This window comes from Barbus barbus (assembly GCF_936440315.1).
Source record: "Barbus barbus genome assembly, chromosome: 45".
NCBI classification, from domain to species: Eukaryota; Metazoa; Chordata; class Actinopteri; order Cypriniformes; family Cyprinidae; genus Barbus; species Barbus barbus.
The window spans coordinates 15,472,784-15,616,962 of NC_136723.1; the positions used below are offsets into that span (position 1 = coordinate 15,472,784).

General features: G+C 37.9%; 1 protein-coding gene across 1 annotated transcript; it reads left to right on the forward strand.

Moving 5' to 3' along the window:
* Window positions 1-36,728: 36,728 nt before the first annotated feature.
* Window positions 36,729-100,011, forward strand: LOC306864016 (GDNF family receptor alpha-2-like; the record flags this gene model as incomplete). The annotated part of the gene is made up of 9 exons (XM_079407670.1): window positions 36,729-36,780; window positions 38,529-38,843; window positions 60,448-60,525; window positions 71,612-71,996; window positions 87,228-87,337; window positions 88,216-88,356; window positions 88,592-88,779; window positions 94,359-94,403; window positions 98,677-100,011. The coding sequence occupies 9 exons, from the start codon at window positions 36,729-36,731 to the stop codon at window positions 98,827-98,829; spliced, it is 1,467 nt and encodes a 488-aa protein (XP_079263796.1). The 3' UTR covers window positions 98,830-100,011.
* Window positions 100,012-144,179: the final 44,168 nt, after the last annotated feature.

A 144,179-nucleotide genomic window follows, 5' to 3' on the forward strand; every position in this document is an offset into this window, starting at 1 on the left:
TAACATTACATTTTAATAGTTTAAAAAAAAAAAAATCAAATAAATGTAGAATTTGTGAGCCAAAAAGACTTCTTTTAAAAATATGAAAAAAATAAAAGAATAACATTTGAATGGTATGGTTTACATGGAATCTGTCATTATTAAATTAGCATGCAGATATAATGTTTAATAGAACAAAAACTAATGTGAAACACCAGAACGACAGTGTAATCTCCCAGTGATATTGTGATATTAACACCACTTTGACACCAGAGAGAGTGATAATGACTTATTGTTCTGTGAGTCAGAAAGGAAAATGTGGTAAAAGAAGAAATTTGTATTCCATGTTTCAGCTGAGAGAAAGGTTCTGCCAAAACTCTCACATCCAAAAAACAAAACAACAACAAACAAAAAACAACGCTCTATATTTTTGACTTTCTCTTCATAGGGCACAGTAGAACTGTCAAATACAGTATGTCTATATCAGATGACACTGATTCAACTATTTTTCATTTTTCCAGCCTTTTCACACCAGCCTGTCATGTCCAATGTCCCTTAGCTTGAGGACATGAAAACAGTTTAAGAGTCAGGAACTGCAATGGTGGAGAAGACCAGTGTTTTCTGACATAAAATATACATATACTGTATAACAACAATAATAATAAATGATTATTATTATATTATTATTTAGCCCATTTCTAACATGCAATCCAAACAAACAAACTGGTGGTCTTTTGTGTTTCTTTTTGATGGATTCAAACCAATTCACTGAAATGAATGAAACCAGTTAGACAATAAATCTGAATTGAACAGAGCGTCATCAGTCTGAGTCATGGTCTGAATCATCAGACAATTTCATTTGTATTATTCATTCACTCACACACTCAACTTATTATGTATGACTCCGAATGAGCCAAGGATCATTACTTTGATCTTTTGAAATGCCAAAAATTTGTGAAGTTTTCAAAAATGAAATCAGCCTTTTACTGGCTGGTTATTCATTTGACAACCAAACAATCTAAATATGTTAAAAAAAACCAAAAAAAAACCAATACTGGTTATCATTTACATGTTATTAACTGTTGGTACCGCTAAAAGAAAAAGTGATAACGCTTTAGTTTAGCAGCCTATTCTCACTATTAACTAGCGGCTAATTAGCATGCATATTACTGGCATATTGGCAGTTTATTAAGACTTATAAGGCACATATTAATGCCCTATTCTACATGACCATATTTTAGATCTTCGCCCATACCAAAACTTAACAACTACAACTACCAAATTAGGAACTGAGGCAAAAGTCATCGACAGTTGGTAAATAGTCAGTCAGATGGTGAATGGTGAGAACTGGTCCCCAAACTAAAGTGTGACTGAAAAGGCTCTTATGAATACGTACATACATATATATAAACAAACAACAGGTGTTGAAAGAGTTATACTATTTGATAATAGTTAAATGCATTTAAAAATAACTGTAATAATTAAAGGGGCAGTTCACCCAAAAATTCATAAAATTACAGTTGACAGACTGAGGTCACATGTACCACTTTGTCGATCATCTTGGTACTTTTCTGGACATTGATCGTGTAAGTACCCTTGCCGTCTATGGGAGGGTCTGAGAGCTCTCAGATTCCATCAAAAATATCTTAATTTTTGTTCTGAAGATGAACAGAGGTCTTACGGGTTTGGTAAGACATGAGGGTGAGTAATTAATGACAGAATTTTCATTTTTGGGTGAACAATCGCTTTAACAGTTGAACTAATCCTTAACCGAGAAAAGACTGATCTCTGAATGAATACAACTTTCTTCAAAATCAGGTTACATCACAGCATCACAGCCACAGAGTGAAGACAAAATAATGCGGCATATGTTCACAGTAGTTCGCTCCTGTCACACACTCTTATGTGTGAAATTCTAAATTCTTTATAGGCCTCCATGTCTGACAGGAAAAAGCAAGTATATACCTTAGCGAGCTTTTCCGCTGAAACTGCTGAATGAATATTTGCATTCCATTTTGAACAGAGAGAGAGAGAAAGAGAGAGACTCATAGATAAACTACAGGCTGAAATTTGACTGCCACTCTCTCTGAAGAGAAAAAAACAACAACTCCTCTTTATTGCATATACCATCCATAGACTTAGCGTCAGGAGATTTGCGGTGCAATTTTTCTTATCGTATGAAGAAGAAAACCCTATATTTTGAGCTTTAGGCACTTCTGTAATTGACATTTACAAAAATCCTAGAGTAAATCATTCACACACTGAGAGAAATGCACAATTAGCTCAAGAAATAAGCGATTAACTACTATTTAATCTGCAAAAAATTAAACATATACAGACATTTTATATACGTTTCTATGAACACACTTTGTTTCAATGAACAATATTTCTGCAATGCAATATTTTTACAGATGGTTGCTCAGATTTAACTAGTTTGTTGTTCAGCTAACTGTTCTAATAGCAACCCAGTGATATTAGAAGTTGCATGAAGAGATCTTTGTTATAGCTCAAATCACACCATTACAACTAATATCTTGTCTGGGCTGTCACCATCTCTGGAGGGAATTGTATTGCTCAAAGTAGTTCTTTTCTCCTTTTCCCCAGGAGTAAAACAATAGACACCAAAGAGACAATTGTTATCATAAAGTAAAACTATACAGCTATAATATTATTGTGAACAGCATTGCTCAGATTATTTGATTTTGGATAAGTAACAGACATTCAATTGTTTATTGAAATCTTTGATTCTGAATAACGTAACAAGATAAAAAATAATCATATAATAAGATAAAAAACAATCATATTGTCACACCATCACCCTGTTTTTACTTTGGTTGCCTGTCTTGTTCATTGACTTAGTTTCTGTTTCACCTTGATTGCATTTGTTAGTATTGCCTTAGTTTCAGTTTCCCCTTTATTGGCTTAGTTGGTACACCTGTGTCTAGTTAATTTTGTCATTAGCTCCTCTCTTCCGTTTGTATAAATTCTCTTCTTTTTGTTATCTGAGTTGCTGATTATTAATGTTGCTACTTTTGTCTCTGTTGCATTGATTTACACGTCGATGGATTGCCTAGCCTTACCTGTTTCGATTTTCTGTTTGTTCTCCAGAGGATTATTATTAAAAACGGTGTATTTGGATTAAACATTTGTTGTGTGCTTTGCATCCTGCCAAACATTTGTTGTGTGACACATACAATTTGTATTTTTTAATTTTTGTAATTATTCATATTTTTCACAATGTATTTTTTAAAAACTAATATCAAGTTTTTAATTCATAAATATCAAACATTTTTGGGGAGTCACACCACATAACATTTTGCGACCTGAACTAAATGTCTGGTAATAAAAAGGCCAAATTATCTTTATCTTTGATATTTTTTTAGAAATATACTGTTTTTGACTTGGGCTTCCACTCTATGATATCATTTCCTGTTTCTTTTGTTTCGGAAGGTTGGTTGAATCACATGATCTGTACGAAAAACTTTTTTTTAGATCCTCAAATATCAATAAGCAGTTTCAAATATTTTTCCAAGAATTTACAATAAATAATTATGTCAAACTACTCAATAGGTTTTCTTTTCAATAATTCCTTACATTAATTATACATTACATACATTATCTTTGCTCTCTGCAGCTCTTTTCATGTGAATGTCAAAGCAAGCATGGCATTTGCGTCAAAAGGTGCGCTGAAGCCCTGATACAAGTCATGTGAAAGGGACTTTGCTCTATGCAAATCTGTGACTTAAAAATACCTGCTGGATGTCAGCAGAATCTTACTGTAAGTGACAGTAAATGTCAGATAAAGAAAGCATTGAATGATAATCTTTCACATCTTTTCCAGCTACATTTTCTGGTAATTTATTTCACAATATGCGCACTTCTCAGAGAGAAAAGTGTTTCCAGAGAACATACATTTAAATGTAATTTTTTTCAATGCCTTAATGTCAATCTCTATAATGACTACCCACCATCCTTTCAGCCTTCTTCCATGTTAATTTTCCTGGCATATCTCATTCTGTTCAGCTTATATTGATACTTTTTCAAATGAACTACCAGCTTGTCACACAGGGGAGAATAGCAGCACACAGTTACGATACAAAACGATTAAGATTTTCAGTCTATGACAGGTCAGTATACAAAGTCATTAAAAAAAATGGTCAATATGTAGCTAAGAGCCAGACTTGAGCGAGCTGGAGTCTGAATCATGAGAAACTCACCAAAGGCAACAATCTACTGGATAGGCAAACAAAAGCAGCACACTGCAGGCAGACCAGTTCAGCACACGGACTCTTCTACTACGAAGCCATACTGTTGTAATAGCTGCAGTATGTGGTTTTACATTGTCCTGCTGAAATAAACAAGGCCTTCCCTGAAATAGACGTCATCTGGAGGGGAGCATATTTTGGTCTAAAACCTTTATATACCTTTCAGCATTCATAGTGCCTTCCAAAACATGCAAGCTGCCCATACCGTATACATTTATGCACCCCCATACCATCAGAGATGCTGGCTTTTGAACTGAACGCTGATAACGCTGTGGAAGGTCTCCCTCCTCTTTAGCCCGGAGGACACAGCATCTGTGATTTCCAACAGGAATGTAAAATTTGGACTCGTCTGACCATAGAACACTTTTCCACTTTGAAATTGTCCATTTTAAATGAGCCTTGGCCCACAGGACACGACGGCGCTTCAGGACCATGTTCACATATGGCTTCCTTTTTGCATGATAGAGCTTTAGTTGGCATCTGCAGATGGCACGGCGGATTGTGTTTACCGACAGTGGTTTCTGGAAGTATTCCTGGGCCCATTTAGGTAATGTCAATGACAGAATCATGCCGATTTAGTTTTCATTTTATTTAAATTTAAAAAACGTCCCAAAATTTCTGGAATTTGGGATGCAATAAAGGAATATTCTGAATCGACAGCATATCTAACAAAAACCAAGATTACAGTAATGTATTTAGGGGTCAATTTTTGCAGAATTTTAAAGCAGAAATGTGAAATGTGTTTTGTGTATTTATTTGAGCTGTGAAAACGTAAAAAAAAAAAAAAAGTCATTTTAAGGTTCATGCATGGCATTCTGTTGCTATAGCAATATATTTTTTACAAATGGCTATAAGTTCATATAGAAAAGGTTAGTAAGCAATTTATTCACACTAAAGTCATGCTAACAGTCATATTGTTTATGGCTTGTGGCTACACTATTGAAACAATAAGTAGTGTTATTATAAACTAAGGGTCAATTTTACTAAGCAGGGTAAATTAGCACGAGAGCGCAATTCCAAAACAGCGCCGATGGGTGTGGAAATTTCTGCGGGTGGTTCACTAACAACCGCACAAATGAAAGATTCTCCCTTCTACCACGCACTGTCTGTTCTCTGCGGTGCCTCTCCTAGCAACAATAATTGCAGCCATTTCAAGTGCAAAATAATTCAGACATGATTTGTTTGGGCGTTAAATAATAGCAAAAATACCAGTAATTTGACGAGCGCAAACATTAGTAAATCACGTTGCGTGATCCATTTTAATACTCTCCTCCCATAAATTTTACATCTGAAAGGAAAACTCCTACAAATGCATATTCAATAAGGTCAGGCGCAAAAATAACTGTGCCCACGCCTTTTCAGCGCTAATTCTTCACTGCACATCTTTAGTAATACCCGGCAAAAGATGGTTTGCGCTGGCAAAAGCTGTTAGTATAACTGGCCCTAAAGCTATTAAAATATTTTGTTAAACAAAATATAAACATTAGATCAACTTAAAAAAAAAAAAAAAAAAAAAAAAAAGAATTGTTGCCTTGGCAGCTAATCAAAATACAAGAAGTTTAATCTGAAGAACTAAAATTTCTAAAACTTAACTTAAATATAAATAGAAGCAAACAAACATAAATAAAAAAACTAAATTACTAAAATTTAAAAGTAATAGTAAAAAATAAAAGCCAATTTCAAATATTAATAAATAATAAAATATTATGCAAATAATACTAAAATGACACTGAGTATTGTGATGTTTACATATTGTTCTCATGCACATGATGCCTCACTATAATCTATATATTTGAAAAAAAAACAAACAAAAAAAAAAACTGAGACATGTGGAAGTTAGTTTTTGTGATAATCAACGTTATGCCACTAATAATGCTGGCTAGAAATATATCTGCATACATAAAACATTGTGCACTAAAAATGAACTGTGCCAGCATTAGCACCCACTTTCAGCAGCTGTTAATACCACAATGTTAAATATCACACAAAACAAGCCTAATTTACATAAAAAAGGGAGGCATATACTGTACCAGCGCAGATAGCATCTAGTAGTGGGTGGTTATTGAATAAGATGCCCATTTTTGCTGAAATAAAATGCAAAAGTGACACAATATTTCAGTAAATTGGCCCTCAAATTTTAGTGGTTGATGACACAATCACACTTTTGAATCACATTATAAACCTGAAAATTAAAATTCCAGTGTAGCCAACTTTGAGTATGAAATAAGAGTTCTGTAATTATAAAAGATAATTAGTAATTTCACAGATGAATGATTATGCGGGGTGATATTTCCCCTCAAAATCATAGCAATCGACATCTCAGTAAGTAAACTGGCATGCGCTTCACACCCAGATTCATTGAGAACAAATACAAAGTAAAAACATCCATCAGCCTATTCAACATAATTACTATATATAAAAGAAAGAAAGAAAGAAAGAAGAGGGGAAAAAACTACTTTTGCTTTGAAAAAGGGCTCTCAGATGTAACAATGCTCCTGAAGTTCCCCATAGTGAAGCACTGCCGTCATTTGTGCGGAGTTCTAGACCCATTAAGATCGCACAGTAATTAACAGCCTTCATTACCTCTGATGTTTGCACAAAACTAGCAGACAAACCCAAGCGCTAGAGGAAATTATGAAGTTGTCATATACAAGTGAACGCCTGAAGACTAGCCTTTTAAAGTGAAGTGTGAGGTAAAGAAAAAAAAACAGATGCATTGTTTGTAGTGCAGCATTAAAAAAAAAAGTTAGACGGTCATGATTTTGTAAAAATTTACAGCATGTGTGTCCACTTTACAGAGGAGCAGAGTTGCTAAGTGGGCTTGTAAATCATCTTATGGTCTCAGTGAGCCTGTGTGTCCTACATTATGTCTTGGGTTAAGGATATCCTCATTATACACAATGTGACAAATTTATTCTGCAGCTGAACCAGTGCCCTGAAGAAATTGCTTTTGTGTGGTGACCCTAATAGTGGTATTCCCAAAAAGTGCACATTTAACATCCGAAAAAGTTGTTAAATAACTGCCCTAGTAACTTTGAGTTTTGTGTGTGTTGTAATGGTAGATGTCTGTGAGTATGTAGGCCGAAAAGCGCAAACAGCTGAACTGAGACCCAATTATTTCCTGTGCAGTACATGATGTCCAATGATTGGCTCACAGCAGATAGGACAAGCGGTGTGTTTGCATATGGCTATGCTAATTATGCTTTACACCCTACACTTAGTTCACAGAAATACGAGCGCCCTGCTGTTCTTTAAATGAGTGCACATTTTTAAGGCTTTTCGCCCCGCTAAAATGGGAAATGGGCAGAATTGCGCCAGGAGCAAGGCTGAATCCATAAAATACAAAAGGACCGTGGACCATGACAAAGCATTTATTATTTGGAAATTACATGCAGTCACATTTACCGTTGTTCGGTTCATTTCAATAGTAATCTACTGTACATGTTTGGGAATTTCGCGTGAGGGTGAAATTTTTCCCCACACAGATTTCGCAACAGGTTCAGGATATTCTGGTGAATTAGTTGAGTTGACCAACAGAAAGCTGCTTGGTTTGAAAGTGAGTTCTGTGTGTGAGCTGTGCTTTATACATCACCACAAATAACAATTCCCAGCAGACACAGAATGTTCTCCGTTAGTTTTTGGTTCCCGTTTGGTTTTTTTTTTTTTGAGAACCAAGAAATAACAAATGCTCGATTTAGGTTTTATCTTTTGCAACCATAAAATAAAGTTGGGGTGGTTATTTTTAAAGGAACCTAAAAATAAACAGAATGTTCCTTATAGTTATTTTAAGGTTGTTATTAAGCAACCATAAAATAACATCCCCAGAATGTAGCAGGGTAGTTATTTTTTTAAATAACCTAAAATTAACTTTCCCTAATGGTTATTTTTACTTTAACTTTCCACTGAAAACGTTGCAGATGTTTTTGTGTAATGACCTATGCAGAGGCCTGACATTTTTTTAATAAGATATCATCAGCAAACAAAGAAATATGATGATGAGTATTCCATATATTTATAGGAGAAATAGTTTCAGATTGTCAGACCGCTTAAGCTAAGGGTTCCAAGGATAGGGCAAATAACAGAGGAGACAGCGGGCAACCCTGACGAGTACCTCGATGTATAAAGAATGGGTTAGAGTGAACAGCACCTGTGAGAACAGTGGCTGCTGGATTGGCATACAGAACTTTTATCATATTTATGAAACTCTATCCCAGACCCAGATGCTGTAGAACCGCCCATAAATAGTTCCATTCTAGCTGGTCGAAAGCTTTCATCGAATCTAGAGATAATACTGCGCAAGGGAAGGACAAACTATTCTTTGAATTAATAATATGATATAACCTGCGCAAGTTATCCGAAGCTGAGCGAGATTTAATGAATCCTGTTTGGTCATGATGAACTAGCCTATTCAAATTTATCTAGACGACGAGATAGTACTTTAGCTTATAATTTAACATCAGTCCCTATCAAAGAAAGTGGCCGGTAACTAGAACAGGAAGTCGTATCTTTATCTTTTTTTAATGAGAGAAATAATATCTATATTAATAGATGGGTGAAATGAGCCTTGAGTAACTGAAAAATGTATCATATCTAACATGAGGGGGCCTAAATCCGACCAAAAAGTAGTATACAATTCGACTGGAATGCCATCTATGCCTGGGGATTTCCTCTTGTTCATAGATCAAATTGCTGACTCCAGCTCCTGAAGAGAGATCGGTTCAGCCAGGTATAACGAATCTGAATCTGACAGCCTAGGTAAATCAAGGTTGGACAGAAAAGATGCAAAAGAGTCAGGGTCACCATCAGCAGAAGTATTATAGAGGTTAGAGTAAAAAGAGTGAAAGGCGATATTAATGTCTTTTGGGTCTGTTATATTGAGCCCAGATTGGGATTTCACTGCTGAAATATTAGCAAACATTTCACTGTTGCATAATCTTAGGGCTAAAAGGTGGCTTGGTCTACTCCCTTGAAAATAATAATTCTGCCTGGATCTTTGGATCAGGAATTCTGCCCTGGATCTCAGTAATGAATTGAGTTTGGACCTTACCGCCATGATTTTACTGAGTGTATTGTCTGAGAAACAACGCTGATTATAGCACCACCAATGAATAAAAAAAAAAAAAAAAAAAAAATGCAAAAAGATGCCAAACATACGGAGCTCTACTCAAGTGTGACTAGGTTCATGAGCACGTCACGTGACTCCCTGGAATGCCACGTACTTAATTCCGAACAATAAATTCAGTTAAAATAATAAAGGGCTGTTACTAGTAAAAATCCAATCAGTGTCAACAAAAGCTATCAGAGCCATCATTACTGAATGCATTAGCTTATAAATGCACACAATGTTATTAAATTAAAGTTTTAAATTGTGAAGGCAGAAATGTGTCAATCAATTAAATGATGCGTGTAATATGAAACTAAAACAGCCAAGTCACTGTCTTAACGAATCAGTTCAATCCATTCAACTCATTCCTTCAAATAAGTTACGCTGATTACGAAAACACCACTACTTGTTGCCGCGGTTCAGCTGTGGATTTGTTTCTGTGATAATTATATGTGGGCCTAATGTGTTATTTAAAAAAACAATTAAAAATATATTTTTTATTTGGCTCGATTGCTATTCTTGCGGTCAAACACCCCCTCTTCATTACCCTACAGACAAAGAAATGTATAAATAAATAAATGTATAAATAAAAAAATATATGAAAAAATACATAAGGAAATAAAATTATAAATAATTATTAATTTTGCTTTTTTAATTTTCTTTGTATATTTATTTTTGCATTTTTACATTTCTTTCTTTCTTTCTTTCTTTCTTTCTTTCTTTCTTTCTTTCTTTCTTTCTTTCTTTCTTTCTTTCTTTCTTTCTTTCTAATTACGGCAAGATTGGCATTCCATATACATGCATCCAAGGTCAAAAAACAGACCAGTTTTCTCAAAAAAATAGCTTTAATTTTACCTAGTTTCTAAATGATTCCTAAACGACTCGTGCGAAGCAGTTCAAAGAATCAGTCTCTCTAAACCCCTCCTTTCCGTGAGCCCTCGCTGCTGTGATTGGTCAGATGGCGCAGTCCTTTTGTGATTGGTCTACCGCATACAGCGCGAATGACAGCCCATGGGCGGACATTATGCAAATGTGTTACTTTGTGACATACAGGCATAACAGAATAAAATTCGAATTCCTAATGACTCGTTTAGGCGATTGTGAGTCGACTCTTTTTTTTTTTTGATAGACGATAATTTTATATATCGCGCACTTTCAAGCCGAAAGACTATTTTGCAAAAAGTTTATGTTCACATACTACTACATGACACACTGCATGAAAGGTAATATTCGAAAAGGGACAATAGGGGCACTTTAAAAACAATATGAAATGGCTTAAAAAACAGTTTTCTGCCCTGTGTCATCTTACTTCCTGTTGAAACAGGTAGTTGTGGTAGAGCATATCATAGCCACTGCTATAAAACTTACAGTGCCCTCCACTAATATTGGCACCCTTGATAAATATGAGCAAAGGCGGCTGTGAAAATAAATCTGCATTGTTTATCCTTTTGAAAAAAAAAAAAAAAAAAAAAAAAAAAAAAAAACAATTCACAAAATTTTAACCTATCATTGAAGTAAAACAATTGAAAGTGGGGAGAAATCTCATGATGAAATAAATGCTTTTCCCCAATGCATGTTGGCCACAATTATTGGCACTCCTAGAAATTCTTATGAGTAAAATATCTCTGAAGTATATTCCCATTCATATTTAAATTTTTTAGCACACCAGGGTGACTAGGAGCATGAAATTGTCCAGCCATGACTTCCTATCCCATAGGATTATAAATATGAGGAACACAAAGGCCAAATTCCCTTAATCATCCATCACAAGGAGTAAAACCTAAGAATATAGTTCTGATGTGCAGAACAAGATTGTTAAGCTTCACAAAATAGAAAGTGGCTGTGAGAAAAGAGTTAAAGCATTGAAAATCCCCATTTCCACCATCAGGGTAATAATTAAGAGGTTCCAATCAACTTAAGATGTTAAAAATCTGCCTGGAAGAGGACGTGCCTATATCGTCATAATGCATGGTGAGGAGGAGAGTTTGAGTGGCCAAACACTCTTCAAGGATCACAGCTGTAGAATTGTAGAGATTAGCTGAGTCGTGGGGTCAGAAACACAAAATCCCCTACATCACCATATGTTGTTCGGGAGGGTTTCAAGGAGAATTCTCCTCACTCATCCAAAAACAAACTCCAGCAAATTCAGTTGTCAGACATGACCAACTTGTCAGGAACTTCAAATGGCACTGGCTTCTATGGTCAGATGAAACTGAAAAAAAGAGCTTTTTGGCAGCAAAACCACCAGATGAGTTTAGTACAAACAGGGGTACAAAAGTACCCCATGTCCACGGTTAAATATACTGCTGGATCTTTAATGTTGTGGGCCTGTTTTTCTGCTAGAGGTCCTGCAAATCTTGTTTAGATGCATGGCATCATGGATTCTATCAAATACCAACAGATAAAAAAATTAAAACCTTACTGCCTCTGTTAGAAATCTTAAAATGGGCTGTGTTTGGATCTTCCACCAGGACAACAATCCAAAACAAACATCAAAATATGGGCCACAAAAATGGGTCACTGAGCACAACTTTTACCATGGCTGTCCGAGTCGACATGTGCTAGAAGCACAAAGCTCTTATTTTTACTTCATGGGATTTTTAAAGCAAACAAACTCCTATGATCTCAGATCAAACTGGCCTAGGGACTCTTTTGGGGATCATTTTAGTCTTATTGGATACAGAGGTGTGCTAGACTGTATTAGCACGGAGATAAGCTAATGAAAGAAATTAATCTTGTTTCATTACCGATGAACATTCATGAGCCTCTGAACTGTATTATGCTGTGATTTGAGTCCTGAGGGTTTTTACTAGCAATTAAGCATAAACTGGACGATGGACAGTTTTTATACAGTGTCTGAGTGGTGTTGACCTGACTGGCCTTATAGCTTCTCCCTGTACTTAGATTACTAAGAAACGATCATGGCAAAATAAGAATGTGCCTGTGAATAACAGCCATGACGTATGCTGGTCCAATCTTCAAAGGCTTTACTATGAATTTCAGAGAGCCATTTTACTCCACAGCCATGATTTATACTATAAAAATCACAATGCAGCCAATTTAGTTCAAAAGTATATCTTCTCCTAGCATCTTTACCAAGGTCCAGTGCAAAGAGTTCATTATGTGCAGGAGGGGACACTGAATAAATGAGTGTAATGACTCTTGGCATGGTGCAGACTGACTAGAGAGCTGGCTTTTTTTTTTTTTTTTGCTCTTGCAGAGAGTCCACTCTGCTCAGTCTAATAGACTGTAATGATGAAAATGTGCCTGAAGTAGGCCTACCCTATCAAAGTTTTACCTCTCATGGTTTGGCTGAATATAGCAGGTGCACTCCAGGTACAAGGTCACAAAAGGACCAGGGGGACCCAAAATTTTAATATCGTATGCAATTTGTCTGTCATCTTAAATGCTCTAATTAACTGCAGACTATGTGTGTGTGGCTGAGAAAAACAAAAAGAGAACAAAAGAAGAGCATTTTTATTTTATTTTGAAGATCTCATGAAAATAAAATTGGACTTAAAGTCCATGTTAGGGCTGAGGTCATCTATATGACAACTCACAGTCCACAATGGAGAAAGTTCAGAGAAAAATTATGTTAAAATAATTATATAAAAATAATAATAATTATTAATATTATAATTATAGTAGTAGTATTAGTAGTAGGTTTTAAAGTTTAGAGCAAAATAGTGTTCAAATAATAATAATAATAATAATGATTAAATAATAATAATTATTATTGTTATTATTATTACTATTTTATATAAAATTATAATTTTATGTTCAAATCTCTACCGTTTAATTTGTAATTAATAATGCTCTGAAATCATTAGATTAAACAGTATTATTTTCTTCATATTTATACATCTAATATTGCTCTAATAGTACCAATTTAACTGACTAAATATTTAAATATTTTTCTATATTTTATAATTACTTGCATATTTTGCACATATTTATAATATTTTCATGTTTAACAGTATATATATGTGTTATCTAGCACTCAAGAATGCATCCAATTTTTTTTTATTTAATTTTTATTTTGGGCCAGTTAAATTCTCTCTATAGAATGAAAGGTCTTCCCTCTAAATCTCTTTGAATAGCAAGTAGCAAATCATATTCATGGCTGTGAAATACAGGCTATTTTTAAACCTTATATAAATGTTTCAATGGGATATACATCAATACAGTAAAGAAAGTGATTTCATGGTACGTTTCGAACCTTTCGTGACCCTGCCACAATGACACATCCTTCCAAAGATTTTCATTGTATTTTACCTACACAACCAACCTGAAGAGTGTCTCTGCTACGGCTCATACCTTTAGAAGGTCCCCTTCCCACTCATAATCAAGTGCTTATGTTTGTGTGTATTCCCAATACTGTCAGATGATCCTGCGGTGTCTGAGGAAAGAGATATTAATAGTCACTCTGTGAAACAAGAACTCCTTACTGTACTGTATGTGAAAAAGACCCAAATAAAAACTAACCTACAGGACAAACACTCCAAAATATTAGGCCATGGTGCTTATGCAGGAGATGCAGGTTTGAATTCACCGGGCATCGTGACCTGAACCCATTTTGTCCTGTTGATTCTCTTAAAGAATTAAAGAAAGAGAGAGAGAGAGAGAGAGAGGAGGGAGAAGAAAAAAACATTCCCTTATAACCTCTGTATAATGTTGTTACAATTGATTAGTGGTTTTCATGGTGATCCTTTTACATAAACTTCCATACATCAGCCCAATAAAATAGAATGTTTGTTCAAGGCAAAAAGGTGAGCAGAGGAAAGTCTGTGAGACAGCAGAGGACACACAAACCCTCAGGGCCATTCTAAAGATATTGTCAAGGCGAGTTTGAATTCATTTTTTGCTAAGAGAAATGTCCTCGGTCCCGTGTAACATGAGGACACAGCTTGTCACATTGACGTTTTGTACACTCATTACTTTATTTTCCCTTTTCTTGTTAAATATGTTATGAGTCTATCTCATGTCTCATAATCTTAAAAAAAAAGATTAAATTCAAAATATAAAATTATTTTCTCATATCTATGATACACACACACAAAAATGTGCTGACAATAGCCTGCTCCTCAACACCAGCAAGACAAAGGAACTCATTGTGGACTTCAGGAAGAAGAAAAGTGGAACGCATGACCCCATCCACATTAACGGGATGGTTGTTGAACGTGTCTCCAGCTTCAAGTTCCTGGGAACCCACATCTCGGAGGACCTGACCTGGACCATCAACACATTCAGCCTAGTCAAGAAGGCTCACCAACACCTCTTCTTCCTTAGGACACTGAAGAAGAACCACCTGTCTCCAATCATCCAGCGGAACTTCTACCGGTGTGCAATTGAAAGCATCCTGACCAACTGCATCACAGTCTGGTATGGGAACTGCTCAGCTGCTGACCGCAAGGCACTGCAGAGGGTGGTGAAAACCGCCCAAGGCATCACAGGGACACCACTCCCTGCCATTGAGGACGTCCAGAGAAAACGCTGTTTACGTCGAGCTCGCGGCATTCTTAAGGACTCCTCTCACCCTGACCATAGACTGTTTAACTTATTGCCCTCTGGGAGGCGCTTCAGGAGCCTCCGAACAAGGACAAGCAGACTCAGGAACAGCTTTTTCCCTACAGCTGTTTCCCTACTAAACTCTGCCCAATGATACCCCCCTCACACACCACTACAAACTCTTCACCCCTCCCCATCATTAAATCGATAAAAAAAAAACAAAAAAAACAACCAATCTACACTGAGTACTATGTACTGTAAATTTTTATTTCTATGCACTTTCAATGTTCATTGCACTAGTGTTTATATATCCTAATGTATAGCTTATTCATATCCATTTGTAATTATGTTCATAGTTTTTGCTCATAGTGTACATACATTTACTGCACAACCCATCTGTATAGTATGTTCATATCACCCATCTGTATATCATACTGATAGTATTTAAAAACTTGTAAATTATGTCCATAGTACTACTGCCTTATCTGTATATTTCTGTACATATGTAACTATTGTAGACACTGTATATCCTGTACCTCTGCTTATTGCACTTCTGGTTAGATGCTAACTGCATTTCGTTGCCCTGTACCTTACATGTGCAATGACAATAAAGTTGAATCTAATCTAATCTAATATCTATACTGTTTATATACTGTTGATAGATAGATAGATAGATAGATAGATAGATAGATAGATAGATAGATAGATAGATAGATAGATAGATAGATAGTAAATGAATGAATAAATAAAAGCTTACTTATTTGACAATTATTTCACCTTTATTAACTACTTAACTAACAAAATGAAACTTTTCACATGCAGAAGATCCTGCATAGAACAAACGAATGAATGAGGCAAATTTATTTATATATTTACATATTTATTTTTGACATGTCTGTTGCCTTCGTAGGAAACAAAACAAAACAAACAAAACCAATAAAAGGCCTTTTTACATGTGAATATTCTAACAGATAATTTAATGTAGCCCATTTCATGACTGCATCGATTTGCAGTTAATGGCATAAATTGAGCAAATATTAAGTCATTTTAGAGTAATTTTCAGGTGCAGAAGATTTTGCATCGGTTGAACAAAGTAATGAATATAGATTTATATACGTTACATATAAAATAAAAGGAAGAATGAAAAACTAATTAATTTTATCTCGGTTTCTCACTGGGGAATGAGTTAAATTAAATTAAAGTTTAGTCTCTAAGGCAAATGTGCTGAAATGCATTTTAATTAGAATTTTTCTATCGAGTTCTATATCTTCTGAGCCACGGACCAACCCTATCATTGTACCCAGCTCATATTTCCCACAGTCCCTCGGCTCCTTTTTGTGCTCTCGCACTGTCTAATTATATTGATGGCTAAAAAAGCTTTGGCAACAGGATTCTGAAAGAATTGCTTGAAGATCAGACCAGCTGACAAGTGAAATAGTGCTTGCAGCAGTCGTAGAAAAGAACATTTTGTGCAAGGGAAATTGCAGTTATTATAGTCCACGGAATGCATGTCCCTAACTTAAAGACGCAGCACGTTGACTGATAGGCAGCAAAGAGCAGAGTGTAGAGGGAGCACTCTGGGACTCAGGGGGACGCGAACTAGCTTGAAGGGGAGATTTATAAGAATAGGTTGTGACTGGAGGCTTAGAGAGAAGATATTGTACTGCTTTGTGTCTTTCCTGACTGAGAGAACAGGAGTTTTTGTTTTGAGTGAGAGTTTAGGTAAAGAGACCCAGTTTTAGAAGTGTTGAGGCAACAAGGTCAGGTATAAAAATACATCCCCTTTCTGAAATATCAAGGTTTGAAGGGAAATGGAAGCATCTGGAACTCTAGACATAAGTGTCACTTTTGTTGTTGTGATAAAGCTAGTGACAGAATCACAGAAAGGGAAGTAGTAAACACTTTTGTGAAGAACTATTGTTCATTAAAAAAAAAAAAAAAAGCAGAGAGAGAAGGGACTATATTCCTTCGTTCCAAAACCTTAGGTAGCTGACTTTTAAGTGAAGGATTTGAAGTGTAGTGACATTCAGCCAAGTATGGTGACCCATACTCGGAATTCGTGCTCTGCATTTAACCCATCCAAAGTGCGCACACACAGCAGTGAACACACACACACCGTGAACACACACCCGGAGCAGTGGGCAGCCATTTTATGCTGCAGCGCCCGGGGGAGCAGTTGGGGGTTCGGTGCCTTGCTCAAGGGCACCTCAGTCATGGTATTGAGGGTGGAGAGAGCGCTGGACATTCACTCCCCCCACCTACAATCCCTGCCGGCCGGAGACTCGAACCTGCAACCTTTGGATTACAAGTCCGACTCTCTAACCATTAGGCCACGACTTCCCCAGAGTTTTAAGACAGCATCTCATCTGAAATTAACATCAGAGAACACACTTGGCTCACAATTAACTTAATTAGTGTTTGGCTAAGCTAATTACATAATATTTAGCATAAAAATACAAAAGGTTTTAAATAGTTCACCCAAAAATAAAAAATGCCTGAAAATGTACTCACACTCGGGCCATCCAAGTTGTAGATGAGTTTGTTTCTTCATCAGAACAGATTTGGAGAAATTATGTATTACATCACTTGCTCACCAATGAATCCTCTACAGCAGGGGTGTCAAACTTAATTCCTGGAGGGCCAGAGCCCTGCAGAGTTTAGATGCAACCCTAATTAAACACACCTGATCCAACTAATGAAGTCCTTCAGGCCTAATTGAAAACTGCATAGTATGCGTGTTGGAGCAGGGTTGGAACAAAACTCTGCAGGGCTGATCCGATATGTACACGGGTCTTACTTCTTGCCTCATCGTTCCGCAGATGTTTTCCTCTTTTGTTTTTTATCTGCCATCTCTATCTTTCTGTCGCTCGACTCGGCTGTTCACTGAACGCAGGGCGCTCCAGGAACTGAGTTTGACACCCCTGCTCTACAGTGAATGGGTGCTGTCAGAAAGAGAGATAAAATGAGTTGATCAAGACATCACAATTATTAACAGGTAAACAACAAGATTCCAGGCCATCAATTAATATCTTGAGAGGTGAAAATTTGTGTTTAAAAAAAAAAAAATATATATATATCATTAAAGGTGGGGTATGTAATTTTTCAAAAACTTTAGAAAACTGAGTCAGGGCCGAGTACCAAAACAAACTTGTAGCCAATCAGCAGTAAGGGGCGTGTCTACTCATGATGTGGAGGAGAGAGCATTCAGTGAACAGCCAAGCCGAGCGGCAGAAAGATAGAGGTGGCAGATATTTTTTTTTTTTTAAAGTCAAGGAAAGAACTCAAGGAGCGGAAGGCCTGCGATCAGACGCCGAGGTTGCTTTGGTTCTTCTCGATAGGTTAGTAACACAGTGTCTACACCGGACGTGGTGCGCCATGACAGCTTAAGTCTACCTACACTGGACGCAATAAAGCGACCGTTGAAAATCATTTGAAAGTTGTGTCAGCTCATTTGAAAGTTGTGTCAGCACGTCATAAATAGAACGCGGCAGCAGTTCACTGCATCACTGATTATAATGACTTCTATAGTATTTTGTCGCACCGATCGTGTCCGGTTTAGACATGGTGTTACATTGGTTTTGCTTTGTTTCACAGAACTTATTGTTGCCTGGGTTGCGTAGGCTACGTATGTGTGGGGAGGAGCTATCAAAATAGGGGCGAGACCCTTTTGGGGCAGGGGCCTGTTTGTCTTGGTGATTTCAAAAATCAACACTGGCTTCCAGAAATCGCTTACCCCACCTCAACCATTTTAACTTCAGACCAAAATATAAGTCCATAATCCATAATAAGCTTGCTCCAGTGAAAAAGTGCATCCTCCGTTGTCCCCTCACATCAAAATCCACTGACATACTTGTTTAGAGCTGTTTTGGATTGTTTGTAAACAGTGTTTGATCTGTGCATATTTCTCTCCTGATTCAGACAAAATTACGTTTTCACTGAAAACAATATTATGGATAACGAAGGAAAGTGTTGAAATCTTAATGATTTGTTTTTCACAAACAAGCAGCTTTTCACTTCACAAGGCACTAACTGATGGACTGGAGATATCTGAATGACTTTCTTGTGATGTGTTTTTATCAGCTGTTTGGACTCTGACGGCACCCATTCACTGCAAAGTATTCAGTGAGGAGCAAGTGATGTGATGCTAAATTTTTCCAAATCTGTTTTAATGAAGAAAAAAAACACTCATCTACATCTTGGATGGCCTGAGGGTAAGTACATTTTTAATAAAATTATAACTTTTGATCAAATGATTCCTTTAAAATACTCTGTAGGTAGCTTTCTATTGTATGTTATGTTCAAAAATTGCTGCATTTTCTGAGCCAAAGACCTATGAACAGATTTGATACAGGTTACCTAAACAAAACCTTTATATAAAGCAATTAGCACATCTGCCATAAATGTTTCTTTTGGACATTATTGGACACATGATGGAGTCCCTCGTGGCATTACAAACAAAATACAGACTCTGAGATTGCCACTAATGAGGCAGGAAAGTGTCTCTCAAGACTTTGTTCATAAGTTTGATAGCTGTGCATTAGGTGTGGATAATAAGCAATATCCCACCAATATGCTTCCCTGAAATCACTGATATCTTCAATAATATCGTCAGAACGTTTGCTTATTGCAATCAAGGAGATTATGACAATAGACATCGTCAGAGGAGTGCTAACGGCTGAATCTTTGCGAGAGGAGTCGTCCTTTGGGAAAGGCGATTTAAATTGGCTTAACGTTAATTGAACAGCACAGACAGTGAGTTGGAGTTTTTGGCATGCTTGATGAAACATGTAACAGTGCTATCCTTGGCCATTTCTAATTAAGTAGCGTATCAAGTTCAAAGGCCTTTCTGCTATTTGTATGGTAATTGTCTTTAATGCTATTGATTCGAATATGTGAAGTTGGCTCAAACCACACATTACGCGGCTCACTGGAATACTTGATTCTGATTGGTCAGTCAAGACATTCTGAAGACAAATATTTTTATACAATGCTAAAATGGTTGTTTTCTCAGCAACTAGTTTCCTACATACAGTAGCTGTGGTAGTATTTGCTTGTTTCTTGCATTAATGTATAACATATTTTTTCTTACATAATATTAATAATGTTCACATTAATTTATTTAAAAAATATACAACTTTTTCTAAAAGTCAAAATATTAAATATCACGAAATTAACCTAAATAAATCAACAAAACCATTTTAATGGGTTATATCATGTACAAATATGTAGCTTTTTATACAGCACAGTTCAGTGGGGAAGTCGTGGCCTAATGGTTAGAGAGTCGGACTCGTAATCGAAAGGTTGCGGGTTCGAGTCCCCGGCCGGCAGGGATTGTAGGTGGGGGGAGTGAATGTACAGCGCTCTCTCCACCCTCAATACCACGACTGAGGTGCCCTTGAGCAAGGCACCGAACCCCCTGTGCGTGCATGTGTGCGCGTGCGCATTTGTTCACTACTCACTGCTGTGTGTGTGCACTTGGATGGGTTAAACGCAGAGCACCAATTTTGAGTATGGGTCACCATACTTGACAATACGTCACGACTTTACTTTACAGTGGCCATTGAGTCAATAAATTTATACTTAAATATTGATTTGAGCTCTTATGATAAACCTGTATTAGCTTAAAGCTTCTCCTTTGCAAAATTATTGGTCTGGTGATAAGGCAAATATTATTTATAAAATATCAGTAGTGAAGTCTTCTGAGGTCAATAACTGAGACACAAAAAGGCAGCAGTGGCGCTTTTATGAAACAATAGAATGTGGTATGATATTAGAAAGACATGAAAGTAGTGCTTTCAGTTACCAAGATCAAAGGTATGAAGGCGGTTTCACGCCAGGTCAGAATTATTATAATTCTGTCATGACAACTCTCGGAGGGATTGGCATGGTAATGTACATGACAATGTTAATGTATTTGGTCTGCTGCTGATGCTGCTGCTGCTACTATTGCACAGTAAGTATCGCAAGTATTGCTATTGCCAATACATCCACTACATGCTGCTGTGAGCATGTAGGAAATACTGCTGCTGCACATATAACACATATGAATAACCCCATATAGCACACACGAATCACCTCATAGCAGATCTATACAGGTGGAGCTGGGGAAGGTGGAGGGTTTCTGAAGTGCATTGCCAAACTGCTACAGCAAACGAAAGCCAGGTATTTGAATATTGAGCAATGAGCTCATTGGCTTCTGATACAGGATAAAACCAATCAGCTAAACCATATGATAATGATGTCATTAGGTCAGATTGAGTTGGATCTATCGGATTGCGCCATCTTAGAAGTTTCATGCCAGAACTCTGTATTTATGAGATCCTAACTTGTTAAAAGTGTATTTATTTGTAAAATATTTGTTTACATTTATTACAGCATTCATTATTTGTTCAAAAATAATATTGTGAAATAATATTTGACACAGAACAGCCTGATCCACAGCCCAGCCAATCCCAGCACACCTCATCACCAGAATTCTGATCACCCATACCTGTTTCTCATCGACTCATTCAATCAACTCACTATATAAGCACTCACAGCACCTCACTCCAGTGTCCGGTCTCGTTGATACCTTTTGGACTCCTACCTGACGCTACTGACATTTCCAAGCGATCTCCTGAAAGTATTTACTCCTGTACTTACCTCCTGTGTTCTCTCCAGAGTGTTCTCCTTGTCCTCGTCCTCCTTCGTCTTCTGGTCCTTCCCGTCTCGGATCTCGGCACTGGTGTGATCCCATCATCTGTAAGACAAGCCATTCTTATCACTATTGTAACGTAATAAAAAGTAATATTACTATGTAATTTAAAGAAATAGTTTAATTTAGCTCAAAGGGAATAATTTATGATTTTATAAGGAATTTGAACAGAATCAGTGTTACGGCGATTCACTGAACGAGCCGTATAACAAACTCTGCACTGGATATTAAAATCCAAAATATAGTGAAAACACTATGAAATAGCACAATAACTAGATCGGCAGATTAAGACATTAACTTGTGAGCAGAAAACACAAGATACTTCTCTTTTCAATATAAATAAGATGTTATTTATATAAACCTAAGACATAAACTAATCTAACACATGAACACAAGCATTCACACATTCACACGTTGCAGAAAGAGAGAAAGTGAGGAAAGGATGAGTTTAAAAGAATGGAAATGTGAAATCCCAAGTTTACAGCAATATGTTCAATTGCATAGACCTGAACAACCATCAATCACTTATTTAACCCTCGCTTTGAGTTTCTCAATGAGGCTAAAATTTAAAACAGCTGGCACGTGGGCCAGAGCACGCTCAAAGAGCAGTGTCAAAACGCGGTGGCAAAAGAGAAGAAGAGGGAGTAAGAGAGTAAGAGAGAGTTTGATGGTGTTTTTAAACTCGGCTTTCAGACCGTCCCATCTGGACGTCTTGATTAGATACTGTCCTTGCTTGGGGTATTGCTTTGTTTCTCCACCCCACAAATAAATCGTTGTTATCTGTTCAGTCAGAGGTCCGAACTTTACAGGCTCTTGCAAAGTATACCTTTTGAACATGATTTCTATAACAAGACTATGATGCATTTGACAAAGAATTGGTTGGAAGAAACATTTAAAGCATTAATTTTCAAACTCATACATACCAAACATGAATATTAATCCTTCAGCTATTCAATACTTATTAAAAGCAAGATATACACAATGAGTGATTAAAACAAGGATAGTCAAATGTGTGTGTTACATACATAATATGCAGTTATGCATAGAAATGATTAGTTTCATTAAAATTGAAAATGAAAGTCTTTTATGTAGTTCTATGGAGAACGAAGGCATGTTCTTTTAGACAAAGGAATTTTGGTTTGGACTGTCTTCTATGTGGGGGAGAAGTCAGTCTAAGGAAGCTTGTGAATTAAATCGTGGAACACATGATGGCCATCTCTTTGACAATCAGTCTTGATTATTTGCAACAAATTGGACTTTCTCCTTCCTGAATTGGAATTATCAATAAGTGTTCTTTTGTCTCAAGGTTGTAAGCTATTCTGTGAAAGAGGCTTGCTGGTTAGTTTGCTTGCTTCAGACTAGATTTATGACGTTGTTTCCTTAAGGCCTCTCTGCATTCCAGCTCCTCAGGTTTCAATGTTCTGATGCATCTTAAATTCGTCTGATTCGGTCTCTGATATATTACACTATCCTCATCAAGATACCAAGCTATCATTGCCCTGGTTACTCACCTGATTCCTCCCGCTCATTCTGCTGCGTGTGCTCAATAAACCTGCTAACTAATATCTCTGTGTCCTGGTATACTTCCGTAACAATATTATAATTTTAAAAGGTTTTAATTTAAATCTATTTTAAAGCGTAATTTATCCTGTGAAGATAAAACGTCTCAGGTTACGTATGTAACCATGGTTCCCTGAGAGGGAACGAGACACTGCGTCCTCTAGAGGTCGCTATGGGGAACTCCATCTACGTGACCCGTGTCTGAAGCATATATACAAAAACACCAAATTTTGGCCGGCGACAGCCTATGACGTCACTCCCGGTGCGACCATAGTATAAGAGGGCGCCGGGAGAAAGCATCATCCACTTCTTCGTCTGAAGCGGCATCCGAAGCATGGCCTGAAGTCTAGAGGACGCAGTGTCTCGTTCCCTCTCAGGGAACCATGGTTACATACGTAACCTGAGACGTTCCCTTTCAAGGGAACTCGCACTGCGTCCTCTAGAGGTCGCTATGGGGAACGATATACCCACGCCGCCATGCTGAGGGGAGTGCATGCCATTACAAAGGCGAGCACTAAGCATCAACTCTACCAAAAGAATAAGGGAGTTGTCCCCGGGATGAATTGACGGCTGTCAGTGACATTATCCCCTTAGGCCAAAGGCCTGAGTTGCATACCCCGGAACTCACATGATAGAGCTCCTGGACCCAGGGTAGAGCTCAAGGCTTGGAATCAGAAAAGGGATTCCTTTAAGGGGACACGACCAAGCGCTTAGGATAGTAACTAAGCCTGGTCTGTCACCCAGGGGCTACTGCTTGCTCCTACAAGAGCTAGCTGAAGGAACTGTATCAACAGATCCTTAGTAGTAGCCCCTGTTCAAGTAGTATCACTGGGGATACACAGGTAGAGTAGGGCCCAGGTGAAATGGGCCTAACCGACTCAAAGAATGGGTACGAAGCCGCAGCGCGTAACCCATACCATACAGGATTTTAGAAAAGACCGCAAAACACTCGGTGTGCGATCTTACCACAGCGTGGCTTTCAGAAAGTGCACAAAAACTAGTGTGCGCACTTACCAAAACATGGATTTGTAAACATCGTTCTTTTCCGAATGCCAAGACAGAGCTCTGGAGAGCGGAGAACTCAACTCTCAGCATGAGAGGAAACTCAGACGCTCAAAAAGGGAGCGGCATGCTCATAGGTGACCCTCTATAACGAGGGGAGCAATGCCAGCTCGACCAACCAGGAGAGCTCGTGAGGGAGCAGCATGCTCATAGGTGACCCTCTAAATGAGGGGAGCAATGCTAGCTCTACCAAGACAGAGCTCTGGAGAGCGGAGAACTCAACTCTCAGCATGAGAGGAAACTCAGACGCTCAAAGGGAGCGGCATGCTCATAGGTGACCCTCAACATTGAGGGGAGCAATGCTAGCTCTACCAAGGCAGGGCTCTGAAGAGCGGAGAACTCAACTCTCAACGTGAGAGGGGACTCAGACGCTCATAAGGGAGCGGCATGCTCATATGTGACCCTCTACAGAGAGGAGAGAAATGCCAGCTCGACCAACAAGGAGAGCAGCATGCTCATAGGTGACCCTCTAAATGAGGGGAGCAATGCTAGCCCTACCAAGACAGAGCTCTGGAGAGCGGAGACTTTAACTCTCAGCATGAGAGGAAACTCAGACGCTCAAAGGGAGCGGCATGCTCATAGGTGACCCTCTATAAAGAGGGGAGCAATGCCAGCTCGACCAACGAGGAGAGCTCGTGAGGGAGCAGCATGCTCATAGGTGACCCTCTATAGTGAGGGGAGCAATGCTAGCTCTACCAAGGCAGAGCTCTGGAGAGCGGAGCACTCAACTCTCAGCATGAGAGGATACTCAGCATATACATAAGTAGAGTGGGGCCCAAGGTGAGAACCGGGGCCTGACCGACTCAAAAAATGGGTACGAAGCCTCGGCGCGTAACCCATACCATACAGGATTTTAGAAAAGACCGCAAAACACTTGGTGTGCGATCTTACCACAGCGTGGCTTTCAGAAAGTGCACAGAGACTAGCGTGCGCACTTACCATAATCATGGATTTGCAAATTTTATTCTCCAAATGCTCTGGAGGGAGCAGCATGCTCATAGGTGACCCTCAATATTGAGGGGAGCAATGCTAGCTCTACCAAGGCAGGGCTCTGAAGAGCGGAGAACTCAACTCTCAACGTGAGAGGGGACTCAGACGCTCATAAGGGAGCGGCATGCTCATATGTGATCCTCTACAGAGAGGAGAGAAATGCCATCTCGACCAGCAAGGAGAGCAGCATGCTCATAGGTGACCCTCTAAAATGAGGGGAGCAATGCTAGCTCTACCGAGACAGAGCTCTGGAGAGCAGAGAACTTAACTCTCAGCATGAGAGGAAACTCAGACGCTCAAAAGGGAGCGGCATGCTCATAGGTGACCCTCTATAGCGAGGGGAGCAATGCCAGCTCGACCAACCGGGAGAGCTCGTGAGGGAGCAGCATGCTCATAGGTGACCCTCTAATGAGGGGAGCAATGCTAGCTCTACCAAGACAGAGCTCTGGAGAGCGGAGACTTAACTCTCAGCATGAGAGGAAACTCAGACGCTCAAAGGGAGCGGCATGCTCATAGGTGACCCTCTATAAAGAGGGGAGCAATGCCAGCTCGACCGACCGGGAGAGCTCGTGAGGGAGCAGCATGCTCATAGGTGACCCTCTAAATGAGGGGAGCAATGCTAGCTCTACCAAGACAGAGCTCTGGAGAGCAGAGAATTTAACTCTCATCATGAGAGGGAACTTAGACGCTCAGAAGGGAGCGGCATGCTCATAGGTGACCCTCTATAATGAGGGGAGCAACGCCAGCTCGACCAACAAGGAGAGCTCGTGAGGGAGCAGCCTGCTCATAGGTGACCCTCTAAGTGAGGGGAGCCATGCTAGCTCTACCAAGGCAGAGCTCTGGAGAGCGGAGAACTCAACTCTCAGCATGAGAGGATACTAGTACATACATAGTAGAGTGGGGCCCAAGGTGGGAACCGAGGCCTGACCGACTCAAAGAATGGTACGAAGCCTCAGCGCGTAACCCATACCATACAGGATTTTAGAAAAGACCGCAAAACACTTAGTGTGCGATCTTACCACCGTGTGGCTTTCAGAAAGTGCACAGGGACTAGCGTGCGCACTTACCATAACCTGGATTTCAATAACGTTTCTCTGTATCAGATGCTCTCTGGAGGGAGCAGCATGCTCATAGGTGATCCTCTATCGAGAGAGGAGTAATGCCAGCTCGACCAACAGGGAGAGCTCGTAAGGGAGCAGCATGCTCATAGGTGACCCTCCATAGCGAGGGGAGCAATGCTAGCTCTACCAAAAAAGAGCTCTAGAGAGCGGAGAACGTAACTCTCAGCATGAGAGGGAACTCAGACGCTCATAAGGGAGCGGCATGCTCAGAGTAACTCTCTAAGAGAGGGGAGCAATGCTATCTCGACCAGCAGAGAGAGAGAGAGAGAGCTCCTGAGGGAGCCGCATGCTCATAGGTGACCCTCTAAAAAGAGGGGAGCAACGCTAGTTTTCTCTACCATCAAATATGGATTTTGGAAACTGTACTGTCAGATGCTCTCTGGAGGGAGCAGCACGTTCATAGATGACCCTCTAAAAAGAGGGGAGCAATGCTAGCTCTACCAAGAAAGAGCTCTGGAGAGCGGAGAGCTTAACTCTCAACATGAGGGGGAACTCAGACGCTCAGAAGGGAGCGACACGCTCATAAGCGACCCTCTAAATAAGGGGAGCGATGCAGCTCAACCAACAAAGAGAGCTCAAAAGGGGAGCAACATGCTCATGAACAACCCTCTAAGTAAGGAGAGCAATGCTAGCTCGACCAACTATGAGAACAACCTGACAAGGAGGCCTAAAGACGGGCTTGAGGTTTCTGAATAATGGAGCTCTGGGAGCGGAGGCTCAACTCTGATAAGAGGAAACTCAAACGCTCAACAGGAAGCAGCATGCTCATAGGCAACCCTCTATAGTGAGGGGAGCAATTCCAGCTCGACCAACAGGGTAGAGCTCGGAGGGGTACAGCAGCCATGAGGAGCAGGTTGTTTAAGTAACCAGTTCTGGGCAAAAAACCTACAACAAAGAGGTCAAGGACTCCAGGTGACCCTCAACAGTGAGAGGAGCAAAACTAGCTCTACCATGGTGAGGCTCAGACTTACTCATGAGGGAGCGGCATGCTCAAAATAACCCTACACATTCTAAGCGAGGGGAGCAACGCTAGCTCGACCTACAAACAGAAGAACCTAACAACCCGAACAAGCTGCTGGAACTAGTATTTCAGGGAAACTGCTCTTAAGACCCTAATAAGGGTGGCAGTTCTAAGCTACACCTAACATGGCCTCGTTTGAACAGCAAAAGGGCCAGTGTAGAAAAATGCTGCTCCTCAGAGCCAAGCATTGTAATAAAGTAGCTTAGTACCACTTTTTGGATAAAAATTGGATCGTTTTTCCAAAGACCCCGCGCATAAGAACAGACCAGAGGCGAAGTAGCCTTAGGTCCAGACCATCAGTAAGGTAGGTTCTAAAAACATAGAACCTAACCAAAACATCATAGGTCCGGTTTGATGTTATGAAAAATGTGAGCGCAGGAGGTGCTCACCTAACCTCAGTTAGGTGGATTGAACGGAGGTTGCAGGGGAATTAGAGAGGGAAATGAGGGCAGATGTACAGGCCCCCTGAAGGAGAGAGAGATGTCTCAACTCTGACCCTGGCCCGGTTGAGAGTGTTGAGAACGCCTCATCCGGACCACGTCCCTCAGGTTCTGCCTACCTCTCTTCGACCTGCGCTTCCCTGAGGCCCTACCCGGAGGCGGGGGAGGGGCGCGAGTCGCGACACTAGCCTTCTGCACCCATCTTTGATCCTTAGATCTAGATGGGCCAGGACCCCCGCGTTGTTTGGGTTCAGACCTGGACCTTCTAGGGATGAAGGTTTTAAAAGCCGCTGAGCGCGCCTTCGCCTCCCTAAACTTTTCAACCACCGCCTCGACGGAGGTACCAAAAAGTTCGGAAGGCGAAACCGGAGCATCGAGAAGAAAGCCCCTCTCTTTCTTCCCAACGTCTGCCAGGTTCAGCCACAGCTGTCTCTCAGTTACCACCATGGCTGCCATGGACCTGCCCATAGCAGAGGCGGCCTGCTTAGTGGCTCGGAGAGCCAGATCAGTGGTGCGGCGCAACTCAGCCACCTCGTCAGGTGAAAGACCCTGACCTTTATCCAGGTCTTTCAGCAGATCAGCCTGATACGCCTGAAGCACTGCCATAGTGTGCAACGAGGCGACAGCCTGACCTGCTGCTGCGTACGCCTTACCATTTAAGCGAGACGTAGTCTGAAGGGGCTTAGATGGCAAGGAAGGAACCTGAAGAGAGGATGTCTTGCCCTCAGAGAGATAGCTAGCTAGCGTCTCTTCTATGGGGGGCATCCGCTCATAGCCGTTCTCACGCATCCCCTCGATGTTAGCATAACTGGTATGCTGGAATCTATAAATACGAGCGGAAAACGGCTTTTTCCATTCCTTCTCAACCTCCGCATGAAGATCAGGAAGGAAGGGAAGGCTCACTTGAGCTGGGGGGTTATGGCCAGAAAGATAGCGCTCATCGAGACGACCTCGTGGCGCCACCACCTTGGCCCGCTTCCACGGCAAGTCAAGCCTCGCCGAGGCGCGTTCCATAACCTCCAACAACTCATCATACGCAGGGCAGGAGGATTGAGAGAGCTCAGTCTCAATTTCTTCACCCTCAGACATCTCCTGCTCTTCCTGGGCAGAGCCCAGCAGAGCACTAGCCGCTGGATCAGATGACGTCAGCGAAATCGCGTCATCGTCATCCAGCAGCTCGCCCTCGCCCGCGGCTGATGAGCGCGAGAAAGAAAGCCCCTTCTCTAACTCACAGGCGAGACTCACCTGCGAGCCCCACGAGCTCATTTTCCTCCGTGCCTCAGCAGCAGAGGGTCCTGAGCCGTGGGAAGCAGATGGCTGTCCCTCTTTCCTCGAAAAGAGAGACAAACGAGAGCGGAGCTTTTTCATAGAAAAACGCTCACAGTGCACGCAAACTGCTCCCTCGAGAACGTCGCGTGCGTGCTCTTCACCCAAACAAAAGACGCAAAGATTATGCGAGTCATCAGGTGTCAGATAACGCGGACACGGATGCACACATCTTTTAAACGCCTTGCTAGTGCTCGCCATAATACGTTAAAGAAAACCGTTCTTACCTCGTAAATGCACGCTTCAAGCAAACCAGTCATTGAAGACGAAGAAGAGGATGATGCTTTCTCCCGGCGCCCTCTTATACTATGGTCGCACCGGGAGTGACGTCATAGGCTGTCGCCGGCCAAAATTTGGTGTTTTTGTATATATGCTTCAGACACGGGTCACGTAGATGGAGTTCCCCATAGCGACCTCTAGAGGACGCAGTGCGAGTTCCCTTGAAAGGGAACTGAATTTTCAGCATCACTGCTCCAGTCTTCAGTGTCACATGATCCTTCAGATATAATTCTGATATGCTGATTTGCTGCTCAAGAAACATTTATTATTATCAATGTTGGAAAATAGTGCTGTTTAATAATTTTTATTTTATTTGAAATGGAAATGCTCTAATTATAAATGTCTTTAATGTCACTTTTGATCAACTGAATGTGTTCTTGCTGAATAAAAGTATTTTCCCACAAATATTAAGCCTCATAACTGTTTTCAACATTGATAGCAATGAGAAATTAGTCTTGAGCACCAAATCATATTAGAATGATCCAAACAGTTTTTTGACCCTTACAATATATCAAACTAAACAAGCTGCTTGCTAAAACTCTGCCTTCACACAAAGTCTTTTTTTAAGCCTGAAGCTGATTGGTTAATTTCCAGAGGACACTTTCAGAGAGTTAGCACAGACCAATTGCTCTGGCTTTTTCAATAAACCAGCCTTGCAATCCCAGCCATGCTTTACCTTACAATCTCACTGCGCTGATCTTTCATCAGAACTTAGTCGCAGAGCGGTATGGGGCATCCCAAACTTTAATCATCTTTGACCTATAAACCTCAGCGACTACAGTGCAAAACTCCCCACGGAGCCACAGAGACCTCTCTATCTCTCTCATGCACACACACATAAACAGCAGTTGTTCAGCAATCAATTTACCTGAAGCAGTACCGCTGAAAATTACTTAAGGAGCTCCTCTCTGCATGGCATGCCCTTCATTGCAGTGCACAAATGAGGATGCCTGTTTTTCTGACAATTTGACAGGTAAGATTGTGTTTTTCCCATTTATGGCAATCACAAAACAATGACTGCTTTTACCTAAAGTAAATAATTGTGGCCGTTTTAGGATAACCGAAAATGACTTCAGACTTAAAAAAAAAGAAAAAAAAAAACCTTGTGCATATGCTAACCACTATGTTGTGGTGCTCAAGCATTAGATGCAGGTTCATATTTGATTTTAATGTGTCCTGATACCATTCATACCCTTTCTACCTTATTTTGGTCTACTTTCTGAAAGTTAAAAGTGCAAAGGATCCCAAAAAGGTAAATTACACACTACTTGTCTCACCAAAGTATGGATTCAGAGCATTATTAATTAGCAACTAACATCTGTCAGTTATCATTGTGTTTAATGTTTTGACCCCCACAGTACAGAATACAGAGCTTGATCATAAAAGATCTCATTGATGATATAAAGATCTCATTGATTTACATTACAAGCCATCAGAATTTCATCTTGGCCATATCAGCAACTGCACCAAATCGCATATTTTTGTTCACTATGGGCCTACAGGTGTTTTTCCACCTGGAGCTCTATAGTCTTATATTATATGAGTCATACAAATCTGATGTATCAAATAAGATTCTCAACAAATGCACATAAAAACTTTGTGTATATATATATATTTTTTAAAGATTTTGTCTAAAAGTTTAATAAACTGTTCTGTTTTTTAGGACTATTATTTTATATGTCAAGCTTTACGGGGTTACAACTGCATTTGGGACACAGCCTGCAGACTTAATCTTGAAATATACAAAATAAAATGTGAAATTATGTAAGAATTAATAACCCTGTCAAGTTGAGGTAGCAGAAAAAGAGGGAGTTGTCTCTCATTAGCCACCCCACTGACGTGAACAATGTGAACAGTCTCTGTGGACAGAGCGTTTTCCACTAGGAAAGTCTGTCACATCGTTTCCTTTCCCATCATCACAAACATCACTGCATCGCTGATGACAGAATAGGAGGTGGAGTGTGCTTTTTCGTCTCACTTTAAAGTCACCTTTGTTTCTGCTGATGACAAGGTCAGTGATTACAGATTTGGAGCCTGGGCAAGGACTGTTGCTGTGTGACTGGTGGGTGATGTGTGTTGTTTAAATATGCCATTGCTTTTGCTGATATTGTATGTCTCAGAGAATAATCTTTCCATGGATCTATGGGCATTTGGTTTGAGTGAGCAAACCCACGCATATTCTTAAGCCTGCAGGTCAAAAGAGCAGTGGACTCTTAAAAATAAAGGCTCCAAAACGGTGTTTTTTTGCAGTGATGCCATAGAAGAATAGTTTTTGGTTCCCTAAAGAACCTTTCAGTGAACAGTTCTTAAATGAACCGTTTTGAAGAATATTTAAAAAAATCCAAGGAAACTTTTCTGACTTTAAAGAACCGTTTCTGCATTTGAAAGTTTCTGTAATGTCTATAGAACCTTTCAAATGCACAAACGGTTCTTTCTCATCGATAGAACCGTTTCTCATCGATTCTCATTTCTCAACGATGGAACCATCGATGCTAATAAAGAACCTTTATTTTTAAGAGTGTGAGTGCCGAGGAAGAGTTGATTATTTTTTATATACAAATCATAGATTTTAATATGTGCAATGTTTTATTTTTTTTGTTGTTTTTTTTACAGAAAATAACTGAAAAAATGCTACAGTAAAAGTGTAAGTTACCTTACTATATACAGTGGAAAACTGTGTTTTAACATGACATTACATGTCATTTTGATTTAAAATAAATAAAGAAAAGCCGGGGCAAAAATTTATTTAAAGTGTTTTCAGATAAAAACTAATCAATTACCATATAATTATAGTGAAAAACAGTAAAAGGACATTTCCAATAATCTCTTTTTGACACATCATATGATTATATTTTATTTTTCATAGATTGATTTTTTTTTTATTCTAGTAGACTACATTACATTATTCATAAAATATACCACCAAAATGCCTTTCCTTAATATTTGAAACATTGTCATCATATTTTTTTTTTATTGTGAATTCCTTACAACCACAGATGCTGTTTCCCGATGTTCTATTAACACAAAGATATAAACATAAATTAAAATTGTGCTTCATACATACAAATATATATATATATATAAGTTTAGCTCAGGTTGTAAAACGTTATGTGATGCAAAAACATGATATTTATGAATTATATAAATTATATGAGATTTTGAATGAATAATTAATGATAATAACATGTTTAACCTTAAAAAGTATATTTAAAAACATTTTTGAATATAATGAATAAATTGTACTCACTAACGTGTTCAAGATGCTGGGAAAATATGTTAATGGTTTTTATATGATGGTTACACCACTTGACATTTTAATACATTTAATTATTTGTAAAGATGGTTTAAATCTTTTCAAAAAACAAATGAAACCAATTTTTTTCTTTATCATCAACACTCATTAATCATGGACATTTGCATATGCAGAACTGCAATGGAATGGAACTGCCTTTTGCAGACGGCATCTGTCAGTTCACTTTCATGTGTTCACAGCCAGCTTTTGACCCTTCCAATATGGCCGTCACACAAATGTTTGGTAATTAAGAAGAGCTGCTTATGCAGTTTCTAGGTATTTATATCTATACACGTCAACAGCAAACTGCATACATCATGTAGTTTTACCGACGCTCTCCATTTCAGCCACAACTCGAAACTGTTAGCCAAACACAGAGAAGACATCATTAAAATACACGGCATGGATTCAAACCACTGAACTCTTTGAGAATCTTGCACGTTGAGTCACAGAATGACTCAGTCTGCATAATGTACAATGTAAGATGATGGCTTATGCTATTGTGTGTGAAATATAAAAACAGGACGTGATTATTGCATCAGATTATAGTGACCAAAACTATAGTCACTCTTTTTCAGGATAGCGGAATGATGAGACCCACTGAGCGTGCCAGTTTGATCCTGTGGAGCGAATGCTGATGGGGAAGATTGAGAGACGAGCCAAAAAATATCACATGCACTTAGACGACAACAGCACAACAGCCTGCCGAGATAATGATATTCCATCCTCCTCTGCAGTAAAAGCCTGGCTTATTTGAATACCTCCATCAGTTCTATATAGCACATTGAGCTACTGTATATAATAAATATTGATAGGACTGGCAACATCTAGTGTGTGAGACAACAAATCCGTAAACAGCATTTCGCTGTTAGAAAGCCGGACATCCTATCGCTTATAGCACAAAACAGTAATTTCACATTAGAGTAAAATCATTTGAAGTGTGTCACAGACGGTTGCTGTTAAGCACTGCTGGAGTAAACAGAGCAGATAGGAGGAAATGTACATTACTGATGACTGCATTAGATAACCATCAAAACGTCTCGGCTTTGTGCAGGATTCTGGGGGACCTTGAAGGCTTCTGTACAACGAGAAGCGAGACAATTATTTTCTTTCTCATAATGGGCTTGTCAAAAGCAGCTTTCTGCTCGCTAAGAGGAGCCCAGGATGTCGTCTTTTATGTCGGCTGCCTGTTTCCCCTTTCTACTTTAAAAAGGCTTAGGGGGGAGAATCTGCACGATGACATGTTGACAAAGTAGCCCCGTTTCTCTTCCTTGACGGTCGATTTCAAAAAGCAATGCGTTTGTTAACTATATCACTCCGAAGTGAGAGGTGTGCATGATGACGGTGCAAATATCAAGCTACTTGAATATGCTTTCACCAGACAGAAAAAACGATTTATTATTTGTTTAACCTATTTTTCTATGTGCAAATGTTAGTACTCACTTTTATTATTTATTTTACTCAGAGCTATTTGATCTAATAAAATTAATATCAGTTTATACAGGTTACAACCTATATATTAGTAGCTGACGTATCAATGTGTCCTATGGTGTGACGGAAAAAAAATAAAATAAATAAAAATAACCTCTAACATTGAAGATAAACCTCTCTCATGCTATTTGTAACCCTAAGAATGATGATACATTTTTCTCATGCTATTTATGTTAAGTTTTTTTTTTATTCTACAATTTTGCTGTCACACCATAGGACACAGTCCAATTTTTATTTGTTAACTACATATATATATATATATATATATATATATATATATATGGGTACTTGACAAATAAAAATTGGACTGTGTCCTATGGTGTGACAGCAAAAATGTAGAAAAAAAACAACCAAAAAAAACAACAACATACAAATAACATGAGGAAAATGTATCTTCATTCTTAGAGTTACAAATAGCATGAGAGAGGTCTTCAATGTTTATTTATTTTTATTATTATTTTTGCAGGTGTTTCACCTGTATTTAAATTATACACTTCACTGCATTGTGGGTTCATGGTAATGTCTATAAAATTATAGAAAACTATCAATAAATATTCTTAAATATATAAATTAATGGGGATTTTCACATATACAATATGCAATTTCTCCAGAGGACATCGGAGAATAATTAGCATACTTGCTTCGAGTGATTATATAGTTGATTGCGCTTTTGAATTTAATGCCTCTACTTCATCTTAAACAGTTTGTTTATGACAGGCAATGTGCATTTACAAATTTACAGATTTGTATCTCTTTTTCTATGGTTAATTAGCTCAAGTCATTTAGATACACCATTAAATAGCTGAAATTTCCCTCATGTTCACATTTAGACATACATATTGATTTGTTCAAACATAAGCTAGAGTTTTCAGACCAGTGATTTAGTAAGTATGAAATGAATGAATGAATAAATGAATGAAACTTTTTACTTTAGTACTTTAGCATTTGTGCAACATCTGCCTGTAGTAAATATCACATGATATGGGGTAAGTTGTCAAAAAAACCTGCAATTATATAGTGTATTATATGCTTTTTAGCAAAATATAATAATTGAAACAACTCTAAAATGATAAAAAATATAACAGTTTTGGTCAACAAACAAAAATAAATAAATAAATAAATAAATATTATAAAACACAAGACAACCTGCACTAACAAAATGTGATCTGACGTTTATGAAAATATTTGTGATGGATGGATGGACGGACGGACGGACGGACGGACAGACAGACGGACAGACAGACAGACAGACAGACAGACAGACAGATAGACAGATAGACAGATAGACAGATAGATAGACAGAGAGACAGACAGATAGATAGATAGATGATATTGCTATTTTAATGTTAAACCCATCATATAAACCACATTTGACTTTTTACTAAAAAAAACTTATATTTCAGAGACAATTTGCCCAGCCTCTTTCAGCATTATATTGTCACTAAAGTACACACAAAGCAGTCGAAATGTAACTGACAGCAAATCCCATTCTACTGTACTGTATTATATACTAATAATTCTCACTTAAATGAGGATAATTATCCTCCGTTGACTTATCTTATTAACTAATTTGAACAGTCAAAGTTATTATTTTTAATGATACTAAATGTGAGCTGCTCCAATGCTGGAGAAGGAGGAAAAAAACCCCACCGAGAGTGTCAAAAAGTCCTGTTTGTGGAGCGCAAGGTCGTCTCAGACATGACTGCGCTATGGTGCGTCGATGCCCTTGTGCACTCAGCCAGTGCGCAGCGCTCAGATTCATGCGGTGATATGTTTTCATTGCGTCCGCTCTGACGTGAAGAGCGACAGAGCCCCGAGGGTCGTGCATGTAACTTCAGTTTCGTGGGAGAAAGCATTTCCCTGCGCCAGAGAAAACAGACGATAAGTGGAACTGGAGGTGCCCTTTCCCTGTTTGTTTTCTTCTTTATCACCGACTCGGAAAAAACTACTGTAGTTCTGAAGCCACAGGCACGCTGGTGGACACATAAGGATTTTCTGATGAAAGTCAAGGTTGTCCGGCTTAAATTCGAGGTTATCCAGCGAGGAAGATTTATTGCTTCTCACAGGAGTCCGGAGAGATTTTTAGTTCACGCGAACAGCCAACTTCTGTTTGAAAGCGCTTAAATATGCGTTTATACGAGAGAGGAATAAGCGGTGATAATATGAAAGACGAAAACGACGTTCTAAGTTTAGTCATTTGTAACATAACATGTCTGAAATTAAAGTTTTAAACATCTAACATTCGTATATTCAAATATCAATCACATTTAGAAACGCGGACTAAAACGCGGGCTCGTTCTACCTTTTTGTTCCAAATGTGAGGAATGCTTCGACGCACTTGAGGAAAGGATATGTCCAACAGTTTCAACAAATAAACGTCAATTAGTCCTTTTATACTAACTTACTTCTCAAAAGTCCCAAAAGGAGATATCCAAGTATTGGAATTGTACGGTTTGAACTATTTCTGACGCTATTTCATCCAGCGACTGGCTGGTGGAAATGAACCTGAGGTGTGAAAGCATCCGTTAAACATCCGTTGGATTTGTCGGCGAACATTACCGGATTCTGGGATCGTAACAGCTCGCTGGGAGTTCGAATGGGATCTGTCATGATTTTACTGAATATTCTGAGCGTCCTGTTTTTATTGGGTAAGTGATGAATCGAGTGTTTCATTAATGATACGAAAGACAAAAAGTAATAATCCATGAGGATGAAAGAGTGATGAGAACCCACGCGGACAATCATTTATCATACTGAGAGAGTGTAGACATATGGTTTAACTGCCTGCGTAAAGTAAATATTTGACGGCCAAATAGACAGTTTACAGAATGAACTCACTCGTTCATACTGGCAGCCCTCCATATAGTCTCTCATCTCTCGGTCAGAGGAAAGATCAAGATTACAGAAACTGGGTATACGTTGCAATGCAATGCTTGTTATTTTGACAATGCAGTATCCCTTTCCCAACTAGAGTAGATTGCTCGTTATTTAGAAGAACTTCCTCGTTACGTGAGCTAGGTCCAAAGGTGCTGAGACCAGTGTCAAAACTTTATTGAAAAATGGAGTGAAAATGTTGTTAAACATAAAACAATAAAAATAAATAAACATTCTTTATTTGAGTTTGTTTGATTAAACATTTCTTCTTCGGTAATAAAAAAAAAACAAAAAACAAAAAACAGTGGAACATAAATTTGCTGATTTGATTGATTGACTGATCGATGAATGGTCTAGAAGGAACGGGGTACATACATAGAAGTACATAAATAATTTTAAGTGTCCAGAAAAGGTGATCCCAAAATTCAGAGAAACCAGAATTTTCAGAAACTGCATTACTCTCAAGTAACCATAGCAACAATATGCAACTCCTTCACTTTCAGTTTGGATCTGTGTCCTAAATATTGCGGCCAAATATTACATATAATTTTTTATTAAAGAACCACATGTCAAATATATCACCAAAATAACAATTAAAACTTCAAAAGACAGCTTTGACGATACGGCCACAAGACTCAACAGATTGTGCCCATTAAGTATCATTAGTTGCAATTAGTTACTTATGCTTAAAATAGGCCTCCATAAATTTATGCCATTGCTGTAGGTCATGTAGCTAAATTTAGGCCTAGCTTGTGGGATGCGCAGACAGTTAATGATCCAAATGCATTACTATTATTTATTAAGTGTTCCTTTAACCTGTGAAAGCAAAGCTCTAGTTAATTAAAGAACGTTTTTAGGTGCTAATTACATAATGACACTTTTGGGGAACATACTATAGAGATTTAGAATATACTATAGAGAAGAGTACTGCTTAAGCGCTTATTAACATTCTGTTTAGTGTTTTGGGAACTCTAGCCCAGATTATTTGAACCCAGAACCAATGAGAGGAACTGTCCATGGTGCTGAAAACTATGAAAACCTCTTAAAAGCTTATATATATATATATATATATATATATATATATATATATATATATATATATATATATATATAAAAAATCTTATACAGTTTTTTTTGTTTTGTTTTTAAACATCCAAGTTTTTAGGTTGTACCATAATTTTATAGTCACACATTTTAAATGTTTTCCTTTAATGTTTTCTTCATAATGTGTTTGATATGACAGTAATGTTGAGTAATTCACTGCCATCTGGTGCAGTTCCTTGTCTCACCGACAGGAGTTGCTGTCATTAGGGGTTAATGCTTTCTGCTGTATCACCATGGATGGAAAAAATGGTACCTTGATGGTACCTTAGACGTAATCTCTTGGGACACTACAAAAATACAAAATACATATTATTGGTTTTGTTCTTTTCTAAATTAAGTCAGATTCTAAACAAATAAATAAAAACTTCATTCACACCACCTCTTACCCGGTCTGATGATGCCCATGCCCTTCCTACAGATGAGGTGGTACTTTCCATGGCCAGCCATTCTGCCTTGTCAGGGCTGGGAACTCATGGTTGGAGAGCCTCCATGGACTGCCTGAGGGCCAGTGAGGTGTGCAACCAAAACTCACAGTGCAGCTCACGCTTCCGCATCATGCGCCAGTGCTTGGTAGGTCGTGACAGGACTACCATGCTGGCCAACAGGGAGTGTCAGGCCGCCCTTGAGGTGCTGCAGGACAGCCCCCTGTATGACTGCCGCTGCAAGAGGGGCATGAAGAGGGAGCTCCAATGTCTGCAGAGCTACTGGAGTATTCATATGGGTCTCAATGAAGGTAAGAATGTGTTTTTGATCTTAAAGTGTTTTTCTGTCCCATCCTATATGCAAGCCATTTTTGAAGGATGATTTCTGTGAAAAGTGTAAAAACTGTGGCATTGTTTGTTTAGGAATCTCAGCTCCAAACAATTGCTTGACCAATGGTATGAGTATAGGGCGGAACTATCTGTTTGGTGAAGAGTGTGACAAACTTTGCCTATAAAGTGACTGTTCATGCAAAACTGAGCATTTGGTCTTTGTGTACATCATTTACACATGGGTTGCCAGATTGAGGACACGCAATATGAACAAGCACAATTAACCAAGAAGTTGATGAGTTGATTAATCCATGTTGCAATTGCCTCTGGTTATAGAGCTTTTTGGATGGATGCCACAGCCTTTCAGGTAGGGGCAGAATCTGCAATCTCTGACACAGTTAGTTTGCTGGATTTCATGGATGCAATATGCTATGCTTTCCAACAACTGGCAACCCAGGGTGTTGAAATACTATTGGGTAAATTAGCACTGGGCGGAATCCACCAGACCAAAACAAAAGCAGACATTCTTCAGAATGCATGTTTCGAAGTAGAATAACTCGCTGTAGCATTGTTTTTCGGAGAAACAAGTATGTGAACTTAGCATGTTTCCTAAATATATGCAAACATATTATGGCATTTTTATTTGCTTTAGTAAAGTGAATTTAAAATGTAAAGTCTATTCAAATTATGATACAACATATTGAACTAAATCTGTATATAAAAAATGTTTGAAATAAATAAAAATTGAAATAAAAATAGAAAAAGCTTCAATAATATAAAATACAAATTTTAGACAAAAATCTTTAAGATGCACTAAAACTACTAACTGGAAACAGATAAAAAAATAATAATACGGAAATAAAAAAAAATTAAACAAACAGTGATAGTTTAAAAAAAAAGACTAATAAAAATGACTGAAAATTTAAATAAAATTTGAATTAAAACTGAAATTTTTTTTTATCTATAATAGTTACTTAAAAAATAATGCTACACTGCTGTGAAACATAAAATATGATATTTTAAAAAATATTTTTTGTCCATACAATTAAAGTCAATAGGGGCCAAAACAACAACTGGATTCCACTGACTTTCAAGTATGGACATTTTTCAAAATCTCTTGTGTGTTCAGCAGAAGTCGTTCCCACATCTTTCTAATTTGTTCCTTCATTTTAATTAAATCGTGGCCACAAATAAAAGAATGTGTTCCCTTGTTTTAGTATTAGAATTCTTTAAACTTAAACAAGGGTATGGAGTTATAAAACAAGTTCTTAATTTCTGGCCTCAATAAATATATTTTTGTCTTCATGTCATATCTGGGGCTCTGTAGAAATTACTGGATATTTCATTTTATTGTGAACTGTTCCTTTCAGTGATATTTGAAATATTGTGCATCAAAATCGTCTTGGTGGAACCTTTCAGACAAATGACTGTGAGTTGCTTTTCCAAGTGCTGCATAATAGATGATTTGTTTTTACTTGACGCAAGGGAGATTTGTAGCATAGATTTAGGGCGGTGTTGATGTGCGGAGCAGACAATTAACCAGATTGCAGAGAAAGTCAACGCATACCTGCTCTCTTTACAGTCAGTCCATTACAGAAGCGTTCAGACTTCTGAAATGGCAGTTAGCTTTTGCCTTTGGGAGTGTAGGGGAATCATTATAGGATTTAAGCAGTGCAAATCGGCCTGAATTATAACCCATCTGCTTTGGCAGTTGCTGCGGGAGCCACAACAAATAGGGTCCTATTGATGCGAGTAATCAGAGAGCCTTTTAAAGCAACTGCCCCTCTCAAGTCTGGCATTTCAATGAGGCATTGTGGACTGCTGGGCCTGCTTACTGCCTGCTGAGGTACGGGGAAAAAATAAAAATAAAAATCACACAGCATCCTTTCATCAGAAGCTGTGTACAAACAGAGTAGGTACTGCAGAAAGTTAATGCCATGCAAATGTGCCAGATTCCAACCCTCACGTTAGAAGAAACAGAGAATAATAAGTGATGCAACAGACATGTTGGCACAGATGAAGGTGTTCATACAAAGCATTAACAATTAGCAAAAACTTGTTTGGGTGTTCCAGAAGTTAAGAAGCAACTTGTACTTGCATGAACTTTGCCTTCAGTTTCCAAACAAACAATTTGTTCTTTGAGAATGGTTGGACCCAGTTTTGTGTCCTACTTTGAACAGCTCCAGTTCTCATTATGATGTTTTTCTTGCGACTTTGCTCTTCAATCCACTACAGCCATTTCACTGGCTTCAGAAAAATACAGGTTGCTCTCAAGCGACGGTGAGGGACCATGCAGCAATGATTGCACTTTGACAGAACTCTATCAAATCCACTGACGCTACACAATTGGCCCAACGAACACTCAATAATCAGCCAAACTAAGAGCGGCCCCATCAAAGGTTCATCTTTCTGCCATTCAGTTTGAATGGAATTGATTTTCTATTTCTAAAGAAACAGGCCTCCATAAAACAAAACAAAACAGGTCCAATCTTGGTCAAACTGAGTTAGGACACTCTAAAAAAGAGAAACATGGGAACGGCGTTGGAGTGAGAAGGCGCTGAAGTTTTGAGGTTTTGCCAAAGCAGGAGGAAGCCGGAGTTGTCCCTCATCGCAGTGCTAAAACGACTCAGCGCTCTGTTGGAGCATAACCCCTTCGCCTCGATCGCTCCTTCTTGCTGAGTCCAAGCCCTCGCAGCGTGGGCAATATTCATTCTGATCCATAACACAGACAGGCATGTTGTGGCATTCAGAAAATTACCAACAGACACTGCCAACTAGGATGGCTGAGACGTCAGCTCCAGATTTAGAAACACAGGCCTAGTTGTGATTTGCAATTTACATGAAGCTCTTTGTCTCCACTAAAACCTCCCATTGACCGGGATTTACAAACCTACTGGATTTTTGAGGCCAAACATCAAGTGGTGAAAGCAGAATCATTAAAGGAATAGCTCACCCATTCACCCTTGGCCATCCAAGATGTAGATGAGTTTGTTTCTTTAGAAGAGATTTGGAAAAATGTTACATTATTTTCTTAACAATGGATCCTCTGCAGTAAATGGGTGCCGTCAGAATGAGCTTATAATAATAACATCACAATATTCCACAAGTAATTGCTTCCTGTTAAAATATGAGTTCTTAAACATAATAGTGCTTGCAGTGAGAAAAAAAATCATCTTGTCTGAATCAGGAGAGAAATATGCATAGATTGAGCACTGCTTAAACAGTTCTAAACAAATATGTCGGTGGATTTTGATGTGAGAGAATAACAGGGTATGAACATTTTTATTAGAGGAAACATTCTTATGGATTCTCATATTTTGGCCATAGATTTGTTTCTTACAAACATGAAGGTTCTCTATGGAGAAGCGATCGTCAAAAAAGAATCGCTGAGCCAAAATTGGCAGGGCTCCCAAAGCAAATATGGTCGCAAGTAATGTCATTGTAGTTTAATGTAATTTAGCAACCACAGTTCGCTAACGATGCTTTCCCCATTCCCCAGATCTATCCAGTATAATGTGAACCATTCACACTGGTTTCGTTAAACAAAAAAAATTATTCATTTAAAAGATTCATTCAAAAAAATATATCTGTTCATGAATAGAATAATGAACCCGCATTACCGCGCCAAAGATGATCAATTCTTGAACATTTCAAATTAATAAAGACTTCAAGTTCATCTGTAAAGCACACGAAGCTATCGTTTGACTTTATGAATTTTTATTTCATGCATGATTCGTATAGATCTGTTAACTGAATGCAAAATGTGAATTATAGGAGAATTCGGTGTCATTTGTCAATTAAGTTCTTAGAAATATTAAACGTAATGATAACCATTCAACACTCAAAATATGAGAAAATAGAAAAACGAGTTACTGGATAAAACTTTTCAAAGATCAAGAACAACTTCCCTCAAGATGGTTTTTCAGATTAACTTCTATCCTTCGATGCTGATAGAAGTTTTGTTGCAGGTAGGCATTGCACTGCACTGAGATGTATTTCCTTTTTCAGATTTATAAATAGTCTTTGTATTTCCACGAGAGAAATGCATTATGGGAATTACTTTCTGTTGTATGCACTATCACTACGAGTTGCTAAGTGAACTGCTGCACGCAGTTTTTTTTTCTTTCAATGGAGAATCAGTTGCCTTATTGGTTAAAATCCCCAAACTGTTTACTTATTAAATTAAGAAATTACATTAAAATTCAAAGCAATCACTTTGGTAATCTAAAATACTTTCAGGATGTAACTGTAATTTGATTACCACCTAATTAAAATGTAATTATAACGAAATACAGTTACTCATATTTTGTATTTTAAATACGTAACGCTGTTACATGTATTTCGTTACTCTCAGCCATGACCACAGAAGAGTATAAATCAGGTTGTTTTTCCAAGGTCAGTGTTTGGCAGGTTAAGTAGTCAGCCCATCTTTCTCCATTTACAGCCTTTAAAAGCAGCAATGTATTCTGATTTGGGCTGTCAAGCAATTCAATTTTTTTTAATATAATTAATTATATGATGTGCCATTTAATTAATCTAATTAATCATTATTTAAAATCACATGTCAATTTGTGCTGAGGAATTACCCCCAAAAGATAAAGTCATCATTATGTAAAATACAAATTAGTTAAATAAGAATTAGTTGTTAGAATTAGCACTAGCCGAGGTGGAAAACTTCCAGAAACATTTCAGCATTTTTTGGGGAAATTTCATAAAATTTGCCGTCTCTTTGCAACCATTATTACATTAATTATATTATATTATATTATTATATTAATTATACTATATTATATTATATTATATTATACACAATCCTAAAAATAAAGGTTCTAAAGTGTTCTAAAAGTGTCTAAAGTTCTAAACCATTTTGGGTTTCCCAAAGAACCTTTCAGTTCCTAACTCTTTCCTCACCATTTACAGAATTTAATTTTTTTTATTAAACAATGCCTACTCACCTTTAATGAAATTTTCTGGCTTTCAGTGTTTTCATTGTTATATGGTAGGGGGCACTATTACACATCTTCTGAAAAAGTACTCAATTTCTGGATCAAAACACGGTGAAATAATCTAAAGCACCTTCTGTGCAATGGAAAGGTTCTATGGATGGTAAATGTTCTGAGCAGTACTTGATTATTTTTGGTTCAATGTTCAATGAAATTTAGTTCTGGGTGTCAATGTTAATGTGTGTGGTCTTGGCAGAATATATCTGCTACGCTGCTGCTGCGGCAGAGCAAGTACCGATATTTACTACTGCACAGACATGCTACTGTGAGCATGCAAGAAATACCGCTGCTGCACATATTATATACATGAAATCACCCCATAGCAGATCTATACAGGTGGAGCTGGGGAAGGTGGAGGATTTCTGAAGCGAGCTGCAACTGCTACAGCTAACACTAGCCAACTTTTGATGTCATTTTGGATGATTGAAGGGCATTTTATCTCTTATTTTCATTTTAATCCATATGTCGGTGGATTTTGATGTGAGAGGATAACAGGGTAGGAACATTTTTATTACAGGAAACATTCTTGTGGATTATGGACTCATATTTTGGCCAGAAGCACCATGGATTTGTTTCATACAAACATGAAGGTTTTCGTTTTTCAAGACATTAATTGATGGACTGGAGTGGTGTGGATTACTTGTAGATTATTGTGATGTTTTTATGAGATGTTTGAACTCTCATTCTGATGGCACCCATTCACTGCAGAGGATCCATTGGGAAGCAAGTGATGCAATGCTAAATTTCTCGAAATCTGTTCCCATGAAGAAACAAACTAAGCTAAGCAGGAGGGTGATTTTTGGCTTTTTTTGTGAGCGATCCTTTAAGCAAGAAGTTCAAAACATTATGTAAAACGAGCTGTGGTGTCATGGTGACCCTAAAACTAACATTTTGATTTGTTATTGCAGATAATAAACTAAATATTTGGTATTCGTATTTGCTACGGTGCATTTTAGCTGGATGGCTTGTTTGCACTGTCAATAGTGGAACACTAATGAATACATTAATAAGAAACATTTAAGTTATTATTTCAAAGTGTAATGATTAGTTTGTGCTAATGGAAAGATAATGGCTGTTATAATTATTGTAAATGATTTGATAATTAAGCATATTTGTTATTTTTATGTGAAAAGCAGTGCACTTCTGCACTGCACTCTTTTAATATAATCTGGAAAAATGTATTTTGCATTTATTACTGTAGGAAGCTATTTGTGTCTCATAAAACTTTTCTTTTGTCGGTGCAACCTAATGTAAAAATTATAATTTATTAATAAAACTGTTAATCTTGACATTACCACATGAAACGGGATATATACACACTGTATTTGTATTTGTACACCATTAAATCTACATTACCATTCAATTATGGGGTGCAGTAAGATTTTTATTTTCGTCAAAAGAATCCTTTTATGCAACAAGGATGCATTAAATTGATCAAATTTCATTTCAATAAATACTGTTCTTTTGAAATTTCTATTCATCAAAGAATCCTGAAAAAATGTGTCATGTTTCCACAAAAATATTAAGCATCACAACTCTTTTCAACATTATAATAAATGTTTCTTGAGCAGCAAATCAGCATATTAGAATGATATCTGAAGGATCATGATACTGAAGACTGCATAATGATGCTGACAATTAATTTTTGCATCGCAAGAATAAATTACATTCTAAAATATATTCAAACAAAGCAAATATATGCAGCCTTAGTGAGCATAAGAACCTTCTTAACGACATCTTTCTGACCCTAAACTTTTGAGCATATTTACTGAACCCAACAAACTTAAACATCATAGTTTCCAGCAGAATAAGAAGAACGCTGTGTGAAACAGATATAGAGCATGAAATGTAATTTACACTAAACCTAGTGATTTCCCTCTCCAGCTTCATTTTGACAATTTTAATAGCACATTTTTGCTGGCATGTAGTTTGCCTGCATCTCTGTCATTGAACACTGGGGGCAATTATGTAATTACAGTCAAATCTGCGGCCTATGACCTTAGCTAGAACCTATGCAAATTTGTATTATAGCCGTCAATGCTAATTAGGACATTATACTAGAGTTTAAATAAGGAGGCTTTAGACGTTAAATAAAGCAACTAAGAATGTCCTCTGACATAACTAGGCCTGCGACTACTTCCAAATTACACTAAATACAAGCCAACACAAGCACATGAGCAGACTGCTGTGGTTAAAATGTGTAAATTGAGAAGAAAACACAATTAAACAACAATCTTTTAAAGTATAAACAGATATTATGGTCAATGATAGTGAGGTTAGTAATTTTCTAAATGAAGAAAAGCTCAACAGCTGTTCATTTTTACATTTGTGCCATACAATGTGACAGTGCGATGCCACTGTTATTGCTTTTATAGCTCAGAAATACAGCAGTTTATGAGCTAAAACAGTACCTGTTATCAATGCACTGACGTATAAAATAATAATACTGCCTCATGCTGTTATTTAACGGACAGCATCCATGATCCAATCAAATCCCGATTGATCTCATCATATATTTTTTCCTCATTTCCTCACTGAAGTAAATTTATTCCTGTTAACTAAATATGCACATGCACTCTGAATTCATAAGTATTTCAGTTCATAATTATATTAGTAATCAAAATATTGACATGTTGTCATAAACTCTAATTTTAGCAACATTCTCTGTGAATGGTAATGATACATGAGCGAGCCCATCACAGCAGTCAATGAGTCAGAAAAAAATATATATAAAATAACAGCCCATCATTATGAATTTACCAGATTTACTTATGACGATGTGGTACTAATTACATTCCTACAGCTTATCAGAATATTAGAATTAACCAAGCGACATTTTATAAGATAAATTGATTGAAGATAATTAGCAAAGTACACCAGATAGTCCAGGATTTCACCACAATGGAGGTGCAGGTTTTTAAACAGCATGCTTAATCAAATATCAATGTAGTCCACCCTTTCTCAGAGCTTTAATTAAACAAGCATGTAGATATGAGGATGGGAAAAGGGCAGAATTCATTAGCTATTGTGCACCTGACAAATTGTGAAGCAGAACTGGGCCTCCGCTGCCAAGTCATTTGGTATTTGTGGATTAATGAATCTGCTTAGACTCCACAACAGATTTACTTTGTTCCGTCGAGGCAATGTATCAGGCAGTTGTTCTTTGTTTGCAAATTGCATCCTTTGATTCCCACCAGGCACAACATGGGGGAAACGTAAGCCCTACCTCCTCCTGAAAATAAGATAACAACTGTCTCCAGACTGTTCGGAGATATTTTCATAATAAATCTTACCGTAACAAACAATTTCTCATCTAGCCCAACCTTCAGCATCTTACTTTGCATTGAATATTCAATTACTCAACCCCATGCAAAATTAAATGTGCAAAATTAAATCACTTTAAGTGGCATTTAGGTGTATATATATATATATATAGTTGTGCTGTCAAACGATTAATCGCATCCAAAATAAAAGTTTTTGTTTACATAATATATGTGTGTATACTGTGTATATTTAATGTATATTTAATACGCATATATAAATACAAACACATGCATGTATATATTTAAGAAAATATGTTGTTTATATATTAAATATATTTATATATAATAAAAATTATATGAATATAAATATAACCATGTAAATACATGTCAATATTTTCAAAATATATACTGCATGTGTGTGTATTTATATATACACAGAACAAACACATACTTTTATTTTGGATGTAATTAATAATTTGACAGCACTAATATTATATATATATATATATATATATATATATATATATATATATATATATATACACACACACATACATACATATACGTATCTATCTATCTATCTATCTATCTATCTATCTATCTATATATATATATATATATATATATTAAATAGTTAAATTATTCAGTTATGTTAACAACATTTTAATTATGTTTGAATTATTAAATCTTGTTAGTATAACATTAACATGACACTTCTAAAACTCAGAACAAATGTGACAGTGCTATTACACACAGTAAAAGAGTCAAACGTGTATTAATATTACACCACAATGTTGATGTGTTTCACTTCTCAATACTTCATACTTGAGACACACTTGAGTCTAATGATAATAATAATTATAATAGTCATTAAAATCGTCCTTCTTGGAGAAAGTTTCTCCTCATTTGCTAATATATGAGTCTGAGTCTGGTTTTGTCTGAGTATTAAACTTCAAAAGCTTCTTCTAGTCTCAATTAGCCTTTAGTAGACTAGTAAAGAGTCTCTAAATTAGCAAACACAGAATGTAGATGTGGTCAAAGTGTTGATATTGTACATTTCAGTTACCCAAACACACAAAAAAAAATGTACACGTTACACACAAATACAAACCAGTTCACTTCGACATTACAAGTTGACCCTTACATAATTTGTTCAAGCAGGGAATTTGTGTGGTCTAATTGATTTTAAAAGAAGAAAGCAATTTCAAAAGGATCCCTAAAGTCTCTTTCTGAACAGTGTTGTTGCTGTTCTGATTACTGCTGACTGGTTTGGTTCATATCTGCGGGTGGCAAGAGAAAAGAAACACAGTTACAGAGCCATGCTCAGCTAGACTGAACCAGTTCTTACGTGCTGTTTGTGACAGACACCCTTCTCTCATCACATACCTGATCATCTATAATCTGCTTGTTTTAGTACATACATGCAAGTCAGTCTAAATACAACTTTGCCTTTTTTGCATCACAGTGCATGTACTGGCAGTAACTATTCATTGTATGTTTTCAAAAGCTCAAAATGTTTTATTCAATCAGATCCTGGTGCTTCAAAATAATGGATGTGACTAATGGATTCTTTTTATAAAAATCATGGCAGGGTCACATTTTCCTAACGACAGTTACAGTTTTTCGCAATGCCATAAGGCAGTATAATGGAGTTGTGTGGCCTATAATAAGTTGCGGCATCCATGTGTATATTTGGAAAGTAAGATTCATTCAGTCATTCAAGAGCATCATAAACTGAGGTTTATTCAAGAGCCCTTATTAGACATCAAGATGAGCTGGTGTAAGAACTGATGCACTAAATGTTCCAGAATAAAAATGTGCCTCCAATTTTCAAGTGTTGTTCTTAACCATAGATGTCACTAAATCTCAAGACATTTATTGAATGAATGGTGCTAAACTGGATTTTTAATCTAGATGCCAATATTTCTGAGATTTATTCCATCCAAACAGTTTTGAGGGTAACTACTTTTCTGTCATGAATGCTTTTGAAATTTTAAAAAGGCATAGATTTAAATGAAATATTTGATTTAGTATTTTACATTCAAGTCATATTTAAAAATGTATAAATAAATAAAATTATATTTCCATTATCATATAATTATAAAAAACATTATAATTATGAATTGACAATGAGATTTTAAATAAATAAATAATCATCATCAATACCTGAAAAGTGATTAATTATTATTATTATTAAAAGATAAAATAACTTAAAATAATGTAATAAAATATTTTCACTAAATATTTCAATTTATTCATTAAGCTTTTATTCAAAGTGACTTACAAATTAGGAAAACCACAAATAATTCACAATTATAATTTATTATAATGCTTATATAAAATATTTCAAACAAATCACTAATATAAGATACATATATTATAATTATAATATCATTATGAAAGAAATAATAAATTAATGGCATTAAAAAAATCATCATATTCATTATTATATTTATGATTATATAAAAATAAATAAATAAATATCATTAATAAAAGATAAAGAAAACGAAAACAAATAATTATTATGATGACAATGTCCATTTTAATAATATTAATGGTAATGCACAACAATATCGTCTCGGTTACGTACGTAACCCTCGTTCCCTGATGGAGGGAACGGAGACGTTATGTCGTGACGACATTAGGGGATTTACTTGGAAGCCCCGACTGCCTCTGATAAGAGAAAACGCCAATGAAATTTGGCTAGTGGATTTTGCATACCTGAGCCACTCCCCGTGCATACGGGTATAAAAGGGCGACAGGTGCATCCACTCATCAGGTTTTCCGCTGAGGAGCCGAGAACGTGTCCCTGGCAACCAGCGATGGTTCGAGATTGTGGCATGGGGACATAACGTCTCCGTTCCCTCCATCAGGGAACGAGGGTTACGTACGTAACCGAGACGTTCCCTATCTGTCGGTCACTACGAGTTATGTCGTGACGACATTAGGGGTCTATGGAAAGCGCCACAACCTGAACCCCGTCACGACCTTGTGGCATGCAGATGTTGACAAGCTAGCGCGTGACAGACAAATGCGATGCGAAGGTCGCAACCTTCCCGTCGCCCCAGCGCAAATTCGCTAACCTTGGTGCCCGCAGGGACCACTGAGTACATTGCTGCTGGAGATAGCCAAGCCGCTGTTCCTTTCCCCAGAAATCGGAAGGGATTTCGACCTTCTATGAAAGATTGCTTCAAGTCTTTCCTGTTTGTTGTTACAGCCCGGCAGTAACGACGGGGAAGCGAGCCTTCCGGAGAAGGGCGCTACGGAGGCCACACCCTGCCCGAAGGGAGGTAACGTGTGGAGACACTGGTATGGACTGGCCCAAGCCTGGGGCAGTGCTACATACGCCTGGACCCTGGGGCAGATCCTACCTAGGAGAAGGGAGGAAGGCTGCCAGCAGGGCCTGACAGAGCTCTGTCAAAGGGAAGACACGGGTTTACCATGAGGGAAACCGTACCGTGGATGAATACACGTGTGGGATCACCCGAAGGGAATCAGGCCGCACGGGCACCTAGCCGAGTACAGGGGCTGACCGGAGACCCGGGCAAGCTAACACCGGTACTGGGCCTGGCGTCAGACTGCTCCGCCCAGCCTGACTGCCGGGGGTGCTGGAGGAACTCCGCCAGGGTTCGCCGTTCGGGGAACTAACTGGAGGAGAGAATAGGCGCTCGTATCCCCGAGTAAGGGGGAATGGCGCAGCAAGCGTGACACCGGCCAACTCTTCCCGCCACTTACCTGTTACCCAACACACGGGAAGAGACTGGCTCAACGCGGAGACTGTAAAATCTCGCGAAGGTGTTCGGTGTCGCCCAGCCCGCAGCTCTACAGATGTCTGCCAAAGAGGCGCCGTGCGCCAGCGCATAGGAGGAGGCAACACTCCGTGTGGAGTGAGCCCTCACCCCGAGGGGGCACGGCTCGCCTTGGGATTGGTACGCCAAGGCGATGGCATCCACTATCCAGTGGGCCAACCTCTGCTTGGAGACAGCCTTCCCTTTCTGCTGACCTCCGTGGCAGACAAAGAGCTGCTCGGAGCTTCTGAAGCTCCGGGTGCGGTCCACGTATATGCGCAGCGCTCTTACGGGACACAGCAACGCCAAGGCTGGGTCTGCCTCCTCCGAGGGCAGTGCTTGCAGGTTCACCACCTGATCGCGGAAGGGCGTGGTGGGAACCTTGGGCACGTATCCAGGCCGGGGTCTCAGGACAACGTGAGAGTAGGCCGGCCCAAACACAAGGCACTCTTCGCTTACCGAAAATGCTTGGAGGTCCCCGACCCTCTTGATGGAAGTGAGCGCGGTCAGGAGCGCTGTCTTGGCCGACAGGAATTTCAGCTCGACTGAGTCCAGCGGCTCAAAGGGACCCCTCTGAAGTCCAGCCAGGACAATAGAGAGATCCCAGGAGGGCATCAGGGGTGGCCTAGGAGGATTTAACCTTCTGGCACCCCTCAGGAACCTCACGATGAGATCGTGCTTCCCCAGGGACCGGCCGTCCACTGCATCGTGATGGGCCGCAATAGCAGCCACGTACACTTTCAAGGTGGAGGGCGACAGCCTGCGCTCCAACCTCTCTTGCAGGAAAGAAAGCACCACTCCAATCGTGCATCTTCGGGGGTCCTCTCGACGAGAAGAACACCAGTCCGCGAACAGACTCCACTTCAGTGCATAGGCTTGCCTAGTTGAAGGGGCCCTAGCCTGAGTGATGGTGTCCACCACAGCCTGTGGCAGGCCACTCAAGTCTGCCGCGTCCCATCCAGGAGCCACACATGGAGGTTCCACAGATCTGGACGCGGGTGCCATATGGTGCCGAGCCCCTGAGAAAGAAGGTCCTTCCTCAGAGGGATGCGCCAGGGAGGGGCTGTCGCGAGGAGGGTGAGTTCCGGAAACCAGGTCCGGGTGGGCCAATATGGCGCAACCAACAAGACCTGCTCCTCGTCCTCCCTGACCTTGCACAGCGTCTGTGCGATCAGGCTCACTGGGGGAAACGCATACTTGCGCAGAGCCCGAGGCCAGCTGTGTGCCAGTGCGTCCGTGCCGAGGGGGGCCTCGGTCAGGGAGAAATACAGCTGGCAGTGGGAGGACTCGCGGGAAGCAAACAGGTCTACCTGAGCTTCCCCGAATCGACTCCAAATCAGCCGGATCGTCTCGGGATGGAGTCGCCATTCTCCGGGGAACGTGAGCTGTCGTGAGAGCGCGTCGGCTGCACGATTGAGCTCCCCCGGAATGTGGACGGCGCGCAGCGATTTGAGCTGTGACTGACTCCAGAGGAGGAGATGGCGGGCGAGCTGTGACATGCGGCGTGATCGTAGACCCCCCTGCCGGTTGATGTACGAAACAGCCGCAGTGTTGTCCGTGCGGACCAACACGTGCTGGCCTAGAAGCAGTGGCCGGAACTGCTTTAAGGCCAGATGCACTGCCAACAGCTCTAGGCAGTTGATGTGCCAAAGCAGTCGAGGCCCCGTCCAGAGCCCCGAGGCTGCCTGCCCGTTGCATGTAGCGCCCCAGCCCCTGCTGGAGGCATCTGTTGTGACAACAACATGCCGGGACACTTGTCCTAAGGGCACCCCGGCCCGTAGGAAAGCAAGGTCTGACCAGGGGCTGAAAGAGCGGCGACACGACTGTGTGATGGTCACACGACGTGTCCCGCGGCGCCATGCCCATCTCGGGACCCGTGAGTGTAACCAGTGCTGAAGTGGTCTCATATGAAGCAACCCGAGCGGCGTGACTGCGGCTACGGATGCCATATGCCCCAGGAGCTGTTGAAACTGTTTCAGCGGAACCACTGTCCTGCCTCTGAAGGAACTCAGGCAGTTCAGCACTGATTGGGCACGCTCGTCCGTGAGACGTGCCGTCATACTCACGGAGTCTAACTCCACACCGAGAAAAGAGATTCTCTGCACAGGGGAGAGCTTGCTCTTTTCCCAGTTGACCCGAAGCCCCAACTGGCTGAGGTGCCGGAGCACCAGGTCCCTGTGACCACACAACTGTTCTCGCGACCGGGCCAGAATGAGCCAATCGTCGAGATAGTTGAGGATCCTGACGCCCACTTCCCGTAACGGGGCAAGGGCGCCCTCCGCCACCTTCGTGAAGGCACGGGGAGACAGGGAGAGCCCGAAGGGGAGGACCCTGTACTGCCATGCCCGCCCCTCGAACGCAAACCGTAGGAACGGCCTGTGTCGAGGGAGAATCGAGACATGAAAGTAAGCGTCCTTCAGGTCGATCGCTGCAAACCAATCCGCGGACTGCACGCATTTGACGATGCGCTTCTGTGTCAACATCTTGAACGGGAGCTTGTGTAGGGCCCGATTCAAGACTCGCAGGTCCAGGATTGGCCGGAGGCCACCGCCTTTCTTGGGCACGATGAAGTAGGGGCTGTAAAACCCCTGCCTCATCTCGGCTGGAGGGACCGGCTCGATTGCACCCTTTGCCAGAAGGACAGCAATCTCCTCGCGCAGGACAGGTGCATCTCGGACTGCCACCGAAGTCTCGAGGATGCCACTGAACCTGGGAGGCCGCCTGGCGAACTGAATCGCATAGCCGAGTCGAACTGTGCGAATGAGCCAGCGAGACGGGCTGGGTAGCGTAAGCCACGCCCCCAGATACCGTGCAAGTGGCACCAAAGGCACAATCGACGTGCCCGCAGTGGTGCAGCGAGGGGGAGTAAGGTTGGATGGAACAGAAGGCGGTGCGTTCTGACTCATCCCCACAAAACTCCCTGAGTCCCCGGGGGGACTGGCTAGAGGTGCGCGGGGAGGCATCGCGTCCCCAGACCGCACTCTCTTGGCCACTGGCAATATGGGTCTCGGGTGAGAGTGAGGAGGCAGTGCGTCGCACACTGTCAGCCCGCAGACCTGGGAACCCGGAGGAGAGGGAAATTGCTCTTTCTTTGACAATGTGGGTACCACTGGCCCTTGAGCCAGTGGCGGAACAGAAAGAAAAGAAAACACAGGATTCTCCACCCGGCCCTCCTCCGGGGGAAGGAGCGACGCTAGCCTCGTCGTCTCCTGGGAAAGAGCAAATTCCTCCATCTCCGGGTTGTGCGCGTCAGGGCCGCTTTGTCGTCTTCCTGGAGGACTTGGCGGCCGGCTGAGGCGCAGGGGGCGCCGCACTCCTGCGAGAGGCTCGACGCACCGGCCTAGGTGACGACTCAGCACGGGGCGGAGCAGCTCTGGAGGACGCAGGAGGGCGCCCACGGCGACCAGCAGACTGGGGCCTGGCCCTTGGGCCAGCGGTGGCAGCTGGAGCATCCCGCCGTTTAGGGAGGATGTGCTGAATTGCCTCCGTCTGCTTCTGTACTGCCGAGAATTGCTGGGCAAAACCCTCGACAGTGTCGCCAAATAGCCCCGTCTGGGAGATGGAGGCGTCGAGAAAGCGTACTTTGTCGACGTCCTTCATCTCGGCCAGATTGAGCCAGAGATGGCGCTCTTGGACCACTAACGTGGACATCGCCTTCCCGAGGGACCGCGCCGTGACTTTCGTCGCCCGGAGAGCGAAGTCAGTCGCCGTGCGCAGCTCCTGCATCAACCCCGGGTCGGGACTACCCTCGTGCATTTGTTTTAGTGCCTTGGCCTGGTGAACTTGCAGGATGGCCATGGCATGCAGGGCAGAGGCGGCCTGGCCCGCAGCGCTGTAAGCCTTGGCGGCGAGTGCGGCCGTCAGCTTACAGGCTTTGGACGGGAGACGCGGACGATTCCTCCAGGTGGCGGCGTTTTGCGGGCACAGGTGCACCGCAACCGCTCTCTCCACCTGGGGAATATCCACGTACCCCCTGGCCGCCCCGCCATCGAGGGTAGTGAGGACGGAGGAGGGAGACGAGCGGCTTCTGGCCGTGAAAGGGGCCGTCCACGACTTCGTCAGCTCCTCATGCACCTCCGGGAAGAAAGGCAACGGGGCAAAGTGCGGCCGCTGGTCGCGTTTTGCGCCGATGAACCAATCATCCAGCCGCGAGGGCTCGGGACTGGGCGGTCTGTTGACCTCCAGCCCGATACTCACGGCTGCCCGGGCAAGCATGGCCGTCAGCTCTGGGTCCAGATCGGCAGTGGCGACAACACCCGAGGGGGGCAGCCCCGCCGATCGTTCATCCTCAGAGGACGAAAGCCCATCCCCCGATGCCGCGATCGACATCTGATCCTCGGGCGGCGCACCGAATGAAATGCTGGCGGCCCCGTGAGGCGAACCAGCGAAATCACTCGGGAACCGGACGGAACAAGCGCTGCGGGAGGAGTAAGAGGTCCGTGGGGACGTGCCCGGCGGAGAAGCTCTTACCGTCACCCTCAGATCTCCCAGAGCGCCAGCCGGCGGTCCTCTGCTCGAGCCAGAGAGACCGGGACGGGTGGCGGCAGAGGGTGCCAATCCTTTCAGAAAGGAAAGGCGAGAACGCAGCGTTGCCATGTTCATACGCCCACAACAGGCGCATGACTCATCCACAAACGCATCTTCAGCGTGCTGGATGCCCAGACACTGAAGACAACGCTCGTGACCGTCATCCGAGGACAGGAAGCGACCGCAACCAAGAGAACACGGACGGAACGGCATCTTTAAAAAGACGCGAACCGCCCAGTGTTTTAGAAATTTGCTCTTTCAGGTGAAGTGCCCAGGGGAATCGCTGCTGCAGGGACACCGCTGTCTGCACCGTGACGCCACCCAGGAACAAACTCTTTTTTTTTTTGAGGCAGAAGGCTTTGTGGAGATCGCAAACTTCTCATCCACTCGGCTCCGAAGCAAAAATCTGATGAGTGGATGCACCTGTCGCCCTTTTATACCCGTATGCACGGGGAGTGGCTCAGGTATGCAAAATCCACTAGCCAAATTTCATTGGCGTTTTCTCTTATCAGAGGCAGTCGGGGCTTCCAAGTAAATCCCCTAATGTCGTCACGACATAACTCGTAGTGACCGACAGATAGGGAACCAGTATTACAGTATATGAGGTAAAAAGGAACACATTTGTGGTTTGGTGTGGATGAAGGGGTTTTTGAGTCTTACTGATCAGGCCGTGGTTGGGAAACACAGCTCTACACATCTTCACAGTTAAAGTTTAATGCCAGTGGAAGATAAATACAGGCTGATGAGAGGATGTTTTCAATGCCGTTACATCTACGCCTCCATGAAGAGAATACATAGTCTGTTGAAATTCTGAGATGGGTACAGTCTTTATCTGAAAGCTGCGCTCCCAGAGCAAGTCTGAAATATGTCATTGAAGATGTTTCTCTAACAAAGGCCCTGGCTTACAAGAAGAAAGCACTGAGTGCGTTTTTACGACCCAGAGGTTAATTAGAAATTATGCCAAGTTTATTGTCAGAGGTAATTAAAAGTGGTGACAAAAAGACAGTGAAAATGTAATGGCACACTTTAATCAAGTTGGCTTGGTAGCTTTTTTGACTCATGTCTGCTGACTTGTATCCACCAGAGCCAACTTAATATTCACCTCGGTAACTATGAAAACCCACAGCTCTTGTTGAATCTGTTTTCTGCAATGCATATAATATAACTATAGAAATTATTGCAGACCACAGACAGGGCTGGGAAGGTTACTTTTAAAATGTATTTCACTACAGATTACAAAATACATGCTTTAAAAAGTAATCAGTAACGTATTTCGTTAGATTACTCAGGTTTAGTAACTTAATCTAAATACTTTAGAATACTTTGAATTACTTAAGCTATGTAACACAAAGGAACATATTAACTTGATGTCTTGTTTTTATGTTTTCCAACTCTAAATAAAAGTGACATCTTCCAGTCATAAGATTTGATTTCTTTGCATTTTTAACATCAGTTTTCCACAGCATTTCTATGAAACAAAAAAGATGTTATGCCATTTAAATCTACCAATCAATATAAATTAAATTTGAATACAATTAATGGCATTCCGTGCTGTTTCATGCTGCATTCCAAGCTTCAAAACGAATCCAAACACACCAAACATATCATAAAAGTAGCCAACTGACTAACTGACCAACTGACTGTAATTTGATTACCACCTATTTAAAATGTAATTTTAACGAAATACAGTTACTCATATTTTGTATTTTAAATACGTAACGCTGTTACATGTATTTCGTTACTCCCAGCTCTGACCACAGAAGAGTATAAATCAGGTTGTTTTTCCAAGGTCAGTGTTTGGCAGGTTAAGTAGTCAGCCCATCTTTCTCCATTTACAGCCTTTAAAAGCAGCAATGTATTATGATTAGGGCTGTCAAGCAATTCATTTTTTTAAACATAATTAATTATATGATATACCAATCATTATTTAAAATCACATGTCAATTTCTGCTGAGGAATTACCCCCAAAAGATAAAGTCATCATTATTTAAAATACAAATTAGTTAAATAAGAATTAGTTGTTAGAATTTACAGAATTTACTCACCATTTACAGAATTTTCCATCTTTTATTAAAATAAATTATTACATTTTCTGGCTTTCAGTGTTTTCATTGTTATATGGTAGGGGGCACTATTACACATCTTCTGAAAAAGTACTCAATTTCTGGATCAAAACACAGTGAAATAATCTAAAGCACCTTCTGTGCAATGGAAAGGTTCTATGGATGGTAAATGTTCTGAGCAGTACTTGATTATTTTTGGTTCAATGTTCAATGAAATTTAGTTCTGGGTGTCAATGTTAATGTGTGTGGTCTTGGCAGAATATATCTGCTACGCTGCTGCACCGGCAGAGCAAGTACCAAGATTTACTACTGCACAGACATGCTACTGTGAGCATACAAGAAATACCGCTGCTGCACATATTATATACATGAAATCACCCCATAGCAGATCTATACAGGTGGAGCTGGGGAAGGTGGAGGATTTCTGAAGCGAGCTGCAACTGCTACAGCTAACACTAGCCAACGTTTGACTGCAATGCCATTTTGGATGATTGAAGGGCATTCTGTCTCTTATTTTAATCCATTTTAGACACAGTTAATTATAAACTCCACATTAGTGTAAAAATCCTAGGTAGGTCAATCCTGATAGGTCAATTGTATGACTCTAAAATATGTCAGTTCACACATTTTAAATCTTTACAGCATCCCAATGCTGAGTCTAATTTCAGTATTCTGGGAACACTCTCCATCTGTTGAACTCTTCAAGTCACAGCATTTTTAACAGTGCAACAGACAATGTCAGCGGCAAGGACGATGTCAGTGTAAATTTGTGTTCTCTGAATTGTTAAATCTGCTTACTTGAGTAACTCGCGGCCAGTAAGCGCTCTTTTGCATTTATCATGTCAGCATCTATGCTCTGTAATGCCCTGCTGAAAACTCTCAGCAGGATCAAATTTTGAAGATTACACTTACCTAATTTATGCTAAATACATGCCTAGTACACGCCACAAATATGACGGGGGACAAACGCCTCTATCCCAAGATTTGTGTCCACTTATTTTATGCCACTAGCTGTTCCCCCTCTGGAACTTGGCAATATTTTCCCTGGGCAGGCACTGCGGGCTGGTATGGAAGAGATTAAGGCTGTGTGTGCAGGATTAACTCATTGAGGAACAGAACATAAAGGTGGCCACACAGCAGCAGCAGAGCTGGAAGGCAGATAGCGGAGAGCTACAGTGACACAGCAGATAAATTTTTGATCCAGGATGATCCCATAAAAGAATTGCTAGCCAGAGGTACATTTGGGGTGCACACAAAGACACTGCTGAGACCAAAGGGCCCTCTGAGCCCATTGGGCTGGGAATAGGACATGCGAGTTGGGGATGATGATGATGTTGAGAAGCATCATAGGATGAAAGGAGCACCTGGCATCATGATGTGGAGCTGTGACCGGCATATGGCTCCTAAGCCAAGCCAATGCACACAAGTCATTGTTTACAGCTGGACTAAGTCAATCTGTAACTGATGTGATCTTCATCTATCCTTCAAAAAATACAAACTAAAGCCCAGTTTTACTGGAAAACTGATCCAAACCCATTAAGCCCTTTTAAAATTCCAATTTAAAGGGACAGTTCACCAATAAATTGGTCAACTTGAGAGTGTGCTCATGTCATTCCAAACCCATATAAACTTACTTTCTTTAGTTGAATAAAATAAAATCCACAATGAACCCCATTGACTTTCTATGGAAGCCTGTTTCCACCACTAAATAAAAAAATTTAAAAGGCAATCACAACTTTTTATCTCAAAATTCAGATTTTTTTTCTCAGAATTGTGTGATATAAACTTGCAATTGTGAGAATATATGAAATTCTGAGATTTTTCTCGCAATTGTTGCAATTCTGAGTAATAAAACTCAAAAGTGACAATTTGACACAGGCAATTTCAAGTTTAGATCTCACAATTCTGAGGAAAAAAATGTCAGAATTGCGAGAAAAAATATATTAACAAAGTCAGAATTGAGAGTTTACATCTAACAATTCTGACTTAACTTAATAAAAATTTTGTTAATTGTAATATTCCATCAAACTGAATTGAATAATCCTTACATCTTTAATTGAATAACTGATTAAGGATTGTTCAATTATTCAATTAAAATATGTAAGGATTATTCAATTTGACAGAACTGTACTATTAGTTAAATTGAAAAACAACAACAAAAAAAAAACATTAAGTGCAGCAGACTGTCATAAGTTTGGAATGACATGAGCGTCAGTAAATAATGGCAGAATTTTCATTTTTTAATGAACTATCCCTTTAATGATATTAATCAGATTGAATCCCACCAGATTAGAAGCTGACTGCTAGAATTGGTACATGACACTAGACGCATTCAATCCTGCATTTCCCAAATGAGCACCATGTGTTAATGTGTCTGGAGAATTTGTGCTAACCACCCAACAGAAACTTTTTCTATTGATCTCAAAGGAAAATATTAAAGAGCCAGACAGCTGGAAGTCTTCATTTGAGAACCTCACATCAGTCTGTTGAAGGTCTAGGGTCACAGCTTTCATTGTTATAGCGGCACCTCTGCTGGGACCGGTTAGCAGATTGGTTGCACTTCTTTGTGGGCTCCAGCTCAAGGCCCTGGATTAGAGAACAGCAGACTTTTTGGACACATCCAAGGGGATGCAACACTGGGGAGCTAATTTGCGATTGTTGGCCAGTACAAATCTGGACAAAAGACTGCTGAGCTGTAATTCTTGAGAGAGTGTGTACTTGAAACAGTGTGATAGTTTATAGGAGACTGGTCATTTGAAAGCATTATTTTAAGGAATATTGTACTATAGAATATGCATTTATTGCAACCTTTACAAGATGCAGATGTATTTGAAAAATACTTATTAACCCATATGCCCTGTCCTAACCATGACATTATATTCCTGTAAAACCCAAATTATCCTAATATCTAATGTTTCTTTGGTTTTGTGTTATTTTGAAGGAGAAGAACTGTATGAGACCTCCCCATATGAACCAATGCATCTCTCTGATGAGTTTCGACTCGCCTCCATTATTTCTGGTAAGTGAAGACATCTTAAGAGATTTTCAATGTTTTTCAGTAGTTAAAGAAAGCCCAGTTTTTCTGTTCAAGGTTAGCACTGTCATTTATGTTCATACATCATCTCATACTCTCAGACCGTTTAAGTGTGATTCATTGATTTCTACATGCCTACAGTTTGCTGTGTTGCAGTATTGTTATAGTAGCACATCCAGCATGATAGAAATGTCCAATTGTATCCAACAGTGAAAAGAACTATTGCTTGCATGTCTATATGCTTCAATGTCAACACATCCAGAAGTCATTTGTGTAATTTAAAACTTGTTTTTCTCACATCTGTGACATTAAGTATAGCAAGGATCAAGGATACAGTAAACTACTGTCTTTTAGTTAACGTGTCTGTGTTGTTTATATATCAATATATTTATGTTTATATTTAATTAGTCTCCTCATGACTGACACTAAGCCAAAAATGTATTCCTAACTCACATTATCATTAATATTACATATAAGATTAAATAAAATAGACATTATTACAAAATGACATGACATGTTATTTGATTTTGACATTTAATTTATTTGACACGTATATATTGAGGGTGAAAAACTGTAAAATCCTCTCAAATTGAGACAGCATAAGAAATACAGAATTTAGTGGAAAAAAATGAAGAATAATGTTTAAAGAATAAATAATACATAAATGTTTTATTATATTATATATTAAATTATTTTAATTATTTTCATATTGTCACAACTTCAAAGGAGCAGGGAGACATAGGAATAAACTTAAACAAACAAACCAACGGGCATACAAGGCAGACATGATAACAACGTGGAGACAAGAAGGCATTTAACACCAAACACTAGACACAGGAAACACTGGGCTTAAGTAATGAAACTAAACGAGGATAATTAGGGAAACACAGGTGAGTCAAATTAATCTCAATAGGAACAGGAACAACCAAATATGGGCATGATCAAACAGAGGGAGAAACTTGGGAGCACATGGGCACATTGGGAGCAAAACAACAACAAAACAGGAACACAAGTCTAACACTAACACACACACACACACACACACACACACACACAGATATATATGTATATATATTACGGAACCCCTAAAGGGACATGGTGGTGGGAAAAATTTGGGGTGGAAAGAATTTTTTTTATTTTTGCGGTCCCTCACAAAACTTTTGCGTTCTCTCGCAAAACCAATTGAGTTTGGACAAACTCTTCCTGTTTACTTTGAACTTGGGCTCAAGTATAAAGAAATACAGTCAGTGCTTAGTTCAAGGCATGGTTTTGGAACATTCTAAAACGCTTAATGTGGCTTACCCCCGGTTTCACAGACAAGGCTTAAGCCAAGACACAGTCTAAAGTGTAAGTCTGAGCTGTTTTAACTGAAAGAAACTTGCGCTGACTGATCTTAAAATATATCAGTGCCTTTATTTTGTCTCGAGATGCACACCAATAATGTTTTTTCTAAGGCATGTTAATAAAAATTTAAATAAAGCCAAAGCTCTTTATTTGGCCTTCCGAAAGTAGATGCAATTAGGAATCATTGTTAAGATTTGTTTACAACAGAACAGCACAACCCAAATGTTCAAATTTGTACAATGCATTTTATGGACGACAGTTTCATGAACCTAGTAGAGTACAAGGCTGGCTGTGCACAAAGGCTATTTAAAAAAATAAAATGAAAGGGTCAATTCTGACTTTGCTCTGATAATCTGACGCTTCTGAATCAGCAACTGTAAGTATGTTTTGTTATCAGTTTAAGTATTTGCTATTGACTGTTCAAATGCCGAGTTTTGCGCAGTGTAGAGTAATGCGTCTTGTGTGAGTGTATGTGAGAGAGAGAGAGACAAGGTCACATCACAGTGGATTCAGCTGTCTTAACCGCAGCTTGTGTACTACAAATACATGAACATCACCACTGTGTCTGTCACGCGACTGTTCCCCTCTCGGGCTTGAACTGATGGTAAAATTAAGGACATTATTAACCGTCTTTATGTTTACTTTGAAAGCTGAAGCTTGCGATTATGGTAAGGGGTGGGGCGTTACATTTCCGACGAGCGTTTGTGGTGTTTGGACAATCACAATGCATTGTGTCAGCTGGCCAATCAGAGCAGACTGTGCTTGTCGGAAGGAGGGGCTTTGTAGAAAACGACGCATTTGAGAGAAGCGGGGCATAGAGGAGCTACAATAATGTACAGTGTTTGAAAAATAATTAGTTTTTTGAACATTAAAGCATGTCAACATATTCTGTTACACCAAATACACAAAATAACGATCTTTAAAATAGCATCATTAAGGTGCTCTGTAATATATATATATATATATATATATATATATATATATATATAATTTTTTGTTAATATTTATTTTGTTTATCAAAGAAAAATCCAGCCAGAACAACCATAACATTTTCATAACCTAAAACATTTATTTATTTTTATTTATTTAGTCATTTAGCAGACGCTTTTATCCAAAGCGACTTACAAATGAGGACATAAGAAGCAATCAAAACCAACAAAAGAGCAACAACGTGCAAGTGCAATTACAAGTCTTGACATATAGATAAAATAAAAGTAGAATAGGGAGTTAAAGGGTCAAGTAAAGATGGAACAGATGAGTTTTTAGCCGTTTCTTGAAGATGGGTAAGGATTTGCCTGCTCGGATTGAGTTGGGCAGGTCATTCCACCAGATGGGAACAGTTAATGAAAAAGTCTGTGAAAGTGTTTTTGTGTGTCTTTGGGATGGCACAATAATGCGTCATTCACTTGAAGAACGCAAGCTTCTAGAGGGCACATAAGTCAGAAGTACTGAATTTAGGTAAAGGGGTGCAGAGCCAGTGGTGGTTCTGTAGGCAAACATTAATGCCTTGAATTTAATGCGAGCAGCTATTGGTAGCCAGTGCAAATTGATGAACAGAGGCGTGACGTGTTATTTTCGGCTCATTAAAGATTAATCTAGCAGCGGAATTTTGGATTAATTGCAGAGGTTTAATAGAATTGGCTGGAAGGCCTGCCAAGAGAGCATTGCAATAGTAAAGTCTGGACAGAACAAGAGCCTGAACAAGGAGTTGTGTTTCATGTTCCGAGAGAAAGGGTCGTATCTTCTTAACATATATGGTACTTCATATTAAAAAAAAGAGAGCATAATTGCTAAACAGTTTAACAGGCTTCTGATTAAAGTCATCAGCTTTCTTTAACAACAGCAATCTTTATATAAACACATTTTTTTTAAAAACAAAGTATGATTTAATAAAAAGATGTATAATTCAAATGCTTTCTAACAAACAGATGTATTCTTAGCAATGGAAGTTAGGTGCTGTATACAGTAATTACACAGCAGCCACCATCCATTCACTGAGGCCAAACCTCAATTCATTTTAAACAATATAAATGGGACTATGTGTATTAGTCATGATGGGCATTAAAGAAGACCACCAAAGAGAATGAAATTACTCAGTATTAATCATAATTGCAGCTTTGAGGAAGGCTCTGAAAAGCCGTTTCTATGAGTCATATGCTTTACCTCAATCAAATTTTTCTTTCTTATTCATTGTCACCTCCAAATGGGTTACATTTCCTCACAGCCCAGCCTCACGATGACGTGCTGGGGCTGTTGGAATACGGTTTATGGGAGGCAGAAACCAGTTTGCAGGGCTTTAGGTAAAAAAGGTTAACAGAAAACACAAAGAAAATCAAACACACGCTGCGGTCTCGCTGACGGCTTTTTAACAAAAGCTATCCCCCACACAGCCACAAAAAAAGCTATTTTTGTTTTCTATTCCTTATGCGACTGTTCACGTTTCTCATTTCTTCAATCACAGCAGAGGTAATCTGTAACCTTATATAAAACTGACTAGGAGTCCATCTGAAAAACCATCTCTACAGGCTGCAGATGCTTTAGACCATGTACAGGCACATGTGCAATCATATTGAGAATCATTTGGCATGCACTGTGAGAAAATGCTTTCATATGTTATAGGCAAGGAGGTGTTTTGTGAGAAGCGTGGCAGTTTCAATATTTTTTTCAGTATTTATCTTACACCTGTTTTGCTGTTCTGCCCTTTTATATTCCCACATAAGAAAACACATCATGAAATGTGAATTTGCTTCATTGTAGGCTTTATTTTATGCAGCTACCTTGTTTCAGAGTCAGTTACTTGAATACCTATACTACTTAGGTTTTCAATTTTTTATATTTTTTGACAAGTATTCTCTGCTGAAAATTACATTTTAAACATTTTTTGGAATAAAATGGCACAATCCTGTGTCTACCTTCTTATGTATCATTTTGATCTATTCTAAATGCACACAAATAAATAATGTTAACATGAAAATTAAAATGCTATCTCCTGAAAAAAACTTTATTTGGGGAAAATTGTTGGTCGTGATGGAAATGATACCACAACCAAAAGACACTTAAAAAAAAATTATTAAAGTAGAAATAAAAAAGTATTTAAGTATTAAAATTATTAAAACTAAAACTGAAATAATAAATAAAACTATTATAAAATAAAATTACTAAAACATTAATAAAATTAAAATGAAAATTTAAAATAAAAATAAAAGCCAATTCAAAATATGAATAATACTACGACACGTGTAAATAATACTCAAATAACAACGATTGCTTATTTCTCTGTTTATTTCTTGTTGTTTACTACTAGTATTTTGTGATGGATTTTCATATTTCAAACTTAAAAGTCTGGGTCCACCACACCTTTATAAGCAGCAAAAAATTAATTAGGAAAGCCTAGTGAGATGTTTCCAAGAATTTTAATCTGACGTTCATGTAACGAAAAGAAAAAGGTGTTAGTTTTAATAAAAGTCAACTCCTGGGACACACTTGTGCCTGTCATTGAAGAAAAATTAATTTACAGGTTTGTGAAATCAAATCTGAACCCTTTAAATAGCTTTTCTGCAAGAATAAGAAAAAAAGACTAAATACATAGACCAACAAGCACACTTGAGATGGTGTTTGTATTAATAATCTACTAAGTGACCTGAACAGGGGGGCACTGATCCTTGAATATTTGCATAATGGACATAGATTGTGCCTTACTTCTTAAGTACCTTTATGCGACGATAAAAAGCACATGTAACACGTGAATAAGTGCTCAAATTATTACTATACACTTCAACAACTACCTTAAGGCAAGTCTGTACAGAAATGTTAGTCACATTTAAACAAATACTCACATTCATTGCATTGGTTTACTTGTGTACATCTTGAAATGAAAATGCACACAAATTTATACTATGTGAGCATTTTTATTTTAACAGTTGCAAAGGTTATGCATATGTTATATATCAAAATACATGCTGATTCAGATTACACTCAATTTCTGATCGCAAATTTAATTATAAACCAAATGTTAAATGTTTTTACACTCCCCAGTGTCCCTTAAATATTGCTAGCCATTTCAATCTACTGTTGAAAAGGTGAGTCAAATGCAAAATGTGCAAGGTGCAGTCTAAAATCAGCAGATTTTCTCCACTCAGAGCTGAAGCCAAAACAATATCAAATATTTTCCTTTCATAATTCCTTTCCCTCTCTGGCAAAAGCCCCTGTAAGCTGGCTCTCCTTGAGGATTTGTTAGAGACCCTTTCCTTCTGATACGAGATAAGATGAATATCAGGACCAAAACAACACACCTCTGAGCACACGTTTCGCTTCTAAAGCAGGACTGGAAATCTCATAACATAAAAATAATCAGACATCTTGTTACATGGCACTCTTGTTCATTTGTAATGAACAGATGACCGCTCACATCTGCTTGGTTCTTTAAACCAAAGAAATTGCCATCGGACCCGGGTATGATAGATTCTCAAGACAGGAAGGGGAGATAAGAGGATAATAGAAAGGCACTTTATATAAAAAAAAAGAAAGAAAAAAAAGAATGGCCACAGTAGAGAGAGCGGTGCAACATTAAAGGATGCTTTCTATGAGTGTTTCCAATTGATTACTGTGGAACAGCCAGCTAAGATGGGAATGATGTTGAAAGAGCGTTTATGCTCTGCAATTGCCAGCGGATTGGAAAGCAAGAAAAGGTTCTGAGGAGCATGGATTAATTTTTATTTTAAACTGGTGCCAGATGCATGATAATCTGATTTTGCTGAGTTGGTTTATGGTGAGCGTGATGAATAATAGAAAAGACCGTTTCAGGTATATGATAGCATTTTAAAGTGATCAGGAATTGAGAAATCAAATTTTCCTTGATATTTTGACATGTAAGAGGTCATACTATAAAAACATCCTGTTAGTTTTCAGAGCTCAAAACTCCCTTGTTAGTCCAAAAACAGCTTTTATTTCTGATTTTGTCACTTTATGATGTAATAGTGCAACGAAAGCCTGCCTCTGCAGAATCAGATCAACGCCTACTTCTACATCATCGCATCTTTGGCCCCGCCTACTGGAGCATTAGTGAGATGAGAAGGAGAGAGGAGCTAAAAAATAACGTTACTTTCGAAGGATTTTAATCCTAGGATAGTGCTTATTTCAACTTTGTGGATGTCTCAGTAGAGCATTATTTGTTTGTTTCACTGTGAATTCTTTGGTAAATAAGTCGCATTCTTGGTGCAAACACACAGACTGACTGTAAAGCCCGAGACACACTGCACGATTTTCGGTTGTCCCAGACGAAAGATCGACATTGTGAAACAATTGTGGCGATTTCTGTGATCGTGGCTCCTAATCGGTGGTCCTGTGAGAGAGGTTCAAAGATGGCCGTTGGCACAGTCTTGCAAACAAAGATAGCCTACAATAATTTTCTGACAGTGTCAGAAATTCAGCATGATCATCGCACAGTGTGTTTGCTTCTACAATCCACGCTTACTGATCAGTCAATAAAAATGCGGCATTAAATCAACACAACATGACGCTAAAACATAAAACTGCTTGATTCATCATGCTCTTTTGTTTACCACTAGCGTATGCTTAAATAATGTTTTATTCTTCTATAGAAACGTTCTTCGTAGATTACAAGTCAATAGGTGTCATCATCGTACAGTCTACAATGAAACTAAAACAAGGAAGTTTTGAGCTCTGAGGATGTTTTTAAAGGATGTTTTTTTTTACCTCTTACATGTCAAAAGATCCAAAAGGAAAATCTGATTTCACAATTCACGCTTTAAGTCAGAATAAAGAGACATTTTTGAAAGGCCATCAATACAAGATTTGTTTTTGTTTTTTTAAAGAAATGAATAGTTTTATTCAGAAATTACACATTAAAAAGATCAAATGTGACTGTAAAGATAATTAATATGATAAATTTATATATAAACAAAATATATTTTTTAATTAAATAAATGCTGTTCCTTTGAACTTTCTGTTCATCAAAAAAATCCTAAAAAGTATCACGGTTTGCATACAATTGTTAAGTAGCAGAACTGCTTTAAGCATTAATAATAATAAGAAATGTTTCATGAGCCGAAAATCAGCATTAGGATTAATCAAAATACATCTACATTTACATCTATTGCATAAATAATGTAATTGCATTAACTTTGAATATCGAAATATGAAATATTGGAAAAAAAATGAAACTATATTAGTATGAAACTAAAACTGCTCGAATGTGTCAGAAAATCAAAATAAATGAATCATATATCATGTAGTCATACGTTTAAACAATTTGTGCAAATTGGCTGATTTATTCCTGTACAAAACAAGTGGCTATTGATTTATAAATGGGTCAATCAAATTTTTAATTTACCCAATTCATTCATAAATGTTGAATCGTTCAAGAACGAAACACCACTCTGTGTTGCAACTGTTCTTTTTTGACTGGATGGTTTGTGTTGGCGAAAGAGCAAAAACAGGCAAAATTGACAAAATTGTGTCAAAAAATTGTCAAATATTATATACAGTCTTGCTGATATTCTGTAAAAAAATCACACTTAATTGTGTGATATTACTTAAATATGTTATATACAAAAACAATAACTTACAGGGCCAATCATATATTGAATTTTGGGGACATTGTTATTAATATTTCTAGCATTTCATATCATGCCTTCTGAATGATGGCTGCAGAAAATCACAGGTATAAGCAACATTTTAAAATATATTCAAATAGAAAATAGTTAATTAAAATCGTAATATTATTTCATAACAGTACAGTTTTACCAAATTTTTTATCAAATCAATACTGGACATAATATATTACCAATCCTAGACTTCTGAATACAATATAGTGTATTGTCAAAATTACATTAATTGCATTAATTACGGTAATTAATTAATTAATTCTAATATTGCCCAATAAACAATATGGTATCAATATATACTGCACCGCTTGAAATTATGACTGGACATTGTTTATTTTCTCCCCAGTAATTCACATAATATTACTCTTTGAAATGGCTAGAATTAAACAGGGTTTGAGAAGGCCAACAGGAAACAGGAAACGAATACCAACAACATTAGCAGTACTGAAGAGAACTCGAACTTACATAACTTCATGCACCCTTAAGCTACTATGACCAAACATACATAATTTAATTATTAAAGCACAAGGGCTTATGGACATTTCCCCCATTTTGTTCTTGATTATTTAGCTCATAAATATATTAATTATACAAAGATTTAAGCCAGAAAAGTTAAGAGCATAAATATTTGAGCTATGATTCGAAAACATGTCATTTCAAGTTTATTAGCTTTTATTAATTACAGTAAGAACAGGCTGTTTGATGAACACAGTCCTTGTCTAAGGACTTCTAGATGGTTTCTGAAGAAGTGAGATTGTGTTTGCGTCATCAGTCTTTGGGAAAGGGGGTGAGGAGTTGCTGTCTGGCAAGAGAGCAGGGATGTTTTTGCTAGTGAGGCAATCAGCGGACAGGTACACTATCCACTTACATGACCTTGTGAGAAGCAAGGCCTCGGTGAGATCTGTTTTGAAACCCCTGCCTGATTCCCTCAGCTTTAATAAAACGTGCGAGCGTGTAGCGAGGAAGCGCTTTGAGCTGGGGATACTGTAAAAACCTTGTCTGTCAGAAAGATAACAAGGTAGCTCTGGCATAGTGCTAATTGGCCATTGTGTTCCTATATGCAAATAATATTTATCACTTCTGGCAGGACTTGAGAGCCTTTCCTTTTTTTTCCACTTGAACAGTTTTGCCCTTTGCAAACTGTGAGTTTTATCAGCGTATTTGAAGACACAAAATGAGATAATGAGTTTTGGAAACATGAGGAGATGTTGGTCCGTCTTCCTTTGGGGTGGGATGTTAAGACTCTTTAAAAAGCACACACTGGTTAGAATAAATCAGAACCTTGACACACACACTCATTACAGATAAAGGGGGCCTCCGGGGGCCGAGTCTCCACTGCCAGACCCCACACTGGCAAAAATGTTGTTTTTAGCCCAACAATATTTCCCATGTGTTTTGCTGTTCAGAATGCGATTGTTTCTTTACAGTATACACACAAAAATATTTTTCTACCAAAATAGATTTCTTTCTGTTGGCTCATACACAGGATGTGCAGCATGTTTTTGATTCACCAAAATGAACCAGATCTTAAGAATCATTTGTTCAGGAATCTTAAAGGGATACTCCACCCCAAAATGAAAAGTTTGTCATTAATCACTTACCCCCATGTCGTTCCAAACCTGTGAAAGCTTCGTTCGTCCTCGGAACACAATTTAAGATATTTTGGATGAAAACCGGGAGGCTTGTGACTGTCCCATTGACTGCATAGTAAATTGCACTGTCAAGGTCCATAAAAGTATGAAAAGCATCGTCAGAATAGTCCATCTGCCATCAGTGGTTCAATCGGAATGTTATGAAGCGGCGAGAATACTTTTTGTATGCAAAGAAAATAAAAATAACGACATTGCATTAAATTGTGTTCCGAGGACGAACAAAACTTTTACGGGTTTGGAAAGACATGGGGGTAAGTGATTAATTACAAAATTTTCATTTTGAGGTGGAGTATCCCTTTAAGAGCCATCTGTCAGGAATAACACTACAATGTCTGTATGTTTTTGAACCACCAAAAAGATGATGTTCAAGGGATTCATTCTTTTGGGAAACAGACTGAAACATGGTCACAATTTATGTTATAGATTCACCAAAAAGAATCAACTCATAAGGGTGATAATTTACACTGTCACGTTGTATGTTATAAAAATACTAATAAATGTCATCCTTTCAGGAATCAGATTGACTGGTAGACAGGTTGCACTACATGTTTTTTAGCCACCAAGAAGAAGAGTTCCTAAAGAATAATTAATTCGGGAATCGGACCACATTGGTTATACTATATTGATACACTAAATAAAAGAATAGATACAAAAATGCAAGTTCCAGGAATGTTAAGCGAAATTCATCCACATAATTCAGTTCTGGTATTTTTTGAAAGATGCTCCACTAATGGACATACTTGAATGTAAAAGAGCATTCACAAACATCTAAACCAAAAGGACTAACATAAAAAGTTAAATATAACTGGGTAAATATTGCCTTAACAACCATTAGAATGTTTCCAAAAGTAGATAATTAAATATGATTCACAAAATCATGCTAGTGTGACTAGTTTCAGCTTGGAGCATGACAATGACAAAGCCATCTCAGTAAGAATTTTAACTCAGAAAAGACTGAGACTATCTTCTAAATAACAAGCAAGAGCAATTTCATACTGAACCACCCAAGACGTCTAACAATGGCTTATCCAGTACTTCTCATTGAGTAAAATCTAATTAAACATGCTTCAAAGGACAAAAGCTTGACTAGCATGAAGCTGCCTGTGCATGTTGAAATGAAAAATGCTATTAGAGCACGTTAGCTCTTATCAAAAAATCAGAAAAGGTCATAATACGTCATGGTTTTTAAGCAGAGATGTGAATAGAGGCTAATTTGGAGGGTCATATTTGATAAATGTGCTTGTCTTGATTATTTTCATGCAAAATACCTTTATTAGAGGAATACATGTGCATTTACATTTGCATACTTAAAAGCTGAAGCAACCTAACAGTGCGTCACCTGTGTGCCTGAGTAGACACTTCTAAATATGTATTTTCACTCGAATCTGACTTGTTTCTGTTTAACCAAGCATGCTGACCCTCACTGCTCTCCTTTATCTGTGCCGACAGCCATGGACTCCGCTTCTGCAAAAGGGAATCTGTGTTCTGACACAGGCAAGCCCTGCAATCCATGCCTGGACGCAGCAAAGGCCTGCAACCTGAACGACACCTGCAAGAAACAGCGTACTGCACTCATGGCCACCTGCAGCCCTGCAACTCCCATTCAGCAAGCGCAGGAACCCTGCAACCGAAAGCGCTGTCACAGGGGTCTGCGGCAGTTCTTTGACCGCGTGCAAACGGAATTCAGCTATCCACTGCTCTTCTGCTCCTGTCGGGATAAAGCGTGTGCCGAACGTCGCCGGCAAACCATCATGCCTGTGTGTTCTTTTGAGGAGAAGACAAAACCAAACTGCCTTGAGCTAAGGAGGACCTGCCGTTCAGATCCGCTCTGCAGGTAAGGTTATTTCTTCCGGGTCACGGCACCAGATATGCAACAAATAGGCTGACTGTTTGGTAGGGCTGCAGCTAACCATTTTGGTAAACGATTTAACATGTGCATGCTCTATTAAATATTTGAAGGTCTAATAGCATCAGGTCAACTACCCCTTAGTTGACCTGATGCTATTAATTTATTCAAAATTACAATTAAAAAATCAATTCATTCCTATAATGATTTTAATTTTCTAAAATGAACTTTGATTTTGATAATATTGAGCCATAAAGTAAAAAATGTCCAGATGATCCAGCTGTCCTGATATCATAATTAAGAGACAAATGTTTAATAAAAAAGTTAAATGACTTGAATACCTCTTTTAAGTTATTTATTTATATATATATATATATATATATATATATATGCGTCTAATGAGGAGATGGCGAATCTGGATCATCATCTTCATCTTTGCGACACTGACACAGAAAACACTAGTTTATTAGTAAATAATTCAAATATATCCTTACTATTTCCCCCCCACACATTCATGGTAATTACTTTTGCTGGGGCTTTGCAGCAAGCTTCAGCCTATTGCGTGCATTTGAGCGAAGAACTCTTCATCTGCGCTGACGGCACTCGCTGTTGCTGCGGGACTCTAAACACCATCGAGTCGCTCTTGACAGTCACGGCACGGTCTCGTGTTGTTTTCACCAGCGCGGCAATTTTTTTCATCACTAATTGATGGATGGTTAAAATATAAAAATAAGGAGAAGCCTAAAACAGGCCCAATGCCTGGCCCTAGAGGTGTAAAAAAGTCAGGCCGAAATGCAGGGCTCTAGCGTTCCCCTCGGTAGAAATCAGTCAGGCCCTTAGAATCATAGGTACTTATACTATATTGACTGGGTTAAATAGAATTGCATAACTAAGAAGAGATTAAAATAAAATTTTCGTAGACTAAAACTAGACTAAAATGTCATCAGTTTTCGTCGACTAAAACTAGACTAAAATAGTCATGGATAATTCTGACTAAAATAAGACTAAAATGCTCAGACTTTTAGTTGACTGAAACTTGACTAGACTAAAAAGTGTATGAACGTGACTAAAACTAATAAAAACTAAAATGACAGCTTCACACAAAGACTAGACTAAAACTAAAATTAAAACAGGCCGCCAAAAACAACACTAGTGCGGAAGATTATTTCCTGAACGTGGGAGAGTAGCTGTGCTCAAAGGCTGTTTTTATAAAGTGGGGCAATTCCAACTTTGCAAGGACAGTCTGGTGCTTCTGACTCACAGCCTGTAAGTACGTTTTCATATTTAAAGAATTTGCCACTGACGATTCAAACGCGAGTTTTGAGCTGTGTTGAGTAGCGTTTGTTGTTTGTTGTTTCTCTGATCACAAATGCAGACATGGTAATGTTTACGCGGCGCGATGCAACGTGACACGTAAAAAGACAGTATAAGTCATTATAATCAATAATTATTTCCCCACTGGATGCAACAAATGCCTTGTTTATAATGGGTTTTATTGTTTTTGTGTCGTCACAATACGGTAAGGGGCCGTAACATTTTCATCACACGCTTGAGGCATTCGGCCAATCACAACGCACTGGATAGCTGGCCAATCAGAGCACACCTCGCTTCTCAGAACGATGAGCTTTGTAAAAATCGACGCGTTTCAGAAAGGGCAGAGCATAGAGGAGCAACAATAATGTACAGTATGTGGAAAATAATGTGTTTTTAACCTGAAACCACATAAACACATTGCATTACACCAAATACACAAAATGTTCTTTTTAGTATCGTCATATGACCCCTTTATGTAAAGATCATGTAATATTCAAAAATATGTATACAAAAATATCAGTAGGTGATCCATATATTCAACACACATCACAAATATTGAATCAGCAGGAGATCCATATGCTCAAACACACAGTAGAGATTGAATCCCTAGGTGGTCAAAAGCACTTCCCTACAGACGTAACCAATACGTAATCTATATAGCCAAGGACAAACAACCCATTAAAAGCTAATTATTGACCCAAACGCTGACAGACAGCCAACTGCAGCACTGCATCGACTATAAGGTTTGATCAGTATACGGTATATCCAAGCATGCAATGTCTTGACCCTGTCTTATCACTTAATGTCTTAATGTCAAAAGAACAAAAAATCAGGGATCGATTACGCAACCAGTGAACACTTACGGTCTATTAGCAACATTTAGAATTGGTGTTTTATCGAGTGGGGAATGGTAATTAAACTAGTATGGTGAACTAGAAGAAAATCGATGGGCTGTGTGTCAAATGAAACGTTCTCTTTTGAGCCTGTGCTCAACTCTCCTCAGTTCATGTGTCATTCATCAACAGGCACTTGGGACTACAAGAGATTGCCCAAACATAAATCTGTCTTTGAAAGGCAGTGGATGAAAAAGCAACTCTAAAAGTCAGATTCTTACTCATGCTTAAAAATAAGCTATGGAGGTCACAAACACTATTTAATTGAATTGAAAAACTTAAAGATTGCATTAAATTAAATGACACAGTGCTGTTGTCAATGAAATTATGTCACTTATTTCTTTACAAAACACTGTATGGTTTTATTCATATATGCAGTACTTTTTGGGCTGATTAACATTTAAGGAAATGAATGTACTTGTAAGTTAAAGGTGAAGCATGTCATTTTTGTGTCACTATAGTGAAAAAAAAAACAATACAAAAAAACCTCTCTCTAACCCCAGACGAACAAATAGTCTGAAACCCAACGAGAAGATTGCAATTGCATTCGGTGCCATTAGTGGTGCAGAAAATACAGAAATTATAAAAGATTATAGAAAATATCCTTTAGTCAAGCTTCCTATACTCAAGTTTTATGAAGTATAGCTTGATTATATACACAATGTCATGAAAATAGCAGGATGTTAGCTTAGGCCTACATGAGGACATCATCTTCAACATCATTTTAATAACCATATTTTGATACAACAGTATTATATCTATTTCTATAATTTATCAAACAGGATGGATTATTTTAGAGTGACAAAACAAATCTAAATCTATAAAACATCACAAAATTGATAAAATTCACTGCTAAACACTTATGTTGCATGCTAACGTAAGCCCGGCTCACACTGTGCGATTTTGGTCACGATTTGGTCGTCTGAGACAAATTTTGAAAATCCTAAAATCCTAAAAGATTCCTATAATCCTAGGCTAAAATCGGTTGTCTAGATCGCTGGTTTGACATGTTCACCGACAGCCGATTAATGGCCGTTGCGATAAATTTTTTCCTCCGATTAAATTCTGGCAGTGTCAGAAGATTTCAGACACTTTCCTGCAGTGTGACATCTCCTACGACGACCGTCAAACCAAGAACCAATATGAGCACTGAACCGGATGACGCAATTAGCGCGACAACACATAAATTAACGAATTCACCCCTAAACCGTTTACATGGGGACACTTTTGATGTCATTATTTGTAAAAACAATATATGTACAAAGTAAAGTTTACTTAAAGTTTATTTATTAAGGGGCAGGATGTTTAAACTCGTATAACAAAATTACCTCAAGTTCGCTCTATAGAACTGTAAGTCCATAAAGTCCTCTTTTGCCCAGCCCTGACTTGCTCCACACACGTCGTCTTTTTTTTTTTTTTTTTTTTTTTTACATCAAGGCATGTAATTAATAAAACTAACGCTACACATTGCTGTTGTTTGCTAGCTACCATTATAGCGAGTGAACGCGGGTCACGTATTGATGACGTAAAACTCCGGACAAGTCTTCTTGAGTACGTCCGTTTTTGTCGCGTCTTGACTGTCGTACAGTCTGACATTAAGACAACTGAGATCCTACAGTCTGACATGGGGATCATGTTCGTACAGTGTGACAAGCAACAATCGCAAAAGACTATTAAAAATTAAAGCCCGGCTTTAAGTTCAATGTGGGGATAGTAAATACAATTTTCCCAATTCAAATCTAAAAGCATTCTAGTATTTTAGTCAATCATCATTATAGACAAATGTAAACAAAACAAGATGGCTCCACTCACCTATAGACAATTTAATTAGGTTGCCGCCTTCTTGGAAATGACATCAAATGGCACCTGCAGTTAAGACATCAGAAATCTGGTGCCAAGAAAAAAAAAAAAAAAGTGAAAACGAATCCTGTGCATCACTTCCTAATCCTGTGAAACTTTTTTGGCTGTTGAGTTAATAACTTGTTTTAATGTCAGAAATAATTTCACCACCACCAACGCATCAAATACTTGAGACCGCACGCTCCTACAGCAAGAACAAACTTGGAGTGAGTGTCTGAACCCCAACACGAAACCAGAACTGAGCCTAGGGCTGTGCAATATGGCCTAAGAAAAAAATCCCAGATTTTTGTACAAAAAATCCGATTTACGATTTAAATAATTTTTTTCCCCCTACTTAAAATCAATCTGCCGATGACAAAGAAATTGTTCAAAACAAGTTTTAACTTAATTTTGTTTTGATTTTCCCTTCTGGGATTTGATCTGGATTTCCCCCTTGGGGTTAAATTGCAATCAGAGACAACAAGCCAAAAAGACAAGATGGCAGGCACTGCCATTGTAAAAAGTGAAAATGTAACTTAACATAACGTAACATAACATAAAACAAAATTATGTGACCCTTTTTGATAAGTTTTCTTTGAACACAAGTTTAACATCTTGCTATTCAGTGGATAGGAGGTAGGTCTGATAAAGTGCAAACAAAACATTCAACAGCATTAAATATCAGTGACTGTTGGTTGTTTTTTGGCGGGACGATGATGAATGGTTTGCAGATCCTCAGCACCACTGACAAACATCTGATCTTGTAAAATGTGTGGTAAGTACTGCTGCTCTATAGTATAAACACTACATGCAATCGCGAATCTCGAAAGTGAAACTAAAAAGCTATTGTGCATTCAAAAGCAGTTTCAGTGCCAGGCATAATCCTTGATGCCCGCAATTTAATTACCCAATGATAAAACTGTGAGAGAAAGTATTGAAATATATTTTCCTCCCATCTCGTATTTATTCCCTTTAAGGAGTTCCGTAGTAGGCCTACATGTAATTGTCTTACCGTACATGGTATTGGGATGCAGAGGATTGCGGGGGGAGGGGGGATCACGAGTGTACTTTGTATGCTCAGGACGCACATGCGCACTGAAGTTATTTAACAGTAATCAGTTTTTCCACATGGTGGCAACACTGTTCCGGGCCGTTGTTTCACAGTTGAAAACGAAACTAAAGAGACGGACATCAAAATAGCTGAGACTGCAACAACAGACAGCGAGAGGGTATGAGACAGCTCAGCTTTGGTTTAAAAGAGTTAAAAAATGTTTGTTATCAGTCATGACTTAACGGGGAAAAATAGAGCAGACTCTGAACATGGTTGAAGCTTTCTAGAGCGCGTGCGCCGACCGCCCGCCCGCGTTCACGTTCAACTTCAAATGGCGTATACATTGAAAGGCTGCGCGTTCGCTAGCGTACAAAAACTAAGTAACGTTAGGCCTTTAAGATCATGATGTCTATCAGCCATCTGCAATGGATGATGGCATCGTCTATCGGCCAAACCCTATATGGCAAACGCGCGGGGGAGGGCTGAGCCCATTCGGAACTACGGGAGCCCAAAGGGGAGCGTCGGCGGATGTTAAAGAGAAAACTAATTTTCATTCAAACGAAGCGACGTAAACTACACATTCGAGTTAATCGATAAAATCGATTTATCGCCCAGCCCTAACTGAGCCTGAACAAGACAGAAGTGCCAGGATCCGAACACCAAGCCCCAACATGAAACAGAGCACGCAGACGAGAGAGCGCGCGGCTTCGAGTGTGCTCGAGCCAGAAAAAAAGACAAGAAGGGAGTGTCAGGGCTCCGTCACAAAACCATGAATAAACTAGACCTAAGTGACAGAACCCTGATACTAGGCTAATACAAAATAAACAATTTATGTACATTACATGTCATACAAATGCCTGCAAAGGGAGCCAAAGGTCTGGCAATTGCAGCTGTTATAGCTACAGGACGATCAAATCCTTGTTTAGGCTATTGACCAAACATTTAATTAAAAAATCTACTTAATCTTTAATTTTTGGCCACCTTTTTGCTATATAACACAGCCTCTATAATTTCTTCAACAAAAACGTGGACATCACAGCCCTCACAAAAATTAAAAATTGTTTTATCGTAGTAAAACTGCTTAATTTTCTTTTGGGTGATTTCTGAATGCTTGAGACTATAAAATCAGTCAGACAACTGTAATAATAAAGTCATAGCCATAGGTAATTGTCTAGAGCTACAGTTGTAATTTTTAAATCATACAATAATTTATTTATTTACTTGTATATTTTAGTAAAGTTCTATTTTGACCCCTAGTCGGTTTTACTTCCATAATATTCGAGGGAGGGCCCCGAGGAGGCCACAACAATACAATCCTGCTTAGGGCACCCATTTGGCCAGCAGCGGCCCTGGTGATATTGATTATCCATGAAACAATGATGCAAAATAAAACACATTTTTAAACAAAAAAGTGCTTAAATGATTTGTTATTAAGCTATAAAGCCTACTGTGTGTGTATATAAAATAAAATGTGAATATCAAATATGATCCATAGGTCTTTTGAAGAAGATTTGTTTGTTCATCTCTCAATCATTGCATTTTTCTTTATTATGTTTTCACTCCCAAAATAAAAACCGAAGAGCTCTGAAAATAAAACTAAGCATTTAGTAGTTATAGAGTGACAACATATATTTATATGCATTTTATGAAAGTAATATGTTATAGTGTTAAACAGATCTCATCCATTTACATCCTAAGCCATCAGAATTTAATTAATTCTGGCCATATAAATATTCAAATACCAAACTGCATATTTCTGGGGAGTGTCTGAATAAAACTGTGGTGTTTTTCCCCTTTAATGGCTCATACTATATGAGCCATTAAAGCCTTATATATCAGATATAATACAAAACATTAAACACTATTTATGCTTAATGTTTACGTATATATATATATATATATATATATATATATATATATATATAATAAACTACAATAAACTAAACAACAATATATTATTTCAGGCTATATTGATGTCAGGTTCTGCAGGGTTAATCAGTTGTTATATTCTGTTAAAATAAATAATGATAATATGATCTTTAAAACAAATGAGGGACTCTTTTTAATAATGAGACATGTTTCACATTAAAATGTACTGCACTGTAGGAATGACCCATATACTGTATAAAACAAGCCAAAATAAAGCATCAGGGTGAGGAAAATGCATGCAAGCTTGACATTTTATCTATCCTGCATTCAACAAGCTTGTCTGGTGCATCCTTAACTCCTGCACTTATTACATGTATGGCCACTGGGCTCCAGACCCTTTGTCCTCAAACACTGTGTGATGTGTGAACTGAGAGAAAAGCGAGGGCCCCCACCAGGCCAACTTGATGACTTTGGCTGCCCTTTCTATCTTTCATAGCCTCCAGAAATCACCTTGCCTTTCCCATAGCAGGAGACTGGAGGCCATCCAACAGAATTGACTCAGTGCAGTGGCCAGGCTGAGGATACAGTAAACAGACGCACTCATATGTATTGTTATGCCTGACTTGAATAACTTTCCAAGACACTGTCATTAATTTTGTCCTCTGTAAAGGGCATTTTGTTTGTAATTTTAGTGTATCTTAAGGAGGACATCCTGGACTTTTCAGAGACACCAAATGTCCTATAGTTTTAAAAAAGTGCTTTCAAATTAGGATAATGTTTTTTTTTCTCTCCATTTTTTTTACATTATTTAATGTCTTATTTGTGTAATTATTATACATATTTTTATGTTCACAAGAAAATGTAAAGAATATTAAATATATTTTTTTCTGGATATGTTGTTTAACAAAAACTGTTGCTAAATTACTAATAAGCAATAGTTTATTTAATTCATTAGTGCCTCTTCCATACCTATGGCATATTATCCATGGGCCAACTGCAATGTTGCAATGGGACAAGTACAATAAATAAAGGGAAAGTTCTCATGCCTATTACTAATCTAAGGATTTTATTTGGCATTTACTGTACTTACACTAAAAAGCCTAAAAACATTTTGGAGGCCACATTTCTAAAGCTCCTGGCTGCTTTCATTCACTAAATTGTTCTTTACTTTAACATAAATGCATTATTTATTTGACATCCAATGTTTAAAGATGCATTTCGATGCATTTCATATACTTTGATGCTTTTCCATCTCATACCTGAACACAAATTAGATTAATCTGAGCTTTTAAAATTGTCCAAAAGCATTTTGAATAAGCTATTATACAGATGAAGCTTTGGCTTAAGCTTGAATGCTGAAAAAGCCAGACTCTTATTTGAGTCAGGTGACATGGATATTAGATTCAGTGTGCCTTCAGGAGTTGTGTAAATGATTCATGGTCTTGTTGCTTAGACTTCATGGTTATGGTCCTGAATCCAGCTGGATTACCAAACGAAAAAAATTACCAAACGAAAATATGCACAATATGGACTTATTATTAGCACACAGTCCGGAGATGTTCAGAAACTCTGTGGACATGTTAAAGTTGAAGAACAATGAGATCTTTCCTAACAGATACGCTTGTGTGGTTAAATTAGCATCTTCTGAAGGACCGTTTTCAAATGAACCGTAGAAACAGAAAGAGACATAGCCTGCCTGAAATATTTGGCCTTGATACTCTACTTGTCCGAGTACATGCTGTCTATTGTTTGCGGATATCCATGCTGGACCAGGGCCAGAGTATGAAGAGGACAAGCACCCCAACCATCTGTTCCTAAATCATCAGTGATAAACACTCCAATTAGGAAATGAGTGGGCTGCCATGATTCCCTGCTGAAGAATGAAACATGTTTGTCATCTTAATGGTACACTCAGTAATTTTGTTTAAGTTTTAAAAAAAAGTTTTTTTTGTTTGTTTTTTGTTTTTTTAAAGAAATTAACATTAAACAAAAATGTCAATGAAAGGATATTTAATCTTAGACTTTCGTATATAGTAGTTGCTTATTCTGCATGAAGTGGATCTCCTTCAATGGGCTGTTTACATCATATGACCAGCCTTCCAAGGAACTTTTACTAAATAACAATAATAATACTATGTTTTATATAGAGCTTTTAGCTAGAGCTCTTTACAGAGAATAGACACAGTAGCTACTAAGACTAAACAAAAACAACAAACACAATATACTACAAATACTTCAGATTCAACATAATGTAGTCCAGAGTATTAATCAGCATGTATGTGATTCACCAGGCATTTGAGACAGAATGTATAACAAATCAAACTGTTTAGAAGGATGACCAGTGAGGCAGCAGCAGCCAAACAAACTGTGTCATCCAGGCAATTAGGTGTCTCTATATAACACCAAAACATCCCAGGTTACGTATGTAACCATGGTTCCCCGAAGGGAACGAGATGCTGCGTCGGAGAACGCTATGTGAATGCCTGCTGCGCTCCGTACACTGGGCATCCTGCGAGGAGACTCACCTACCATTCACACAACTGCCCCAGTGGAGCTCCACTGTGGAAGAAATGTGTAACTAGGGGGTGTCTACCCACTGACTGGCCACCGAGAGGGGCGAGGTAGGCCAGTAAAGCCGCTACATAGACCTTCAGGCTGGAGTGGGTTAACCCTGCGGAGGAACAGGCCTGCACGAACTCCAGAACTGTACCAATCGGGCAGTTGGCTGGGTCGAGCTGGTGACCTCCGTACTATGAAGTGGCACTTCCACTTCAGGGCATACAATTTCCTTGTGCTGTGGAGGAAACGTGTAAATAGGGGGAGACTACCCACTGACTGGCCCCCGAGAGGGGCGCGGTAGGCCGGAAAAACCACCACGTAGACCTTCAGGGTGGAGTGGGTTAACCCTGCAGAGGAACAGGCCCGCGAGAACACCAGAATTGTACCAATCGGACAGTTCACTGGGTCGAGCCGGCGATATCCGCACCATGAAGTGAAGAGTCTCCACTTCAGGGCGTACAGTTTCCTTGTGCTCTGGCGAGCAGAGGTCTCTAAAACACTCTGTAGAGAGGAGGCCTGATGACGCTCGCTGAACCAGCTGCTCTAGAGACCCATGGAGGGGTGGCGAGCCTCTCAGCTCTGCTATGTTTCCGGGCGGAAGTAACTGAAAGAAGGGCACCGTCTAATGTGTACACCACTCTTCCCCAGAGGGGCATGTCCTCGTAGGTCCTGGGCCACGGGCATCAGGACTGCCTCAGCTGAAGTCTCCTATTGAAACGACGGTCCTCAGACCCACTTCATCTCTTAGAAAGACTAGACTGATAGAACCAGAGCCTGCTCAAACAGGGCTCAATGAGACATGTTTTGCAGGGGCTCCCACACCACCAGGTGACTTACTACGGGATCCAGTCTCTCAAGACTGGCCTCTGGTATACCTAGAGCGGCTAGCTTGGTGTCCTGAAGCAGAGGACAGGCAGGAGATGGCCGATCTAGCTGCTCTAGAGACCTCTAAAGGAGTGGCGAACCTCTCAGCTCCGCTACGTTTCCGTGCGGAAGAGACTGAGCGAAGCGCTCGCTGGAAACCGTTGCGCCCTGGAACACTGGCAGGGTTGGCAGACTGATCTCCTGAGGGCACTGAGGAGAGACGGGCACCGTGTAATGCGGTGTACACCGCTCTTCCCCATAGGAGCCGGTCCTCAGAAGTCCTGGGCCATAGGCAGCAGGACGTTTAAGCCGAAGATTATCCAGCGAGAATGACGGTCTGCAGATCCGCCTTCTGCTAGAAGCCTTCGTCCTGGGAGAGCCACTCTGACTCCAAAATTCCAGTGGTAACGCTCCCTAAATGAGGAGCTGGAACACGGTTGGGGCCCAGCAGCCCCTGCTGACCACCTCAACCTCCTCGGAGGAAGAGAGATAAAACATTGTGCTCTCACTCGAGAAATTTATCCCAAGAGGCTCCTGTACACCATATATACTGTATCTAACTTATCACAGTCAGATGAATACATAATTTAATTCCTCAGAATTAAATGCAGCCAAACCACCAGACAAGTATACATGGTCTGATGTGAAAAGATTCATATTATGAACTGAGAATGACCGTAATGAAACAGCAAGCTCTTACTCAAAGAGAGAAGAACTGCAGCGCAGGCTTCCAGCCCCGATCGAGAGCGCTAGATCTGAGGAATGCAGGTGGAGATAGGGTGAGCCCGTCTCCAACCCATCTGCCAGATTCATGTGCGATCCCCACAATCTCAATCGCCACCGTGCCTCAGACCGGAACCGCGAGATCACAGGCCCGGGAGACAGCCGAAGCGTCGAGTCACCTCCCCAGGGGGAAGAAACCGTAGAGCAGGCTTCCGATCCCAGAGAGAGGCCGCTGGATAGGGACTCGCCCGTCTCCATTCCCTCCACCAGATCCATCTGCGAATCCCACGAGTGCAGCCGCAAGTCCCCGTTACTAATACAAAAATGTCACTTTATAACTAGTAACGAAGGAACGTTGAGTTGCTTGATTAAAAGCTTATTGTATTACTGTATTGAAAGCTCACTGTATAATGTAGAGCAGACTGTTATGTAACCCAGGTTATTTCTGCTTTTCTAAACGCGCCACCTACTATCAGAGAATAAATCTGTATACATGTAATAATTATTCATCTTTTTTTAACACACTGGTTTGAACAGACAAATTGCATGCAAAAAAATTAGACCCAATAGGCTTTAGTATTGTCATTAGCTAGTGTAAGCTGCTGGACTGTCTAAGACCATCAACAAAACCAGATGACCATATCAGCCGAAGGTAGTCAAGCTAGTTTTGAAACACGTTTACAGGCTAATGATACCAGCTACCATGTTCCAACAGCTTCCAACTTAAGATGGATTTAGCAGGAGTAATTTATTTTTACAGTTTTTATTGGGTACATAAACCAACTCATTTAGGGATACTGAAAAATATAGGTAAATTAGAAGTGTTTCTGCATTTATTTAGTTTCTATACATAAGACTACATCTGTGGCAATTCATGAGTATAAAGCGTCTAGACCATTGTTAGATTTGGCACAACTATGATTAAACTGGACCAAATATAAAACAGCTAATTTGAAATATGTTAATTTAACTGATACAGGATTGCTGATTAAATCAGTTTGACCAGCTTAGGCCAGCTAGTTTCAAAGTAAAATGAAAGACCAAACCCTGTAATTTTTCGGTAACTTTTGTTCATCATCTGCAAGTTGCCACAGGTCTGACTAACTCTATACACATGATGTTTGGCAGCGAGAGGGTGACATCCGTTTAGAGATGTCCCTGAATGACATGGAGGGCTCATGATGTCTCCTGGGGGGAGTGGGTAACGTTAACGCTGATGATGACGGTTTAACACTCCAGCCCTGCAAACCTGTTACCAGGAGCATTCATTTTCACATCTCCACCCTTCTGCCTCCTTGAGCCAGCCAGAATGTAATTAACAATGTAAATCATCAGCACCACTGAGGAATTCGTTAATTTAGGCACGCATTGTTCTTATGTTTCTGGTCTAATAGCAAAACAAAAAAGTCCATGTGCACATTTCCTGCTTTGCCGAAAACTCAAACCTCAACATACAACCATATTATGAATCTGTAGGAACGTTCCTCTGACCCAACACAGCTCTGTCATTTAATTAACATATATTTTTTTAGAAATGTATTTGTTATTTTCTATGATAATACATCCAGATTTAAAAAAAAAATATTTTCATATTTGAAGCGCTGTGAGTTCAACTTGCAACCAGTATCAAGTGGATAATTTGAGGGAGCGTCAAACACTTAAAATGCTTTGTCAGTTTGGATGTTAATGCTCTCTAATCCCAACCTAATTTGCAGGAAAGTTTGTCATTTAAAGGTTGGTAAAAAAAAATAATAAAAAAAAACAACATTTAATTTCTGTGGTGCTTTCAACATCTCTCTTTGAGATTCACTCAGCAACAGCTCAACCAATAGTGTGAGTTTTGGGGCGGGGTTATCTGTTTGGTTGACCAATGGCAGGTAGAGGAGTGTTTTAGTTTTGTTCCATGAAATTACACATTCACATTTAACTTGCTTTCTTCAAATTAAATAAATGAATGTTAATAAAAAAAGACCTGAACACATTGTATTGAGAGAACGAGAGTGTTTTTAAGGATCAGATGCAGTATAAAAATCTCCTTAAGGTAAAAAATCCACATTCACATTTTTCAAGTGTATGTACTACCACGTCTGCGAGCTTCACGTATCTGCTTCAGGACAATGGCTGTATAAGTTCATGGGGTTGAATCATGATGGTAGTAGACTGATAGAATATTCATGATCTTTGCATAGAACTTGAGCTAAGTGAGGTGGCATGTTGAATTCACAGTAAACTTTAAGCGGTCCTAAAATAACTTAGCATTTGTTAGTTTAAAAACCATGCTGTTTCAATAAGATAAGATTAAAAAAATAGGATTTTGACAGTATCCTGAGAAAAACTGAGTGATCAGAAAGTAGTAATTAATTTCTATATTTTTTAACTATGTTTTTGTTTGTTTATTTGTGCTTTTTGATTCCCATATGTCTTTTTGTCAAATTAAAACACTTTTGAAACCTTCTACATTTATTTGATCGAAAATACAGTAAACAATAATATTGTGAAATGTTACTAAAATTAAATTAACTGTTTTCCATTCTAATATATTTTAAATGTAATTTATTTCTGTGATTCAAGACTGAATTTTCAGTATCTTTACTCCAGTCTTCATTGTCATATGATCCTTCAGAAATCATTCTAATATGCTGATTTGCTGCTCAAGAAACATTTCTTATTAATATCAAAGCTGAAAACGGTTGCATGTACAGTTGTACATTTTTGTGGAAACTGTCACTTTTTTTTTTTTTTTTACAATTCTTGTTCGATTGATATATATAGCTTATCCAGTGTCCCATTTTGTACAGTCTTTGTGTGTCATCTTTGGACACTGCTGATTATGTATGCATGATAGTGTAGCTTATTTCTTATTGCTTAAACTGACTGTGTTACAGCTGACCCCATGTGACCCCATGTCTCCTCTAGTTGCACTGTGTTAGCAAGGTCTTACACTCCAGCTCTGTTAAAAATGAACCTATGATGTAGTATGATGTAAATAATTGAGTAATATCTTTGAACTGCTAGTGTCATAATTCGGGAGCACTTCAGTTCGCCCTTTCAGAGCGGTCGGTCCACTTTGGATTGCAGTCTCATCAGCATGCATCGCTCCTTGATTGCTGATTTCACACACCTTGCTGCCTTTGCCTTTTTTGCCGTGAGTCACGGCAGCGCTTATCTAGAGATAAAGCTTGGGGTGAAAATACTGCACAAAAAGCATCAGAAGAACATCCATTTCCATGTCAATAAAGCAGAGTAGAAAGGATGACCTTTTCGGCCAGAACCCATGAGAGCGATGCAGATACTTTTCTTTGTTCTGGGAGGTAAACACCCAGTAGGCAACACCTGTGAACCCAACAGCAAGAACGGTTCGGTTAATATTCACACCGTAGCTGAGTTGGTGAGTCAGGGGTACTGCCATGTAGAATGATTCACTATTAATCAAGGTCTCGCAGGAGGGCAGTGAACCTGAGATCTCCATCTCACCAGCGTTATTTGAGGGAAGGATGCACGGGGCTCAGAGTTATTCTGAGTTTATGTGTGTGTAAAGTGCTAGGGAAAAGAGGTAATACTCAAGAAGAAGTACTAATGTGACCCCCTGCCCACCTCAGTTCTAGTGCTTAGAGCAATCTGTTTCTGAATGCACGTTGCCCCGTAGGAAGAGGCTGTTTGAGGCAGATTGCTCGAGTTTGAGAAATACCACATAGAGTCGAGCAGAAAATGGCCTTGAATTGGAACCCCACCAGACACTGGTTAGGCCTGACAGAACGCATGTCATATTGCACATTCACTGCTGCGTATTGTTTCGGTCTTGGTTATAAAGCATTGATGATAGCAGATGCAGCTGTGGTGATAAATAACTGTTAGAGTAAATCTTCCCGTATAGCTTGATCCAAAAGCGTGTGACTCTTGGAGCACCTTACAGAGAAGGTGCAGACGGCGGTTATTTGAGAATATGAAAATGTATCCTTTCTTCAGCGTCATGTACTGTAATCTTGCTTAGTAAATATAGAAAGACTAGTAGCTTATTCAAGCATGCATCTAAATCCTATTCAGTCGAATGTGCTAAAAATGTTTCATGCCTCTTAAATTCTATAATTTGTTTTGTTTTTGGACTAGATCCAGGCTGGCAGACTTCCACATGAATTGCCAGACGACACCGCATTCAATAACAAGCTGTCCTAATGATAACTACCACGGTTGTCTGGTGTCCTACGTTGGACTCATTGGTGAGTGATTATGAGAAAAATCTGCTGCACGGCAATAATAAGAATTTGCAATTGCATTTTAATGGACTGACTCCTTGGAACATGTATGTTGCCTTCTTTAGCTGTTTTAATTAGTGATGCATGAGGAATTTTATTTCAAGAAAGATTAGAAAGAACAGGAGGACAGATGAAGGCAAGGGATATTCAAATGTTTTGAAGTCAACGACCCCAAATATAACAATCCCCTTTTCCCTTTTCCTAAAATTTAAAAGCCACTATAAATAATTTATAAGTTATATTTCATACATAATGTATTATATTTATACTGAAAAAATAGCTTGATAAAAGGCAACGTGTAAAATTGTTCAAAAGAAAGATTGTCATAATACTAAGAGCAAATATATATAAATTATATTTTTCCAAATTTATAAATATTTCCATGAGTGCAAGGGAACAACACAGAGCCATACATTATATTAGTAGCTATTTTACTAAGTTAACAGATGAATTTGCAACAAAATGCATTAAGGTTTGTTTGGATACATGAATGTATTATTTTTTCTAAGACACAAAATTATTATTTTGACTTTTTTTTCCGTCTTTTTGGCAATTTTCATAAAGTAATCTGAAATAATTACTACTTCTGCCGTGTAAATTAGGCCTGCAATCAGAGAACATTTTAAATTGCATCCTTTTAGCCTTTTACCTGAAATGAATCCTGGAGGGTTAAAAACCCAGTCATGCTGTGAACAAACGGACCTCTAAAAGAGAGCAGACCAACAACCTCTAGCCATTATACTCAGCCAAACAGCACATTATACTCCAGACAGTGAGATCTATAAACCAACATGTTCCCACCTAATGAATATTTATGAGAATCTCTACCCTTGGCCTTACAGGATCAGATGTGACTCCAAACTATGTGGATGCGAGCCACATCAACATCACCATTTCCCCTTGGTGTGGCTGTCGAGGCAGTGGAAATCACGAAGCTGAGTGCGAGGCCTTCCTCCGAGACTTCAGAGAGAACACTTGCTTGAGTGAGTGGAGATGAAACCTCACGTAACCTCACGGCCTGAATAGCCATCCTTATGGGCTTAACCTAAATAGCACATTAATGAGAAATGCTATGTCTTATGGGCATGTGATCTCTTTTGCTGTGTTTTTTTTGCCACATGAAAATTTCATGGCTTTTTCATGCATGTTTCTATTTGCATATGTGTGTGTGTGTGTGTGTGTGTGTGTGTGTGTGTGTGTGTATGTTTCGGTGTGCAGGAAATGCTATCCAGGCATTCGGTTATGGCACGGATGCGGGTCTAGTTCCCATCACTGAGACTCAGTCAGCAGTCCCATCAGTACGGACCAATCTGCAACCAGCTATCATCACCAAACATGTCATCAACTCAAATGATGTCAAGCAAATAGACAGAGCATGCGTTTTCTCCACATGCGCCAACCTTCAGGTAGGTCTGAAAATTTGTGACGTTTATTATAATGGTTTATGTGAAGATTATTTTAAGTTCACTTAAATTAGTTATTTTAAAAGTATTTTAAATTATAAAATTGATATCTCTTAATTATAATGTAATGTTTAATGGCTATTCAATGGTTAAATATTATAGGGTATTTTTTTTTAAATAGGGAAATCAGTATTACTACAGTATTATCAGTGATACTTGCCTCCAGTCATAAAAAAGATGCCATTAAACAAATATAAAAAAAATGTTGTTTGTACATTAATTTGAAGATTGAAAGTGAAATTGCAATATAAAAGTATATTTAAAAACTTTAATGTTAGGTGGGATTAATCGCAATTAATTTCAGAAAAAAATGTGCGATTAATTAGTAAAAAAAAAAGTTCACAGCCATTCATAGTGTTCACATTGTAAGCTACTCTCTCCCAGGATCAGGAAACAGTATACAGTAAATGAATGTTTGCGTTGTACTGTTCTGGAACAGTGTTGTAAACATAACTTAACCACTGATTTCTAGTTGTGTACTCATTTGGAAGGCCAAACAAAGTACTTTCGCTTTCACAACGAAACACACAGCGTCTCCATGACATGGCGGCAGCAGCAATACTACAGCGAGAATAAAAGTCACGCATTCTTTCATTGCGTATACATTTGGGCGGTGTTATGCAAATATTCCCACAGCATGATGTAGACATGTGGGGGCGTGTTTGAATGAGTCTTAACTTTTATAAAGAATCTCTCTTTGGGTTTGAGACTTTAATCTTTGCAACTTTACAGATCTTATATATGCACAAACAACTTGTTACACTCCAAAGACAAAGGGAAACATGAAATCGCATAATATGACCCCTTTAAAGATGAAGTGTGCCGTTTTTATTATATTAAATATTAAATAATTTTTTTCCTATTCCAGTTTAACCTACATTCTCTGAAAAAGGCACAAGACTGTTACTAAAGCTTACCTAATTATATGTACACTTTAGGTACTAATATGTAACATTTAGGGGTAAATAAGGTACAAAGATTTACCTTTAGCTTTGGAACCTTAAGACAACACCCCAGTGATAGCTTTGTACCTTTTTCTAAGAGTGCAGTATGCAGAGACAATTATAAGTAAGATATTTGTAGGATGATTTCACTAGAAAAGTCCAAACACTGGCATTAAATTAATGTTTTCAAAACATTAAACCAATTCAAAACCAACGGTGTGAGTTTGGGTCAGAGCTATATGATTGACTAGCCAATAGCAGAGGGCCTTTACTAATAGTTGCTGTGGGTTGATTTTTTTTTCCCCGGGGTTAAAGGTTCAACATTTTGTTAATTATATTTCACTGGAATTCTTGTATTGGATTATTTTACTCTACCCAAAATATACTCTACCAATGCTAAAATTCTGCAAGTTGATGAGACAGATGGTCTTATCAGAGCCTGTACAGTTACTGTATGACAAGGACCAGGAAAGAGTAGCATCAGAACAAGATTTTAAATAGAGATTAATATTTCATTTTCAAATGGTTAAAAAAGTAAAAGATTACCACCTACAGCAAAGGAATTTGTTCATTAGCTGTCAATCTTAAAATGATTTTGTTTATGAAAACAGACAGCCTTTATGATTAGTACTATACAGTGATTTTCAAGTATTGCATACCAATCAATATGTATTCTAGGTGTGGGAGTGGCATATTTCTCATTGTGGTATTTGGGCTACAATGAAAAAACCTTGGTGTAGAAACAATTTTTAACTCTGAAATTGCTAGTAAATTTCACAAATAATAACAAAGAAATGGCAAATAACAACTGAATTAAATGCAAGATTTTTAAGTAAACAAAGTATTTTCTTTTAAAACATACTCCAATAATCATCTATTTACAACTTAGAGAGTAGGGATGAATTTAGATAAATCAGGACACTTTTTGTCATTGAGACTTTCTTTACTCCTATAGTTTCAATGGTCATTGGGCTAATTATGATTGTCCAGTGGGTTGGTTTGGTTACACAGATCTCTTTTTTCTATGCAGGTGGCACAGAAATTGCACAGTTCACTTTTAAAGTCATAAAAAACATTCATTACCCAATATTCCCCTTTTTTGTGTAATGGGAAATAGTGCTAGTATTTCTGTAAGCCTGTACATTCAATTTGGATAGTCCTGAATTGCCCTGAATGTCAAGATCAGCGTTAAAACATGTATCGCTGCTTTGTGCATGTATAAAAGCAAAACACATCAATTCCATTAAATTCCTCCTTAAAACTAGGTCAACCCTTGAGGACACAAACTATTACAATCATTAAAATAACTGAGGGAACCAGAATTCCTCTTTGTGGGGGGAAAAAAATCATGTTTTACCTGAAGATGTGAAGACTGTCTAGTGGAAGGTAAAACACTTTTGTATAATTCAGTATGCAGGTGAATAATTCATAAACAGAGCATTTGTCAGCTCATGCAGAGGCCATTTAGAGTGGACCTGCAGCATGGCTGTCTACATCAACGAAGTCTGTAATACCTGTAAATCATGAAATATTTAACCTTAGTGCTCAGATGGAACAAAGTTTCGAATTTGGCCCATGAAAATCCTGTCTCGATAGTCAGCTAGATAGTGAATGTTGATTGCCACATTGATTTCAAGGATGTTAGTATGATTTGTCTTGTACACAGGAAGCTATGTAATCCTATGAAAATAAGTGATGTCATCACAAACACTAATTTTACAGCTAATTCAAGTTTGAAAGGGCCTGCATTATAGAGATATGACTTAGTGTGACCACTTCCATCCTATCGTGCCTCGCAGTTTTGTCCTAAGTCCTGAGGATTCAGTTATAAGCCCCTGGGTACTGAAGAAAATGACTGTACTCTCTCATCCATGCTGAAACAAATTATAAAAACTCCACAGACAGAAATATCATATAGTCGCGCGGGAAATAACTATTTTAATTTATGTCTCCAACTGTTGTAGGAGGCATCAGTCAATCTGTGAAAAGTGGTTATCTGACATGGCTGCTTGTATCTCGATTACTTGGTGCGTTTACAATGCTGCGTTGAATGTTTTGAACTCGCCCTCGTGGTAAAGAATTTTACAGTATGGAATGTGTTGATTGAATAAGCAGCCATACTCAAAAATGTCAAGTCTCTGATTATGTGTGTATCTCATTGAAAATATTCCAGCTGTCCATAAAACGGGGAAAAAACATACATTTCCATAATAGTCAGTTTTTCACCTGATACATATACAGTATATATCATGATTTGAATGATTTGCTACTCTGTCAGAAAAAAAGTCGAAAAATTATACTTTTAGTGGTACAATAGCTTTTCACTGGGGCAGTACCCTCAAAGGAATACCCCAGCAGGCACACAACAAGACATATAAGACATTGATATTTGGTTAAATTTCGGTTGCAACGTCAGGTGACCAAAATTCAATGTCAATTCAAATTGTAATGTCAATGTTAATTTGATGTCCAATACCGACGTCAACTGGTGTTGATATGTTGTGTTTAGGTTGTGTAACCAAAATCCAATGTTAAGTCAACGTCAAATTGGTATCAAATAATGACGTCAACCTGAATTTCATTCTCAACCAAAATGTGATGTCCAATGCCATGTCCAACGTCAACCTAACGTTATATTGACATCCGGTGCCTGCTGGGACTTTTGTACCTTCTTTACCCCTAAAGGGAGCATAGTAATACCTTAGAATAGTAATATGTACTCTTATGGTACTATTATGAATCCTTTAGCAGTAAAAGGGTACAAAGCCCCAGTGACAAGCTGTTGTACGCCTGTTTTTTTTCTGAGAGTGCAATTTTAGCCACAATTGTCCACTTTGGACATTTTAGGGTGGATATTGTCAGGTATAACAGATTTTGTTTGTTTCAAGATTGCTTTACTTGATAATTGTGCTGGCTGAATCTATGTTCAAATGCTATTCCACCCAAGGCAACAGTTTATTTTGAAGAAGAAAATTGGTATAGTTGTATAAAAAGAAGGCATGTTTCTGCTGAATAGAATGGCAATATGTACTTTCAAAAATGCAGGTTTTCCATAAATTTTAACTGCATTTTCTTTGTGTGTTTAAAGGTCATGTGTGAACAGAACCAATTGTCCACATGAACACGTTTGAAAAACATGATTATCTACATTGTGGAAAGAAATGTCATGAAATTGGACAGATGCTGTAAAAGAACTGCTTTCTATCCAAACAGATGGATAAATTAGCAGAAAGATTACTGGAACTGCTCAAGATTCTATTAAATATGACAAAATACCCAGCCTTCTTCAGGACCAATGTATTTACAACACTGAAAGCACATGACATCACAAAGTATAGGGGCATTTTATTGCTTATGTTGCTACAAAGGAGCAGAGGGCACTTGGTTAAACTCGATTACAGGTGGTGGGTGAATATACAGGTGTTTGGGTTGAAATATTGGGGGCGTAAAATGGCCACAACTGTATAGCGAATTCGCCATGGAATATTTACAGATGGGTACAAAAGGAAATACATGTTTTCTGAGATGAATCCATTTCCTGGTGCAGCTGGGATTTGACTGCACTGTAAAATAGGGCACTGAAACTATCAGTTATTAATAATGCTTATTAATGTCACCCTACCTGTGAAGTTCTGCTTGGGTTTCTGTTTGCTTGCTTTCGTTTCAAGCTGCTTGTTAATCCTCTGAAGTCAGTGTTTTATCGTTAAAAAAAAAAGATAAACATAAGTGATTCCATGCTTTCTTTCTTTCTTACTATTGTATATTACAGCACTGCCTCCTGGACCATAAAACAGCTCTAAAACTTTGCATGTTCCTTGTGGGAAAAGCAATTCAAAGAATCAATCAAGCAAACCATTGTGCAATTTTTCATAAAGCTTCTTAATTATGGTTTTACATCAAAGAGGCTGCATTTGTTGTTATTTTTTTCTCACAAAGACGAGGTGGTATGTTTATAATTGTTTTCTAGCTAACAAACCATAACCAGCTGACAGCTTCTTGAGCATGTTAAGAGTTTGCTTATGTGTCATAGCTTCAAGTGTTAGAGTATCTAATGCATTTATTCTGCTTCATAGCACGAGAAAAAACACCTGCTCAAAGCACAGAGTCAGTGCACAGAAGTGACACGACTGGCCACATAATTTACATCTTCAGTACAATCAACTGATTTCTGTCATTTACTGAGTATTTAAGGGTTAGGTTTGTAATGTCTGCACGCCATCTGTTATTGGTCAGCCAAACAGACCTGCATGCCATTCTGTTAAGACAATGTTGTTGTGTCTAGCTATTTGAGAGCACCACAGTTTACACTTCTCAGAGGAACCAAACGTCAGATGACTGACTTACAGTCTCTTCATATAAAACTATGTATAAGCTAAGTAACATTCAACTTTAACTTCCATATTACACAGTTCTACTACAGTTTAGTGTATGTATTTTTTTAAACCCAGGACTGAAATTATGTACAGTAGATTACGATGGAATGATGGCTGGAGGGCAGCCATACACAATTAACACTGAACAGTACAGTATGCAGGTTATGGTCACATGATGCTAATAATATTATTTCTATTTTCACAGGACAGTGAGCAGAAGTGTTCTAACAGTTTTGAATGTGCTGATGAGGTAAGACACATTTCACCTGTACAATATATCATTACATAATTATGAAAGTCCTTCCTAACTTAAAACTTAATATTTCTCTACCCAGCTAACAAAGACCTTTCTCAGAACTTTGGCTAAAGTTCTGGAAAGGTTCTCTTATAGTTATGAACAAATGTTCTTCCAATAACATCAATGGAATGTTCATTCAGAGTTATCTAGTCTTTTCTAACGTTCTCAAAAAAAAAAAAAAAAAAAAATCATTCATGGAACATTTTTTTTTTTAAATGACACTGCGTGATAAAATTCAACAATATTTTTTAAATTGTAAATGTTTAGAACAAACAAACTAAATATTTTCTTTTTAAATGTGAGAACATTCAGAAATAATGTTTTCATAACTTAAAGGGAACATTAGCTATATGTCCTTAGTGCTTTTTTTTTTTTTTAGCTGGGTGTGTTATTTTTATTTATTTATTTTTTCTTTTCAAATTACTTAAATGCACAGTTTTTAAAAATGTAAAAAAGTTTTATCACAATATCATAATTAGGTGACTATGAATAAATTTTAATAATTTTATTTCCTTTTATTATTTTGTCATGATGCTGCACTAATTTCTAACATGAGGAACTGGACATATTTGTTTTTGTGAAAAGTGGGGACATCCCATAGGCGCAATGGTTTTTATACTGTACAAACTGTATGTGCTATTGCCCTACACCTAAACTTAGCCCTTACTTTCTCAAAAAAAAACAGAAAATACTTTCACCAAAAAACTATCTCCAGCAAATTAATTTGTCAGACATGACTTGAACTTCAAATGGGACCGGCTTCTATGGTCAGATGAAACTAAAAAAAATAGCTTTTTAGCAGCAAACACTTAAGATGGGTTTGGTGAACACAGGGATAAAAAGTACCCCATGTGTACGATGAAATATACTGCTGTATTTTTGATGTTGTGGGCCTATATTTCTGCTGGAGGTCCTGGACATCTTGTTTAGACACATGGCATCATGGATTCTATCAAATACCAACAGAGAAAAAAATCAAAAAGTGACTGACTTTGTTAGAAATCTTATAATGGGCCATGTTTGGATCTTCCAACCAGACAATAATCCAAAAACAAACCTTAAAAACAACACATAAATGGGTCACTGGGCACAATAACAAGATTATGCTGGCCATTCCAGTCCTCTGACCTGAACCCTGTAGAAAATGAGTGAGGTGAACTGAAGAGAAGAAGCACCAACATGGAGCTGTGAATCTGAAGGATCTGGAGAGATTCTGGATGAAGGAATGGTCTCTGATCTCTTGTAAGGTGTTCTCTAACCTCATCAGGCATTATAGAAAAAAAAAACGAATTATATTGTTGACAACAAATCTACTATGCTCGGTTTCTTTTAATTTATTTTTAACAGAGAGTAGTACAGTAGTAATGCTAAATATTATATTACATTATGAATGAATGAATGAATGATGCATTTATATAGCGCCTTATTGCGTATTGCTGTACACCCAAAGCGCTTTACAATCATGTGGGGGGGGTCTCTCCTCAACCACCACCAGTGTGCAGCATCCACTTGGATGATGCGACGGCAGCCACAGCACAACGGCGCCAGTGCGCTCACCACACACCAGCTACAGGTGGAGAGGAGAGAGTCATAGAGCCAATCAAGTGGATGGGGATTATTAGGATTATACATATATAATATAGGATTATATGTATTATACATTATATATATAATCTGCAGTACATATATACATACAAGGAATAAATTATTGAATTATTGAGCCTATGTATGCTGACTTTCAGTTCATTTTTGTGACAGGCTTAATTTGTTCACAGAAAGGAAACTCAAATGGCAGAAAGCAACATCCTATTTGTTTTCTTTATTTTATTACACACAATGTTTTGATTTCATTGTGTGTACACAAATAAAAGCAGACCTTTATAGATTGATGCATTATTAAGACGAAAATAAGTGTTTAAAGTTGATTCTGCATAAGGAAACAGTTGAAGTGATCATGTCACATGAGTGCGGGCGCGCACACACACACACCAATACACATCAGTTCCAGCATTACTAAAGTTGGTACTTTATCAAAATAAAATACAGTGACCCAAACATCAGCGCACACGCCTTTCTGTCACGGTTGGAACGCGACTGAAGTACAAAGCCTATAATTTACATAATAAATAATAGTTTAGCATTCAGATATGTTACATCGCAAATATGGAAATATTATGGAATATTTGGATTTGTGCCAAATGAGAGAGGTAGGATACACGAGCACAAAGCTCCATTTCACAAACAGTCCACAAGCCTTTAAAGTATACTCCTTTGTCAGTCTATGTGAGATTCAGAATCAGCACATGGTCACTGTCTGAGGGCTTTGTTTTCAAGCAAAAACAAATAAAAGATTTTTTTCAAAAAACATTTTTTTTATTATGTTATCATATTTTTATTGTGTTTTATTGCATTAGATAACTGGTGTTTTTTAGTTATTTTTTTAACCTATTGAAAATAACCCAACTGCAGTTTGATTGAGATGAATTGGAATGCACAATGAAATTATTATTATTTTTTTTCATTTTTTTCGTGTTGACTACGTACACAAAGTGTTTCAAAACTGCATACATACATATATATATATATATATATATACACATACACTCACCTAAAGGATTATTAGGAACACCATACTAATACTGTGTTTGACCCCCTTTCACCTTCAGAACTGCCTTAATTCTACATGGCATTGATTCAACAAGGTGCTGAAAGCATTCTTTAGAAATGTTGGCCCATATTGATAGGATAGCATCTTGCAGTTGATGGAGATTTGTGGGATGCACATCCAGGGCACGAAGCTCCCGTTCCACCACATCCCAAATATGTTCTATTGGGTTGAGATCTGGTGACTGTGGGGGCCATTTTAGTACAGTGAACTCATTGTCATGTTCAAGAAACCAATTTGAAATGATTCGAGCTTTGTGACATGGTGCATTATCCTGCTGGAAGTAGCCATCAGAGGATGGGTACATGGTGGTCATAAAGGGATGGACATGGTCAGAAACAATGCTCAGGTAGGCCGTGGCATTTAAACGATGCCCAATTGGCACTAAGGGGCCTAAAGTGTGCCAAAAAAACATCCCCCACACCATTACACCACCACCACCAGCCTGCACAGTGGTAACAAGGCATGATGGATCCATGTTCTCATTCTGTTTACGCCAAATTCTGACTCTACCATCTGAATGTCTCAACAGAAATCGAGACTCATCAGACCAGGCAACATTTTTCCAGTCTTCAACTGTCCAATTTTGGTGAGCTCGTGCAAATTGTAGCCTCTTTTTCCTATTTGTAGTGGAGATGAGTGGTACCCGGTGGGGTCTTCTGCTGTTGTAGCCCATCCGCCTCAAGGTTGTGCGTGTTGTGGCTTCACAAATGCTTTGCTGCATACCTCGGTTGTAACGAGTGGTTATTTCAGTCAAAGTTGCTCTTCTATCAGCTTGAATCAGTCGGCCCATTCTCCTCTGACCTCTAGCATCAACAAGGCATTTTCGCCCACAGGACTGCCGCATACTGGATGTTTTTCCCTTTTCACACCATTCTTTGTAAACCCTAGAAATGGTTGTGCGTGAAAATCCCAGTAACTGAGCAGATTGTGAAATACTCAGACCGGCCCGTCTGGCACCAACAACCATGCCACGCTCAAAATTGCATAAATCACCTTTCTTTCCCATTCTGACATTCAGTTTGGAGTTCAGGAGATTGTCTTTACCAGGACCACACCCCTAAATGCATTGAAGCAACTGCCATGTGATTGGTTGATTAGATAATTGCATTAATGAGAAATTGAACAGGTGTTCCTAATAATCCTTTAGGTGAGTGTATATACATGTACTTTTTTTTCTGCCCCTAATTGAAATGTTTTGGCAATTTGATTGGCAATTATTTAATAGGCGTTTCCAGTGTCCTCAATATCACTTTTCATCTTTTAGTCTAACTTTAATGACATTATACTCCAGGACGTGACTTCATTCAGGAAAACAGCAGCAGAAACATTAAGTCAGCAACAGTCATTGTCATTTAATAAGCATGTTAACAAATCAAGTTAAGATTAATAAAGTTTAAGCGCCGGAGCTTTACAAGAGCACATTTAAGATAGTCTCCTATACACTTTTAAAGAAATACCACAAACACATTCATTTTTAAACATTAGTGAGTAGCGAGTAATTGGGAATGACCCATAATCTTAATACTTGAACTGAAAAAGTTTGTAATATTTCCTCAGAATGTGCTGAACCCTAATATGGAAGGATCCATTGACTCGGTGGGCTCTCACCAGGCTGACAACAACAGAGCCAGACATTCATCTGTGACTTCAATCAGTGTTTCTGCCGCCACACTGACACTGGCCTTTGCACTGGTCAATCAGGTTCTGTAAACACAGCCTGACTCTACAACACCAGGAAGCATCTGATGGATTCTTCTGACCTCAGTCAAAGAACTTCTCTAAAGTGACATTGATCTTTCTCTCTCTCTCTTAGTGTGTGTGTATGTGTGTGCATCACACAGCATCTTTAAAAACCAGTCGGAACAAAAAACAACAAATCCTTTGCAGGAGCTTCTAAAAGACTTGAAACACCACTGCCCCATTGAAGAGAAAGTGAGGAACCACCGGCGGCTGACACTGAACTTGGAGAACTTCTACAAACGTCTTATTTTAGAAGGAAAACAGCCCACCGGGTTCTCCAATATCATGACGGCGGGTTGATCGAGAACAGGCTATAAAATGCAATTATGTGACCCATTGATGAACTCTCTGTATATTTACCTAGATATATAGAGCATCCATTATAAAAAAAAAAAAAACTTTCACTATCTCCCCCGTGCACATCAGTACAGTAGTGCTCACTGCCTTGAACATTACCAATAATTCCATGTAAATGTTTCTATTGTTTGAAGAAAAAAAAAAATATGGATGAAATCTTGATTTGTGCCCTCGAATTTGTTTCCGGCGAACTATGTACAAGGGTTCATCCACAACACGTTTGGATCCAATGTGTCCAAACGTGTCTACAATGTGTATAATGATGTTTGTAAGTAATTCTTTTTTTCCTGTTTTATTTCTAAAGAACCTTTAGCATGTGCTGGAAAGCCGAGCAACGCAGGGAACTAGAACAAAAGCGGAGAGCCGGGTGAAATGTATCACCATGGAGAGCCGTCAGTGCCAATGATGTTCGTCTTAGGCTGTTATTATGTGTAATCATTTCTTTCTTGCCAAAAGACTTGGATTATATTCAAAGAAAAATGCTCCAGGGAGAGCGGAACAAAAGATCCATTTGCGGAGAGGGTCAATTGTTGGTGTATTTTATAGTGTGCAATCTATCGTGTGGCCTTACTTTTTTGTCTTTGCTCTGTTCCTCTCTCTTATGTAATGGTTTCAGACCCTACCACTTGCAGAGTACCACCAAGACCGACTTATTTGATTTCAGACGTTCAGCAGCTCCTATAACTCAAAAAGGTCTTGGTTCATTTGTGATGCTTTAAAATGAGGCAAGACAGAGGCTCAAGAATGTGTCAGAAATATTTGTTTAAATCTGAATAAAAACATCCTAGTAATGTCTCGAAGAGTCATGACTTTAACAGCATCTATTGCAGGATTAAAATAGGTTTGAGTGATTATCTTGGAATAAGTTTTGAAACACTTTGCGTGACCTAAAATTACATATTTAAAGTCAACACAAAAATCACAATTGACCCTGTTTAACAATATTCTAATGAAAAATGTTTTCATAGCCTGTTCATATCAATGTGTTCATAGAAACAGCCAGCTTGATCTTCGCCTGAAATGTTCTGCTGATGTTTTCAGCGGCCTTGGTTCTGGCAGTATTTTTCCATTCATGTATCGCAAAGGGATTAAAAAAAAAAAAAGTATTTGTTAAGAAGTTATAAGCCATCAACCAATGCAAATGGCTATGAGGTGATTCACAACATTACAAACTGTGGTTTGAAACAAAAAAGTATTAACTGGGCTAGCAAATGTAATAAGGGAAAGAACATAATTCCATGAAACACTGCAAAAATTATAATAAAAACAATGGATAAATATAAAACTATTAATTGAAAGATGCTAATTGAGTATATAAAAAACTATAGTTTACATTTATTGTGAAAGTTGCAGATTCTATATTGAATAAATACTGTTCTTTTTATCCATCAAATAATCAAAGAAAAAATGTATCACAGGTTCCAAAAAAAAAACTTTAAGCAGCACAGCAGTTTCAACATGAATAATAAATCAGCATATTAGAATGATTTCTGAAGGATCATGCGACACTGAAGTAATGGCTGAAGAAAATTCAGCGCTGCGTCACAGAAGAAACAGCTGGGACTGAGGCGTTATGTTGTTGGAAGTAATAATGAAAAAAGCAGTCATCGTTTACTCCTAAATCTGAGCCGCTGAAGACAGTGGATTACTTTTGGTTTTGGGAATGCGCCCCGATCTACCTAACTGTGTTTATGTTCGTGCAAATCATTCGTGATCCAGCTTCACCTACAGAAGAAATGAGTATAAGGTTTTTTTATGAATCTTTGCAAATCGCCTTTCCTACTAATGTGCAAGTTAGCAAGTTTCACGAGGAATGGGGCTGAAGTTAAGAGTCTCTCAGGCCCTGTCCCAGATGAAACACTTCATGTGCACTTGCGGTCTCACGGATTAACAATGGCCGCCGCTTGCGTGTGTCCTTTAAGTCTACGAGACCGTAGGGTGTCCCATTCCTCATTTTAGCATTCAGAAGGGTACTCGCATGTGCCCTCGATCTGCACTTCTGCCGAGCCTGCACTGGGGCGAACTCCGCGGCAGACTTCTACCTGACAGTCAATGCGGCATTACGTCACGAAAGTGCAGACTCAGAGGAAAACCGTGAGGGTTTAGGGTGCCATTTAGGACAGGGCCTCAGAGAGCAGCTTGGAAGAGAGGGGCGGGGTGAGCAGAGCTCATTACCATTTAAAGCAACATGCAACAAAATAAACAGAGCTGTGTTTGACAAGGTAAAAAGGGTGTTGTTTTACAGTCCTTTTGAGAAATTTTAACCAAAGTATGCTACAGACTTTTCATTAAGACTGTAAAGAATCATATCAACTTGTGGAAAATGGGCATCTGATAACCCCTTATATATATACCCCAGAATATATTTATATGTCCAAACTCGGTCCTGGAGGGCCAGTGTCCTGCAGAGTTTAGCTCCAACCCTAATTAAACACACTTGAAGCAGCTAATCAAGCTCTTACTAGGCATACTAGAAGCTTCCAAGCAGCTGTGTTGAGGCAAGTTGGAGCTAAACTCTGCAGGACACCGGCCCTCCAGGACCGAGTTTGGACAGCCCTGATCTAGAACAATGTCCTTTGAACAGACTAGACCAAAGTGGAGATGTTGTGCCATAACGCACAGCAGCAGGTTTGGTGAAAACCTAATAATCAAACATATCAGCATAAACACCTCATTCCAAAAGTCACACATGCTGGTGGAGTGGTGATGATTTTGGGTCTGTTTTGTAGCTACATGACCTGTGGACCTCACAGTCATTGAGTCGACCATAAACTCCTCTGTATATCAAACTATTCTATTCGAGTCAAATGTGAGGACAGCTAAAGTGGGGCCAAAACTGGGTCATGCAACAGGACAATTATCCCAAGCACCCCAGCAAATCTACAACAGAACGGCTGAAAAAAAAAAATAATAATAATAATTAAGAGTTGCAATAGCCCATTCAAAGTCCAGGCCTTATCCTGACTCAAATGCTGTGGTGAGAGCTGTGCCAAAACAAATGCCTAAGGTCATCCACTCATTGGTTTATCCATTCAACCGTACCAGAGTTGTTTAGAACCGGACCGAGACCACCTCTTCAGCTCGGTCTCGGTACAGTTGTTTGGTCCGCACCTGAGTGTGATTGCTGTATTCACACCTGCCCAAAAGATGCGCACCAAGGTGGAAAACGAACTTGAGTTCGATTCAATCAAACCAAACAAGACAGGTGTGAATACACCCTAATTGTGCAAGTTGTTTACATACTTTTTTAAAATTAGTCTTCCCAATAACTCCAATACAGGAGTACAATGTTCTATACAGAATACAATGTTCATTCAGACTGATTCGCAAATGCGAACAAACATTCGTGGCATTGTGTCAGGCTCCATTCTGGTATGTAACACTCAGTTTTAGCTCACTAATCACATAGGAAAAATGGGTTACATTTCACTTTGACTTTAAAGCTGCAGTCCGTAAGTTTTACCTCTTTGTCGCCATATATGTTTGAAAACCTGGAGTTGCAGCTCTGTGCGGAATTATCTTCTGTGCGTGGGGTTGTGATCCGGTGTTCTGGCACGGCTACAATGCGGATGAATCTAATGTTTTGAGGTGAATGTGTAGCTGTCAGTCACCGCACCGGTGTGGATACTATACTCAGGAAAGAGATTCTAGCCTACGTCTTGGAATATATGACCCAAATAAGAATTTTCACTATATATTGCCATCTGAACAAGTAAGTAACAAGTCTGCCATACTTGTTCTATCCAACTGAGGAAAAAAGAATTACAATAAATCATGCTACCAGTGATGATTAAATCTAACGATCGGTTAGCTCATATCACATCAAACTGTGCAAATTATTATTATTGTTATACTTTATTCTCAAATTATTGATGTTAACAACATCAGCATTGCGTGACAATGAGTATAGTGTGTATTAGCGTGTAGATTTAAATTTCTGTACTGTCTAATCTTGTCATGCCATTCGAATTTCATATTAATACATTCTTTTAACCCAAAAAGCAAACTATGCTCCCTTCAAACTGGTTGTCTTTAAAATACATATCCTGTGTAATCCCAGGCTATCTGTGATCAGAAGCATATTTAAAACCGGAATATATTTTAATTTCATTCACATGCGTTTCATAAACACATAATCCTTTCTGGATTACAATCCGCCATCAAAATGATACATTGAATTTTTCTAGCTGCTGTGAGAGAAGGCTAAACGATCTGCCACCTGCATGATATGATAGCCTAGTAGCCTGTACAACTTCTTTATGTTTACAGACGTGGCATAATAACGTAGTGCCATGCTCGAATTTCCCGCTGAAACCTACTCGTACCATTCAAATTAGAAAACATTATTATAAAATAACCATTGTGAATAGGGCTAAAGTAAGGCGGTGGTTTTGAACACTGGCTGGTTATGTACTTGCTCAAATATTGATTTCGGATCATTTTTAACCCAAAAAAGTTACAGACTACTGCTGTAAATGTATAGCTCTCATCATGTGTGAACAACAAATAAGATGTACTGGTAACACTTTACAATAAGGTTCATTAGTTAACATTACTTAACTACATTAGTTAACATGAACTAAGATTGAACAATAATTCTACAGCATTTATTAATCTTAGTTAATGTTAATTTCAGCATTTACTAATGCATTATTAAAATCACAAGTTGTGCTTGTTAACATTAGTTAATGCACTGTGAACTAACATGAACTAACAATGAACAACTGTATTTTCATTAACTAACATTAACAAAGATGAATAAATAGTGTAATATATGTGTTGATCATTGTTCGTTCATGTTAGTTAATAGGGGTGTGCATTGGCACTGCTATCACGATTCGATTCGATTACGATTCACCAGGTAACGATTCGATTCAATTCGATTCTATGATGCATTGCGATCCATCAAAATTCTACTGCACACAAGGCAAATTTTTCATCAGTCATGAGGCAATACAAGCAGATATTAAACAACAGATTTTATTGGCTGCTATGTGTCTCCTGTATCTTTGACATAAAAGTTATTAAATTAAATAAAATGTGATTAAATAAAATGTAATTAAATAAAATGGTACAGGGTATTGGATATGGCATTTTCAAACCTGAAAAAGAAAACAATCAAAATCAGTGCTTTCAGTGCTTTGAATGAGAAATGTTTCTCTTCTCTCTGCTTAAGAACCATTTGAAATTAAATAAATAGAGCAATAAAATAACAGCCAACTTTTTTCAGCAGTGATAGCAGCTCTAATAGCAGCTTCCTGAAGTCCTGTACAAATATTAAAATAATAAGTAGCACTATTTTAACAACAACCACCCAGGAATAAAAATATTGAGTGCAACAGCAGTAACCACTTATTACGGTGAAACTTTTTTCAAGTAGTAAAGTACAGTGCAAACTGTACTTTCTAAAGTGCAAACTATTCTCAACAAAACAGCAGCTTAGCAGCTTTAAGACAATGGCAATTATATGCCTGCCCTGATCCTACATCACATCAACTGCATACAACAAAATATCAACATGTTAAATACAGTAATGTAAACAAACAAAAAAAGTGTGTAGGCTTAGCCTACTACCAAATTTGTGCAAACAAACAACTTCTTCCGTCTGAGTTCAACATCACCATCATCAACAATCCGTTTCAGAGTGAGGAAATGTATAGTTTAACCTAAGCCTACATCATAACTTCTCGCTGTTTAGCATTTGGGAATTTCAAGGTTCTTGTGCAAAAACACAAGCTGATCGACATGGTCCGGTTTGAGAGCGCTTCTTTTTGCAGTGATAACATCTCCTGCAGTGGAGAAGACTCTCTCTGCTGACACACTTGTCCCGGGGATGCACAAGTATCTCTTTGCTAACCTAGAGAGGAGAGGAAATGTGCCCAGATGTCCGCTTTCCAAGCTTTGGGCGCGTTTTTAATAACCCGTCTATCGCGGTCATCTCCCTCCGCCTCAGCCATCTTGCTCGTTGTTGTTGTTATTCCCCCGGGACCGGAAGTATTTGAAACTTCACAACTTTATTTTCCGCCAGAAAATAAACAGTGACATAATCGATTATGGCACTTTGCCGCATCGATGCTGAATCGTTCATGCCCCGCATCGCGATGCATCGCCGAATCGATTATTGTTGACACCCCTATTAGTTAACACATTGAGTAATGTTAACAAATGACACCTTATTGTTAAGTGTTACCAATGTACTAAATGTTGCTCGTTTTGGAAGAAAACAAGTCTGATCAGATTTTTTCCCCAAAAGACTGTCACTCCATAAAAACATAGGAAACAGCTGTGAGAAGCACCGCTGCCCCACAGAAATCAGCTCAAGGTCTGATGATAATCCTTCGCAGTTACAAATGGAATCAACACACAAACACATGGATGTTGTCGCTGTGAGATGTTTGCTGTCAAAGTCCCTGCCAGCTTTGGCAATTCAGCTGCTTTTACTATTTTATGATGCTTCGGCTTATCTGCTGCTGGAGCTTCATAGGTTATTTTTCTCCATAAGATCATTAATGCATTTTAACCTACTAATTTTATCCAGAGTGACAGAAAAAATACTCACAGATGCTTGGACAACACATTGCAAGCACACTCTTGTTGACAGTGACAACAGGCGCTCACTGAGAGTACAACAGATTTAATTACTATTAAGGTTAAATGTCACAATTTAGACGTTTTAAGTTGTCAGCACAGACTTTAATCATTAGACTGCATAATGGCAAACTTAAGTATAATATATACTCATGAGATACTGCATTTAGTTATTTCCTGTTTGCCATCTTGATGTCCTTCATCAGTGAGTCTCCATCTGCTCCACTTCCCCCATCATCTAACCATCATGTGTCTAACTCTCTTCACTAATTTGTCTCAAAACATGACAGCTAATTCATTTGTTATATAGGCCCACATCTGCTGTTCAACTACAAGGGCAGTTTAAAAGAGCAAAACAATGCATTCATTTTCTCATTTGAGACAGATTTCATTACATATTGAATGAATGAATGAATGATGCATTTATATAGCGCCTTATTGTGTATTGCTGTACACCCAAAGCGCTTTACAATCATGTGGGGGGTCTCTCCTCAACCACCACCGGTGTGCAGCATCCACTTGGATGATGCGACGGCAGCCACAGCACAACGGCGCCAGTGCGCTCACCACACACCAGCTACAGGTGGAGAGGAGAGGGAGTCATAGAGCCAACCAAGTGTATGGGGATTATTAGGAGGCCATGATAGACAAGGGCCAGTAGAGGGAATTTGGCCAGGACACCGGGGTTACACCCCTACTCTTTACGAGAAGTGCCATGGGATTTTTAATGACCACAGAGAGTCATGACCTCGGTTTAACGTCTCAACCGAAAGACGGTGCTTTTTGACAGTATAGTGTCCCCGTCACTATACCGGAGCGTTAGGACCCACACAGACCACAGGTTGAGCACCCTCTGCTGGCCTCACTAACACCTCTTCCAACAGCAACCTAGTTTTCACCGGAGGTCTCCCATCCAGGTACTGACCAGGCTCAACCCTGCTTAGCTTCAGTGAGCAACAGGTTGATATGGCTGTGGCCATCTTTAACAATTTGAGTAAAGCATTATGGAAATATTTTTGAATAAATAGATTTTGAATCACATATTTGTAAAGAATAAATGTAGAAAGATTAACCGTAAAACTCCTTACAAAACGAATGCTAAGTTTTGACAGTCCAATGAGATCTCTAATGATACATATACAGTATTGTCATAAAAACTGTTTGTTTGCATGGATAATGGAAACCCATAATACTCTTCCTCAACTTCCTGTGCAAATCTGCCTTCCATCTGATGCAATCACTTAAGCATAGTCATATGCAGGTATGTGTGAACTCATCCATTTAGCTTCCATTCAGCCACAAGCACTGCCTGCGGCCTTCTGGGAGTTCATCATGCCTGCTGGTTAACACCTGCTGAAATTTGCATTGCACTGCATAATAAAGTGCCAAATAAAGAAGCGCTTACAGTATGTAAAAGAATAGCAAACATGTCAAATAATTGCACTGTGGTATTAATGCAAGACGTGATATTAACATGCAGTAATAAGTACAAATTTTACAGGTAAAGTAATATGGCTTTAACATTTACATTTATGGACTAGCTAGCTAGTCACACTAGAAATACAGAACAGTTTTGTTTTTAAATATATAGTATATTATTAAAATGAAGAGTTAGTATGGTCAATGTACTCAATACCTACGGAATCTTGTCCAATGGGGTAGCATACTGTATATTTAGCTGTTTGAAAACTTCTCTGAGATGAAAGATGCATAATTGTTCACTTGACGACATTAAAAAATGAGACAGAGTAAATTGTAAAATGTGACATTCTGTAGTTTTGTCTCATTCATCTTTTAATCATATTTGTAAATGTCTTGACTCCACAGCCAACAGAGCAATTATGTCTTTACTGTTCCAATACTTTTGGAGGGCACTGTATGTGTCCCTGGACCACAAAATCAGTCATAAGATTTCGACACAAACTGAAAGCTGAATAAATAATCTTTCCATTGATGTATAGTTTGTTAGGATAGGACAATGTTTGGCTGAGATACAACTATTTGAAAATCTGGAATCTGAGGGTGCAAAAATATCAAAATACTGAGAAAATCACCTTTAAATGTGTCCAAATGAAGTTCTTAGCTATGCATATTACTGAAGAAAAATTCAATTTTGATATATTTACGGTAGGAAATTCACTAAATATCTACATGGAACATGATCTTAACTTAATATCCTAATAATTTTTGGCATAAAAGAATTGAAAATTGATCATTTTTACCCATACAATGTATTTTTGGTTATTGCAATAAATATACCCCAGCGACTTAAGACTGGTTTTGTGGTCCAGGGTCACATATATATATATATATATATATATAAATATATTTAATATATAAATGTATCATATTTATCTTAAATATATACATGCGTGGGTGTGTATTTATATATACACATAATAAATATACACACTACACACACATATAAACAAAAACTTTTACTTTGGATGCAATTAATCGTTTGACAGCACTAGTTCTAACTCAATCTGACAATGACATCATTATACACATGGTGCAGCTGATTGGTTTCTTTTCAGTAGCCAATGAGCTTTCGGCTCAGCATTCAAATACTTGGCTAGATTGTAGCAGTTGCAGTGCGCTTCAGAAACCCTCCGCCTTTCCCAGCTCCACCTGTCTAGATCTGCTATGGGGTGATTTCATATATGTGCTGCAGCAGCAGTATTTCTTACAGTAAATGCTCACAGCAGCATGTCTGTGGATGTATTGGCTGTAGTAAGTCTCAGTACTTGCTCTGTTGTAGCAGCGTAGCAGATCTATTCCAGCAAGACCAAACACATTTAACACTGACATGTATATTACTATGCTAAACTCTCCCATTTTAAAACAATATGACACTTGCAATTGTGCTGATGTTCAAGGATCTTGCTTGAGTGAATTTGCTTAGTATCTTTTTGATATTTTAAAATAGCTGTAAAAATAAATAATTTAAATACATTGCTTAAAGGGGTCATGAACCACCTTTTTTATTATTTTGTACTGTACTCTGAGGTCCCCTTATAATGTTATCAAGATTTTTACATGAAAAAACAATTTAGAAATAATAGGCTATTTTCTGTACTGTTTTTAACCCCCTCACCAGAATGCTCCATTTGAATAGGCATGCCAGATCGTAGACTCGGAAGTAAACACCCACTGATACGATTGGCTAACAGTTGTGTATGTTTGAATGCATAAATACTCAGTACACATCAAATGACTCTGTAAGAAGAGACAAAGCAATAGTTACCACGTAATAAAAATAGTTACTCACACTTGTGTGTTGCGACATTACTGTTGGATCCAATATAGTCGGCACCGTCTTTTAGTTTCAGTCTTTCTGAAAATCCTGCATCAAATTGTGCCTTGTTTGTAAATGAATCCATGGATGAATGAATCTGAAATTAAATTAATCCGAAAATGAAGTGAACAAAGGACCGATTTCTTACTGATGTGTTCTGGAACATCATTAAAAAATAAAGTTCATTCACTCTAATGTTGGGATCAGAAGGAAGGCAATGCAAAGACTGTTCTTCCACAACTTGGCACTGCACAGTATCTTGTCTTCAGATCCATCTTTATTGTTTGGTTTTTATATGTCTCTTATATGTCAACATATCAAGGGAATTTTGATTTCTCAATTCATGACCCTTTTAAGTTACTTATGCTTAAATGATGACATCTTTCAGAGATACTAAATTAGTATTAGTGTTAATTTAGCACAGCTACACTCGGTATTGCTAAGCAACGAGAACACAGGGATTATAGTAATTGTCTAATCCATGCAGTAGAACCATCTTGAAAACCTAAGGGAGTTCAGACAGACAAAAGTGGCTGATTAGAGAATATATGCTCTGAGGCTAAGATGTGTCAACTACTGCCAGATTTTGGGGCTACTGACACCGGGTGCTCAGGGGGAAATTAATCATTTTCAAAACAATTCAAATTTTTAAATCTTCTTTTACGAGTTGATCCATGATTAAATGACATTACACGTTTTATTTAAAAGAGAATCCTGACCAGTAGCATTATTTAGAGACTATTTTACAGACTGATTACCAAAGGTAACATTGTAAAGTTATAGAAATGCTATCTTAGATTCTTTATTTTGTTATCTGAGCAAACGGGAACTCAAAAATGATATTTGTTGTCATTTCTGTTCACCGCTTTAGAAGTTTACCGACTACTGTTGCTTCTGAGAACCTCAGAAATATGAAAAAGGTTCACAGAAATCGATTGCTAGTCAAGTCCCTCAACTGGCGTGCCAAGCGTTTGAGCTACTACTTAAGTAGAGCACCCTAAATCAAAACAGAGCGAAGATTTCATGACCATTAGGATACTGCCTTGAGATTTTAGGCAGCGAGGCGGCACACTCTTCATTGGGATGGAGCCGTACTCTGGCTTTTGGTCAAAATTGCAGCATATTTCAATTAAATCACCCCATTTAAATAACTACGTGAACATTTCTGTCACTTTTAAATTGGAGTCCATGAATGCTGAATTCTCTAACAATATTATATTAGGTGCTCTATTATGGAGACGTGAAACATGCATGCAGCTAATAAAGCTGACACAAAAGGTGACATTGAGGAAGAACTCAATAGGCTGGAAATTAGCCAGCTCAGTGGGCAGATGGGTTTTTGACAGAAATATTGAGGCCCAGCAGTCTGAAATGGGTGGACCAGAATAAGCAAAACTACAGAAAAAGAGCAGCAAATGCAGAAAATCAAATCAACAGCTGACAGGTCTGCCATCCCCAGGGAAGGACGATATACACAAACACGAGAGCAAACATTATCTGAGCAGGTGGGTGGGAAAACGCTAAAATAATCCATGATAGAGATATGCTGTCTGCATGACAGAGATATGCACATTGTCAGTAAAAGCTCAATTCTAGGAGTGCACTGGGCAGCCAAAGGTGCCTTCGGGGAATGACGGCAGTAATTATCATCATGGCACGGCACCGTTTTATAGCAGAGATGGATATGTCAAGAAAAATCTCTACAAAAAAAGAGGGTCTCAACCTTCCAACAGCGCCAAATGGCAGCTTCACAGCAATCGTCACAAGAGGAAGTGTCGACTGAAAGACTGTAAAAGGACTGGAAGAGAGGTTTGATATACCCGCTTGATTCCAGAGGATAAAAAGGCACCGTGAACTAAGAATGACTAAACCATGACACATACATCTTTATTCTTGACCCACATGATTGACTCTGATTGCTTATTCAGATCATATGTTACAGACTGTATTTGACGTCATCGTGAAAAAGAGGGAACAAACACATATATTGAAACACTGCTGTGTGCTGCAGACATGACCTCACTGTGAAACTGATAATAGGCTGTGCACATAAAGCTTTTTAGTACGAAATGGGCATTGAGAAAATGTGACAAGAAAGAAGCCCATATGGTATACGCAGAATCATTTAATTGCAATTAGGTGTGTGATCTCACAGTTCTATGAAATATCTTTAATTAGCGAACTAACACATATCTAGACTTTTTCTCGGTTTATGTGTTAATCTAATCGTCTATTATAGGGATTCTCAGGTGAATTGCTTCAGATTTTATTTAGGGAATAAGTGGTTACAGAATACCAATTCTTTCTCTCTTTTTCTTTCTTTCTTTCTTTCCTTTTTGGAACCTGTGATGCTTCTTTTTTCAGGATTCTCTGATGAATAAAAAGTTAAAAAGAAAAGCATTTATTTAAATTAATACTTTTATTCATCAAGGATGTGTTAAATTGATAAAAAGTGATAGTAAAGACACATATTGTTATAAAGATTTCTATCACGGGTTCCAAAAGAATATTAAGCAGCACAACTGTTTCCAACATTGATCATAATTCAGGATTAGACTGATTTCTGAAGGATCATGTGACACTGAAGACTGGAGTAACAGCTAATGAAAATTCAGCTTAGCATAAGAGGAATAAGTACATTTTAAAGTATAGTCTATTAAAATAGTAAACCGTTATTTTATACTGCAAAAATATTTCACAATACAATTGGTTTTTTGATCAATTAAAATGCATTCCAGTAAATTAAATCAGGAGAACAGACCACAAATGTGCAGTGTATGTTGTCCTTTTTCATAATAGTGGAATTCAAAGGAAAAAAATTAAATATGAGGAAAAGAAAGCAGCGACTGAAAAGAGCTCTTGCCATAGATATTCTTGTTATAATATATCACATTAAAATGCAAGCATTGCGTTATTCTCATGATGTCTGAAAAATACAGCATGAAGGAAAATTGACAGTTCATTCAGTCAAACAGACGGATAAGCTTTATTTATAGGGCAACCTCATGATTTGAAATGATTAGTTTAGTCTATTTGAATGGAAGTTCCCCAAATCGGTATTGCCACCCATAATTCAAAACACAGTATAGGCTTGTCAGGAATAAGGTGGATAACTACAGTTTTAAAATTAGTTCTACTTCTATGCGAATAGAGACATCCGCGCCACAGCTATAACGTTAACGTCACTGAAGAACGATATTATTGAACTCACTTTAAAAAGTTTTTTTTTTTTTTTTTCAGCTGATGAATGATAAAATTATTGACAGCCAATCAGAATCCACCCTATAAGGTTATATAAAAGGCAGATGACATAAATGCAGCACACTAATAAACAAAGTTATTGTTTATTGGTGTGGCTGCACGGATGATGTATTTTTATAGGCCAAAACCCAGAAATGCGTTAGCATTTTAGCATTTCTGGTTCCGTCAACCTGAAGTCATTCGGTTTTTGAATAGGCTTTTGGTTAATGTCTGAAATAAGGTCTGAGACTTATTCAAGCTCAAGATATTTTTATGTTTTATTCAATGACATAAAATACATCAGTAATATTTCCTTGTAATTGAATTAAAGCTTTTACTTGTCTTGAAAAAGGTGGTTGCTAACAAGTGGCTAAATGGAACTACAAAGGTTGTCAGGGATAATAAACATCACAATGAACAGGAAAATTCCTCTACTCTCTTCAGTTCAAAATTCAATTAAAAAATCCTGTTGAGGAAACCAGGGTGATGTGAACTCACAGGTTGGCCTACAGAAATTCATCATGCCTGTAGCACTCTATGGTGGTTATATATGTAATTACTGTAATATGGATTTTTAAAAGTGATTCTTACACACAAAAATCATTCTCTCTCATTATGCTTCTAGTCTAATGTGTACAGCACAGAGTCAATGACATGGTAGATACTGTGAACGTGGAGGATGACTTTGTAAAACCAATTAATGGCAGAGTATTTGATCAGAACGTTAACCATCGTTCATCACTCCCGTAATGCTCTCCTAACTCTTCCATTAATTAGCTTTTATTAATGTGAGCAGACAGGGGACTGTTCAGCCCCCAGGGCTAAAGCATTTAGAATAATCAGCAGCCATGAATGTGAATGATGCTGAGCCCAGATGAATAATTTACCAAGTATACGTAAGGACAAGATCTTTTTTCTGCAAGATGAGCTTGGCCAAGAATGGTTTTGTCATGCCGACACTGATGCTGGGACAAAATAATTTTCTGCCATAAAACTTCATGACAAATATAGTTAACCCGGGCTTCAATGTCTGCTTCTTTGAAGCCAGTCAATGGACATTTGTGTGCTTGTAAGTGGCCATGACCAAAAGGGTCATTGCTTGGATACAGTGCTGTGAGAACATGTTGAGTTTATTATGAAAACTCAACATGAAATTCATAAAAAGACAATTTTACAATGCACTGTAAAAAATAAATTAGGTTTTCAAAGAAAACAAACAAACTGTATTGCCTAATAGGAGCTGGTTATTTAACATGGGGTGAAAAATGCACTTTAAAGGGTCATGAAACCCCAGACTACATTTTCAGAAAATTTAGCAGAGGTGTTTGTCTTGCACATCATAGAAGACAATGTTAGCATCCGTTAATTTTAATTCTTGGAGAAAACTCGTTAATTTGAATATTTTTTGCGCTATTTTCATCTTCCGGTTTAAAATCTACATTATGTTGATGTCACAATTTGTGATGTAGCAAAGGCACATCGATGACACGTCGGTGTCTATTAATTTATTAGGCTTATTTGTGATGATCAAAACCTGCGAAGAACCGATCACCGGTGATCACCGCGAGATGCATGCCGGTTAGAAAAGTGTCTGAGTTACGTCCAACCTACTCTGATGTCATGCTGACCTGTGCCAAAAAAACTCGAGGTGGCTGTGTCGGATTGCGCAGTCAAGCACAGTTGCTCTCCACCGACTGCGTTGATCAAAACCATGATGGGAAACAACTGACTGACGACACAGCTTAATGCTGTCATGCATCAAGAACTAAGATGTTGCGTTCTCTTCTAAAATGTTGTATTTTTTTTTTAAATCTGATTTCATGTGATTATGTATTTAAATTATGCATGAACTGGGGCGCCGTAAGGGAGGGGAAAATTAGGACGATTCTAAGGGCCCGACGATGGGGGGGGGGGGGGGGGGGGGGGAGCGTGATTTCTACCGAGGGGGAACGCTAGAGCCCTGCATTTCAGCCTGGGCCCCCCCGACTTTCTAGGGCCGGCCTTCGGGCCAATTTTCACGTCATAGTTCAGATGTGGGGCGGGCCTCGGGCCTGTTTTAGGCTTCTCCTTATTTTTATATTTTAGACATCCAACAATTAGTGATGAAAAAAATTGCCGCGCTGGTGGAACGGTCAAGAGCGACTCAACAGTGTTTAGTGTCCCGCAGCAGCAGCGAGTGCCGGCAGCGCAGATGAAGAGTTCTTCGCTCAAATGCACGCAATAGGCTGAAGCTTGCTGCAAAGCCCCAGCAAAAGTAATTACCATGAATGTGTCGGGAGGGAATAGTAAGGAGATATTTGAATTGTTTACTAATAAACTAGTGTTTTCTGTGTCAGTGTTGCAAAGATGAAGATGATGATCCTGATTCGCCATCTCCTCATTAGACGCGCCTTTAGAGAGAAGTGCATCTTCACAGATTATAATGAAAGAGTTTTTGTTTTCGATTATATTTATTTCGTTAAGTAGTCATTTAAAGCATTCTATAGATATATTTATCATGTCTGTGAGGCATTTATTCGCTGACTTTTGGTTCATTTTTTGTGAAGCGCTCCTGTTCAAGACGAGATGGCGCATCATTGTTTTCTTTATTTTATAAAATTATTTTATATATTTTATAAAAAGTTTTGTTGATATTGTGAGTGCACACAAATAAAAGTAGACCCTTTACAGTTTCGAATGATGTATTACTCTTACTTTTATGAGCAAAAATTGCAGGGTAAGTTGTTTCCATTGAAAAAAATGGTGCCTCCATGTCCTGCGCTTTAGCTTCCACCCTCTGCACAAACTAGGATGCAGCGCACATTTATCTAGGTTTAAGCTTTAAACCTTGTTATATGCTTGAACTGTTTTTGTATATCTATAGATTTTATTTTAGGCAAGTCGTGATGATTTGAGAAGGCTAAATTGATCAAACATGGCTATGATCAGCCTGCCGGTCTGCCGCTGGCCGCTTGGCCGTTACTTTAAGAAAGAAAAAAACTTACTTAACAAACAAAAAAAATGCTTCAGAATATACATATGAAAGATGTTGCATTATTTGTCTACCAGATAATACTTGTATGACAAGATGAATGCTGTGTCTTAAAATCCTGTAAAAGCTAAGGATATTCAATGAAAATAGTTTCCAGTGTTTTACAAATAACTGATACATATGCATAAAAAACATACCTGTGTGTTTGAGGGAGAAAGGGAAGAGACATGATAAATTGTTGATCAGATGATCACTGTTTCCCATAGTATAGCATTAAATAAACTGTAAACTTACTTAGTCAAATCTGTAAACTCCTTGGATGAACCTTTAAAAGCATAAGAAGGCATCCTGTGTGTTTGTGTGTGTGTGTGTGTGTGTGTGTGTGTGTGTGTGCAGTGGGGTATAAAGTACCCAAAAGGCCTACTCAAGTAAAAGTACAGGTATCTTACCAAAACATGACTTTGGAAGAAGTTGAAGTCTTCGTTTAGAATATTACTTGAGTAAAAGTCTTAAAGTATATGATATTTATTGTACTTAAGTACGAAAAGTATTTTTAAAAATCTTAAACGTACTTAAGTATTGAAAGTAAAAGTACAAGTAAATGCAAAATGGAAAAGAAGCAAATAAATAAATATATAAATATATATATATATGATACAGCTTTAGTAGCAAGATTGTGTTCAGTTTGAACTCTTTCTTCCATTTTGTATTTTTGGGTAAGAATAAGAAGCCCTTCATCCGGTACTTAGTATCTTTCATTCCAACATAAGAAAACATTTCTGGAATCTGCATCTGAAATAGCATTTAGATGTATTTATTTACACAGTTTAATGTATCTCACAGGGGACATGGATGCATTTAAACTGCAGTTAAAGATGCATAAATAGGCCTAATGTTGTTTTTTTAACATAAAACATTGAATACTGATATTTGAAATAATTTAAAACATGAAAAAAATAGTCAAAATATGAAATTAAAACCACTAGTAGGTGACAGCAAAGACTTTGGTGACAGAAAGTGACCATTAACGAGTGAGTCACTGAGATTCAACCGATTCATTCAAACGGCTGATTCATTCAGGAACAGAGCATTTGACTGTGTTAATGAGTGAATCACTGAATCATTTATTCAACCGATTCATTCAAAAAGCGGATTCATTCAATAAGTACACCGTCCATTGCTCAGAGACGCAAAACAGTGCTGTGATCTTTGTTTGGAACTATTTTCTTTGGAAAAATTGAGCAAAAACAAGCAATAAGTCTAAAATGTAAGTCACTTATTGCTTACTGGACTTGTTTGAAATGATTATTAAATGTGTTCATGTTGATATCTGCAGAAAAACAGTACTGTTTGTGTGATATAGATATAGTCCAGGTGATATGTGCAAAATTTAGAAGTTAACTATATTATATAAATATAAAAAGCATACAGAAGCATTTTTGCCATCTACAATTTACAATGCCTGGAATTTTTTTAATACATTAATAAATCAACGTGCGTGCACTCTGTGTGTGATTTGATGATATAGCCTACTTGATAATGTCAGATCACACATCATTACAACAACACTTACCCTATTATTGCAGAAGATATACTGTATATCACACACCCCAGACTCCACTTTGAGTGGAAAATTAATCATCCGTGATTGTGCGCGCACTTGTTTGCACGGTTTGCAGATGAGCAAAGCTGTTCTAACTTGCAAACGCCAGACCACTGATTCATCAAACCTGCTTTCCTGCAGTCTGTGTTCTTCTGACTATTTTGTTGAAAGTAACAAATATGCTTCGGGGAAATGTATCGGAGTAAGAGTAAAAGTTGGCTGAAATATAAAAACTCAAGTAGGCTACAGATACTCCCAAAAATACTTAAGTACTGTAACAAAGTATTATTACTTCGTTACGATACACCACTGTGTGTGTGTGTGTGTGTGTGTGTGTGTGAGTGTGAGAGAGAGAGAGAGAGAGAGAGAGAGAGAGAGAGAGAGAGAGTCCAAAAGGGGAGTTGTTTAAAGATGTGATTGGGTCAGCCCAATGTCAATCAAGAAAATAACCAATGGGCTGCTGATTAAATGTCTCATGGGCCAGTCTGTCTGAGGGGAAAAAAATCCTAAACCGACTTTTTTTTGACAAATGCATTAAACAGCCGCAAAGACCACAGGGCCGTCAACTATTTAGGCAGAAAAAATATAGGCTGCTAAGAGTTTTATGGACCGATCAGACAAATATGGTATAAGAAAATGTATAGGCCCGGCCCAAAAAGTACGTCGGCCCAGCGGGAAAATGCCCAGTCTGCCAGATGGCCAGTCCGCCCCTGGTCGTGAGTACTTCTAAGAACGTTCCAATCAATTATTTTGTTTTGTTTGCTTTTAAAGTTAAGTGGACAGTTTTCCTTTTCTTGGCCTCCACGCTCTCAAGCCACTTCACAGGCCTGCAACGATTGTTTTTTTTGGTTTTGACATTATGACAATGTTGAACAGTGTGTGAATGTGTGAAGGATTTCTACTGATTTCTAATTTCAGTTTTGACTGGTATAAGGGGGAATTTTGGGTTCTTATTCAAATTGTTTCACTGTGTATTATACCTGGTTTAACTGGTTTCATTTTGTGTTGTGATTTCATACTCCTTTAATCTCTACTAAAATCTCATTGCTTCAATTCCCATTTCTTTGTGTATTTGGATATTTTGGGGTATTTAATAGAGAACATTTCAAGCGTAATGTTAGTCTAACTTAAAAGTTATTTCTAAACGGAGTAACTATCTCTTCTGCTCAGGAAGCCTGCATTTATTTGATCCAAAGTACAGCAAGAGCAGTAATATTGTGAAATATGTTTACTATTTAAAATAACTGCTTTCAATTTGAAAATATTTTAACTGTAATTTATTTCTTGGATCAACGCTGAATTTTCAGCATCATTACTCAGTGATTATTTCATCTTCAGTCTCACATGATCCTTCAGAATCATATATAGGCCTAGAAATTATTACTTTTATTTAGTAAGGATGCTTTAAATTGATCAAAAGTGATGATAAAGACATTTAATCATCATATAGACAGATAAACCGTGTTCCTCTGAACTTCCTGTTCATCAAATAAACCTGAAAAAAACAAAAACAAAAAACATAATAAAAATAAAAGTTTTTTGAGCAGCAAATCAGCATATTAGAGTGTTCTCCGAAGGATCATGTGACTGGAGTGATGCTGAAAATCCAGCTTTGAAATCATAGGAATCAATAGCATTTTAAAACATATTCAAATAGAAATTTTGAATAGAAACCATTATTTTAAATTAATAAAATATTTCACAATATTACTGTTTTTGCTGTATTTTGGATCAAATAAATGCAGGCTCGATGAGCAGAAGAGACCTCTTTAAAATACATTAAAAATCTTATTGATCTAAACCTTTTGACTGGTAATGTATTAAAAGACATTTTCTAAAATGCCTAAATGCCAAAATATATTTATTGAAAAATTCTAATACTTAACACACTATTGAATTATTATACTGAATATTATTTTTGTGTTGCCATCTAGCTCCCTCCATCCCTGTACAATGAATCCATGTGAATATCTGTCTCTGCTAAAAAACAATAATAATAATAATAATGTAACTTTACAATTAATATTGATGTCCGTTAGCACAGTATTCTGAATGATGAAAATAATGGGGTGCTACTGATAGCATAATAGAAACTAGCATTTTAATAGGCCAACTACATTATTAAAGATAAAACTATCTAGCATATATAGAGATGAAACTGACCTGCACTTGAAGTCCTAAACAGGTCAGTGATGTTGCTGCATTTCACTGCTTCTTCTAGCCACTTCGCCTCCTTCATCGAGTCCCGCATATTGGTTCTGTTCGGAACCTGTTTGACGGAAGCGCGGAACAGACGTGAAGCGTGACGCTGCCAGTCAAGACTAACCGATTTATGACTTATTATCGATTTATTATTGAATGAAAAAATCGGAAATTATCATTTGGTTTAAAAAAAAAAAAAAAAAAAACGGGCAGCGGGCCAAATCAGGCCAACAGGAATTCTCCCAGTGCTCCTGATGGCCAGTCCGGGCCTGCTTTGCGCATAAGAAATTGTTTTCATAACTACTTAAGTTGACAATTCTTCCTTTGCGCACCAGTCTCTGCCACACATTGGCGAGAGTATCACAAAAGTAGCACAAGAAGTATTCTCATAGCTTCAAAAAATTAAGGTTGATCCACATGGACTATTTAACAATGTCCTTACTACATTTCTGGGTCTTGAACGTGACAGATCCCTCACTTTTTATGCAGGGTCAGGAAGCGCTCAGATTTGATCAAAAATATCTTAATTTGTGTTCTGAAGATTAACGAAGGTCTTATGGGTTTGGAACGACATGAGGGGGAGTAATTAATGACAGAATTTTCTTTTTTTTGTAATTTAGAAATCCTGGCCATTAGAGGTCAGAGAGAAAACAAAAGAAAGATTGTATGGTCACCCTACATGACTAAAAAAACAAAACAAAAAAAAAACTTTTTTTTTAATTATTATTATCTTTAAAATAAATGTTAATTGTTTGGTATTATGTACTACAGCCCTATTTCTGTTAAGAAATGCAGTAACATGTTTGGGAATCAAACAGTTTGTAGTCTTAAACTATAGACAAAATCACATGAATATTCATTAGGCTACATGAACACTCCAGAGATGACAACACTTGCGAAATAACACAGCAACGGTAAGCTTTTGAACAAAGGAACAAATGCATCCTGACATCACTAGACAACAAGCTACAAATAAATGAGATAAAATTGTAAAAACAACCAAACAAACAGTCAAACCTTATTAATTATACATGCACCAGTAAATGCTAGCAGTGGGAGAGAATGGGAAGCACAAAGCACTTATTACAGGACCAATGTTTTGCACAATGGTAACAGCTTATGCATTACCCCATATGAGGTTCAAAACAACAACCTTTAGCTTTCCAATTCAGATATTGAATCATTATTCACCATTACAGTTCTCAGAAAAACAAAGAACATGCAAAATACTCTAGTTCTACCACTCTATGAATGACACCATAATTATTTTGTTGGTCATCTGCACAGCCATCCTTCTTATCTTTTCCAACCACTTACTAATTTAAGACTCTTTTAGAATGTTGCTGTGAATTGAATGAAGGAGAGCACTTGACCTTGCTGTCAACTTTAATTAGGTTTGATGTGTCTGACACACTGTGCACACCTCAAATTATCATGTTACAGTCTGATATAACCTTTAGTCAGCCTTACAAATCCCGACACAGCTTTGCACCGGCTCAATAAGAGCTGCCAGGTAATGAGTTATCCAGTTAGACAGTGACAGCTGCTCCCATCTGACCGCAGCAGAGACGAGACGTGGGAACAGAGATATGTCCAAGATGGTGACAAAAAGAGACGAGGTGCTCCGACTGAAAGGATGGTGAAAGGAGAACTTAAAAAAAAAACACAATTATAGTTAAAACTTGTCTAGCGAAGAGAGCATCACAATGTTTTTTTTTTTTTGTGCCACTGAGCTGTTGCCTTCTTAGATTAAATTAGCACGGCTGCGTTATAACTTATTTATTTGAGAGCGCTGGAGCTGACCCTTTTTAACCTTGCTGGAGTTTAATTAAATTAAATCAGCCATATAATTGCTCTTTTAAGCCTCCAACAACTTCAGGGTAGTGTGTTTGGAAAGTCCACCTGATTCTTGTAGGTAAAAAACAATCAATTGCCATTATGGCCAAAATATAATGAACAAACGTTTGTATGTTGCATTCACATGGTGATCCAGAATTAGGATGGAAAATAACCAGCATGAGGTCACTTAGGGGATCATGTTTTCTCTGATACACATTTTGTCAGAGAAAATCCATAAATCTTTGGGAAAAACACTGGGACATATAAGGAAATACCATGTAAAGCCCGTTTCTTTTTGTAAATAAGCAATAATTAAAATAATTAATGGACTTGAGAAGTCTTTTATACTTCCTTCATTTACAACAAAAATTACCAGTAAAATGACAACAACTTGTATTCCTTTTCACACAACTGATCATTAAGGTTATTTGTGAATATATATATATTTTTGCATGATTCCTTGCTCATTACTATGTTATGACCTCAAAATGCTTTTACCATAGTGCATGATTCATAAACTAATACATTTTGACATTTGCATCACATGACCAGCTCCACATGTGTCTTTTATGATAGAGTAAAGTTGCTTGGTAGCGCACCTGGTACAGCACTGCACTTGAGATGCAGAGTGTTCAGATATGAGTCCTGTGACACAAAGGGCATATTTACACCTAGTCACTTCATGTGTTTTCTCTGATCGGATATCTATCTGATTTGTTAAAACGTTTCCATTTACACTTGGCCACATTAATGTGGCTTCGCAAAACGGATATAAATAGTCTCACTTCTTTTAAATTTGCATATGTGGTTTCAACAACCAGATGCATTTACACTTGTCCAGTTTCATCTGGAATGAGGGCCAGACCACCTCCTGAAGTGGTTTGAGCGATCGTATTTTAAATGCATCTCAAAAGTGTTTTGGAGGACAAATACACCTGGGCCCGTATTCTTAAAAATTCTAAGAATCCTCTCAGAGAGCACCTAATTAAGCTTAAACATTTCTAACTAGGAGTCTTAGCTTAAAAGTGATTCAGGACCAATCTGAGTGAGGAAAAGACAAAAACTTTTATCTTAGTGAGGAGGCGGTGATGACCCTGTTGCTAGCTATGACAGTCTTTTGAAGACTGTGATTGGTTGGTTGTCCAAGAAGGAAATAAAAGAGAGCTTTTAAGAGTAGGGTCTATTATAAGCCCTCACTTTAAAATTACAGGCGTAATTTTTCCTGTTTTACCGTACTCTCTCACACACACACACACATTATATATCTACAGTATATATATATATATATATATATATATATATATATATATATATATATATATATATATATATATATATATATATACATACATATACAGTGGGTACGGAAAGTATTCAGACCCCCTTAAATTTTTCACTCTTTGTTATATTGCAGCCATTTGCTAAAATCGTTTAAGCTCATTTTTTTTCCTCATTAATGTACACACAGCACCCCATATTGACAGAAAAACACAGAATTGTTGACAATTTTTGCAGATTTATTAAAAAAGAAAAACTGAAATATCACATATTTCCCTCTTCATGTTTCGTCCATTTTCTCCACTGCTAAAGAAACTCTTAAGCCTCTTAAAAGTCCTCGTCCGTACTCCTAACAATTTTGGACCTTAAGATCTCTTTTAAGGATTAAGATGCTTTCTGAATTATTTTTTTCTTTACTAGGATCTTTTCTTTAATTTTAAGAGGAAACACCCACATTTCTAATAATTTTGTTACAAGGAGCAACTCTTAGCACTAAGATTTGTCATGAATACGGGCCCTGGTCTTTTCACGATCTGATAGCTATCCGATCAAAGAAAACGCATGAAGTGACCACGTGTAAACCGGTCCAAAGAGCACTTGAGGCGCAAGCTAAAATTGCACGAGTGCTTCAGTAAATGCTTTTTTTGATGCCACAGTTGCTTTTGTTAACACCATCAGTTAATCGGCTCATGATTTATGCTGTTTTATTCAATGAGAATCTATGCTAATGCCAGTACTAAGACTAGTCTCTTCTTACTTGCTAAACTCATGTTACATAGAGTAATAAATGTAATTGTCTTTCCAAACTTTCAAGACAGTACAACGAGCAACGTAATAAAAGATTCACATTCATCTGTTTTGGATCAAATTTAACAAACTTTTAGTGCCACTCACCGGACATTTCATTTACAAACTGAAAAGGTTATCAGACCCTCTGTCATACTGTGAACCCTAGCACTTTAATTGTGCACAATTAAAGATATGCTTAGTATATTTGATTGTGCTAAAGTGGAACTATTGCAAGTACACTTAAGTATTTTGCATTTAAAAACTGATATTATACAATTCTCATCAAAAGTGACATTAAAACACATTTTAGACTTAATATTAAGAAATGTTCATTGTGCTCAAGTAGTACGCCAAATAAAGTTTAATTACAATTTGTATATCAGTATAAGTTCCGAGTTATCTGTCAGTAAATACGTTAATAGATTTTAACTATACTTAGTATGAAATAAATGCATTTTAAATATATTATTTTTACTAGGGAAAAGATTCACAGTTAAAAAAAAAAAAAAGTTCACCGTAGCCCAAAATGAGTTAAATCCTCAATATTTAAATTAGAAAATAACACAGTGCAGTTGCTCGACAATCTAGTTAAATTTGTGCAGACCACATACTGTTATGGTATAAATGATCAGAACACTATGTCTTCTCTTAACAAGGCCTGTGTCTAATGGTTTTCATCAGAGCCAGACACGGTTCTTGAAATAACCCTCTCATGTTGAAAGAAAGGCTCACAGCTTTTTTCTCCTCTGTGTATCTCAGAGAACATTTTCACAGATAATGAGATTTGTTAACTTGGGAGATCAATAGAAAAGCTAGACTGTTTCCGCTTCTGCAGGCTAAGAGTTTTGACCTAAACAGTGAAACCTTTAAATAGACAATTTGTCATTAGGCACATAACAAATGTGTATATAACAGCAGCGTCTGATGGTATTCTGAAATGATGGGGTCATGATGGAGTTTTCTGGGCTCCCATTTCATTTGATGCTTTCACAGTTGTGGGGTTAATGAAACACTGTTTACCTTGAACTATTAAAAGGATTGTTCTCCCCAAAATAAAAATTCTCACCCTCACGTCATTCCAAACCTGGAAGACCTCGTTCATCTTCGGAACACAAATTAAGATATTTTTGATGCATTCTGAGAGCTCTCTGACCCTCCTGTAGACAGCAAGGATCCTAACACGATCAAGGCTCAGAAATGTAGCAAGGAGATTGTTAAAATAATCCATGTGATATCAGTGGTTCAACTGTAACTTTATAAAGCTACGAGAATACTTTTTGTGTGCAAAGAAAATAAAAATAATGACTTTATTCAACAATTTGTCTCCTCCCTATAGTGCCATTTTGGAGAGTATCACATACGAATGCTGTTCTGCGTCAGCAGCACCATATGCGGATACGCTGTTTTCGTTGTTTATATTTGATCTGAGCATAAACAATGTATCCGTGTACAAACGTTGCATACGTATGTACACGGATACGGAGGCGACGAATTGTTCAATAAAGTTAAAGTCAGTTTTGCACACAAAAAGTATTCTCGTAGCTTCATAAAGTTACGGTTGAACTACTGATATCACATGGATTATTTTAACAATCTCCTTGCTATGTTTCTGAGCCTTGATCATGTAAGGACCCTTGCTGTCTATGGGAGGGTCAAAGAGCTCTCGGAATGCATCAAAGATATCTTAATTTGTGTTCCGAAGATAACCGATGGTCTTACAGGTTTGGAACAACATGAGGGTGAGCAATTGATGACAGAATTTGTATTTTTGGGTGAATTATCCCTTTAACAAGCAACACATATTATAATGTCTCCTATGTTTACAGAGGAAAACAAATATTTTTAACATTACAAAAAAAACAAAATCATAAATTTATATGGAAAGCTGGGTTACACTTTATCTAAAGGTGTCCTTGTTTACTTTTAAATACTGAGGGATATTAATTAACTACATGTAGGCCTACTTGCTATATGGTTAGGTTTAGGATTAGGGTTTGACTTATGGTTACTTGCATGTAATTATTCATAATTTATTGTTATTATAATAGTAAGTACATGTAAAATGTGTAACAATGAAAGCTGCACTGGAACAGTATTTCTAATGTGCTATACATTATTTAGCATTTTTAAAAAGGATCATTTTAAAATCTTTATCAAGCTGACTGTTTTTCTCATGCAATAAAAATGTGTTTGAAACTGCTTTTATATTTTAGGAAGGGTTGCCTTGCAAGTGCATCCTGGTTTTCAGGGGTCCTTGGCATCAAAAAGTTTGAAAATCCATTATACATTACTCAGTCTTATATTTTTGGGATTTATTTTGTTTTTGCACTGTCAATTATTGCCTCGCCTGAAATTTTGGCACTGTCTTCCTTGTCTAGAGAAAATACAATCTGAAAACCAATAAGAATATGCTAGTATTTTTATCTCAAGAGCTACACCCCACTCAAAAGTGGATAGAAAAACGTTCAAAAATACAGAAAACATTCAGTGGTGCCTTATGACAGAACGCAAACATATAGGCGTTGGTGGTTGACTGGAAACTTCTGGACTGATAAGGATTTGGTTTAATATTTATAAATAATAATTCAGGCACTTGGGAAAGAGACCGTCAACGGAGGGTGTTACGGACCAAGAAAGAGTATGGCAGAACATTTTTATTTAATCTAAAAATCCCAATGCACCAACTGATTCATTATAATTTTTTGTCACATAATTTATTGGAGCCCACTGAAAAGACATTGTATCGTCTCCTCCTTTAGTCCCTTCTGTGATAAATGTCCTGACCAACAACTCGGATCCTTTTTTCATATGATGTGTGAATGTGAAAAAGTAAAAAATCTTTGGAATGAGGTGTGTAATATCTAATCAAAAGTAATTGATTATCCTATACCCCTCTATATTATTACTGAGTGATGATTCTCTGTTGAATTTCTCTAAGATACAAAAAACTGTTTGGCTGGCGGGCTTAACATCTGCAAAAAAAACTGTTAGCGCAACACTGGCTTCCACCACATAGCCTGGATATGTACAAGTGGTTGATACAACTTCGGAACATTATAATGCTTGAATTATCCATGGCTCAGGTGAACTTGGCACAAATATCTACATTAAAGATCTGGACTATAGCTGCTGAGAAGATCTCCAAGTGTATTGCACTAAATAACGATCAGGACTGTGGCTTTGGTTTTATGTTTACTTTTCTATCCATTAGGTACCCCATCTTAATGAGACCACAAGGGATGGATGGATGGATGGGTGGGTGGGAGAGTGGGGGGAAAGTTGAATTGATATATGATATCATGTTGTTATTCAGGTTTGTAAAATGTTGTTAATAAAAAGTTAATAAATAATAATTCAGACTTTTTTTAAACATTAAAAAAAATTGTATTAATTTAATAGCATATAGACTGATATAATTATTTCATTGCTATATTAAAAAAACATGAATAATCAAGATAACTGCTGTAGGAGAAACATTAAAACGTTAATGCACTTCATACTCCACGTGGAGTTGCATTTCAAAACCTCACTTCACTGCTTTAGTGCCAACATTTATAGTACGGTGACTTAATACTGAAACACTGAAATATTTCCAAGGGTCTTACCTTTGTAATATTTTGGACAGTGGTGGTAGTACTCTTTCTGTAGGATCTTCTGAATGTTTCTCTGGATCATCAAAGCACCGCTGCAAAATCACTGGAGCTGCAATGTCAAAGAAATCTCTTTCTAATGAGGTTTATATGATATTGGTACAGAGACACAAAGCAGACTGGCTAAATACTTTAGGCAAGAATTAAATCCCAGATAAAAGTAATTGTGGTCCAGTAAATCTTTGCTTGCTTTGCATATAAGTTTAATATCCAATACAGACACATGCAGGGCCATTTAGGCTTGTACGGCAGCACTTTCTTTATTTGGTTAAATTACCCAGTCCAAAATGGTTATCAAGTAAACCGAACATAAAGAGACTAATCACATCTAATCAATAAACTGCTTTCTGACTTAACATCAAATCAGCTGAATTATGGAAAATGAGGAAATTAGCCTTTGTGCAGAAAAAAAATAAAAATCTTTATTGAAACTTTAGCCACATCAAATATCAACATTGTATATACATCAATTTTTGTGCCACATGGACAGAAAGTTGTAAATATTTTATGATGTTTTGTGTGGTTGTATGCGTTCAAATAAGATCTCTTTGTGCCACTGAAATAGGTTAATTAACATTAGTGAAAAAAAGTTTACTAATGTATTGATTTGATTGACTGTACAGTAAATGTGAATGATAAATTACTTAATAGAATCTCAAGCGAATAAAAATATTCCAATCTGTTTCATTTATTTTTAAGTAATTCTATGGCTAAAGCTCAGCAGCAGTCAGTTGAATTTATCATGTTTAACAACGTCTTTAATATATTTGTTGTACTTAAGAAAATGATAGTTGTATATATAAAAGTATTTAATGAGCACAGAGGCAAAAATAATTGAAAAATTAAAATCCAATCCAACAAATTAAAACTGAGAGTTACATAAACTTGATGCTTTGTTAACAGTAAATTAAACGGAAAACCATCTGGAAACTAAACCAAAAAGTTCATCAAAAAGATAAAATAAGACAATCTTCACATTTCTGTTAAATGGAAGGAACACAGAAGTGTGATTGTACAAGAGCTCCTAACAAATGGCATGAGTCATCAGGGCCAGGACACTTGAGGAGCAGCAGTCCACTAATACAAGGGAGTAACACCTCAGCAGGAGCGTTGCAGATGGACTGAAGGCTGAACTACACATGCCTGTCTAACTCAAAAAAATAAAAAGAACAACCAGGTAACTTTCTTTTCTTGCTCATAGATGGTGCTTGTCTCAGATTAAATGGTTTGCGTCTTTTAAACTGTCAGATAACTTTATGCATTTGAAAGTAAAACTGCATCTATATAATGTATCTGTCTATGGATACTGAAGGCATCATGCTGTTACACGATCTATAGGAGTTCTTTATTCATTGACATGGAGGCAACATGAAGCCGCTTTCCCCTGTGGTGTGATCAACATCAAGGTCATTTTAAAGTTCAGCCCTCACTACCACTTTCTCTGAAAGGTTTCACATAACAACAAGCCATTAAACTTATCTCACGTTAGACTTTCTCTATCTCTTTTTTAGAAAACCTAGGCAGTATGAATATCTCTACTATTCTTTTGAATCTTTTTTATGTATTTTTGTGAATAATTTTAGCAATGTTCATTTAAAAACTGAAATGCGTAAGTTCAGATCAATGAGGCCTACAATCAGTCAGGTCCAAAAATTACAAAACCAGTCCAAAATGAAAGAAAACATGTTAAAGATTAAAAAAAAATATTAAATCCAATATTTCGTAATAAAATAGCATAATGGGAAATTCATAATTTTTTTTTTTTGGTGAGCCAATCATTTTTGACAAGGAACACCACAAGTGAAAAAGACAAGTGGGGGGAAAAAGTACAAAACTTGTAGAAACATACAAGTTATACCCTGTGCGAGCAAAGTCAGTAGATTTTAGTCCATTACATTAGCATTTTTGAGGAAAAGAAAAGTCTCTCAACATGAGGGTCAATGAATATTATGGTTATGAATATATATATGAATTAGGGGTGTTATATAATATATATTATATATATTCTACAATAATATGTAGGGGTGGTGATGGCGCAGTGGATAAGACGCATGCCTTTGGTGTGAGAGACCCGGGTTCGAATCCACTGTGAGATACCAATGTGTCCCTGAGCAAGACACTTAACCCCTAGTTGCTCCAGAGGCGTGCGACCTCTGACATATATAGCTATTGTAAGTCGCTTTGGATAAAAGCGTCAGCTAAATGAATAAATGTAAATGTAAATGTTTAAACTATATGAAATTTGACATTATCAAGTATATCGCAAAAACCAAACAAAAACACACCAAGAGAGTGCCCGCATACACTGCATGATGTACGTTAGACAGTACATTTTGAGATCACGTTTTCACTGTGATTTAGTCTATTAAAGTACATTTAGAATTACCGCAAATTTCAAAATACAGTAAGTGGGCAAAAATGCCTCCGTATGACTTTTATGTGTCTTTTATATTTATATCATCTGATAAGTGACTTACATTTTAGACACAACAGTTCTTGTTTTTGCTCTATTTCGTCAACGAAAATAGTTCCAAACAAAGCCAAAGCAGAACAACTATACTTTAGGTCTCTGAGCAACACACGACAGTGTTTCATTACTGAATGAATAAACCGACTGAATGAATCGGTTGAATGATTGTCTCAATGACTCACTCATGCAGTGATTTGCCACCAACTGGCGATTTTAGGTTTATAGTATATTGTTCCTCGTTTTTCTCCAAATAATTTCAAATACCAACATTCAACGTTTTTTTTTACTTCAAAACATTATTTCTGCATTTGTAACTGCAGGTTAACTGCATTCATGTCCTGCATTAAACAGTGTAAATGCATCTAAATACCACTTCAGATGCAGATTCTGTGCCACCTCTGCATTGCAAACACTCATTTTGTTGATACTGATTTGATTTTATTGGTAACAGACCTATAGTGTCTTACTATGTGAATTTATTGATTAAATATAAGAATGTGACAAAAGATTATGCATACATTTAATTACGTTAGAAAAAAAATGGCCATATAAAGGTAAAAATGCCCATAAAAGGTAAAAGTCCATTTTTAAGCTTATTGGAAAAGTTCATTTCTGTTACTCCTGCAAACAAACCACCGCACAGAATGTTAAGAACATCAAAAGCTTTAGGAGTTAGCTGTCCACAGCAGTCCTAACCTTGTCAAAGTACCAACACAATAACACAATCAGCAAAATATCATCTATTAATCATTATTGAAAGCATCATTTATTACTTATGAATATTATTATTTAAATTATTGTTCTGATCGGTCAAAAAAATGCATCACAATCGGAATTCTTTATATTTGTCCATTAGCAACATACCACTGTTCCTTTCATATCTCTAGTATCACTTCCTTTTTTCAATGTAAGAACCTATAGTGCAATTCCTTTCTGGCCTATTCAGACTACTAAAAATTGAGCTAGCAAATCCATAAATGTTTTCTGCCTGTCTGAAGAAAGCCTTTGTGATTCTGATAATCCAGGCTCATTTGTCTTTTTATATGTACTTTTTGTAAGCGGGTTTGATTGAAGTTTTTGCCAATCCAGTTATTATTATCAGAGCAAGTCTGTGACTAGATATTTCACAGTAAGTAGAGTCGGTAAAGTCATGCATGACAAATAAATGGAAGTCTGGTTCCTGGTTTGACACAATATGTTTATTTCCATTAAGTATTTCCATTAGGCAAGTTATTACTTTATTTCCATTATGGTAATTGTGTCATAATACAACAATATTATGATACAACTAATGCATCGTCAATACAAGCCTTACAATCTACAGGAATTAAGACCCTAATGATTGCAGCACAAAGAAGGAACAAAATGAACCAGCGGTTGCTAGAGGATATGCAGGAATAATTCTGTTGCTGTGTACCTTCAAAATAAGATCTACAGTTTTAGATTTTTCACTAATCCAAATTAGTTTTCACCTTGTGCTATTATTTTCCCTTTGTATGCGTCAGTGGCCCCTTCCTGTATCATACTGGAGTCTGTCTACCATTACGGACAGATGTATTTTCTTTTGACAAGCTCCGACAACTTAATGGTCCTTCCATAATGTGTATGGTTTCTAACCGCCGGCAGCAGCATACAAATAGCATCAATTACCATGTAGGGCTACAGCAGGGTGAAGCCAGGTTAAGTATAGCTGTACTGTACCTGCCTGAGCTTTCCTTCTATTCACAATACAGCTAAGACAGCAGGCATCAAGACAAATGGGATTTAGAAATCAATCTTTGGCAAGGCGAGATTTCTCTTATTGACCACTTAAATACTGTACACAAAGTAATGCTGAATCCCTGCAACATGTTCAATACAGACTGATTTAATAGCATAAATAACTGATGCTTTTTACACTCTTCGCCAATGGCCTCCACTTTAAGTTTGCAACTTGAAACAGTTTGTGCATTTTTCTGAAGAGATCTGAATTGTAGGCTACAATTTGAATATAAAAAAGCATAATATAAGTTTCTGTCACTGTATGAACTTGGCTCACTGGAAATACATACATCTACTTACATTTCTGCAAAACTGAGAAAATGTACCTATACATACCAATCGCTACAGTTTCCAATTGAAATGAACAATACAACTCCGCCAACTTTTATTCCTTTTCACACAAAGTATGATTTACAAGGCCAGAGTTTCGATTAAGAAAACCTAATTTTCAAAATATCCCATGCACAATATTATATTATGACCTCAAAACATTTTTGACATTCTGCAAGATTTGAAAACTATTACTTTTGAATGTTAGCATCACAGCCTCATTTGTATGTTTTCTAACTCAGCAGATTTGCTTGGTAGCCCTCACATATAAGAAAGTTATAGCATGGCTGCATCAGCGAATGCATTTTTATATCACTTTTACATTCGTTAACACCATCAGGTAGATTTAGAGTCATGGAATATATGACCCTAATAAGAATTGTCACCTTATATTGCCATCTGAACAAGTCTGCCACGTTTATTCTGGCCAACTGAGGAAAAAAAGTATTCAATAAATTGCACTACCAATGGTGATTTAATCTAAAGATCGGTTAGCTCATATCACATCAAACCGTGTAAATTATTATTATTGTTATACTTAATTTATATTTAATTCTCAAATTATTAGTGTTAACAACATCGGCATTGCGTGACTATGAGTATAGTGTGAATTATCGTGGAGATTTCAATTTTTGTACTGTCTAATCTAATTGTCTTGCCATTCGAATTTCATATTAAGAAATTCTTTTAACCCAAAAAGCAAACTATGCTCCCTTCGAACTAGTTTTCTTTCAAATACAAATCTTGTGTAATCCCAGGCTATCTGTAATCAGAAGCACATTTAAAACTGAAATATAATTTAATTTCATTCACATGCGTTTCATAAACACTTAATCCTTTCTGGATTAAAATCCACGTTTAAAATTATACATTTAATTATTCTAGCTGCTGTAAGTCTTAGTTCACACTGCAGGCTAAAGTGGCCCAAATCCGATTTTTTGTGAAATCAAATGTGACCCATATCTGATTTTCTTATGACAGCATGAACTTTTTCAAATCAGGCCCAGTCCACTTTCATATGTGGTCCTAAATCGGATACCTATCCGATGTTTTGCAATGAGACTTGCAATGAGAGTCTGAATGGCCATGTTGCATTTCATGTGATTTTTACGTCATTGAAATGTGACAGACGTCACAATTCTGCGCTGGAGGAGGCAGAAAGATTAAAATCACAATGGCAGACTTAATTATTTAGGCTCCGATTGCACATTAACTTAAAAATTGCTAAACACACGCGAACACGAGCAGCATCCATTTTTATTTCCGCAAACACAGTGCGCTGCGTCTGACGTCACGTCGTCTTCTGCGCATGCGGGTCACTTCAGGGCCATATACGGTTCACACATGAAACTGATGGCAGTCGCATTTAAATGACAATGTGAACAAGAGTGCAAAAAAATCAGATTTCAGCAAAAAAATCCGATCTGAGCATTAAGACCTGCAGTGTGAACTAAGTCTAAGAAAAGGCTATAAACGATCCTCCACCTGCAGGATCCTCACATGCGATAGCCTAGTAGCCGAAACAACTTCTTTATATTTACAGACGTGACGTAATGACACAGTACCATGCTCAAATTTCCCGCAAAAACCTACCTGTGCCACTCTAATTAGAAAACATTATTATAAGCTAATCTTTGTGAATTGGGCTAAAGTAAGGTGACAGATTTGAACAATGGCTGGATATGTCCTTGCTCAAATATTGATTTCGGAGCATTTTTTACCAAAAAAAGCAAAAACAGTGTCTTCAACTCTATAGTAATAATGAATGTTTCCTAAGCACCAAATCAGCATATTAAAATGATTTCCGAGGATCATGTGACACTGAAGACTGGAGTAATGATGCTGAAAATACAGTTTTGCATCAACAGTATTTTTGATCAAATAAGTGCAGCCTTGGTTTTAACAATTATGCTTTTATTCGATGAATGTTTTACAATTTCAGGTTAAAAAAATAAAAAAATAAATAAAAAATAAACTGTTACACTGATCAATGTTACACAGAAAATCAATAATTGAATATATTAACTCATTTTTACTGCTTCCAAAACAGCCTAGAAGAGGATACCATGGCAACAGATTAATGATAATGAGGCATTGCATTAAAGCAATGACTTGATGAAATAATACACATAACTGCTCATGAATTATTCTTATGTTCAGCTATGCTGAAGAACGCATGATTACTTATCTGGACTGAATATGAAATAAGAAGCACAGCAAGAATGAAGACAGAAGAATTGAAGAAAAATCTAATTTGCCATGGCAAAGGGAAGTCTAAATATTGATGGTGTCACCTTAAGAACTGATGCATTTGGGTCACTGTTGTGCTTTAACGCTATATAACCGCGTCCACATTAAGCATTTACTATGCTCCAGTTTGCATAGTGACAGAACGGTACCTCTCAAATTTCTCACTACCCACAATCAACAGACTGAACGTAGAGCTTCAGTATGAAATAGATTCGCCCAAAAACTAAAATTCTAATCATCATTTACTAACCTAATGTCATTTCAAACCTTGATTAAAGTCAGTGGGGTCCAATATTCTTCAAAATCTCTTCTTTTGTTGTTATGCATCAGTGGTTAAGTCATCATTTCAGGCCAGTACCTTTAATACTTGCGGTGCTCTGTGTACTTAATTTATTCAGTATGTGGTCCGCAGTTTTGACTGTAAGCAGAAACCAGAGTGCATTTTGTATGCACTGCGATTACTAAAACATCAATTTTAAGAAAAACATTTTAGCCTGATTTATATGTAATAATAATTGTGGTGTCAATATTTGATTCTGAGAAACAGCAGACTAGTAAATTGAAAACTGCTGCTATTGTAAAACCAAGAAAGAATGGCTCATGTTTCTTTTTAAAAACACTAATTATGTGAGCTGGGAATAGGGTGATAGTGTGGCTTGTAAAAAAAAATTAAAAAAAATTGCCTCATCGTGTAAGTCCTAAAGCTGTGATCCAAATGTGTTTGATAATATATGGCCATAGAAATGTACAGATATTCAGCTTCCTAATGGATTTAAGTGTTTAATTATTTGAGTAAGAGTGGAAACAAGTGGAAAATCCTGACAGATTTAAGTTTAGTGTTTGAATTTAATGTATTTTGTTTAATTCTCTTGCATTGTGTTACATGGACGCTGTTTAAAGGAAGTAATGAAAATTTGACTGACCCTCATGCAATCCAAGATCTATGAGTTTGTTGATCAATGGGAACAGTTTTGGAGAAATTTAGCATATAATGTATATAACCAAAATCGTATATCAAGTTTGGAGTATTTTTATTTCACGGTAACTATACATATCAGAATATAGTTACTATTATATCAAAACATTTGACCATATAAATTTCATAATTCTTGTCACCAGTATCAATATCACAAAAAGTAAATAAATACTAGCCTAAATAAAAAAGACAACTAAAGACAAGTAAACAGTCGGTGATTAAATAAGAATAAGATTCTAATTGCAAGCAATAGGGAAAAAAAAATAACTACAGTAGAACAAATAAACAAGAAATGCTACATACATTAATCAAATGTATAAAAATATACATTTTTATACATTTGATTACTATAACGTATGCAATATTTCTTATTAAAGTTACAAAAGTGATTCATCAAGAGCAGCAATTCATCCCAAACTATTGTTGAAGCTAGTGGGGCATAGTGAATTTTCAGTCTACTATTTGTGTTTGTGATTCACTTGAGCGTCGTCTACTACTCTTGTCACTCACTGTCAAAATCCGGCCATTTATATGTCATCAGCATACATTAGCATAGCACTTGTGACTGAGCCACCATTCTGACAAGGATACAAGAAGATTGTCACTGAAGATTTAAATGTTTCTGCAGCTATAGGTGTCATAAGCTATATGGAACGAGAAATTGCAAAGCGTATATTGTCAAGAATGTTGAGGAACGAGCAAGAACTGTTGTATACTCACTCGCTACAAGCTCTGCTGAATTGTTTCAGCTGTTCATTATTCAAACAGCTCTGAGGATGAAGCAAAATATATTTCCCATGTTCAGGTGCAGTATACTTTAATGAGTTTCGTTAACCAATTCAATAATTCATCTCACCACCAATGCCAACAGCCGCATGAAGTTGTAGATAGCGTGAGCATATGGGCCTGAATCTGCTGCTCCCGTTTAATAAGCTCCATAAAGGGAACAAACAGCTTGAATCAAATCCATCCCATGTGATTCTTAGCTTATTAAAACACATTACTTCCAACAATCCCTTTCTCCCCGAACTAAATCAGTGAAGAACTTGGAATCTGAGAGTGGGATGTTTTGCTATTTTCATTAGAAAAAAAAAAAAAAAAAAGCTGAGACTCTTTATTTCACTCCCTACGGAGCTGGTTATAATTGTGTTGGTTTGCTTGGACTCTGTTTGATCCGAGGTTCTTTGATGCCGGATGCCGCAAAATGCTCACAAGATGCTCTGTCAGAGGTGATTATGATAGAAAAAGGTGTTAATAAGAAAGAGACTTCTCCCACTCAGGATTTTTGATTCGTGGTAGGAGCGGAATTTATAAATGTCAGCATGCTTTCAGGGATGACGTCAAAAACATATTACTCATTATGATCTTTGAATATGGCAAGGATTTTCAAACCTATACTGTTAAGTTTAAAGCTATAATTATGCTCTTATTTAGCATATAGACACTGCCCAAAGTGCTCTTGTGACTTTTGAGTGACTCACGTTGAAATTGCATATAAAAAGGTCTGTTAGAATAATGCAGACATTTGAATTGAAAGAAAAGTATCTATTCGAAAATAGCATTCGTGAAAGGTGAAAGTTGTCATGCCTGCCATTTTTCTGTGAACTGATTATTGTGTTCTGAAAGACCGTATTAATTAGACACCGCATTATAAAGTTCGTACTCCTAAAAGATGCGTACAGTCATATGTCATACTGTAGATCACTCTGACCGTGTGGGCCGCTAGTTTCCATTATTAAATCAGACTTAATGACTAAATGATGAATAGGACGGTCTCACTCAACATCCTACAGGGGACCAAATGGCACGTTAAGGTGCCAGTTAAAGGGAACTCTCAAAACAAGAGATAATGGATTGGTCGACATCCAACAAACACTAACATTTATCTGCAGAAATGTGTGCTTAATTAGTCTGGATGCTGATTAGAGACAAACACACTGCATGTGGGAGAATAATTGAAATAAAAAGCCTTGTCACAAAGCTAGCATAAAGTCACAGCCAAACGCGGTCACTCCATGGAGTCTGAATTTGCCATGCCCACGCAATAATTGCCGACAGACCACCAGGTCTGGAGAGAATAGCGTTGCAAGTTAAAAAGCTCCAAAGTATCTTTGTGTAAACATGAGCTACGGGAGTGAGCTGATGAAATAGCCGCTCATGTATTCTCTATCTATTAGACTAAAAATTACTCTGACACCCACAGCCTGCTGAATCATATATTTAGTTTGCACTAACAGTGACTTTCTAACAAGCACTGCACTAATGGCTACCGTACAAACACCTCTGAATCTCCCCGCGGACCATTGAAAGAATTAGCCAGACTTTTCTCCAGTAACATGCGGATTAATCCCAAGCCCTTGACCTTCTTAATGAAAAACCGCGGAAGAGACTCGAGGGCTAGTGCCTATCGCCAGATATTTTTAGCGTTTAGAAATGTTACCTTTCCTGATAGACAAGTCCAAACTGCCATGGAACTTCAAAATCAATGCTTCATCTTAATTTTTTTCAGAACACAAAAGACTCAAAACCAGTATACTCTTTTAATCAACACGTCTGTAAAGCACAAAGCAACAAAAGGCAAAGACGACTGTGTCACATATTAGAGAATCTCACATTTGTGTGAAATAGCTCTTTTCTGTCTGCACAATCAACAGAGAATAAGGAAGATTATCGAAATCACCGCAGTAACTTGTTCAATCGCACGGACAACCTGCCTTTATATGTTTCTGAATATGTCATCGGTAGGTTTTTAACGATTCTGAATTGTCTGAACAGTTCGGGGCTTAAAAATGGGTGATTGCTCTGCAAAAAAAGATGAAAGTGGCTATGTCAATTCAGATTAATCCGAGCAAATATGTTTCAAGCAATCTAACGTAAGTGCTGGAAACTTATTGTGAAGCATTATTCTTAAGATAATTACAAAAGTGAATGCTTCGCATTGAGTTTTAGCAAAATCCTCCTGGATTTCCCTTTCTAGGAATAGTGCCTTTGTGTATCCTTGGATGGGCAATATGTCAAAAATATCTTATCGATAATCGCCTCAAAAAATATTGCTATATCCGATAATATCGTCTACCTAAGCCCCACTTCCACCACACCCCACCCCCGCAGAGGCAACATGCCGACAGGCACCATAAACACACACCATGTTCAGTTTGGTCTTAATTATTGCCACATTAAAGTTTGGTTTTATTAGTTTGTGCTTAAACTAACAGAAAACGTTAGCTTTGCTGTTATGTTGGTGTTGCTAATAATTTCCACTCTGTTCTTATCAAATTTGTGTTTGAAATGAATTTAATTTTGTGAAGAGAGCTGTTGAGGAAAAATAATAGAACCCAATTTTAAATTCATTATGGTGAAGCTGGACATTCTGGCGGTGTTTGAAAGAATGATAAATGCATGTTGATGTCATAGTAATGTCTTGAAAAAATATGACTATGTTTCTCATTATTGTTATTTTTGGCATTATTGCCTGTGTAGACAAATTTCATGATGGTAAGTTTAATTTCCTTGATTATAATAATTGTAGCGCTGTTTTTAAACTGGTAGTCAAGCTATAACATATTTGATATTTATCATGACTAAAGTAATGCAGGGATTAAAAAGAATTCTGCACAAAAACGTTTTTTTTTTCTGGTAGCCTACTAGTTCGGATCTCTTTTGGCCTGTTTTCAACAAAATAAAAACAACTGCTTTATTTATCTAGAAGCAGGGGTAATTTCAATTTCATTTGTATTTTAATATTTATAATTTAAATTTTATTAATCAAAATACAACTCACAAAACACAATATTCAGTGTTGGGCTGCCTAATCTCCGAACACGTGCATGTTGAGGGGCGAGCTGGGATATAGACTAGTAGCCATAATGTCTTCATCCTTTTGAATTAAGAATTTACGGTGCTATATCTCGGCTTAGGTCACTGTGTGTGCTGTATGAATATTCTGTGAAGGAATTTGGAATTTTAATTATAACTGTGGTTTTTCATCATTATACAGTCTGTTTAAATAAATATTCAGAAACACATGCAGTGCTACTATTTGTCTTTTTTCTGTTTAACTTTTATTAAACTGCAGATCAAATACCCTAAATAAGGATAAATTTTATTGGAATGTATCTCCGCAATAATCACAGATGCACGTTTCCATTAGTCAGTGCCGAACAACAGGCAAACAAAATATAAACTGAGGTTACAAAAGTGATTCAGTCAAGATCAGTGAGGGATTTTCTTTTATTTCGTTCTTTGATTTTGATGACTGGCATAGCGGCTGCTGTCAATACACGGATCCAATATACCCTTGTTTTCTTTCTCAACACTTTACATTCACTTAACCCTTTCAGTGGTGAGAAACTATTTATGTGAATCTCTCTATATATTTGTAACATCGGATGAAAAGTAGACTTCCCTACTACATGCCTAGTAGGCAGAAAACAAGGGCTTAAATACACAAGGAACAAGGAACAATAAAGGGCAGCCAATCAGAAACGAAACTACAAAGTAACCAGTATAGCAAACAGGGAACAAAGAAACAACACAAAGTTTCAACACAAGAAAATGATCTGAAAGTTTGACTCAATTTGAGTGTCAATGGGCGATTTCTGACAAAACATTTTAAATTAAAACCTTTTACTGTATCTCATGAATAATTTAATAGACACCAACGTGTCAGATGTACTATAGTCCTTTGCCACATCACAAATTGTGACGTCAACACAATATAGATTTTAAACCAGGAAGATGAAAATCGCGCAAAACGGCTTAAAATTAACCAATCATGACCCTTTAATTATTCACCCTCATGTCGTTCCAAACCCATAAGATGTTCGTTCATCTTCGGAACACATGTTAAGATATTTGTGATGAAGTCCGAGAGCCTTCTGACCCCCCATAGGCAGCAAGGGTAGTACCACAGTCAAGGAACAGAAAGGTAAGGCTTGTAATTATATGCTACTGTAATTCTAAAACAGATCTGGTTCCATCATCTGTGAAACACAACTGATCAAGTTATTTTGCCTTATTTCTGTTTTGAGGACTCCCATTTACACTATTTTGCCTCTGGCCAGGTTCATACCCAGAAGTTGGGATTTTCCTTTTTCTGATAATAAGGGGAACACAAGCGTTTAAATATTCCTGCTTTTTTTTTAACTTGATGTTTGAAGAAGCCTGAGGTGATCACATTTTTAAGAGCTGCCTGAGGATTTGACAGAGGCAGGTCTGATATTCATGCTAAAGGCAAGAATAAATTATTGGGTAAAAGTTAGGTCTGGGAAGATGATGTACAGAACAATGCCTTGTATTCATTGGCAGAAAATGTGACCATACAACAATATGGCAATAAATACAATCATTAAATGCACTTCAGGCATTCAGTCTCTTTTGGGCTTGACTTTAAAACCTGTTACTGTTCACCAGAGCGACGTCGCACTGAACGCTCTTTGTTTGCATGTGTCATTGTTTTCTAATAGAATAAATGAAACGGGACAAAGTTCATCTTGACTAACTATATATCATTCTGAGGGTCTAAGCCTCAAGCATCGACGACAGATCGCTGTTTTTCGATGGAAAGCTTATAAGGAATGAGTGGCACAAATTTGCTACATTTGTGTAAGCAGTACACATCCAAACACGCAGAGTAAAAAAGCCGTACATACCTTTGTAATAACGAGCCACAAACGCATCCACTGCTGAAATCCCAGTTTAGTTAGAGAGGTAAGGGTCCACAGAACAACATCCCAGCGAGCACTTTTAGTCCAGCGAAACAATAACGTTGTAATAAGGATGAATATTCCTTTGTTTACGTTTCATTTCTTCAGAGAGTTATTGTTCGCGTCCGTTATGGAATAAATTACGCTCAAAAACAGCGTCTTGGTGGTAAAAAAAACAACACGGTGTTGCAGCATACGGTTTTACAAACATAATGAGACCGTCCACGGAAAAAAAAAGTATCAGAAAAGCGGAATATAGATTATTTGAATTTGGCGCTCCCTCCTGCCGGCAGTGACGCTTCTGTGACACAACTGTCATCTGAGCGGGGCATAACTTAGCGATCTGCTTTATCCATAAAAAACTGTTTTTTTTTTCTTCTTCATTTTTTATATGTGTGTGTGTGTATTGTGTGGGGAATGTGGCCGTGTCTGCATGATTATAATATGTATGGACGCACATCAGCGTGTTTATTACCGACTCTATGACGGCTATCATTGTGATTCATTGATCAGCTATTATTGATTATATGGCCCATCTGTTTGATTATCATCTGAATGGAAGCACATCAGCGTGTGTTTACTGACTCTATGACCATGTCTGGCAATATCACTTCACGTCTGGCAGTGATATTTATCATTGTAATAACGAATAACGAAGAATACTTCAGTATACATACTATATACAAAGCATTTTTTTCTATTTTTTTTTTTTCCTTTTTTATTACTCAAATAATTATTTTTGTATTTTTTAGTGCTCAAATAAATCTGTCTATTATTTTATAATTGAAAAACTATGCAGGAACATGTATAATGACTAAAATAGCTTGTATAATTCTGCAATCCATTTGGTGGTTATTTTTCCTCAAACAGGGGGGTGGGGGGACTATAAATAGTTTCAGAAAAAATATTGCAGGAATCTCATTTTTCATGGTATCTTCTTCAAATTTGAAATATGAACTCATGAGACACATGGCTTTCAACCCATTACTTTTCTGGATTGCTCCAGGACTTATTTCATGTGTTTGTATATGAAATAAAAAAACATTCAGTGTGGAAAAATATTTTTCAAGGCACGTCAGTGTGTATAACTTTTTATCTTTTTGAGCATTATCAACTCTGGATGATAGATAGTAAAGCCCAGAGTCTCTTCTTTCCAAAGATACCTAATTTGTTTGTGTAAGCACACTTTGTCACAAACTGTTGCCATTTTAATTTAGGTAGGTTATTTTCCCCTGCGAGGCCCCAAATGGGGGTGAAGGTTAACAGGTCTTAAATCTCTATTTCAAAAGCATGTAAGCCCACAGTAACATTGTAATATTGCATATTGTGTGTATGTGTTAACACTGCTGAGCTGTATATTCCAAAAACTGTATTGTTGACAATGTTCATTATTACTACAGTTGTTTATTATTCTGTTGCATGCTGCTTCTGTGTAATAGTGTAACATCAGCAGAACTATTTTGCAGGAAGCGAGCAGTGTTGGACATTACAAACAAAACAGGAACCTGATTTACAAAAAACAGAACTGATAACCGTATCCTGCTGCTGTTTGGTGAAAGCCTAGAAATACTGAGTCCTAGAATGACTTCACAACCTGTTGTGCTGTCTGTCCCCTGAGGTTAGCGTTACCCTATCTTAGGACTCGATAAGAACCAAATGTTAGAAAACCATAAGGGGTACACTTATTTTCACATGTGTTTCCCACTAGACATCAAAATGGCAACAACGGTTGATTCAATGATACAGTAACAGCCCATGCACAGATTTTATTCAGACTTGACAATATAAATGAAAGCAAAAAAAAAAACCGCTACAATACTCACATACAAATTTGAACATCAAGACTTGCCAAAAATAAAAAATAAAATAAAAAGTTGTGCAGACACTATATATACATATACTAACAAGTTGACAAGGTGCAGGTGTGCAAAACTAACAGGAGACAGGAAGTCAGCACAAAAGGGAAAAAAAGGGTAACCCAATTCCATGTTGGAAGTGTCTTTGACTATTTATATTAACTGTAAGCTACAGTACCCTTACAAAAAAAAGTTTATTCAGCTGTGCTGATAATATGCTTCTTTTAAACTAAAAATATACTTTCAGTCTACTTTTTAATGTACTTAGAGATATACTTAAATTTATACATAAAGGCAGGGTAGGAAATTTGGTTCAAAAACATTATTGTTATGCTGGTTAAAAGTCTCTTCACATCCCAAAAGTATTCACTAAGTTATGTGGCAGAAATGTATTTATATATATTTATATGTATTTGTTTGTGGAAGCCATAGGACCATAAAATGTTTGTCCAATCATATTCCTTGGTCCGAGGGCTACGATATATTGTCCTACCTGCCTGTCAACGTATGTATTTGCATACCTCCATAAAACTTGTTCAACTACAATAGCTACAAGAAATACAAAAAAAAGAAAAGAAAAATTGATGCAAACTGCAAACTACTTAGAAGCATTGAAATAATACATTTACAAGTATACTAGTCTACTAGAACAGTGATTTTAGTATATTTACTTATATATTTACTTAATATACTTTATCTTTAAGCTTATTAACTTGAAGTAAACATTTGTGTAAGGGTATTTATAGATCAGCTTTAAGATTATAAAAATTTGAAAACAGCCTTGATGGACACTGTACATGTAACATGTAACACTATTATTTTTGAGATTCTTTAGCTAACATTTTATTTATTTACCTAGAATGTGACATGTTTTCTCCAGTCTATCTTAAGATTTAAATTCAGTTCTTTGAGCCTTTTACTGATTCTTTATTCTTTAAAAGGTTAAAGGCCACCATAAGTTTAATACTGAAGTCACTGTAATATTTTTTCCCACCATTTCAGTCCTTTCATTTCAAAAATTCATGTTTAATTCACTATGTTACTTGCTGTGTCTGTGTAATTATTTGTGAAATGAAATGTACTAGCAATGTCTGACTAAAAACTGAGTTTCAAAGAAAATCCAAATTCTTCCAGTGTAACTGTGCATGTATTGAGATTCTTGCTGGTCTTTTTTTATAAATCATCGTATAAAGAAGACTGTCAGATCTAAAGATAATCAACAAAAATCACATTTCAACTTTCAAATGAGAAAATGGCACAAAAATAAAAATTAAAAAAGTGTTCAAAGGCAAACAAGGGTTATCAACATAATTTTGGAGTCAGTGGGAAGCTAATTGACCCCAACAAGAGGCACAATGAGTTGACTCGTATTTTTTGAGCCTGGTGAAGTGCTTTATAGATAATCGCATTGAGGCTGTCTAATCTTAGCATGAATGAAAAATGACAATGAAAAAGAAACAAACCAAGAGGAAGGCCTGGACAATTTATCTAACATCTCAATCCGCAAACCTGTTTTAACTAAGCATGTCTTGTTTAGTGTGATCTATGATCAGTTGTTCAATTATTTATAATGGAAGTAGTTTCTTAATGAATGCTTGCATCATCTTTCTAAACCTTCACGCAATAGATCACAGTTTCACGGGGCAGAAAATGGCATATTTTGAAGTGTTAGCATCAAGCGGCAACCTCCCGCTCCTTCTCGTGAAACCAACACGGAAGTGACTAAAACGGCAATTCATCGACTGGCCGCTAGAGACTGGCTCCAAAAGGGAGTCAGTTCCATAGACTCCCCATGTTAAAATGCGCAACTTTACAGCAGAAAAAAATAGGTTTACAGCCTGGTACAAAAAGTGGTTTTGGTCTATATAGCTAATTTTGCCCTTCGTGACAACTGTGAGGGGGTGAATTTTTTTATAACTCATCCGTTAAAATTATATTTAGAAAGTTCTGCATAATTAAGGGCGTGGCCACTTGAGTGACAGGTGGATTGCTGCTCTGCTCAAGAGTGTGAAACTCGCTCGAGTGTGAAACTTTCAGAAAAATGGCTTTAAAGATTTTTACTTGTACAGAAAAAAATAATTATAGGTAGGACACTGGAAATGTGGCAATTAGATGTTTTAATGAATCTCAAACTTGATTTTTACCGCTATATTGATA